Source organism: Pholcus phalangioides, unplaced genomic scaffold, assembly GCF_987345545.1.
Source record: "Pholcus phalangioides strain wild (caught in Gottingen) unplaced genomic scaffold, Ppha-v1.0 ptg000042l_1, whole genome shotgun sequence".
In the NCBI taxonomy this organism is placed as follows: Eukaryota; Metazoa; Arthropoda; class Arachnida; order Araneae; family Pholcidae; genus Pholcus; species Pholcus phalangioides.
This window is the reverse complement of record NW_028301628.1, coordinates 26128942-26273120: the sequence shown is the minus strand read 5'-3', so window position 1 is coordinate 26273120 and position 144179 is coordinate 26128942. Positions and strand designations below refer to the sequence as shown.

The 144179-nt window shown below is 34.9% G+C and overlaps 1 protein-coding gene across 2 annotated transcripts; it reads right to left on the bottom strand.

The window, feature by feature from the left end:
- Nucleotides 1-27617: 27617 nt before the first annotated feature.
- On the bottom strand, nucleotides 27618-118354 carry LOC149064701 (uncharacterized). Of its 2 annotated transcripts, none has more exons than XM_089254930.1 (7): nucleotides 117910-118354; nucleotides 89412-89526; nucleotides 45824-45902; nucleotides 45422-45591; nucleotides 35540-35659; nucleotides 35167-35419; nucleotides 27618-33515 (listed from the first exon to the last, which is right to left on the bottom strand). In XM_089254930.1, the coding sequence occupies exons 4-7, from the start codon at nucleotides 45581-45583 to the stop codon at nucleotides 31201-31203; spliced, it is 2850 nt and encodes a 949-aa protein (XP_089111056.1). In that variant the 5' UTR covers nucleotides 45584-45591; nucleotides 45824-45902; nucleotides 89412-89526; nucleotides 117910-118354; the 3' UTR covers nucleotides 27618-31200. The 2 variants fall into 2 exon arrangements, with proteins under 2 accessions (XP_089111056.1, XP_089111057.1); XM_089254931.1 differs by having other exon boundaries at nucleotides 89412-89520.
- Between the last annotated feature and the right edge of the window lie 25825 nt (nucleotides 118355-144179).

The window sequence follows — 144179 nt, the reverse complement described above, 5'->3', positions numbered from 1 at the left end:
GAAGACTTTCAAAAAGGAATCTACGGAACGTACATTATATATAGCCTATATATATATATATATATATAGTATCGTAATTCGTGATGTGCACATTAGAAATTTTCATTGCATCTCCTTACAATTTCTGAATTAAAAAAAAGATAAGGATTTCAGCTCGAAGATAAGAAAAAATCCTGTCTTAGAACGTTAGAAAAAAAAATTAGTGATTTAACATACTAAAATCAGTTGTGCTGGAAACGTAGTTGTAGTGTTTTCATACGTCCCGTTCGCCAAACTTGAAATATGGTCGTTCTTACAATAGGGATGTAATTATCAATCTGTTGTGTTATGAGAAATCTCAATGCGATCACATTAAGCGGCGTGCACTGTAATTCCTAAAACAACCCACGAAGCTTGGATGTATTGATGAACATCGCTTTTTTGTAGTCCATATTGTAGACATAAGAATACCTCATCAGGACGTGAGAAACATAATGAAACGTGCGGGCAAATGCACTGAAAAGCACAGATATCTGCTGCAATTCCGGAATTGATCAACTGTAGGTCCTATCTTATCTATCCCTGTATAAAATGACCGTGTATGGACGGTAAGAGTAAAATTAATTTTTCAGTCTATAAAGCAATTTTTATTATTTTCTATTTTTTTAATTGCAATTTTTTAGTACAAGAAAAATAGTTTAAGCCATTTATACTTGCGTATATACTATAAAGATGAATAAAATCATGAAAATTTTATAATTTTCAAAGTTTTATCCTTTCCTTGACGCTTCATAGACGTGAAATTTCGTGCCCAGGTCTCACATAAATACGATGCCGCCCTCCCGGCTTGAAAGCCCTTTCATTGTATCGAAATTCGTACCGTATGTCATTCAACGTATCCACTTGTCTTTGCTTCAATCGCTTTTCAAAAGGAGACCCCGTTGTGGGGAGTTTAGGGCCTATTTGGCCTGGATTCTAGGCCGTATAACGTTCCCTTATTGTTTAGTAGAGAGAGAGAACGTAAACAGGTAGTCAGTGCTTTGAATTTGCTTGTTTACCTCCGTGACAGTACGATCACTCCCACACAAATAACATCTGGCCATGACATTCGAAGGTACACAGATGTCCGTAGGTATGGTACCGGTCCGTTTTTTTTTCCTTAGTACAGTACTCATGCATGCAGAGAAGGGGAGAACGGGAGCAATATCGATGGTTATGAGTCCTCGTTCCTCATTATCTTCATACCACCGATTACCTATTGTGTCTTTGGCGAATATACCTCCTCCTATATCACATCTACCATCGCCATTTTTTTTTTTTTTTTTTTTTGCTATCTTCTAAAGATCCATGAAGATCGATCGATAGGTAGATCGATTTGTTAGATAGTTTTCTTCCTTATGGAGTCTGGGATGGAGTGTCTCTGTACATGCTTGAACCCACAACAATGGATATTCAATGAAATATGAAATCGTATTCAGTTGTTTATTCGATTTCATGGAAGCATTTTCTATGCACAGTATTTTTTTCCCCCCTCATGTAGGAACCATATTAGATTTGGACAGTAAATTTATTGTAATTTCAGTTAGAAACAGGACATCAACCTGAATGTTGCAGGAATAACTGATTGGTATTGCCGTAGAATCTGATATCAATGTGCGAGCACATCACCGTAATTTCCTATACTGAAGCTCTTGGGGCTAATTCAAAGCCTCAGACTATTTAATAGTTTTTTGTTCTCTTTGGCATTGTAACTTCAACGGAATTTTGATGAATTTTATGAAAATTTTTAATCCAAGTTAATACTAATGATCAGAAAAATTATAAAATTCTCAGAGGAAGATAAGTTTAATGGACGAAACAGTTTTATTCAGATTTTTAGTTCTTGCATGGAAAAAACATACGGCTTATGTGGGAGACTTTCTGGATCAGGGTTGTTGATTTTTTTATTTAAAAAAAATTTATTTATATATTTGATTTTTTAATGATTTTTAATGATTTCAAATACAAATACAAATACAAATACAACACCACAACAGGCAAAATGCCCAACGAGGTGGCTGATAAAAAGATGCCCATAAAAATATGGTTGTCATATGTTTCAAAAATACAGCAACCCAATTAAAAATGCAATTAACACAAATTACAAACAATATTTACACATGATAAAATATTATACAATGCCCATAAAGAATACTTATGGTTGTCTTATTCTAAGAATGGATAGCTTCCCGATTTACCCCAACATGTTTATCGTATTTCTTTTTAAACGTGTCAATTGTGTTACAATTTACTACCTCCGGGGGTAAGCTATTCCATTTATTAACAACCCTATTGGAGAAAAATTCCCTGCGACACCATAACCTTGCATTGTCCCTCACCAATCGATACTGGTGTCCCCTTGTAAAAGCAGTCGATTGGCGGTGTACTAAAAGTTCATGGTCCATCCTATCCATCCCATTGAAAATTTTGAACACTTCGATCATATCTCCTCGACACCTGCGTTCATCCAATGTAAACATATTCAAAAAATGAAGTCTTTCTTCATAACTCAAGCCTTGTGTGCCAATAAGGACACGCGTAGCTCTTCTCTGCACCCCTTCAACCAAGTCTATGTCCCTCTGTAGGTATGGTCTCCAAAACCTTGCAGCATACTCCAGTCCAGGACGAACTAAGCCTCGAAAAAGCGGAAGAATGACTTTAGGAGAACGCGAAGAGACCTTTTTGAAAATGAGACCAAGCATTCTATTCGATTTTTTGACAACCGCTGAACAATGTTCAGAAAACTTAAGTCGCTCGTCAATGAGAATTCCCAAATCGGTGACTCTAGTTGCATCCGGGATAGTGACACCATTCAACTCGTAAGAGAACCGTGGGTTGTTCGAACCAAAATGAGCGACCATGCACTTATCTACGCTAAACGTCATGCTCCATTCATTTGCCCATGCTGCAATCTTGTTTAAGTTGGTCTGGAGCAACTCCCTATCGCTTTCATTCCCGATTACCCCCATTAGCTTCACATCATCTGCGAATTTGCTAGTAATTCCATCGATACCCTGATCGAGTTTATCGATAAAAAGTGAAAAAAGTATGGGGCCAAGGACACTTCCCTGAGGAACTCCACTTGTGACGTCTGTCCAACCAGAGAATTCCCCGTTCACCATAACTCGTTGCGACCTATCTCTTAACCACGATTCTATCCAATTCAGCAAGTTGCCCCCTATTCCAATCTCGTGTAAACGCTTCAAGAGTTTGCCATGTTGGACCCGATCGAATGCCTTCTGGAAATCAAGGTAAACCACGTCGACATTTTTGCTCTTACCCAAAGCCTTAGTCACGTAATCATAGAAGCAAAGGAGGTTAGTTACACATGACTTCCCCTTCCTGAACCCATGCTGATTATCCGACAATACATTATTCTCGTCTATCCACTTCACAAACTGCCTTTTGATGATAATTTCCAAAATTTTCGCGAGGGAGCTCGTCAAACTCACTGGACGATAATTAGACACCACTTCTCTACTACCCTTCTTAAATATAGGAACAACGTTAGCCAGTTTCCAATCTCTCGGGACGATACCCTCAGCAACACTACTCCTGTATATCTGTGCGACTGGCCCCAACAATTCATTAGCACCTTCCCTGAGAACCCTGGGATAGATATCAATGATTTTCAGTTTTTTAATGATTTCAATGATTTTCAGTTTTTTAATGATTTCAATGATTTTCAGTTTTTTAATGATTTCAATGATTTTCAGTTTTTTAATGATTTCAATGATTTTCAGTTTTTTAATGATTTCAATGATTTTCAGTTTTTTAATGATTTTTTTTAACGAGAGAGAGAGATAGAGAGCCATATATTACTGATACACTAGTTATTAACCTATACTTTCTTTAAAGAATATAAAGAAATTTTAATATACAAAAATAATGAATATACAAATATATATATATATATATATATGCGAACTACAAATAAAGTATCATATGCTTGTGAAATGTATCAGAATATTTTATTAAGAAAAATAGAAAAAAAAAACTTGCATTGAATAGATATTTTACAGCAGTATTGAATAATTTTACCCTTACTAATTGTTGATCATTGATCATTTTTGTCGCACCACGGTCATTTTCTGCACACGAGGGCTATTACTAATTGTTCGGTTGCTTCATTAGAAACACTGGTTTTGATGCTTGTCTACTCCTAATCTGTTTCGCAATTTGGAATGAAGTACACCAAATGTTGAAAAAATGAGTTGAATCCTTTCAAAACACAGGCATTCAATGCTTTGGTTGTGGTTAGCATGTTCACAAACCACACACATATCACTCTCCGCTCCGTAATTATATCTTTACCTCCTTCTCGTAACCGAAGACCTGGACAATACTGAAGGTGCTCGTGTATGTGTTGTGAACCTAACGTTAAGCTTAATTTATCGTTTTCACCATTTTGAGACACTTTTTATCAAAAAAATTGTTATTAAAGTTCCCTCCAGTATAATTTTGCAGAAAAGTACTAAGAAAAGTAATCGATACCTTAATAGAATGGTTCTCAACCTAGGGCGATATGCCCCTTCGCGGTCCTGGGATATCATTAGGGAGCCACGGGTGAAAATCAGATGAAAGAGAAGTGCCACGACAAATGGTGAAGAGGGCCACACAGAGCTGAGAAGAAATAAAGCTTTCAAGGGAAATGTGATATATATGTTGGGGGAGGGATGTGACTACTTTCAGAATCCAGCACAGTTGTCCAGAACCAGGGCCATATTTAAGTCCACGTCGGCATGACCTGCCACCTTATATGTGTAGAAGGGGGGGGGGGCTATTCAATGAGACCTGATACTATGATTTTCAAATGTAAGTATGTAAATATATAAGCTGTTATTTATATAGCTACATATAAGTGGCCCCAAAACATCATTTTACATCACTGAACTCTAGCCCAGGGTAGATGCGGACCTCGGGTGATGTTTCGAAAAGGCCGAATTCTTGTGTACGTTCGTTGAATCGCTATGTATTTTACAATGACCTATTTTTCCTCACATAATTCGGGATGATCACACACTTTCTGGAGGTACCAGGCCCAGGGTTCGAGAAATCGATTTCCTTTATAAAACTTTTGTTCATCGTAAATTTAGTTTTTATTGAAATGAATCCGATGAGTAGAAAAGGTGTCGCTCTTGGATACGGGTAGGAAGGCCCTAGATGAAACAGGAGGGAGCACGAGAAAAAAACCATGGTCCAAATTGGGCCATTTTGGGCTGAAAAACACTGCCTAAAACAAGCAAAACTTTCTCAAGAACTCGACCACAAAAAAGAAATCGCGTATTCTTTCTCTCTGTTTAATATTTTCCCTTCAGTATCGATTTCGGATAGGAAGAAAAAATAATAATTCTGAGAGATATATTCTGGAAAAGGAAAAAAAGAATCCCGAGAGGAAGAGGGATAGATGGTTAGAGAGCCTGTAGTTTTTCCGTTAGAAAGATTATATCTCTCGAGAAATTAAGGTTGGAGGGAGTTAGAAAGAGAAGCGTGATACTATGGGGAGGGGTCAAAAGAAATAGGAAGTAATGTCCAGTGTAAAAAAAAAAGAAGAACTGACCATGAGGGAGGACGAGGAAGAGCGTGTAGAAACAAGAGGATAAATGGAGGCAAGAGGATTGCAGAGGCGTTGCCCCTGACAACGGGATGCCTGAGATGAGGATCAGATGGCGGGAACAAGTCACACTCATCCTTTCTCTTCCACAGCATGAGAAACGCGCAAGATTAGCTTCGCTTCTTGTTTTTTTTTTCTTTCTTAGGGGGGGTTGCTTGAAACTTGATGATGAAATTACATAAGAGGAAAAAGAAAATCCTGTGAGATTTCTCGTACACCTACCTACCGAAAGCGATAAGAATTGTGTGCGTGTTTCGATGGGAGGGGAAAAAAAGGAATGGCGATTTTGTTTTGGCGAGGAAACACATTTAACCTTTTTACAATATTTAAGATTTTAGCCTGGAAAAAAAATATATAAAAAAATTCATTGACATGAGCTCTAGGAAATTCCAATCAGGGTCTTATTAAACCAGTTTTGACCATTCTTCCGATTCATGGCCAAATTGAACCTTAAACCTTCACTTGTATATTAGATGACGCTTTAACAGCTCGTACATTCTCTTCATCATCGCTCTGCCAATTGAATACAGTAGTGCATTGAAGCCGTGGTTGGTATAAGAGAATAGGGATGATGACAATTCACGAGCCATCTCACGCTATCTCTAACATGGCTAAAAATTTAGAAATGTGGCTGTGGAAATGCATCTTTACCCCAAGAGTTGCCAGCCACCTCCACAAGAATTAAATCATATCATATATGATGATAATTGATCCTAACTATTTATATGTGATTGATATAATATGGTTAAATAAGGCCAAATTTAGCTTAATTTTTACATACAATTACTAGGGCTTTCCGATGTGGCAGGATTAGGAAAAATTTTAAAGCCGCTTAAGCGACGCAGCAGAAATCACTAAACCTCCTTTAAAAGTCGCTTAGTTTATCTTGCGGAGGAAGTTTTTAATTAAGTAGGCTTTCTTCCGAGTTTCAGTACGTACAAACTAAGTGATATGAGGAATAACTTTTTATTGGGAGGATAACTTTTTACAAATATCTGTTCTTGTCAATGCTAAGATAGGAGGCGAGATATCTCGCCAATGCAGCTTAAAGAATTACTTAGCTTCAAAAAACTGGTCATAATTTTATTCTAACCTCTATATAATACCGTAATCTTGATTCTCAAAATTTAGAGCATTTTTTCCTTCTTCTGAAGATCAGTCGCCAAATTTTGGTGCAATTTTGTCTCGCAAAAAAATCTATATAAATCTCGGGTTGGTGGGGTAATACAAAGCCAGTTGGTGGATTCCAATATGGAGAAGGAGGTAGTGGCTTCCTTCATATATCTCTATCCATACACGAGGGAGGCTGAAAATGTGATGCGGAGATGCTGCTACAGCTCTGTAAGTAATGTGTGTCATCTCTCCCTTACATAACATCTCTTTTTATCTCTTCTCCCGCCCTTACAAACGCACTGCCACCACCATAACACATTTCTTCCTCTTGCCATCTTTTCATATTATCGATTTCGGTAGAAATCGGACCCTGGAATCAGCCAAAACAAAAATTGTATCGAGGCAAGTTGGTAATGGAGGAAAGAATTAAGGCTAAGGGGATGGATGAATGCGAGGTATGTAACATGTTGGAAAGATTCGATAGTTGATGCTGGAGAGAATAGAAAAATAGAAAAGGGTATCTATAAATAAATAAAATGGAGTATGAGACGTAACCCGGATGAAAAGGGGCTCAAGAGTGAAGGGCAAACGAAACTTCTTCTGACGTGCCGTTCATCCCGGAATATGGTTTCTGTCATACATTATTTGGTTCCGAAGAAAAAGAGGGGGAGAAGAATATGACATCGATAATGACTTTGTAATGAAATATTTTCTCCAGTTACGCGTTATTGTGCATTATTTGCTAGAAAATACGTATTTTTACTGATTATTTATATGTACAGGCGAACGTGGTTAATTCGAAGTCCAAAGTCACTGGGAAAATGTTCGAATTATCCGAAATTAGAATTATCCAATAAACTTATCCTAGGTCTGTAAAATTACAACAAATTGAGAAATTGCAGCTTAATCATCAACATTCACATAGGATAATAGTTATCAACTACTAAAATTTTATCATCAAATACGGAACTGTTTCCCAAATATTAATGATTTATAATATACAGTGTATACATAAATGAATATCCAAACTTTGCAGGGGTATTGAAAGAAAACTAAACAAAGTACAAACTTGTTGTTAATCGGAAATCAAAAATAACAGCTGAAAGTTTAAATTCGACACAGTTATAAGTGTTCAATGTGAACACTTATAACTGTGTAACAGTTAGTAACACGAAGGGTATCGAGGCGGTACGATAACTCATCCCACACTCTTTTCAGCATGTCTGGTGTGACGGCTGCATATATGCGTGGCTTACGTTCGTCAACGTCATTAGGTAGCGGTGGAACAAACACCTGATGTTTGATGTAGCCCCAGAAAAAAAAATCGCATAGAATGATGTCAGGGCTGCGAGGAGGCCATTGATGAAGAGCAAGGTCCTGGAGTGCTCGGTGACCAATCCAACGGTGTGGCAATTTGTCATTTAAAAACCCACGAACAGCTAAGTGCCAATGGGGTGTTGCACCATCCTGCTGTAGAATGAAATCATCTGATTCTTCTTCTAACTGTGGCAACAACCAAATCTCTAACATATCCAAATAAGTAATCCCATTAACAGTCTCCTCATGGAAAAAGAACGGACCGATGATTTTGTCATGTGACATAGCACAAAACACATTCACCTATGGTGAATCGCGTTCCACTTCAATGGTGGCATGTGGATTAGATGGTCCCCAGATAAACTTTCAACTGTTATTTTTGATTTCCGATAAACAACAAGTTTGTACTTAGTTTAGTTTTCTTTCAATCGCCCTGCAAAATTGGGATATTCATTTATGTACACACTGTATATACTTAATCTTGGCCGCTACATTATTCCACTGTTCTGGAATCAGCAGCACTGCAGAATTTCTTGACCATGTTCAAAGCCTGGTTTACTGATATAGTTCATGATCATCTATTATGAAATTCTTTCTTAAATATTGCTTATCATTCTTATGCTATCAAGGAAATATACTTTCATTAACGTATTACAATTTGTACTTTTCGATACTTTCCCTACTCTTAATGACAACAAACAGATTCAGATTTTTAATGTTACACCTTGATCTACAAGTTGGAAAGCATAATCGGTGTTAAGTGGCACATAGTCTCGATGCACTCCAGCTGAACAATTTTAAAATGGACATAAAATTGTAAAGAAAAGAAGTAGGGAAAAACAGAATCCTCAAACTTATTCGTCTTCAAAAAATTTTTGTTTAACAACTTCATCGAGAAAAGCAAAGTCTGGCTTCTTGTAAAATTTTTCCAAACTAAATTTGCTGATACAAAAAGTCATGATTTTTTTTCCCCCCAACTTCGAATTATCCAGAAAATACCAAAAAAAAAAGAAAAACAGTTTGAACTAAACAAGAAATTTTAACATTAAATTAGATATAAAACTCGAGGGGAATTCGTAAAAGATCGAATCATCCTAATTAAGAAAGTTCGAATTAACCAAGTTCTACTGTATTACATTTTTAACCTTTTTAACCAAAACCTGTTTACCAATGTCTTGTTCGACCAAACTGGATGTATGGTCATCGTACTTGCAAACGGGACTTTTTCGGGTATAGTTATCATTTGGTTATTGTTCTCAGAAAGGTCCCGATGAAAGGTCCCCACCATGAAAAAATGAAATACGGTCACCACCACTTATTAAAATCGCAAATATGGCTATCATATGAGTATTGTTATCGCTTTTGCAAAGAACGGAACGGCCAATATCATAACATGGAAAAAAATTCATTCGCAGTTATCTGGACTTCGGATAATGTGTTAATTTCTTTTTTTCCCCGTCGAAATTTTTTTTTGCGCATTCTGAAGTAAGGCTCTTAACATATTTTGTTTGTAAGTTATCGTTATCAGACTGCAAAACTATGTAAGAGGCTAGAAGGTGTCCCTTCCCCCCTCCTTGTTCACAAACAATTCCGTTCTTAATGTCGTAATCAGTTCGTAGTATTAGCTGTGATCCATGTTTGTGTGCGGCTTCTTGTGCAATGCAAATGTATGACGAAATAGAAGCCCTTTTGCTCGGTTCTTAATGAGTTTCTTTCAGGTGACCAGATTCAAATTTCTTTTCCCGAGAGACTTTCTCAAGGGATCTGTGGAAATGTATTATACAAAAAAAAAAAACCCATAATTCGCGATATACATTAGACACTTCCATTCTAACGACTCACGATGACTGAATAAGAAAAAAAAAAACTTAAGCATTTTTGCTTTTAGTCCCGTTTTAGAATAAAATGAAAAAAAAAAATTAAACGATTTTGAACATTTTGCGACCAATTATGTGGGAAAGAAAAACATAGTTGCCCCGTTTAACCAAAACCTGTTTACCAATGTCTTGTTCGACCAAACGGGATGTATGCTCATCGTACTTGCAAACGGGACTTTTTCGGGTATAGTTATCATTTGGTTATTGTTCTCAGAAAGGTCCCGATGCGATCACATCAAGTGGCGTTGACGATAATTATCATGTAAATTTTTTGTTGGATCATTTTAGTTCTATTTAAACCCACCTAGAAATACAGAAAAAAGGAAAATTACACAGGAAAAATGCTGTCGGCTCCTTTTATCGAGTAACGGTTAAACAGATTCCCGCTTATTCGAACACAATTCTCTAGAACCAATGCTTAATTACTTTTGTTTAGTTCATTATCTCTGTTGTTTTTTTAATCGAATATTATATTCAATACGACATCTGTTTAATACACATCAACTACTCTGTATGTTAATTTTTATTGAATAAAACGTAAGAAAATATAAGCAAATCTACTGTATTTAGTTAAGAATTGAATAAAACTCAGATTTTAAGAGTGGGTACTAGCCCCAAAGTTATCTTCAATATGTACATTTAATTATTTTATTTTTGTTTTTTTTTGAGCCTATAGAGGACACTAATTTTTGCAATGAAAAGTGAAAATCTTGATTGATATGTCAAGGCATTTCATTCCACAGGGGAGGCCTATATCTATATCTGTAAGCATTGCAGTGAAAGAAAATATGCGACCAGGTCTCGAGAGAATTTTTATTATAAAATGTACGGTTTGCGAGTGGGTTAATGAGAAGAGTCTTTCCATTTACATAAATGCTTTCTTTTCCAAGTCCTATTTGAGTGATTTCCTCTTCTGTATTTTAAATAGTAATTACTCAAAAGATATTGTTCCAAAGAAAGATTTTAGGAGCCTATATTTGAGGGAATTTTTTAGAATTATATAAGTTCGATAAATCAATCTGTTTAATCAATCAATTTATTCTTTGATCGCATGTTATCTGCGTGCTCTTTTTACCAAGTCTGCGCGTTTGTAGATTCTCTCAGTAAACTCAAGCCACAACCATAAAAAAAATTTACACGCAAAAAAAAAACCATTTATGTTTTTCAGGAAGTGATTGTTTTGCTTTTTCAAAACAAGACTCAGTGTTGGGTTCTGGAGAGAGTTTGTTATTTTCAAGATTCTCACAAAAGTGAAGGGAAAAGGATAACTTTTTGAATTGTATGGACATTCTCGGTTGTCCAAGTTCGCATCTGGTTATATAACATGGAAAAGTGCAAGAGTTTTCTTAAAAAAAAAAATTCTAACATCCATATACCCAGGGATTGAGGTCGGTACATGAAATAGTTGATGCAACTAAAGAAGAGAAGAGTTTAAACGCAATATTGATTGACGAAGTCCTAGACTAGAGGGTTAATATACTCCTCTATGTGTTTACACTTAGTAAACAGATATGTGAAATGAATAAAATCAATTAAAATTATATGTGTACATTGTCATCAATACTACGTTTATTATAAATGATAACCATTTGAAAGTATCAGGTTGAAATTCGATCAATCAGTCGAAAAATCGATTAAAAATTTTTGATTTGCCAGTTATAAATTTTAATCGATTAACAAACCCCCAATCATATTAGCTAAAACATAAAAATATGCAATGGATTTAAAGAAATAAATGAATTTGAGGAGAAACCCAATACACACATTAAAATTTTATAAATATTGTAACTTTTTCTCCCAATTTTCAAATGTTTAGGCGCAAATCTTTTTCGGTCCAAAGATGGCTTCTTGAGGTTCTCCTTCAATTTCCCAATGGTCTCATTCGGTGGATTCCAGAATTGCTCGTTCAACGTTTAGTGCCACTTACTTTTACAGTTCGAAGACCCGTAGCATCAAGTTTTTGTTGTGTTTGAAGGGGGAGGGGGGAGAGGAGAAGTTCAAAACTGGTTGAGGTGAATCGTTAAAAGTACTTCTTTTCTTGATAATAGCGGTAGCCAATTCAATAGATAGTGGGGGGGACTACGTTACGGTCCCAGGTGTATGCTCGACTCTGTGCCATTAACTGGAACGAGCAATGCTTACTGGCCATCGGAGTCATCAGCATTATGCCAAAACCTTTTCTCTCTTCTTTTGAATTCCCCTTTCGACGAGCAAGAAAACTGTATTTTCTTTTGAGTTATTCGAACAAAAGACGTGCAACTATTCCTTTCCCCCTTTCTTCTACGCATATTGAAATGTAGGATATTAGTATAATAATGAATTATTATATTAGTAATATAATGAAATGGAATCTCTTCAGAAAATGGACACTCACGAGAGAGAAAATTTTCGCTGCTAACGGGAGCGTCCGTTTTTAATAGGTAGGGGAATATATTGAAGCTATATATTCCCCGGAATTTTCAAAAGAACTGTCTTTTGACCCGAAGTGTACGTTATGTCAGGTTCATTGTAAATGACAAATGTCATCTAGGTGCTTTATCCCGGGGCCGTTATAATTATATAGGGGATCACGTTTTAGCTCGTATTCCAAGTGGTACCGTTGTTTCTCCCGTATATCAAGTGGTACGCATACTTGTAATTTTAAATGGTACGCATTCCTGTCATTTTAAGTGTCACACATTGCGACTTTCAAGCACTCCCAACGTTTGAGTGTTAGGTATAGGTATTCAGGAATGAAAAAAAGCACCGTAATGTAGCCGAATAGATGTAGTTACCGTGTACATTATCAAAATTGTCATAACTAAACCACACTCACCCTCAAAAATAATAAACCGCAAACTGTTGCCCCGGTCTCCCCTACTTTATCACTGACGAACAACTAGGAATTAATTAATTTACTTTATGATTACTACTTTTTTTGGTAAATAGAGAGGAAAAGTCCAAATACGGGCAATGGTGTAAGTATGGGTTGAATTTTGAATGAACTAGTGGAAGATTCCGCACCTTGTGCGTGGTGACTAGGGCATGAAAGTACAGGGTGGTTATAAATAAACTGACGCTACTCAGACATATGTAGTGTTCAATTTGATGAAGCTTTTGATGAAACTTGGTATATAGGGTATATGGACCATGGTGCAAAAAAAAAAGTTTAATAGAATAAAATTCAATTTTTTACCACCAGGTGGAAAAGCGACTCTTTTCTATCAAAGTTATCTTCTTTTCTCATATGGCCCGAACAACCTATATACAAAGTTTCAATGAAACACATCCACCGCAAAACCTTGCTTAACACCTTGCTTTTTCTTTCCTTCCTTTCTTTCTATAATCTATAACCCTCTTGATGATTTTTTTTCTCACACGTATAATGTATCTTTCTAATGCATATAAGAGCGAAAGAGAACACGTAGGGGTGAGGGTGAAAATTAGCCTGAAAAAATAAACTGTCTTATAATATACCTTATCTCTATTATAATTACCCTATCCCTTCTTCCTTTTTCCCTAATGAGTGGTTAGGTTCGGACAAGGTTACCACTTTTATCGCTGATTTCGCCAAATAGAAATAATGCAAATCTCTTGCCAATACCTTGTACGTGAAGTGCTTAATTATGCTGACACTACTCTGACCTATGCAGCGCCCGTTGTGGTGGACGTATTTCATTGAAAATTGGTATATCCGTTGTTTGGACCATATGAAAAGGATAACTTTGATAGAAAAGAAGCACCACTTTTCCACCTGGTGGTCAAAGAATGAACTTTTCCATTGAATCTTTATTTTCCCCCTCATGGTCTATATACATCCGATACACCAAGTTTCATCAAAATACCTCCATCAGAATGGGCGCTAAATATGTCTGAGTAATGTCAGTTTATCTGTAACCACCCTTAGCACATTGTGGTGAAGAAAAACGTTTAAAATTGTCGAATGATCACTGTTTTCCATGTAACGATATAGGCACGATTTTTTCATTATAAACGTAGTTTCGTATCTCATCATCTTTATCATGTTAATTAATTTGATTATGGATAATTATTGCATTCCCCCCCCCCGTATTACCAATCATTGGTAATACCATAGGCGTAGTCAGAATTTTCTCAAGTGGGGTTTCAATTTTGTTTTTCTTCTCGGGGGGAGGGGGGGGGGTTTACGTTCTTTCCTGCAAACTAACACTATAACACTATAATCTCGGCTTAAGGGTGCGGCTTTGCGTACGCCAATGTCTCTATAATCATTTCTGTTCATTTATCTACACTCATATGGAGTTCTTACAAGGCTATTTCGACAGCGCCATGAACCTCCGGGAAAAGGGATGTCCTGGGAGTCCCTCAGCTAACGATAAGTGGTGTTGGGGGGGGGGGGAGGGGGAGAGAAGAAAATGAATACTCGGATGGCTGGCTGTGTTTCTGATTGATTTTTGATTATTTCTACAAAAATATATGGGGTCATCCAAGTATTGCGTCAGCATCGAGGGGGTTTCGGATTTGCTGACTTTTGATGACAAGGGGAGAGGGGGGTTTTGAAGGAAGGTTGCCTACGTCATCAACCACCCTTTTTTGAAGATATGAAATATTCTAAGCTGCTGACGGGGGCGGAGGGGGGGGGTCAGTGTTTTGCTGACTTTTGCTGACAAGAGGGGGGGAGGGGGTCAAAAATGGCTGCACATCTCCTCACGTAATACTTGAATGGCCCCCTATAATGAAGGGACCATATACTCAGATTTTTGTAATTAAATTTGTTATAAAACACAGAGTATATATTTTAAGTACGTTTTTCCTTCCTATTTCATTCCTACATGTTTAAGGTGATATCAACGTATCAGAATCTTTAAACGATACTTAAGGTGCTTTAAAAGGTTCTTACATAATATAGCTGGCCCGAGACCTCAAAATTGAACATATAACCCATATATCTGTACCTCCTGCTCTATTTAATAATATTTTCAATAGAATATCAATCACGTCAAAAATCCTATCTTTATCCAATAGAATTATCCCATTTGCCGTTTCAATACAATACCGAGAAAAAAATCCAAATCGTGATAAAATTCAATTTACACGCGCATCAATATATTTCCCTTTATATTAATTCATTAAACCACACCCACATAATCTCGTCATCCAATAAGGAAACAAAAAAACATATCTACTATAGCCCCGCCTCTAACATCCAATTTATATTCTTCTCTCTCCCCCCTTTTTTTTATTGGATCGAAAATATAAAAAATTTGCCCCCCCCCTCACTCTCTCTCTCTCTCTCTCTCTCCTCTATCTTCTGCACCGATGCTGGGAGGATATGAAAGGCGTTTCGTGATTGGATGATGGGTGACGACCGAAATCTATATCGATTTATTTTTAAAGGTCTCCGTTGGGTGCGTGTGTGTGTGTGTTACGTGCGGAGTTATTGAATCCGGAAGATATTTTTCCTGTGATTTTGAGAATGAAATAAATGAAATATTTTCTCTTACGACAGGGATTACACTATAAAATTTTATGGAAATTTCAAAAATGCAACCAATGGGGCCATTCAAGTATTACGTAAGCAGATATTTAGCTATTTTTGACCCCCCCCCTCTCTGTCAGCAAAAGTCAGCAAAACACAGACCACCCCCTTCCCCCTGTCAGCAAAATTTCGTCAGCAGCTTAGAATATTGCATATCTTCAAAAAGGCAACACCTTCTAGAGCAAGCTTTAGAAGGTATTGAAAAAGGGGTGGTTGATGACGTAAGCAACCTTCAAACTCCCCTCCCCCCCCCTTGCAAAGTCAGCAAATCCGAAATCCCCTCCCCCCTCGATGCTGACGTAATACTTGATGACCCCAATCGTATCGGTTACATTCGCTCTAATGTAACCAGTAGGTTTATTGGTTGTGGTTTTTCTTTTTTAAGGTCATCAAAGAGCTTTTGCAAAACATCCACAGTGTAATTCTGACCAAGACCCAGACTATAATCAGACTTTTTCTTCCATGGTCAGCCTTATGAGGGCTGTAACTAGGGAGGGGGTGGCAAATGCCCCGGGCGGAAAAATTTACGGGAGCGGCAAGTTTACGTAGGAAGCAAAAGAACACCGTTATAAAATTGTTGAATCGTAAAGTTGTGGGGGGGGGGGGGGTGTGTGGAAAATTAATGTTTGCCCCAAGCGGCAAAAATCCTAGTTATGGCCCTTGACAATTTCTTTCTCTGTAATTGGCAATTTCATTTGCCTCGACAACTTTTTTTGACATCTTGTACTTTTATGAAAGACACATGGTCAGCCTAGGTATTTACCGTGTTCTGCCTAATAATACTTTTCTACCGGAGCAACTTTCGCGGGCCAGGTGGAACCCCACATCTTGGCGGGCAGCATTTGGCATTGGTCGTGCACCCCTGCTGTACATGCTTGGTAACTGGAATTTAATTTCTGAAAATTCGATTTTCTTTTAATTCAAAACAGATTCAACGAGCATTTTTAATGGTAAAAAACCCTCCGTCCAACGTGGGCCCTAATATATAACAGACCAGATTTCTTTTGTGAACGAAAACCCTATAATGGAAGGTTCCCGTTTCCATTCCCTTTGTAGTTTGTTCTTTTTGTTTTTGTTAGAAATCTTGCATTTCCTCGTGGGAACAAAAGACGGAGGCGCAATCACTCAAGGAAATCGACAGCTTCGGGAAAACAGTTTGGGAGGAGAAACAAGATCTGCCCACACGCTTTTAGCTGAAAGTGTGCCTGCCCTCCACAAAAAGAACTAACTCTTCTCGCTCAGAAAATTCATGTACTATTTATATACAGGAAGTACGTACTGTATGTACATCGGATACGTATTTCCTTTATATCCGAGAATTATTATTATTATTATTTTTTTTGCTTTTCCATATTGCTGTCCTAACTTCAAGTAAAGAGCTTAAGCTCGGACATTATCCATCTCTGTCACGATAGATTTGAAGGTTGGTTGATTGCTCGTCTATTTCACCCGAAATCGACTATGTCTAAAAACGAAATGTCTCATGTTTTTCGTGTTTGTGACCAACTCACTAAAAAATTAAGTAAAAACGATGTTGAGATAAAAAATACCCTATAAAATTATAGAGACATGAATAGAAATATAAACAGTGGACCCCGGTTAATCGGGAAACAGATAAACAGATAGCCCGCTTATAGTAATAAAGTCTTCCAGAATCAAAAATTTCTCCCATAATGGCAATGTCAAAGTTCCCCACGCTTGAAGTGATAAATTCAAAAAACATTCCCTCCCCCTCAGCCTAAAAGAATGTTGTAATTCACACGACATTGTAATCACCGTCAAATTCTATTACTAAATTATACTATAGCCAAATGACTTTAGGTGCTGCTCTAATATTTTTTTATTTTAGATGACGCCATAGCCACTATGAATGAAATAGAGAAGTGGATAAGGTCCAGCCGCAAGAGTAAGCCTTCCATGATTAAAAATTGTGCCAAAATCTCTCATAATTATCCCGTTTTTTTCTTACGCCTACTTTTATCATAACCTGTGTGTGTTTTAAAGTTTCATGAAAAACATTGCAAAACTTTGTTTACATAGCTTAGTGGTTACATGTTGCTGTCTTGATAGAAGTTTGCTTTAGTAGGTATGCTTGTTGTTTCAATTGTGGGTGGTAAATTATGTAATTAAAATCATTTTTTTAATTAATGGTTGTATGATTAGTGAAATGTTTAAGAATTGAGGGGTCACTTGTGGACAGTTTTTTACATTAGTTTCTCCAGGAAAAGGAATAATCATTGATGACCTGGGTAATCTAAACTAAAACAAACCGTAAGAAGGCTTCCACCAGTATAGTGTCACCACGGAAAGATAGCCTATGACCTTGCATAGCCTTCATCACGAAAAAGGAGGGTTCATTCTTCAGTAGAAAGAAATGGGAGGAAAAAACAAAGCATCCTCCAGGGTTGCCGCTGGTGTTCTCCACCCCCCCCCCATTTCTCCCTGCAGAAGAATCAACCCTCTTTTTTTCGTGATGAAAGACATACAAGGTCAGAGACCATCTTTCCGTGGTCTAATCATAGCAGAACCAAAAATAAATAAATGAACCACATAAGAGACGGAAACATGAAAAGCCTTTTCATGACAGAACATTCTTAAATGATGCTCCTGCACCACGAGACATGAAAGATAACCGTGTCGAACTCCTACTACAGAACAGTTTGATGAAGAACAAAGTAAATCTCCCCCGACATCAGAGTTGGGGGATTTCATTTCATGTCAGACACGAGGGAATGAAATACCCAGGTCAGGCAGATTACTGAAAAATTTTTGATGATGAATTTGATATTCATCTGTCTCTCTGTATTGAGGAAGATTAAAACCTCCAAAGAAAAACAGGCATGTGTTTGACAAGGCAGACTTACATTGTAGGCATAAAGGAATTAACTTCAAGTAATGTAAATATTTGTAATGAAAACAAAATTTATATGTGTATTAATACTTTTTTTTCGTTTATCCCGAATTATTTCCAGTGGGCGAGATGGAAACATGACGAGATGGTAAAACTTTTACCGCTCTTCCTGAGTAATCCCTTACACTTCTCCTGTTACAATCTTCTACTGAGCAGGGGCTGCACAGAGAACCACATTTTTATTTATTTATTTTGTATATGTCCTGGTGGCAGGAACGGAAACTAGAGGGTGGCAAAGGGGGCGACTGTCCCGGACAGCAAATTTTAAGTGGAAGCAAAAACGCCGTAATAAAAATTGTCGAATTTTACATTGTTGGAGCAACAAAATCACGCCCCCCCCCGCCAAAAAAAAAGTTCTAGTTACGGCCCTGTCTGGGGGGTCACAGTAATACAAGGATATTCAACCTTTAGGAGAGTGCGGGCCACTCAAGTGATCTATAAATGTGCCGCGGGTCGCTTGAATTACCTGTAACCGTAACACATGCCACTTACGTGATCCGGGACTGTGAGGTTGTAGACATAATGTGGTTGATGGGGACCTACACCGCGGGCCACTTTGTGGTGTCACAGGTCACTTAAATGATCTGTAAATCTGCCGATTGTCATTAAAGTCAGGGTAGGACAAATTGCAAAAAAAAAAACCTTGGCGCCAGAACAATTTTTCGGCGTCAAAAAATTTTTTACCCGAAGTGAAAGGTTCAAGAAAGGTCCTTCGTTTGACTTTTCAGGATATAATGACCCTCTTTCATGTTGGCAGATAAACTGCTATAAATTCCTAACACTTTGTACTGCTCTCAGCCTGCAATTTAGTAACTACACAAAGGTAATTTTAGGCACCAATACCAATATTTTTAGTCGCCATGGAGTATTGAGACTTGAGTGATCTGAAATAAATGTACCGCGGGCCACTAAGTGGTCTGGGAATGTGCTGCGGACAGCTTAAGTGATGTGAAACTACACCGCGGGTCACTTAAGTGATCTATAAAATGCTGAGGGCCACTTAAGGGATCTGAAGCTGTGTCACAGGTCATTCAAGTTGTCTGTAAATGTACCACTTGGTTCATTTTTACAAAATTAGGTTTGATTTTGCGGGCCATATCAGATGACCCCGAGGGCCACATTTGGACCGCGGACAATGGGTTGAGCATGTATGCATTAATGTGACTCTACTGTGTAAAATAGATTCAATAATTAGTACGGAAGAAACTATACCGAATTTGAGATCTAACATCATGTTTAGCAACCAGATTGTTTCCTACGAGACCATACCTTGTTTGTTTCAGCATTGGTCGATCTCCCGAGCTCAACTATGTTGTTAAAGACATGACCCACGACACAACCACCGTCAGGGGGTGGCTGTTGAACCACCCCACCTGTTAAATTACAGGTTATTATCCTCTACGGTTGCTCACGTAGGTGGGGTACATGCCAGCAGCTACCGCTTAATATGCGTTTATCTATATACTCAGTACGTAAGGTGAAGGGAAAGCCAACAGATGTATATACAGTATGACCAGTGGCTTAAATTGGCGTAAATGTAGCATCACGTACAGATGTTGGCTCATTTTTTTTTTTGTTTTTTTTTCCGGTAGCACTCGGTCATTAAGGGCACGGTCTGGTGGATGCCTATTTAGGATGTTTTGTTGTTTTCAAGCGGAAGGTCAGTCATAGGTCAAGTCATGCACATCGCCCAACCCCGTTATATTTCCCGGTGTTTTTCAATATGCAGTTGAATGGACCCTGCCCAGTCGTGACGCGAGACTGCTAGCATGTCACGCCAAAGAAAAACCGAGTTAGATTTCAACATGCGCAGAGTACTCGAATCAGCGTTTCTCAGCTTTCCTGAAAATAAGGACCAATAAAATGTCTGAAACAATTTGAAGTAACACTTGCGTCCCGTATAACGGTAAACTCCTGCAATTTTTGTTATCAGATTTTTTTATACACTTGTCCCGTTTTTTCAACAACACTTATTTGAATTTGTAATGCATGTATGATGTCGTGAATACACAGCGTCTTCATAATATGAATTACTAGCAAAAATATCCGGCGCTTTCTGGGTTTTCTTCAATTGCTGGGAGGACTGAAAAAATGGCAAACCATTATAAAAGAATAAACTGCTATACATAATACTGGCAGCATTAAAGAAGAGTTGACTCAGTCCCCTGAATCAACACCTTCTATAGCAGCTACTGAAGTATCCATTTCACCAGTACCCATTGGGCATAGCAGGCAGACCTATGCGAAATCCATACCCCTTTTTTTTTTTGCAGTATATCCATTGACTATAGGTGAAATGGACAACTTCAGTGGCATCACGAGCTACGCATGGAGGCTTTCTGCTATAGAAAGTGCTGCCCGAGTCCAGATTTTATACGTCTGAAGACCGTCATGTGGCCTCAAGAAACTGTTATTTAGAACTGCATGGGGGGGGGGGGGAATAACAATTATTAATTTACTCATCTTACTCCATGGATTGTCACTATATACTCCAGATCTTGATAAAAATCAAACAATTTAAAACGGATAACGGGGATACATAATGTAAAAAGTTAAATACCGAAAAAGTTCGAAGAGCGAGTCGTCAACCGCATTTTATGCAATAGCGGTGACATCACATCGACATAACATAAGGTGCGTTGACGTTATAGCAACAAAATATTCACAGCGACACCTACAATCGGTTCGGCCATCAAAAATTTATAAATTATTACAATCTGTGCAGGATGGCTAAAAAATATTAATGGAAGAACAATTTGAAATGTTAATTAATATTAATGAAAGAAACATAATTAAAGAAAACTGAAAACCAAGGGAAAAAAATCATTCAGAAACTAATGAAAATTCAAAATCGATGATAGAAACGGATTTTAAAATTAATGAAAGTCCAAAATTTGAAAAAACACTCCAAAAACTGATGAATATTGAGAATTAATTGAGGGAAATCATTCCAAAATTAACAGAAGAAACAATCGGGAATTAAGAGTGCTCGTACCCTCCTATAGAAATGCCCCCCGAAGCAAAAATTCTAAATATTTGTGCAGAAAAATAGTTGAAATAAAAATGCAAAGCATACCTTGCACTTCTCTCTATTTTCCCGTCCACCAATAACTCTCCTCCTTGTGACCGGGTCTAGGGAGACCCCCGACAGGCGCTATGGGGGTGGGGGCAGGGCCGTCTTAAGATCATCATGGGCCAACCGGGCCAAGTTCAGAGGCCCTACCTCATAAATTCTCGAATCATTCAACTACTTCTCGTTTTTCCGTGCCCCCCCCCCTCTTCTCTCGAAGCCCCCGGGCCGTGCCCGGGTGGGCCCATGCGTTAAGACGGAACTGGGTGGGGATGATTAGTTTCCTCCCAAGCGAAATGCGAATATGATAATATTGCATTCAATAAATGCGTTTAAAACTACTTGTAGCGACGTTTTTGATTAAATAGCAAATTCAAGGAAACTTCGATAAAAAAAACGGAGTAATTTAAAAAAAAAGTCGGGATGGAGAGGAAAACCGCAACTGTCTTGAAAAATACGGGACAAAATGCGGGACTATGGACATATAAGTACAATAGGCCATACTTGGATAATATCCGGTTTTTGAGAGTTTTTTCGTGTCGCGTTCGTTTATTTTTGAAAAAACTGAAATTTTCGTCGATATCAAGGGATTTTCATCATTAATTGAATCGCTTCAAAAAAAAAAAAAATTTTTTTTTTTTCCAATGATCACTTTCAACATCTTCATTTATTTTTCATAAAGGCAGATGGCAGCACCAACAGAGTAAAATAAATGGAGGACGTCTAAGAGGAAACGTCCTCCTAGAATTAAGAAGCCTTTTTTGTCATTTCAAGCGTCCTCTTACCATAGGCAGAGATACGGGGGTGCGTGGGGGCATTGCCCCCCCCCCCCCAGCGTCAAAGGTGGAGTCGACTGATCTTATGTATATATGAATTAACATCATCATCATCATGCCCTCCTAGCAATAATGAACGTCCCCCCCCCCCCACAGACTTACAAGTCTAGATCTCCGCCTATGCCTCCTACGTTTTAGAAAATTCGCCCTTTTGTCCTCCTTTTCAGATTTCCAGTATTGTTTTCTTTTTTTTTCCTTCGGAATTTTTGTTTTCACTCTGAAATATATATCGCTTCATCATTATTGGAATGAGTGAATGTATGTATGTCCCCCCCCCCCTCCCGAACAAATTTTTCACGCTATTGACCAATCGCCAGCCGAATTCCCAGATGAGTATAAGAACCCAAGTTACCTCCAAGCAGGTCAAATGCAAGCAATACTCAATGCTGTCGTAGGGTATATGGAAGCTCTCAGAAATGCCAATAAATATAACAAAAGATCTTTTGTTAACATAAGCTCTTTGTTAAGGAGAACCTCTTGCCATGCTCCAGGAAAACCAATAGAACTGACCAGACGGTGGGAACAATATATTTTTAGAGGAAGGAGACTGATCGTTATTTGACCTTTTCTTGTTTTTTTTTAGTGGTTTTGTTTTAGGCGGGAAAAACGATTGTGGTGGCATTTTTTTTTTCTAAGTCAGTTTGGTGGTGCCATCTGTGCTGAAAATTGGGAAAGCGACGTCACAAAACATGCGCGCTGGCGTCTTCCTTTCTCAGTTTTCGAATCTGGTAGATCTAGGATAGCCACTAGAATAAAAGATACTAATCCCCGGCCCGGCAAACATAGTTCGCCATACGGGGTTTCCCGAAGGGAGGAGTGCCATTTATCTCAATTTTCTCAATAGATGGCGCCACCATTCTGACCCATAAAAAACCGGCCACAACAATAATTTTTCTCAACTCAGAACCACTAAAAAAAGCAAGTAAAATACGGTAATTTAGTTTTTATGGCAAAATATGTGTAGTGTACCCATCACGTACGAGAGAAACTGATAAGTGGTTGAATTTAGATTATATTTTTGCATGATTCCTTTCATATTTATCATGCTTCATACTTACCAACTTTTCAATCTGAAATTATTCATAATTACCGGTAAGGTAAAAGTGATAAATGTAGAAAAACCTATCAAGCTTACCGAAACGATTGGTAGAGCTATGCATAATTGAGAATATTTAATATTACCGTCCATAGGCTAATTTTTTTTCCTCCTGAATTTTAGACCAGGCGGAAAGGGGGGGGGGGAGTAGGATGATGGCAGCCAAAAAGCTATACAATAGCCTTGGTCTTGCAAGATCTCCACATTTTGGCACATATATGTCTAGCACAGACATTATGAGTTGGAGCAGAAAAGAAAAATAATGATCCATCTCCTCCCGCTTTTATTTTAAGGAATTGCGCCTATATACCTGGCAATTTTATTTTGGTCTTTTATATTTATTTTAAATTTTTTATACTACTGGTCAGTTTTATTATTTCGGCTGAAGCAAGGAGAGTGGCTATTTCCTTCTATACCCTCAGAAGTTTGATAGCGGTTTCTGTTTTAACTGAGGAAATTTATTGTGGCGGTTTCTTTTTTTTTAAATAAGAAAAGTGGCTCCATCTGTTGTGGAATTTGGAGAAAACTACGTCATCAAGGGCGCACGCGTCCTCCTTTTCCGGTTTTTGAATCTTGTTATATATAGGGTCACCAGTTTCGAAAACTGAGAAAGGAGGACGCCCATATATGAGTTCATCCGTGACGTCACTTATCCCAATAGATGGCGTTACTATCCCAATAAATAATTTCCCCGAACTCTAAAACAGAACCACTAAAAAAAGCAGAAACAGAAACAATTCTAGGAATTTCGATGGCTATTGGTAGGGTGACCAGACGTCCCGTATTTCCCGGGACAGTCCCGGTATTTTCTGTTTTTTTGGCCGTCCCGACTTTTTGGCAAAAGTGTCCCGGTTTTTCCCGTATTTTACACGAAGCCAACTTGAATTTTTATTCTTTATTGAAGTCAAAGATTGACATTATTTTTCAACTCATAAATTATTTTACGATAATTACAACTATATATGAGAATATTAATCTCCCACATTTGCCTTGAACGTTTGTTTTTCGTGGAATACATTGTAATTCACTGCAATTTGCATCATTTCCCGCCATTGTGATTTTTCCGTAATTTCAACAATATTTGGCAACTTTGTTTGAATTTAGCGTTGTTTTTGGTGAAAATTGGCGATGTCCCGTATTTTCCCGTATTTGGAAACGCAATGTCCCGTATTTCTCTCGAGGAAATATGGTCAGCCTAGCTATTGGTGAAGCATGGGGAAACCCCCCCCCCTCCCCCACACACACACACACAAAATATGTTTCAAATTGAGAATTAAAAAAAAATCTCCCCAAAAAAAAGAAAACTGCGGAGATCCGGAAAGAAGGACAAAAGGGCGAATTTTCCAAAACGTAGGAGGACGCTTGAAATGACATGCCCTCTTAAAGAAGGACGGTTGATGATCCTAAGTTACTTATATAGACGGTATAGCATCTGCCGCCATCTATTAATGATAGTACACACGCAACTCATCATATAGGTCTTCAGTGCAATGATAGATGGCAGCACTTACGCCTTCATAGGTGGTGATAGTAGATTAGTTCTTAGATAGTAGATTAGTTCAGCATAGAATATGCGTGCTTATGGTTACTAACCGTCCTCCTTTTTGGTGACATTTCAAGTGTCCTCCTATGTTTTAAAAAATTTGCCCTTTTGTCCTCCTTTTCATGTTTAAGGAATTATTTTTCTTTTTTTCTGGGGAAATTTTTCCTCCACTTTGAAACATATTTCTTCACGAGTGTTTTTGTGTTTATTTCCCACACGCAATCACCAATAGCCCAAGTAGCACAAAGATATAGATCTATATCAGGCCACGATATCGTTCTGGCTAAAAAAGGCATAGTCAGAGATAAATAGATCTATATCGTGAATGTGATATGTTCAAATACTTCAAATTTTGGGCGATAGATGGCGCCCTTCAAGAAAAAAAAAGAGAAAGAAAGAAGAAGAAGAAGTAAATTTCTGAGGTGGGTGGGTTCATGCACCCTGAGCTCTTCCCATCTCTACCTCCGTATCTTGCCAACCCACGACTACAGCACTGATTGCTGGCTGTTATTATAACATTAATTTACAATTAATGTTTTCTTAACCTGTATTTTGAATCAAGTTTATTCATTTTCATGTATGCACAAAAATTACAAAATAGAAATTGTGAGACATTTATCATTTTGAGGCAGATAACTGAAACCTGCCCCCCCCCCCCTAGTTGCGGCCCTGTTCATAGTTGGACCAATGCCAAAATTTCGGGCTATCTTAAGGATCTGGCATACTGCAATAATCCTTGCAAGCTACGTTCGAGAGAAGCACCATTTCTTATTAAATAATGTAAAAGTCGACTTCTTAAATTTTGAGAAGTCGGCTTTTATTTTGATAGGTTCCAATTGTTACAGGTTGTGATAGGTTAGTTGCTATAATACAGCGAAATCTTTTGGATTGACTATAAGCTCCTGCCATCTAGTGTACAATGAAAGAATTAATAAATTGACTTGTATCCAAATGTGATTCCGTTTACACAGTGTAATTAAGAACTCTGTATTAAGGCAAGGGGTGCTCTACCTATGGGAGAGTGCAGGATTCTTGACTGGTTTGAAAACGGGTCGAGGCCACTTCATTAACTGATCTGCGACAACGCTAAAGGTCACTTGAAGGTGATATATGTAAATGTGTCGTGGGCCGCTGGACTTATCGAGAACTGTTGTGAGGGCCACGCAAGTGCAGGGCCGCAACTTTTTCAGCCGGGGCAAGAACGCATTTTGGCACCCACATGTAATGTAGCAGAAGCAGTTAAAGGGTACATTCGGCGTCCCCTTCCGTCCAGCGCACAAGACGACCCACTTGCTCCTCCTCCCAGTTGCGGCCCTGCGCAAGTGATCCGGGAATGCGCCATGGCGGTCACTTAAGTGATCTGTACACATGTCGCGGACTGCTTAAGTGCTGTGGAACTGTGCCATGGATCAATTAAGTGATCTGTACACATGTCGCGGACTGCTTAAGTGCTGTGGAACTGTGTCATGGATCAATTAAGTGATCTGAAAACGTGCCGCGGGCCACTTGAGGAGAATTCGCATTAGCCCTCCCCCCCCCCCCCGAAAGGAATGCGGCAGTAAATTGTCCGTAGACGATTTGCCGGGGCTATTGTCGGCGAATTGAATTGATTGGGCCACTTGAGGGACCTGAAACATGACGGAGATACGGGGGGGGGGGAAATAATGCCTCCCCCCTCCCAGCGTTAATGACTGAGCCGACTGATCTATAATGTGTATGTATATATGAATTGACATAATATCATCATCCTGCCCCTCTCCAAAAATCATCATCGCTCCACCCCCTCCCCCACTTTTGAAGTCAATCTCCGCTTATGGGCCCCCGAAACCGTGCCGCAAATCATTCCAGTGATCTGTTAATGTGACTCGGGCCTCTTGAGCGATCAGGAACAGTTCCGTGGGTCACTTAAGTAATGTGGAACTGCAGCGCGGGGTCACATCAAAGAAATTAAAGAAATATAACAATTATGCCAGGTTTTTTTATATACAGTCAAACCTCGTTAGTATGTCACTCGGTTAACACGTCACTCTGCTTACTGGGTCACTTTTTAGAAGTCCCAATTGTCCTCAGGTACGAATTTGCACAGCTATGGCTTACTCCGTTTAACGCGTCACTCCGCTTACTAAGTCATATTTTTGCTCCCCCAAGAGTGACTCATTAACGAGGTTTGACTGTATTTATAAACGTACGTAAATTAATTTTTTTATAATTTTTTGAAGTCAAATTGCTGTTGGAAACAAATTCATCGATTAATATTATTTTTAAAAAACGACTTATAATTCATTTTTAAATTCATTAAGAATAATGTAAAAAAATTACATTAGTAAAAAAAATTTAAATTTAGTTCTACTGTATCTTGTGTTGTTATTTAATTAATATGATAACATCTCGATCCAAGTTGTAAATAATTCACAAATTAATAAGAAAATTAATGTGCTATGAAATTATGTTTCTATGAAAACTAATCAATATGGATAAATAATTGGAAAATTTATTTATAATAAAAATTGTTCCAGGGGATTATTTATTCAGGTTATAAATGAATTATTTATATAATTAATTAATTTTCAAATAACTTCAATTATCTATAAAGCATATCATACACATATCAACATTAAAAACAATTTTAGCATGAATAAGTAAAACTTAGATAATTTCATGAACTTCATACGGTGAATTATGCAGTTGATTTAATGATGATAATAATCAGAATCGAGACAATCAATTAAAAAGAACATTTGTTCGAACTTTATTGGCTTCCAAGACATAGAAAGAGGAAAAATGATAATCAACTTATCAACATATATTCAATTGAAATTTCTTCATTCAGGATCTAAACCATCCAATATCAACACATTTAACATCTGTACATATAACGAATTTTTCTCATAAAATTCATGCAAATCTTAGATCAGAAATTATTTCTCAATTTGTTGATTTGAAAAAATTCTAATATTCGGATTTTTTTTTTTTTGATTAACTGACTATAAATAAATTAATTTAAAAAAAATTGAAATGATGCGACGTACGTAACACCGATATGTACGTAATTAAATCTATAATGAATGTGATGCATGGGGGGGGGGGGGAAACATGACAAAATTTTCTAATTTTCTTCTTCCATTAGCTTATTAGAATATAAAAAGGCTATTTTTGAAGAAAGGACCATTTACGTATGTGTTTTTGAATTTTTAAAAAGTAATGTTGAACCGAGTTCGGTTATAACGACATTCAAGATTTCATGAAATTTTATTGTTATAACCGAGGTTTTGTTACAAACGGGGTTGACGTTTTTAAGAACTTTTTTGGCAAAAAATACAATCACAGAGGCAATCGAATACTATTTTAATTTCTTTATGATTAGGATGACCATATTTGATCGGGTGAAAAGATGGCCAATTGTATAATTAATATGGGACACTGCCGATTCTTGACAAAAAACTTACTCAATTGTCGGAGAAGTTGCCAAATAATGTTTATAAATTACCCTTGGCGAGTATTATAGTGCTATACAGCAAGTCTGCTAAAAGTATTTCGCGGAAAAAAAGAACCCAGCAAATAAGTGAGATGAATATTTATAGTAATTCATTTATAATACAATTTAGAAATCATGCAAATTACCTTCATTCCTGATTCTAGTAACAATCGGGAAGAATTAAAGCAACGTTTCCTTCTAAAAAAGACGGGACATTTTTATAAAATATAGTCAGGGAGGGGGCAAAACATGGAAATGTTTCGTATAGTGGTCATGTAAATGAGCAAGTCGGAACGTCAGGCATGTAATAAATCTTTTTGTTATAATGTCATGATTGAAACAACAGACCAACCTTCCCTGAATGTAATCAACACTGATATTAAGAATTTTTTGCCAAAACGTCATTGAAACGGGAACAAAAGTGACGGAAAAAAATTTGTCGTTACATTTGAAGTGGTTGCTTTACATCCACGTGTTCTATAAGCAAGCTCAATTGACATTATTCTCTATGAAGATCTGCCCGGAATGTCAATTATTGACGTTATATCAGAGGTATCCTTACAACCGAAGTCGTTATAACCGAGTTTGCCTGTATATGCGCAGTGTCTCCTCGCATTCGTTGCACAAAGACAGATGCCATTTTGAATAACGTCGGTCGTCTCCTGCGAATGAAATGTCTGAGTTCTCTAAGAATAGGGAGCGCTCCGATGCCTATCAAATAAGGTCCGTTATTGGCTTCCTGTCTGTAAGAAATATGATAAGAGGGTGAAAATTCATCTTCAGAACTCATGGTCCGAACGCCAAGCATGATGGTAAGGTTCTTAATTGGCTGGAATAGTTTAAGGATAACCGAGAGGCATATTGACGCTCTTTATATTGATAGAGAGAAAATTTCGCCAAGAAACTCCACCGGAAGTGACGTAATGCTCGTCAGTTATAGTGACCAATCATGGGATGATAAATTTCTCCCCCTACTTGTATCAATGTATAAGAAACTGGGAGAATTTTCGTGATGAATCCCGCTCAGGCCTGCCGTCACGTAATTCATACGAAACACTCCACTGATTTGGCGATGAATCTCTGCTGGTATCACATTTCTTGTCACCAAGAAACCAATAACGAACTGAGCGAACTGTATCTCTCAGTAAGCCAAAAGTACTCAACCTTTAGGAGAGTGCGGGCCACTTTACTGTTTTTAAAAACATGCCACAGGCCACTAAAGTGATCTAGAACGGTGCCACAGATCACTTAAGTCAGTGTATCTCAACCACTGGTCCGTGGTCCGGTACCAGGTCCTGACATTAGTCAAACCAGACCGTGAGTAAACTCACTGTTTCATTTTTCTCATTTGTTTCCTGTTAGTCGTGGGGTTAACCGGCCCTTCCACTTGTTGCAAAAATGAATTAAACCGGGCCGTGGGTTTTTCAAAAGTTGAGAACCTCTGACTTGAATGATCTATAAATGTGCCACGGGTCACTTAAGTAATCTTCAGTTTTTTTCCGATGAGCACTTGAGTGATTTGGAATTATGCCAGGAATCACATAAATGATCAGGAAATGTGTCGCTGGCATCTTGAGTAATCCGGAACTGTCCCGCAGATCACTTAAATTGTCTGTAAATGTGATGCAAGCCACTTGAGTGATCTGGAACGTACCGTGGATCACTTAAACGATCTGTCAATGTGCCGCGGACCGCTAGAATTTTCCGGAACCACCAGGGCCGTCTTGAGAGCATGATGGGCCCCTGGGCCAACGGATTTTTCTGAGGCCCAACTGGCAAATTCTTGAAAATTTCAACTATTTCTCATTATTGAGAGGCCCCCCAGTCACGGGCCGTGCCCGGGTGGGCCCTTACGTTAAGACGGCACTGGAAACCTTGTCGCGGATGCAGTTCCCGCGGGTCCCTTTTGTGATCTTGATACTGCGGGTCGCGCAAGGGATTTATACATGTTCCGCTTAGTTAATTTTTTATAAAATAAATCGAGTTGTCGCGGACGCATAACAAATGACTCCGGAGGCAACATTTGTCCCGCGGGCCATGGGTTGAGCATGTATGCAGTAAAACAGAGCGATTGATCTTTTGAGGAATTTCATTCATCATCCGAAACGGAACGTACTCGCAACCGAAGTGATTCCAAATTGCGTCTGTTTATGTGCGGTGGGAGGGCAGTCATTGCGCATGAGCGGAATTGCAAACACGCTCGTCTCTCTCGGTAATGTATCGCAACCTATAATGGTCCTCGTGTTTAAAATGAAATCCCTCGAAAGGAATTCGGAATCGATTGAAATCAGAATTTTCGAAGTCTTTGACGGTAGATGGCGCGTCTCGCGCACCGCGCCATTTGAAAACGTAGTAGTGGAATGCGTGCAAAATAATAATAATAATAATATATTTATGTACAACATTACAGTGATATGTGCTGCTCATTTGCATATATTATAAATTTTTATACAATTAATAACCGGAGAGAGAGAGAGAGAGAGAAAAAAAAAACATTTCTTTCAGAAATAAATAAATAATTTCTTCCCTCTTTTTGAAATCAGAGAGAAGAAGGAAGGGGAAAAAAGAGAAGAAAAAAATATATATAATATGTAATTTATATTTCAAAACAATAACGAAAAACATTTTATTTTTTGATAAATTTCATAATTTTTTTTTGCATAAATTACGGATTTTCGTGGAAAGTCCTGCTCTCCGTCGTTGATACGACATGGCTCTTTTGTGTTTTTTTATAAGGGGGAAAAGGAGGGTATGGATTGTTCGTTTTTTCGAATAATGGCGGCCGATTTGTGGATGAAGGTTGTATGTGTGTGTGTGTGTGTGTGTGTGATTTTCAATTGGCCATGACGCATTCATTATTCTGGTGCCTCATCGGCCTCATGGTAACGTCCTGGGAGTACTCACTGACCGGTGACCCCGGGCAACTGTCCGGTGGCTCTTCGCAAACTGACGAATCACACGAGGCCGTTGAGTTCAACATCTCCTTGTCCATGTCTTCGCTACCACTGCCGTCCATCATGAGCCCATACTCGAGGGCGTAGTCGTAGTTCTTGTCGAGGTCCATGCCTTCCGGTGGCACGGCGTTCGGCCGGCACGAGGTCGTCTTCCAGTGCGTGCGCAGCCCAGACGCGCTGATGTACTTCTTGTGGCACGTCTGGCAGGTGTAAGGGCGCTCGTTCGTGTGTAGCCTCTTGTGGAGTTTCAGGTGGACGAACTGGGTGAATTTAGCCGGGCACAGGTCGCAAGCGTAAGGCTTCTGGCCGCTGTGTAGTCTAAGGTGGGTCTTTAGGTTGCTGGTGCTGCTGAACCTCTTCTTGCAGACTTCGCACTCGTGAGGTTTCTCACCAGTGTGCACTAGGTGGTGTTTCTGCAGGTGAGCGAGCTGCGTGAAGCTCTTGGTGCAGACGTTGCACTTGAAGGGCCTCTCGCCGGAATGAGTGCGTAGGTGAACCTTGAGATTAGACAGCTGACCGAAAGTCTTCAAGCATATGTTGCACTCGTAGTGCATCTTGCCGTCTTTCTTCTTGAGCGGGTACGGTAGGGACCGGTAACCTCGCGCGTTCTGTCCACCAGCTACCGTGTTCGGGCTGGTGCTGGTCAGGTGGTCGTCTTGCTGGTGGTGGGGATGATACCCGTTACTGGTGATAATAGAGAGGCCGCTGTGTGGCGGCGACAGGCTCTGTCCGGGTGGTGATCCGACGCTGTTACTGTATGGTGATTTCGGTTTGAGCGGGACGCGTGACAGCAGGGAAGGAGGCATGGTTGATGAATGATGATTGTTCGGTGGAGTTGTGTGCGGATTTTGAGCGTAGTCTTGTTTAGCGTACGCGTTACTCTGTGACACGCCGTCCGAATTCAAGGAATATGCGTACATGTTGAAGTGGGCGGGCGAGAACATGGGTGGCATGCTGTAGACGTAACTAGCCGGCGGTGCAGCTAAAGGATACGGTGGGCTGTGTCTGTTTCGAGCAGCGGTAGTCTTGTCTGTCGAATCAGGGCTTCTTATCTCAGGACTGCTCTTGCCACCGTTGGCGTATTGCAGGCCGCCCCGCTTCATTTGCTGAGTCGTCAGTTGTGTCGACGGATCTTGTCTCGGTGGTGACTGGTTGGTGCTGCTGATCTGTTCAGGTTTGCCGCCACTGCTAACAATCTCGTTGTTTGAAACAATGACTCTTACAGGTTCAGTATGGGGATAAACAACCTGCCGATCGTGGTTAAGTGGTTGTTGTTGTTGTTGTTGCTGTTGCTGTTGATGGTGATGATGGTGGTGGTGAGATCGTTGTATTTCTCCGACCTGCCTCTGGAGCAGTAAATTCTCCAAGATCCCCGAATGTGGCAAACCTTCTTGAGGTGGCGGCAGAGACGGCGGAGCTACTTGCGGCAGCAGAGGCAAACTTTTCGGTATCATCGAACGCAAGGTTTTTGCAGCGCTACTCTCGTACGCTGTGAATGCTGATGTCCCTCTTTTGTGCAGCCCTTCATAGAGACGGGGATTGACGGCTATCTCGGCACATTTGGGTGCCGTTGGATAACCCTCAACCCCCGACGATTGTTGCCTGCATGGTTCCATGGGCACTTCCGAAGATACTGTCGAGCAGGGCTCTTCTTCGTCGTTTTGGGGCGACTCCTTTTCCGGTTCTATCACAGCAGTTTCCTTCGAGGACAAGTCTCTCTCGCAGAATTCCGACTGAGTCTGATTCATTGCACTTTCTTGACCGGAGCTACAAACGTCACCATGTTGTTGATGTTGTTTCTTGTCTTCCTCTGACTTGTTCCTGTAAAGATATGCTTTCGAAATCTTGAATTTGACGTTACGGAACTCTTTGCATTCGTCTTCGTTGTCGTCTCGATGAAGCTGTTGAGGATCACGGATCTCAGTCTTCTGTTGTTTCTGCTGCGCATCGTCACGAGGTTTCTCAGCGGCGGCGGCGACGGCGGCTTCAGCATCGGGATTCGCCGAGGCGATAGCGTCTTTCTTACGACTGAAGTCGAGGGCGTAGTTGCGTTCTTCTTCGTCAGAGCTGTCACCGGGAGGGTGTTCTGGAGGAGACTCGTTGCTGTGGTAGCCCTCGTCGCTTCGTGCGTCCTGGTGGTGCTGCCCATCGGCGGCACTGCCGTTGTCGGTATTTTCCGCTGTCAGTTGCTTCCCTGGAAGAATAAGATCGAACTTCAAGTTTCATGCAGATACATATAAAATGATGGTAACCACTGAGAGTGATCTAAGGCCAGAATTACACTATAAAAGTTTGATAAAAATCCTTTTATAAAAATTTGAAAAATGCAACTAATAAGCGTATCGGTTACATTCTAGGCTTATTGGTTGTTTTTTAAGAGATCTCTTATCACACTTTCATAATGTAATCCTGGCCTAAGACAGTGTTCTTCAATTGCTGGTCCTCAAAACATTTCTCCCGATCTACCTTTCAATACGCTGCCGCTACATAATTATATAGATTCCCTTCCCCCTATCTATTTATGTTTTACCAAACGCAAATTACTTTTCCTATCAATTTATTTCTTTGCCCCGGTCAGCAAATTATTTTCCATATTTATTTTCTTATTATATGCAAATTATTCCTCTTTTTGTATTTATCTTTTTTCTGTCTGCAAATAATTCCACTGATATATTTATCTTTTGAAGAGGACTGAAAATTATTCTCCGCTATTTACTTATTTTCACAGTCGGTCCTATTAATTATTTTCTCTATTTAATTATTTTATGCGGTCAGAAGATTTTTTCCCAAATTTATTTATTCATTGTTGATCTTCAAACCATTTCTCTCATTTATTTATATTTTTCCGGTCCGCAAATCATTTCTCTTATTTATTAATTTTTGCAGATCTGTGCAAATTAATTCTCTCATTTAGTTATTTTTTTCCGGGGTCCGCAAGTTTTTTTCTCCTATTTATTTATTTTTTTACCGGTCCACAAATGATTTCTTCCATTTATTTATTATTTTTCCAGTCCTGAAAATATTTTGCTCTCATTTATTAATTTTTGTCGATACGCGCATTATTTCACTCATTTATTTACTTTTTGCCAGCCTGCAAACTATTGAAAATTTTTATTTATTTATAGCTGGTCCCCTCAAATTAGTAAACATATTTATTTATTGCCAGTCTGCAAATTCTTAATCATATTTATTTTTACCGAGACGCAAATCATTTCACTCATTACTATCTTTTTATAGCTGGACTATCTTTTTTTACTATCTTTATTTATAGTTGGTCCCCTCAAATTATTGAACATATTTATTTATTGCCAGTCTGCAAATTCTTAAATTTATTTATTTTTTGCCAGTCTGCAAATTCTTAAATTTATTTATTTTTTTGCCAGTCTGCAAATTCTAAAACGTATTTATTTTTTGCTTGTCTGAAAATTCTTAAAAATTATTTTTTAACCGATAAAATTATTTTATTTATTTATTGCGAGTCTGCAAATTCTTAAATTTATTTTTTTTTTCCAGTCTGCAAATTCTTAATCACATTTATTTTTACCGACCCGCAAATCATTTCGCTCATTTACTATCTTTTTCGTTGGTCCACAAATTATTGAAAATAATTTAATTCCCTCAAATTATTAAACATATTTATTTTTCCCCCGTCTGTGTAAATTCTTAAACGTACTTATTTTTTGCTTGTCTGCAAATTCTTAAACATTATTTTTTAACCGATCCGCAAATTAATTCTCTCATTTCGGCCTGACTGCGAAATTGTTTAACTACTTTCTCCGGTCAGCAATTGTAAAAAAGTTTGAAGACCACTGATGTAAGATATTCATCGTATTAATTATCCTTACGTATTCTCTCGAGCATCAATTCTCCGGTGAGCGGATATCCGAGCCTAGTAGCGAATTCCTTGCAGTACCAGACGAGCAGCTCCTGCTGTGGCAGCACGGGTTTGCATGTGTAGAAATATAATTTCTGGTTCACCTGACAGGCAACGAGGTTTTGGCCCTCGGTGGAGTAGGCTGGATTTACATACCTCATCCAGTTAGATTTGGTAATGTCTAGGCCATCGACGTAGTAATAATCGTCGGACCCACTGTATACCTGGATAACAAAGAATTCGGGCGTTAATTACAACAAAACGATGGTTGCTCATACATAGTACAACGTGGGGGGGGGTAAGTCAACAGTAGTACCACATAAAGAAGCTCGTCTTAGGCTTACCCTCCAGAAAAATTTCCTATTTGCTTGTTCTGGAACCTCATCCTTTTTGTAGACTTCACCCACGAGTGGACCGAATCTGGTTCCTCGGGGAATATAGTCTGTGCTCCAAACACCGAGCACCTGAACCAAAACAAGACATTAGTAATTGATATTGAGCAAATTTCCTGTAAAAAGCGTTAATTTTCATACCTCTGTAGAAATAATTTTGAATTTTTCAGTACTCTTCCATTATAATTATTCGTTTGATAAATTACATGATATTGAATTTTAATGAAACGTAAATATTTGATGAAAGTCCATGAATATTATTTTTCCCAACATCCGAATATGATAAACACTGGTAAAAATTTTTTTCACATTTTTTCGGAATTTCAGAAAATTTTCAACCAAAGTTATATGATTTTTGTAATCGATAGAAATTTACTTAAGCTGTCATTTTTGTTTGGAAATTAATAAATTGTATTATCATCAATTAATACTCACTAAAGTTATCCATAAGTTTATTGAAAAGTACTTTAATTAGTAAACAATGTTATGAAAAATTATTGACGAAATTCGTTGGATATAAACAGTTGGAGATAATCAATTTGAAAAAAAAAGAGTATATATATATATATATATATATATATATATATATATATATATATATATATTATCTTTTATATATATATATAATTTCTTTCAAAGTGATTTTCAAAGTTTTCCCTCATTTCTGTCCAAGATAAATTATCCAATTTCTACCGAAAATACTTTTCAAAGTTATTCAATTTTTAATAACTGACTTTTTCATTTCTTAGCTTTTAAAATTATGTAAAATTTTATTGTTTCACATTTTTTACAAAGTTATTGCAAAAAAGCTATAAAACCCGAATTGTACTATTCAAAACTAATTTGTAAAATTGTTCAATACTGATTTTCAGACTTACTCTGAAAAAGTTTGCAAATGTAACTTTCAAAGTTCGTTCTAAATTTTATTCGAAAATTGCTCGAAATTGTCTTGAAAATTATTCAAAAATTGTTTGAAATTATCTCCAAAAATATTCAAAAAGGAAGTCCCACACTAATTTAGAAACCAATAAAAAACGATCAAAAAACAAATTGCGTGAATTATTAAAAAATATTAACGAAAGCTATAAATTCATCATTATCGCACACAATTATTTCATTGAGAAATATTTAGGAATGAAAGGGATTTTTGGTAAGGCTTTTTGCAGGAAAAATTTCATATCTTTTATCGCTATTATACGCCATCTATAAATCTTATAAAATTAAAAAAAATACTTTTTAAAACTTAATTTTGAAAATATCCGTTTATATTACACTTTTTCGCAGAAAACAAAACTGCAGATAGTACGCAGAAGAAAATTATTCACACATATATTTCTTTTAACGTATAGTTCACGGATTTTATTCATTTAATCACAGTATTTCAAATTATATCTAAAAAATTCCTAACCTTGGTTATAACGCCTCAACTTTTTTTATTCCGTACAATGTCGATATTGCCGAGTTTCAAGAAAATTAAAAGTCATTTATATGAAAGTGATTAATTTCCGGAAAGAACCAGATAATTAATATTGACACTCTATTTTCTATAATCTCAGAGTTATCTTCATTAATCTTTAAAAATTCAATCAATCACTAATTAATAATACAGATAGATAAAAGAGAAACTTGATATGATATTGATAAATAATATTAAAAAACCTTGAATATAGATCTCACTTGCTTAAAACAAAATGATTTCAAAGCAATGCGTTATAAATTAAGATTAAAAGTGTATTATTGGTAATCATATTTTAAGAATCAGATTTGAAGGTAATTGAGGATAGATTCTTAAATCGCGTTCGGTTTTTCATTGAGACGGAAATAAATAGTTTTTGCAAAATAAGTATGTACATATTTGAATAAATAGTTTTGTGAAGCCTAATTTTAGAGTTGTTCTAAAAAGTTTTCAAATGTAATTTTCAAAATTTCAAAATTTTTTAAAAACTCTTCGAAATTACAGTAAATCGAAAAATATCAAAAAATGTTCCAAACTTATTTAAAAACAAGTAAAAAATGCTGAGAAACGAAATAATTATGTGAATTATCCAAAAATTTAAACCCGAAAGCTATCGTTTGTGTTTTATATTCATTCTACAATGTAAAGCACAAACCGATTCGGAAATATTCAAGAAATAGCAAATGGTTGTGTGTTGTTGGGCTTTTTTAGGAAAAATGCCGATTTTTTTTACTCGTATCTATATGCCATCAATAAATCTTGAAAAAAAACCCCATTTTCTTAATCAATTTTTAAAATAATTATTTCTACTCCACCCTCTCAGAAAACAAAGCCGCAGATAGTACGCAGCAGAAGATAATATGTGGGTTTTTATGAACGTATTATTAGGACATTATGCATATTAAATCACAGATTTTCCAACAAAAATCTAAAAAATCCTAACCTCGGTTATAAAGGTCAAATTTCTTTTTATCCCTACAATATCGTTACAACCAAGTTTTATTGGAATTAAAACTCATTTTCATCAAAGTAATTAATTTCCGAAAAGAACCGGAAAATAAAATAATATTAACGCTCTTTTTTTTCTAACAACCAGAGTTACCTTCATTTGATCTTCAAATACAAATACAACGCCACAACAGGCAAAATGCCCAACGAGGTGATAGAAAAGATGCCCATAACAAATATGGATTTCCTATGTTTTAAAAATACAGCAACCCAATTAAAAATGCAATTACAAACATATATATACATGATAAAATATTATACAATGCCCATAAAGATTAACTTATGGTTGTCTAATTCTAAGTATAGATAGCTTCTCGATTTACCCCAGCATGTTTATCGTACGAAAACAATAAATCGTTAATTAATAATAGAGATAAAAAATTAAATTGATATACGATATTGATAATAATAACACTGGATTAATCTCACTTACTTCCGTCGAGATGAGTCCAAAACAATGCGTTATAAATGCGACGCAAATGGATTATGGGTGATTAAAAATCAGATTTCAAAGATTATTGAGGATCAATTCAAAAATAGCGTTCGGTTTCTCGTTGAGACAAAAAATAAATAAAAATAGTTTTGGAACCTAATTTTCAAAGTTATGCTAAAAAGTTTTCAAATATAATTTTCTAAGTTTGTTCAAAAATTTTTTTAAATCATTCGAAATTAACTCGAAAAATATTCGAAAATCATTCGAAATTACGTCCTCCTCCTAACCCGATCACGGCTCGCCGCTCTGTCTCAATGAAGAGATAGATAAAAGCAGGTGGTCGAAGAACTGGCCACGCTGGAAGCTGCGCGTGTATGTGTTTGAACCTAACATGAAATTTTGTTTCCGTGTAATGCTTATTATAGAGCTGCCAACTATATTTCGAACTACGGGTGAAGTGTAATGACTGAATATATGCACCGTTGTACGTCTATCACTCAATGTGGCGAGACTTACTGAAAATTACTTCGAAAAATATTCAAAATTATATTACATCGAAAAGTATTGAAAAATTGTTCCAAACTTATTTAGAAAAAGATAAAAAATTTCGGAAAATAATTTATACGAATTATCCAAAAATTTCTTTCCGGAAGCAGCTCTTGTTTAAAGCATTTTATTCACTATACAATATTGATTACACAAATTGATATAAAAATGTTAGGAAATGAAAAATGGTTATTTGATGGTTAAGTTTTTTACAGAAAAAAATTCTAATTATATATATATATATATATATATATATATATATATATATATATATACGTATATAACACTAATATTTAAAATATTCATTTCTATTTCTCTCTCTCAGAAAACAAAGCTGCAGATAATCACCCATAAGATAATCCATATATTAAAAATATTCATACATTTTTTTTCAAAGTATAATTCACTGACTATACGCAGGAAATCACACAAATACTAATATCTAAAAAGTCTTAACCTCGATTATAACGCGACTCGTTGTTTTTATCCCTACAACATCGTTATAGTCGAGTTTCAGTGAAATTAAAATTCACTGACATGAAAGTCATTTATTTCCGAAAAGAACAGGATCGATAATGCTGACGCTTTCTTTTTTTCAACCATAGTTTTTGTTTTCATTCATCTTCAAAAAAATCATCAATCAATCACTAATTATAATCGAGATAAAAAAGGAAACTTGATATGATATTCATAATGAAATAATAGTGATAATCTTAGATGGATCTCACTTACTTCAATCGAAATCACTTCAAAAGAATGCGTTATAATTTAAGTGAATTATGAGTAATTAAAAATAAGATTTAAAGGGGATTAAAGATAAATTCTTAAATCATATTCGGCTTATCGTTGGGACAGAAAAATAAATAGTTTTAAATCGTATTTTGAAAGTTAGTCTAAAAAGTTCTGAAATGTAATTTTCGAAGTTTTGAAGTTTTTCAAAATTTGTTCAGTATTGTCTCGAAGAATATACGAAAAATTTTCGATTACTGTGTATCGAAAAATATTCAAAAATTGTTCCCAACTAATTTAGAAACCGATAAAAAACGTCGAGAAACTATTTACGTGAATTATCCAAAATTTTCTTCCTGGAAGCTATTATTGTATTTTTATATGTATCAATTCTACAATATAAAGTACAAATTGATTCAGAAATATTAAGGGAATGCATTTTCAGAAATGGAAACGGGTTGTTGGTTACGATTTTTGCAGAGAAAATGTTGATATTTTGACTCATATCTATCGATATATACTATATTTTATGCAAATTAGTTTTTAAAACATTCATTTCCATTCCCTCTTAGAAAACGAAATAGGTAATAAATACACAGCAGAAAATAATTCAGTTTTATTTTCTTGAAAGTATAATCCACGGATTACCCTCAAGAAATCACAGTGTTAACTCTAATATCTAAAAAACGTCCTCGGATATAACAACTGCACGGAAGTCAAAGCAAAGAGCCGCAAAAAAAAAAACTAAAACACAACATTGATGCTTCTTTTTCGCGAACAAATTCATCTTCATTTATCATTAAAAAAAATCATTAATCAATCATCAATTAATAATAGAGATAGATAAAAGAGGAGAACTTGATACGATATTAATAATAATATAACAACCGTGGATTAATCTTACTTACTTCAATCGAAATGATTCTAAAACAATGCGTTATAAATTAACACTCAAGTGGATTACGGGTAATTAAAAATCAGATTTAAAGGTAATTGACGATCGATTCCCGAATCGTGTTCAGTTTCTCGTTGAGACAAAAAACAAAAATAAAGCAAAGCCTTTCGCTTTCGTGTCTCGGCTTTAAAAACGGGCCTTATCTAATAATGATATTCGAAAGCTGATTTCAGCGATGTTTCGAATCAAGGTCGCACGTGGTATTACACCGAAAAAAAAAACAAAAAAAAAACACACGTAATGTATAAATGAAATGCTTTTTTTCCCCTTCTCTCTCCATATCACTTATTTATTTACACACTTTTACTATCATCAGCGAAAATGATATCGTAGAAATTTTTTTTCTGTACAAACAGCATTTTTTATTCTTAGTTGACAGAAATGGATTTCAATAGAGCGCCTGGGACCGTTCTCACACTAAATAAATTGTCACCGGTGAAAAAATTTTATACACTAATAATTTTTTTTAATGAATCTAATTATAGTAATTTATAAATTGCGATATGAATCCTATTCTGATCCTTCTGGAGTGGGTAGAGTTGGCGAAACCGCATTGAAAGTTGTGTGAAGTATGGGAAAGAGGTTTACGCCACAGAAAAGAATATACCGTAATTAACATACTTCGAGAAAGAAAAAAAAATAACAGTAATAAATGTAATTACTAAAAAAAATAATATAATATATTCCGCATAAGCAAATTTCATCGAATAGTAATGAAATATTAAAGAATGGAAGGAGTTGTTGTTGGTAAAGTCTTTGTAGAAGATTTCGATCTGTGTGTTGTTTTGTCTGTGTAGAAGCATATATGCATATATGCCATACGTTATCGTACGATACCCTAAAAAACTACATTTTGTTTTCAAAAATTCATTTTCTCGGGCTTTTCTCAATTTCACTTCAAAATGTGAAATCCATATGGCAGTATCACTTGTACCACTACTACTACTGTGCTGCTACTTTACCGTACATGCACCATAACGAATAGGTACATGCCGAAATGTGTTCTCTGAATGTATGTGTGGCCCCTAACGTATTTGTGTTGTCAAAATTATTCATGTCTTCGTGTTGAGCGGTGGTACCATCTATCATACTGTTAAGTAAAGAAGATGGCATATCACCAGTGTAACAAGAAACCAATATTACTCCAACAACATAAATACGTTAGAGCCACGCATGTGTTACACACACACATAAATTACTACATGTTCCAATTAATTAGAAATTGTGTATATGGTTTCGTTTGGGTCTCTCTGTGGTATAATGGTCCGTGTGTTCTTGCCCGGTATCAGGGTCGTCTTAACAGTATCACGGGGCCCCCGGGCCAATAGGTTTTTCTGAGGCCCGACCTGGAAAATTCTCGAAAATTTCAATTAGTTCTCATTTTTGTAAGGCCCCTCTTCTCTTGAGGCCTCCGGACCGTGCCCGGGTGGACCCATGCGGTAAGAAGGTACTGCCCAGTATGCCTGAATTCGATTCCCGGTGTCGACATTTTTTTTCTAGAAAGGAAAATGATTTCTAAACTTTGAAAATGAGGACAAAAGCGTATGACAACGCTTAAAATGGCATCAAAAATGAGGACATGTTCTCATATATTAGGATGTCTGGTAACCCTAGTTTAGCAGCAGTAGTAGTAGTTTTTTCTCTCCAATTTTTAGCCCTCCCCCAGATATTTTTAGTACAATGTACAAAGACATAACTTTTCACAATTTTGTTTTTAAACAAAAAGCTGCTTAATATCCACTCACCATATGCCGTTTCAGACATAACCAATAATCAATAAAAATAATAAAATCACAAAAACCAATAAAATCCCAAGATTCTAAAATTTTCCAGAATTTAATGTTCGAAATCTCAAAATTGTAAATTTTCTAGACTCTTATATAGCAATAGAAAAACTAACAGACGATATTTAAATTCCTTTTAATCAGAAATCAATTCAATTTTAAATTAAATTAATTTAGAACTATTCCCAAATTAATTTTTTAATTCCTTATAAACTAATCAAATCTTATATTACATAAATTTTTTAATAAAATAGAGAAAAACCCAAATACATGCAAAATAAATTTTTAATTTTAAGCTGGTTTATTAAAATATCGAATCCTCATAAACAACTGACATTGATTCCAATATGGCGTCTGTCTTTTCCAAAAAAAAAAAAAAAAACCCATGAAAAGAAATCGAAATTTTTTTCTGTTTAAAAATTTGTAATTTCCAATTACACGCTTAAAATGCATTGAAAACGAAAATCCTCACGAATTCTCTTTAAAAAAAAAAATTCCGCAAGTTCTCTCTTTGAAGAATTCCTCTTAAAAATTAAGAAAAGCAAAAAAAAAATTCAATAAATTCCAACGTATGCAAATTGATAGAAAATAGGGGAGAAAAAAAATTTTTCCTCCCTTAAAAATTTGAATTTGAATAGTCTGTAGGGATAAAAGCGAAAAGAATCGGATTAATCCCTGTCGAAGAATTCCTTCTCAATCCCATTTAAATTAATATACGAAATTTATGGTAAAAGAGGATTTTTTGGGAAATTTCATGAGAGAGAGAGAGAGGGAAAAAAAAGAAGAAATTTTTATTTAAGGGATTAAACTATATCTAAAGAAAATTTTGCTTACGATTTCTATCTTAGTTGGTTCATTGTATTATTCGCGAGGGATAATTTTAGGGACAAAAAAAAATTTTCAGAGTGTTTTAATTAAATGGGAGGTTAATCCTCAGTGTGTGTGAGGTTGAAAGGCCTAAAAATTTCTGTAAAAGAGGGGATTTTTATTATATTTTAGACAATGGAGTGAGAGGAAAGCTATATACATCTCTATTATATCCTCTAGTGAGTTTTAATTAATTAAGTTTGAATTAATTTTTTTCCCCTTCTTGTGTGTGTTGAAGTATTGTTGTAGGAGCTTCTTATTGTTCGGGTGGGAAATTAATAGTGTTAAGTGAGATTAGAAAATTTTCTTGACGTAATGGAGTCGGTTTTGTACTGGAGAATTTTTAAAAGAATTTGTTGGTTTTTTTTTCTTGTGGAGAAAGAAGTTTTTGTGTAGGAAGTGAGATATATTGTTTGTTCTTTAAGACTGTTCTAAAACATTCTTGAATGAATGTTAAGTCCGCAAAAAAATTGTAAAATTGCTAAGGAATTTGATCCTACTCAAAAAAGACAAATCCTACGCACATGGAATTTGCTATGTGTATAAGAGGTGCAAGTATGAATAGGAAAGAAATCTATTTTCAACCGATCAGTTGCTGTATTTGAGTTTTAAAAATGGTGGAAATTGTAATTTCTCGTAATAAAGTTTCTGGTTTTAAATTTAAGTTTTAGCTTTTGCGGGTAATTCAGAGTCGTGGTCTGTCCAATGAATTTTTTTTCCCGGCATTGCAGCTTAAGAAATGAATTTTCATGAAAATTTTTTATTCCAGAATATTTATTGTTTGATCAATCAATAATAATATAACATTTTGAAAGAAAACTTAATAAAAGGTCTCATACCTTTTGACAGGCCTGAAAATGCTTGTGAACAATAACGTGATTTAGCTGAAGATGTAACCATATTTAATATGTATCTACATATTTTAAATTTATCATATACATAATTCAGTGTTATCTACATTTTCCTTTACAATGATGGATTTTTTTAGCTAAACTTTTTTTGTTTTAATCAATTTTAGTGCATAATTTCATAGTTGTTTATAGTGCGTGCAGGATAACTAAAAAAGCTATTTCCCAGACTTACATGAAATTTAGCATAATGGTGTAAATAAGTGTGAAAAATCAAAACGAGGAAAAATTCTTCTGATATGTTTTCATCAATTTTTCTACGTGCAAAATTTAATTTTTTTTTTAGTTTTTGGAAAATTGAATTTCAAATTAAATTTTGAACACGTGCCCAAAATTATAACCTTTTCAGCAATTTTAATTGCATGACTTACTAGTACCAGATACGTGTTGTTCGTGCTGTTCTGTATATTTGGAGCTTTTGTGCGCACGCAGTGATAACAAGTGAATGAATGAACGCCAGAACTTTGCCACTGGACTTATCCCGTTGCCGAATTCTCTTCCAGCCCAGCTTCGTGGCAGAGTCCGGAACAAATGATAATAACTGTGAAATTATGCACATAATTTCGAATAGTAGAAAAATTGAAATAATCACAAAAAATTGCTAAAAAATTAATTATTATAAGTGAAAACTGTAAATCTAATGTAAAAAATTCAATTATATTAAAATTTTTAGGTTTTTGGGTGAAAATTACCCTCGGCTTATACGAAGAGTTCACGTGTAAAAAGCCGTGATGTTTCTACGATTTTTTTTTATTTAGCCATTTTTCTGACTTAGGCCTATGTATCAAAACTAGGCAATTTCGAAAGCTTGCGGGGTTAAGACTGGCTGATTGACAAAAATATTAACGCTGAAAAGACTATAACATTCAAAACCTAATTAATTTTTTTCAACTATTTAGAATTCATTCAGATCATTTAGCAAATTTTTGTTTGTAGAATGCGAATATATAGCTTTTTTTTTAAATGTGAATTAAGTTTTGGTAAGCATTTTTATGTTATGCATTCATGTCAAACTTATAAATTCATTTTGATGTGTTTTGCTCACCGCGACGCTTGTTTTGAGAAAAATACAGTATTTTTATTAACGGTAATTTCGAAAGAATGATCCAGCTAAAATCCAAAACTACAGATGAGGTTTTCAAACTCACATTATTAAGTGATTGGGAGGGCCTTAGGACGAGGTTCCTGGGTAGGCTTGCTTCGGCCTTGTTTTCGGCTTCATCACATGGTTGGTCGGGCACCAAGTAAACGGCCAACTGGTCGAATTCCTCTTCGCGAATAGCGCTCAAGTCCCATCGTCCATCATCCATATCTCGAACTTCGCGCACCAAACGGCCAACATGCAAAGACAAAACATTTTTTTGGGGGAAAAATGACCTTTAAAGGACACATGTTAACACCAGTAATAATTTTCGCCTGGGTAAATCATCATCACGTTAATTCACATTATACTCATGAAAACAAACTAAAATTAGCAAAATGTATCGAAATAATTATTCTTTTCGTAATTGAAATATGGTATAATATATCCGTTATCTGAACTCTCTCACCTTTCTAATGCATTTTCCAGATATCGGGGGGCGGTGGCCGAACCATATTTGCAAATTTCAATGGTGAAACAGCAATTTCCTATGTGAAAAGATAAATACATAGAATGTTTAAAAACAAACACTTAAACATACTATTATTATTTCTTTGGTAATATTCAATTATGCATACAGGGTGTTCTGTAAGTCCTGATTTAGCTTTTATATCATCAACCGCTCGTCGGAGAGGTATGGTTTCAATTTAAAAATGCTCAAAATGTGTTCGAAAATCGCCCTGTACCAGTTTTGAGAGTAAAAATACGATGTATAACAAAATTTTTTAAAAAAACTAAATTTTCATACGTTACCCTACTTTTCTAACTTCTAATTATAAAGTTGTTGTCCTGTCTCTTCTGAGCCCAATAAACAAAATCCATGTTTCCAACTACAATATTCGTTGAGATATTTGAATTCAAAAATCGGATAAAGGGAGAAAGAATGGCATAAACCAATGGTGCGCGAACTTTTCGATGCGTGACCCCCCTTTTTACCCATTGAAATTTATCAGCGATCCCTACATAGGCTGACCATATGTTCCGGTTTTCCTGAATATACCAATTTTTTTTTGCCAGTAAACGTCCTGTCCCGAAAGCCCTTTCCGGAACCTTTGTTCCGATTTTAATTAGGTGATATTTACTTCCAAAGATATTCAGTTGTTTTAAAATAATATCATATAAATATTTACTTGGTTTTTTGATGTACTAAGTATCCCTTATGCGAGATGGAAGTGTTGATTTTGACCTTGATTTTCGTATACAGGGTGATTAAGAAAGAATCATCCGATTACGAAATGATTCTGCAGTTGAAATATAAGTAGACCATTAAGTAGCCACATTTTCCTCCGGATAATCAAATATCATTTATCATTCTATTCTGTGTTTTTGATTTTTAAGAAACATACAATTTTGATATCGGGCAATTCTCCCACGTTCTTTGTTTTCTGTCGCACATTCATGATTCTGTCATGAGAGAGCCTATATATTGATTATTGTACAAGTAGAATTTGATAAAATCACATTGCATGATGCATGGTAATTAGCTCAGCTGAATAAAGGCATTATTGAGTTCTGACGCATTTTTAAATGAAAATGAATTTCTTATTTAGAAGTTTTTATTTTGGAGAATATCTCGCGACCCCCCCCCCCCAGTTCATTGATGTGACCCCCGGTGGGGATCACGACTCACGGTTTGCGCACTACTTTCGTAAAGTAACGGAAAAGCTCGTTACGCTGTTCTTTCCAACCTTTCTATGATTTTTCACCTTTTACCTAATTTTGAATTCGAATATCTCTGCGAACATTTCACTTAAATACGTGGTTTTGTGTGCTTAGAAGAGAAGGGCAATAACTTTCTAATTGGAAGTTAGAGGACGGGGGGAGGGATCATTTAAAAATTCAAATTTTTTATCTTGTGACACGCTGTTGATGATTTGTGATTTCACTGTCTTGTGATTTCACTGTTGAAGCTAGAATTGGGTGATTTCTGAAAACAATTTTGAGCATTTTCTAAAACGGAACTATACTTCTACGCAGGGCCGCTACTAGATATTTGGTCACCCGGGCCAAGTTCGCATTTTGGCGCCCCCTTGTAATGCTGAAGGAGATGTTTGAGAATAAAATTTGTGCCCACTCTGGTCCAGCGTCCGGGACACGAGACCCACCTGCTCCCCCCCCCCCTCCCCAGAGGCGGCCCTGCCTCTACGATGAACGGTTGATGAGATAAAGGCCGTACTAGCACTTACAGTAAACTTTTCATAGGGCGTTAATATTTTAGAAAATGTATGTAAAAATATTATTACGGTAGTTTAGACTTTAGCGGTATTGTGATTTCTTATATAACTAGATTATAACATAATACAGAATTCATATTTATCCATTAAGATTCGAACGCCATTGACAGCTCAAAATATCGTATTTTGAAATATACTACTAAATAAAAGCTACTATTTTACAAAATAGTGCTAGTTATTTTGTGCTATTAATTTTGCTGTTATTTTGATTGAATAAGGCTATTATTTTGACGAAACGTACATGGCAAGCTTGCCAATTATTTTGGGCTAAATACGGCTATTATTTTGGCTTCCTTTATATATATATAAATTCTGCATATAAATATATTTTATAATCGTATAATTATATGCATATAAATATAGCTTTCTATCACAAACAAGTAATTGTTCCGAAACAAAATGGGAAAGTTTCATGAGAAAATGACTATAGCTTGAAATATATCTCAGTGAGATAATTGCGAAACCATTCCATCCCATCAAAATACATTACAAGTTATCCACGACACTTTTCGTTTCTGTGAATATTAACTAACTCAAATCTGAAAACTCTGTGGATCCTCTCCAAATGCATGATGGGAGAATGAGGGTCTTAGCTACAAATGTTAACATTCACTTTATGTTTGAGTTATGATTTTTTTTTTTTACCCAGTAACTTTACATTGGGGGGGGGGGGCAGAGAGTCTAAGGAAAATTTTGGCCTTGGGCTTGCAAAATATCTCAGCCCAGACATTTGGATGTGGGTGACCATGGCTAGCAGACACCTCCCGCTAACGGCAGTGGCAAGGGTTCTGCGAGTCCATCCTCAGTATTTATTAGCATTGGGCGGAGTCAAAATTAATTCAAAATAAAAATTTCCTAGGGCTCGCTACAGAAGCACCTGTCTCACACTCTAGCGAGGAACGGCTCCCTAGCTAAACTCATAGAATTCGACGAAAATTTCACAGGCGTTAGTAGATGGCTCAAAATATGTACTGGGAAAAAAGCTGCGGAATTGCAACAGAAAAGCTGTAAAAAATGAATACAAATAAACATTTTTAACGCCAAATGCAACCCCACTTGGCGAGGATTCAGAGGAAAAGCGACAAATTCTTAAATGAACTGTCCGTGTTTCTTCCGTATGAGTTTGAATCTGTTGTAAAGTTATTTTTGGGTATTTTGCATTCAAAAGTGTTTGAAATTGAGTTTGAATATATATTTTTAGTCTAATCGTGCATTTCCTACACTTTTATTTTACAGTGAAACAAATTATCGAGTTGCAATAAGTTTTTGTTGTTGTTTTGTTTAATGCTGGAAAGTCCTTCGTATGAAATTGCATTGTTTTATACCTCAATGTTTTTGAATCTATTTTTTTAAACCAGCTGTAGCTTTCAAATAGAAAATACCACCACATATTAATGTGTTCAACGTGGTGCGGATGCTGTACCACGAATTATCTGTTCAAGAAATGGAGCTGACAGATTTTACAGAAGCCGAACTAAATTTAAAAAATAAAATCATGGAAATTTTGAGAGAATCTGAATCCATTTGTGAAATGTTTAGTGATCAAGTAGAGAAGACACTCTGGATTTCGAGTCATCGGTTGACGAAAGTGAATTTGAGAATTCCGATTTTGACATTACAGATGAAAATGGTGAAATGTATGTTGGTGAAGAGTTAAATGAGGAAGTCCAGAGTATATCCCATTTGAAACTAAAAGAGCATCCGTTGAATACTTTAACACCAGACATGGCCCAGGTTATGTCCCATGAGGGATATAAGCCCTTTACCCCGAGGGGTTGGACTACGCTGGAGAAGAAGCCGTTGAGTACTGGCGTAACAGTAAAAAAAAAATTAAACATCGCACACTAAAATCTGTTCGAAGCAAGTATAGATTTGTAAAAAGTTAGTCTCAAATGTATTTGTGGGAAAATCAGGTCAACAAATTTGGTGATAAGAAGCACAAACTATACGAAATTCAAAAATATGTTTTTCAAAAGTTTCAGGATGCGAGGCGCAGGCATGTAAACGTACATGACTCGGATTTGAAAAGCTGAGCTCGTAATAAATCTCTGTCACTAAAAATGTCATCCAAAGCTTCCGGAAAATGGCGCTGTTATTTTAAACAGAAATGTAGAACTGTTAGCAGAAAAATTACTAAAATGACAGCTCAAAACCAGATTTATGAAGAGGATCATATTGTAAATATTTCAAAAGCATATGTAAATGATGTATATATATAGTAGGATAAAATTACAAGAGAAATAAAGATAAAAAATGAAGAGGTAGTGAAAAAATATCTTTTGAATGACAAAAGCGCTAGTGCTGCTCACTTGTTGTTTCAAAAAAAAAAAAATATATATATATATACAAAAAAGAATTATTAAACAAAAAAATTGAATCTCATGAGAGTGAAATAGGACCTATTCAGTGGGTCTTCATCAGGGGAACTCCATGCATGGTTCGAAAAGTGTAGGTGTTTTTAATGCATTCAGGCGTAGCCACCCTTCAGAAACGCCTACACTTTTCGTGTATGGGGTTCCCCCTGATGAAAACCCACTGAATATAGCTATAGGTTCTCTCTATTTCACTCTCATAAAAATTCAATTTTTTTCCTTTTTCTTGAAATAATTCTTTTTGTGTGTGTGTATTATATATATATATATATATATTTTTTTTTTTTTTTTTTTTTTTTAAGAATTCGCAGTTGAAGGATAACCAGATGTTTAATACTGATCAATCAGGTTTTAAATAAAGAAATTCATTCGGGGAGAACTTTTGATTTTTTTGGGTTCAAAACAGATCGAAAGTGCGGCACAATCTATCCATGCTACGACCCATTCATATATACAAATACAACGCCACAACAGGCAAAATGCCCAACGAGGTAGCTGAGAAAAACGTCGCTAGCTTTCTTGTGGGTGGGTTTGAACCCATGTGTACCACTGAACTCTTCTCATCTCTGACTCGGTATCTTACCACTCCACCACAACAGCACTAAATATACTGTAATGACAACAATCAGCAAAGATGGAATGCTGCTGTCGGCTTTATTGTGTATTCTGAACCTGAAGGAGACAATTCGGAACCCAAGTTCAGCCGAAAATGTTTCAAGCTGACGATATTTATACCGTCGCTTCGAAATCGGGGAAAATGGGATTAAAAAGGAACTGCGTGGAAGTGTATTTTGAAAACACACCGATGAGAAACCGTACTTTTAGTGGATTCTTGGTCACTCTTCAAAAACAATGATTTGAGTGATAGTGTTGCTCCACCGGATAAAATCGTTCATGTGTTTGTGATGCCACCTAAAACCACTCATCTAATACAACATTTCGTTCGAAAATTTTTAGATTTAGTTATGATTGAACAAATACAAATCGATTTGTTTCATCGAAACAATATTTTTAAAGTACAATCCATTGCACACAACCAGTTTTCTTCACCGCGCTACGTCACAACATGTGAAAATATTCATGGCATGCATGCTCATGCACAGAAACGCATCCTGGGTATTTCGAAAATCCTGTTGATTTCATATTTATTGCAAACAACGCACTTGAAACAAAACGCTGGAAACAAAACTGTGCATCCAAAATATTAGCTCGTTGTAGCTGGTGTACGTTTCTGCTTTATGCATTTCTTCAATGAGCCTCATATTTGTAACACTTTCAATTTATAAAGAAATCACCCCTTTCATTCGACCTGAATCAATTGTAATAAATTATATCTGTTGTAAACTATGCAAGATAGTACTGATGCATGTAATCTGCATATTCTGTTTTTCGAGTGGTACTTTTAAGAAGTTATTTTTCAAATATTAACGCCTCTAAATACAGCATAAAGCACGTTTTGATAATATAAACACAATTAGATGTTTTCGTAAATTTTTGAGAATGCAAAGTCGCCAATTGATGCTAACTGTACGGGTTTGGCATCCCAGACCCAATATTCAACATTAATTTACTCCTCTCTTAATGCAATTCCACAGCTACTTTTTTCACAGTACATATTTTGAACCATCTACTAACGCCTGTAAAATTTTTGTCGAATTATATGAGATTAGCTTGGGAGCGTTTCCTTGTAAGAGCCGGCTCAGCACCGTGCACATTTTAGTGCCCAGAAACTCAGCAAAAAATTACCGGGGGCTCCCCGCCACATGACAACAGAAATAGACAGGATGAGACAAAGTGAGACAAAAAATGCAGATAAAAGAGATCCAGATAAAATAAAAACACATTTTCAAGCAAAAAAGTTATCTCGTTAAGACAAAAAGTAAATATGAAAAAGGTAAAAAAAATTTTTTTTTTCTCTTTTTAACTTAATAAGAATTATCTAAATCTTGCAGATTCTGTGCAATGGAAAACAAGCTTAGTCAGCATCCATTTTTTTCCCCTCCAGTGTATGAATTACTTTCTATGACGAGGCCTTGAAATGGTGGAATAAAGACGACGTTTTCCGCGTGCGTAGGAGCCAAAATTCGATATCATTAACTCTGTATCTCGAATTATCATAGAACAAAAAAAAAAATTATTTCCAAAATACATAAGAAAAATTAAGTTAGCTTCACTTGCACTTTCTCAATGATCATGCTGATGAAGTCAGTTTCATTAAATGAGCTTATCTTTCATTAGAGTAGGCTTCTCTACCTCTAATTTAATTCCAGCACAACCTCGAAATACCGAAAACTACATGCCGATGTTGTTCAAGAAATCGTTCCAAAATAGCAGAATGACTTTTTGAATCAGACTAAGCGATGATTCATTTTTTCAGTGATGTCATTCACTAATGTCAAGTGATTTCAGCATGGTGTTTTTTTTCCTATGGCATGAACGAATTTTAGTCATCGAGATTGAGCACACACAATTATGGTCACTTTTTTGGAGGAGGGGGGGGGGATATGGTAATAATTCAAACAGGCTGTGGAGTGAGGGATTGAAGACTAGATTATTCTTAGTTTAATTTCAATGCTTTTCCGTAATCAAATATTATTCTCTCTATTTTTTCATTAATATTTTGTTCAATATTTATTTTATTAAAAAAATATATTTTTCTTACTCAAAATGCTCGGTTTTATTCATGTTTTCTTAAAGTGACCCATCCACTTTTCCGGGGCTTAGTCTGTCCTAACTTGTAGTATGCCGTAAGGCTGTTACGCCCAAATTCTAGGTCGCTACCCCGTGCGGAGTCGTAAAAGTGTCTCCAAAATAAAAAAACTAGGAAACTGTACAAACTGTTTGTACAGTTTCTGTCGCCTGGAATTTTTGTTAAAAAAAGTTGCATTTTGCTGTCAAAAATTAATTAGAAAGTAAGTGATATTTATTTACACGTAGAAAACTAATTGTCTTTTAAATCATACCTATGATGTGTTGTAATTCATTGATTAATTATCATTATATGCTCGATAGTACGAAAGCCTGTAAGTATAAGACTGTTTGCGTCTTATAAAAGTATCGCATTTCATGGATAACCAAGCGGAGATCGAGATGTAGTTCGGAAAGAAAATTCACATTCCTCTGCGGGGAATCAAACCACAAATCTCTGCCTATCCGGGCCAGTGTTCTAACCATTGAACTACAGAGGACAGACATTTTCATTCCTTAGAGCATATGTATGAAGAGCCTATTCCTTAGAGCAGCGGTTCTCGACCTTTTTTGACTCGCGGAGCCCTTTTCAGTACATAATTTTTATATCGGAGCCCTGTTTGACTCGAGGAGCTCTTTTTGTATATAATTTTTAGGGTGGAACCCATAGGCCTCTTTTCTTCATTTTATCTGTCAAATTCACTTATTTATTTTATTTTCCTTGAGTCGCCGCGGAGCCCCTGGGAAGTGCACACGGAGCCCCAAGGGCACCGCGGAACACCGGTTGAGAACCGCTGCCTTAGAGCATTGTCCTCTGTCCTCTAGTTCAATGGTTAGAACACTCGCCCGGACATTTCATTTCATTCCGTGCACCGCCCAGGCTCTATCGACCATTGTCAATTTTAGCCATTGCCCCCGATGAGGGGGTTGGTCGATGTCGGGTGCCTTATTATGCATATAAAAATATAAAATACATGAACATTGAATATAAAAACACATTATTAAAAAAAAAAAGTATATACAGATTTAAATATTTCTATTATACAATATACAATTTATTCCGATCGCCCGGACAGTGAGTGATTGATGGTTCGATCCCCACGGAGGAATGTGAATTTTCTTTCCAAACTACATCTCGATCTCCGCTTGGTTATCCAGGCTTTCGTACTTCGTATGGACAGCGAACAGTGACATCGTTTCCTCTCTATGCTCGATAGTAGTGTGATAATAATGTTTTGAGCAAAACTCTGGGGATACTTCGCACCAGCTAAAAATTCGTGTAAAGCAAGGTTGGCCATATCTCACTTAACGTGTGTGTTCGGATATTTTTATTCTACTTCATTAAAGTTATCGATTGAAAAGTTGAACTCCCATTATTTTTGTAGTGGGAAATATGCACTTTATTAAGATGGTTTCGAATATATGTATTTGTGTATGGGCTTTCTATGGCCCTGAACAATAAGAAGATAAAAAGCGAAACTTTAACGTTGCAAGTAAATCACTAATTTCAAGTTATTGTTCTCATGTTAAAAGTAAATCAAACTTTGTTAGAAAAAGGTTCAATAGAACAAAGGAGAGGATGAAAAATTTATTATAAAATAGGGGACAAAACGGACGGGAAATCTCAGGGATGTATTATCAATATAAAATTTGGAAACAACTTTGGAAATTTTTCTATATTTTTACTCATAAATGACGTCTTTAATGATTATGCAATAATAAGAGAAAATATGTGTGTGTGTGTGTGTGTGTGTGTGTGTGTGAGATAAGATAAATGTAAGATTATTCTGGATGTGATGGGTAAATATTGTTTTGTAGCATATGTGAAAAAAAAACTGAAAATAATGATTAAATTCTATTAAGTTTAAGCTCCATCTATGAATAAAAATGATTATTTTTTAAACTTTTTTTAAATAAATGTATTGAGATTAAGTTCAAATAGTTTTTTCAAACTTAATCAACTTATATGATATTTTTGAGGAAGAACTTTTGATCTTTCTTATTTCTTCCTGACTTTTCATTTATAGTTAAGTCTTTTTCTTTCATAAATTTGGAAAAATGATACTTAAAAATTTTCTAATTCTGTTTTCATTAATCTGAGGCATAGTGTTGCGTATATACTGAACGCTACTACCTATATGTAACCATATATATTCCATTTAATCACGCAATTCATTAGAATGAACATATATATACTCTGTTGTAATAATTAGGTGCAGGTCCCACACTTATTTGTCAATTATTTGCTCAGATAATTGACAGTTAGATTTTGTAATTGCATATGAAATGCATTCTTGAATTTTGATACTTCTCCTTCGGACATACTTCTGCAAATTCCAAATTTCTGTGATAAGCCACAACTTATAGAATTCATATTTTCTAAAATGATCTCAATTAATTTTTGACATATACTGATTCTCTGAGTATAGCATAGGCTGTAAAATTTTTTTAATCTTTTTTGAACACCTCTTATACACATACAGTCACACACTCAACTATCACGTACAAACAGTTCGGACCAGCTTGTACGGAGCAGTATTGAACAGGGAAGCTTATGGGAGTCTTAAAGACTCGGTACACTCTGAGAAAATGTATCTACCTCAGTTAGTCAGTTTGTTTAGGAAAACAAATTTCAAGTAATCATCATTAGCATATAGCACTTTGAAGTTGTGGTCACATTAATGCGGTAGAAAGAGAAGAGGGGTTGGTGTACGATCTCTTCTTGTAATGGTTTTTTCGATGGGAGGAAGAGAAAAACAACACAACTCAATGATAGTTTTATACAATTCATCACGAGCGTTTAGAATTTTAATTGCTGATTATTTTTTTCCCTAGCATATTAACTTCAACAACATGAAACTTTTTAAAAATTTACGTTTTTTATGATTAATTTACGTTAAATTTTATGCCATAAAATTGTTATAATTTTATTTAAAAAACTTCTTCGTGTTAAAGTACGTAACACCATAGCGTTGAGAGACAAAGTTTCAAGACATTTGAATGAGCGGTGTTCAAACAAAAATGTTTTCCTTATCTAACAAAAACTTAGTTTTGCGAAAAGATCATTTTAGTGGAAAACATTAGCTTATATAATGCCTGCCAGCAGTTTATATCAAAATATTTCTAGTATACGTCAGACAAAAACTTGAACAGTTGGACGCAGAAAATTTCATATTATTCGAAAATGTGTTTTGCGGAAAATTTGCGTTCACCGACCCCCTTAAGTGGATCGCCATTTCTCAAAATATTGTCTTGCTTAAAAATGATCATTTTATTAAGTGCTGCAAAGTTACCCACTCGTATGGGTATTTTGCACCAAATTTAAAAAAAAAATTGTGATGACTTGGCTCTAGACCTGTTCTCACATTGTCAAAAAGTCACAATATTAACATCATTTTCAAAAATCATTTTACATATTTGCTATGCCTAACATGAGTTTTTCCTAATAAACTCCCGAAAACGGTGCAATGTAGCTCCATGTTACGGTATCTTAGTACCAAAATATAACAATCATCTTCGAAAACAAATTAGGTTCCATTTCTCAATCTATCTTCATCACGTATTCATTCTGTATCTGATTATAATAATCTACAGACAAAATCATCATGTATTTATCAATAATAAAATTAATAAAAAAAATACTTTCTCTTATTATATATAAAGCCGGAGGAATAACTAAGTTAATCACTGCATATTAATAATAATACGAAGATGAATCGTCACAAATTCCTCCTCCGGGGAAAATAATTTTAATAATAAATGGAGATAAAACTACCCCTATCGTTAAGACGTATATTCGAATGATAAATGCGAATCTTTGAAAAAATTTACCGCTGCCAGTTTTTGCTATAACTTCGCATTTCAGTCTCAATTGTTCTCGTGTTAAAAGAATAACAATAACACGTATAGTGAGAAATTATTATTATTTCATGTGTGCGTGGAAAGACACAGTGGCGTAGGTAGTAAAAGTGGATCAAGGTCATCAATGTTCACTGAATGACCTTCAAGGACTAACAAGTGAAAATAGATAAGCTCTATTCATCCACACCACGCCTTTTTTTCTCTTATACGTTATAAACGAAAGTGTGAAAGACCTTCTAACCGTTGACACTTTTGGTACGGTTTCTTTTGAAAATTATTACGTAGCTGTCTGAAAATAATTACAGTGAAACCTCGATAGAACGATACTCTGCGGACCAAGGAAAAATATCGTTCTAGAGGGTTTATCGTTATATCGAGATACAGCAGTATAGGCATTTCCGAACAAGACGAAAAAATATCGTTTGAGAGGGTTTATCGTTACATCGAGATGCAGCAGTATAAGCATTTCCGAACTGGACGAAAAAAAATATCGTTGTAGAGAAATTATCGTTATATTGAGATGCAGCAGTATAGGCATTTCCGAACAAGACGAAAAATATAATGAATTCCCACTCAACGAATTTTACGCTCGCACCACAATATTAAGTATAATTTTATCAAATTGTCATTACACAATCTTTTTTAGTATTTATCGAATTTACCAAAGACGCTTGGGTATTATGCATAATCATTGGTAAAAATGATAAATTTATCAAACTTATCGAGACGATTGGCACACACACAATTATGCGAAAACCGATTCATTATACAATTGCGATAGATCGGTAATTACGCATGATTAGCAATCGTCTCGGTGAATTTGATGAATTTCATTGCTTTCATTCACTTTTGCCGGTGATTATTATTCATGGTTCCCAAATAAAGTCGGCAAGTATGATAAATATAGAAGAAATCATGCGGAAATATCACTTAAATTCAAACGCTTATCACAGGGATTTTCAACCTTTCATAGACTTCGTGCCAAATTGGAACTTCCCACGAAGCCCGTGGGCCACCGACTCATGTAATTTAGTGGTATCTTGAAAGAATGGGCCAATTGGATCAGCGCGATAAACAAGGACATTAATCGAAAATTTTTATTCATTCTGAAATGATTTCTTTTATTAATTATCAATTTTGATCAGTTCCGAAAATATTTTCAACACTAATTCCAAAAGTTTCTGATAAATTATTAATTAAATTGATTAATTCTGAGATTAATTTTAATCGGAAGTCACTACAAATGATTGTGTAATCATTTAATTTGGCAATTCTGAAATTATTTCCTTCTCAATATATATTTGAAATCATCTCTTCCAATAATTATGCAATCATCTCTTCCAATAATTATGCAATCATCTCTTCCAATAATTATGCAATCATTCTTTTATTGATTGTGAAATAATTTCTATCACAAAATACGAAAAATTATTTCTCTCATTGATTTATAAGTTATTTTCTTCACTAATTCTGGAATTATTTGAATACTTTTCCGTTAAAGTGGAATTTTTGTTTCAAAAATCCTAAAATTGTTTCTTCCATAATTATGAATTTTCATAGATTTGTTCTGGAATTATTTCTTTCATTTATTCTACAACTAATTTTCATTGATTCCGAAATTATTTCTTTCATTCATTTTAGAATTATTTCTTTCATTTATTCTAGAATTATTTTTTTCATTTATTTCATAATTATTTTTTTCATTTATTTCAGAATTATTTCTTTCAATAATTTTGGAATTTTTGTCATTTTCCAATGTTTTCAGCCATTTTCTGAAATTTTCGATCGGCGGAAAACGAGGAAAAAGCTCCAAGTGCCAAATGTGGCCCACGGGTCACGCGTTGAAGACTCCTGATTTATCAGTTCCTTCCGTTACGTGATAAGGTGCACTGCACATATTTTGTCATAAAAATTAAATTAAAATAAGTGCTATAAGGATGAAAACGTGTAATTTATTATCAGTATTTTAAATATTAGCTTTCTTCACATTTATCAACATTTTTAAACATAACCAACATCACCGATCGAATCCACCATACTAGACCGAAGTTAGAACAAAATGTTTGGTAAATTCAAGTAACTCATCGACAATTTATCAGATTTACCAATACGGCTGGGGGGGGGGGGGAATCACCGGTAAATGTGTTCTCAAAATTAAGTTTAAATTTATCAAACTTACCAAAATTATAGGTCATTATGCATAATAACCGCAATTGTGCATAATAACTGGCAATTATGCACAAAACCGTAATTGTGCATAATAACCAATAATTATTTATAATAACAGATAATTATATACAAAAGCGTAATTGTGCACAATAACCGGTAATTATAGGCAATTATTTATAACAACAGATAAGTATATACAAAACCATAATTGTGCATAATAACCGGTAATTATAGGTAATTATTTATAATAACAGATAATTATATACAAAACCGTAATTGTGCATAATAACTGGTAATTATGTACAATAACAGATAATTATGTACAAAACCGTAATTGTGCATAATAACCGGCAATTATTTATAATAACAGAAAATTATATACAAAACCGTAATTGTGCATAATAACCGGTAATTATGTGTAATTATTTATAACAACAGATAATTATATACAAAACCGTAATTGTGCATAATAACCGATAATTATGAATAATAACGGGATTTATCACGTTTCCGCAACATAAATATGTTTTGGAAAATTACACGTACAGAGGCAGTGTGCAAATTATTTTCACTTTCAATCACCACTTGGGATTTCCCGCGTCGGTAATAGGCGTGGTTTTTGGAACTTCATGGCTGATTTTTGAGAATCTCTCCAAGATTTATTTTGAATCTTGCTAAGGGTCAATATTTTGATCATGCTGAGAGAGAAAGCGTTTTTTCAACCACAATCATTTACTCTTCTATTATTATATTGTTGTTTCCAACCTTGATTATTAATCTAGGTTTGACATAGATTGATTTTTGGAATGCGGTTTCACTTGCTTTATTTCTTTCCTCGTTTTCTTTTTTTCCAAAATGTACTTACTATACCTCTTCATTTACTGAAACCGGAAATTTTAAAGGTCATTGTGTGATGATGTTTAAAAGGCCTTGCCATTTTTTATTTCATTTCATTTATTTTTTTTGGTGCAAGCTGTGAGGGTGTGGAAAAAATAAAATTGGGTATGTATATCGATGGAAAAAACACTGTAGTTCAAAACAACTGTATTCTATAAGATTTGTTGGGTAGCCACCCATAAAAAATTATTAGATAAGTATGCTATGCGAGAATGATGACGTTTTTCCATCATTCACGAGTATCTTACTACGCACTGCGATACTAATTACTACAGCCCGGATTATATGCATTTGCATGTTTTGGCCCTTTTCAGCATTAATGCATATAAATGCATAAAATCAAATAATTTTTCAGAATAAGTGCATATTTTTGAAGGTTTATTTAAGCGTAATCACTTTTTTTTATAATTTTTCAAATAAATATTGCTAATAATACAGTAAAACCTCTCATTTGCGGTCACCGACGGGACAAAAAAAAAATCGTTCGTAAAAGAGGGGTGACCATTTATCAGGGGTTTGAAATGCATACTTCTATTATACAAGGGGAAAACATTATTTGACCGTAAAAGAAGGGTGACCGAATCTAATGGGTGTCCATTAAGAGGGTTTTACTGTATTTTTATAACATCGGTTTTTCTGCCGCTGGTGGAATTTAGTGAATTAATAGTTCGTATTTTCCAAATATCAAGTGTTCTATTTTTAAGACTATTTCTTAGAGATATGCCGAAAGCGTTTAACTTTTTTAGAAATAGCGTCGAAAATCTTTTGTTACTGGTATTTCGTTATTGAGCAGCTACAACAAATTGGAAATTAAAAATGGCAAAAATAAAAAATATTGTAGAAGTTTTTTTGCATGTGCAGTGTATACATATGTGGGAATATTTTTATATTTTTTGTAAATGCATATGCACTAAAATATAAAAAAATATTAATTTTAAAAGCATATCTGCTTTTATTGCATGGGGGTTTTTTAAATGTTTATTTTTTTCATTTTTGGTAATTTTTAACTTTTTCAGGATTTTTTTAGTGTATATTTTGGGTTTTTTAATGCATATTTTGACATTTTTAATGACATATTTTTCATTTTTAATGCCATATTTTTTCATTTTTAATGGCATATTTTTACATTTTTAATGGCATATTTTTTCATTTTAATGGCATATTTTTTCATTTTAATGGCATATTTTTTCATTTTAATGGCATATTTTGGCATTTTTAAGTGCATATTTGAATATTTTTAGAGCATATTTCGCCACTTTTTTAGTGTGCATACAATCCGAGCTCTACTAATTACAATTATTTCTAAATATGTATCACGGTTCCATCTGGATTCTTTTTTTTTCAAATATGTTGTTCAATGATTATTAATTTAAAATAATTTTGTGTTTTTTTATCAATTGCTTATTTCACAATAAAAGTTTTATAGTGAAAGCTGTTAAAGTCAATTAATTATTTTCATTATAAATTACGATTTTCCTTTAAAATTTAACGAAACATTCTAATTACGGAACAACATCTATAACCTTCTATGGTTCCATAAAAAGGAATAAATTTTTTTTTTACAAATACGGATATAATTGAGTTACATTAGCATATTTTTAATTGAAGCAATACATTAACACAGTAATTTAATTAATAAGAGTTTGCTTTTTTAATCAGTTCCAATGAGCAAAAAATAAAAGTTGAAACCAAAGTTTTCCTTTATTTTTTTACTGTTATCTGTAAACTGACAAAATTTTGCTTAGTAAAGTTGAATGGTTGTTGCCTTGAATATTATTTCAAATCCCCCTTATTTTGGTGTGATTTTATAAATCTTTGAACACCTAAAATTTTAGCAACTCTCAAAGAAGGTTATCGCCAAGAAACCAATTCTCTCTAGATATAAAAGTTTTGTATCTATGTAGCCGTATTTTTTTTACGAAAAAATAACAATAAAAGATTTACTTCCTAAAATACCAAAAAAAAAATCGGAAAAGAAATTTGCATAATGGGTTTTTTTAACCAGGTAATTACCTCAAATACACATCGGGTCATGGAACATTGAAATTATTTGTTTTAATGTTTTATGAATTTATTCCAGAAATTGAGGACATTATGTATTTGGAATTAATATTTTTTCCGAACTCTGAGCAACTTTTCAGAAGCTTCTTTTCCGAATATTCTCATATAAGAAATCTTTTAGTTCTACTTTCCGATTTCCACTCCTAATATTCGTATTTGAATTAAGAATTTTTAGTTATAATAACGAGATATTTACTTTGAAATTTTGAAGCATCAAAAATGTTAAATTTGAAGCATCAGTTCTGAAATTATAATGCATTCATTTTGAAAATCTGCTGTATTTATTCGGGAATATATTAAGACATTATTCTGTAGGTTGAAGCATTTTTCTTTTTCGGAAATTGAGAACACCTATTCGTGAATTTGGAATTTAATTCTCTTAATTTTATAGTATCTAGAATTTAGTACTTAGATGCAAATTGTTTTTTGTCTGCATAATGTACATGTAATATGTACCTAATATTTTAAATGCTTAAATAATTTTTGTATATGCTCTGCTTTTATTTTTATACTAACATAATATGCATTTTTTTATGTTGTCCTTTATGCAATCATTTGCGGCATCGCTATGTAATCGTTTGTATCATAGCGATGTAATCGTTTGTATTATAGCGTTGTAATCATTTGCATTATATTTATGCAATCATTTGTGCATTATAGGAAAATATAAAAATTCGGGCCCCCTACCTTTACGCAGATATCACTTTTCAGTGATACGTCGGGGTTGTGTTCGGTTGTCGAAGTCGAAGTCTCTAGAATATGCTGAAATTAGTAGTATTTATTTCGAAGCTATAAAACATCTGTTTTTGAAATTTATAAGATCTATTCTGTGATTTTGTAACATATTCTGAAATTCAAAGAATTTTTCTAACTATTTGAAGCAAGCATTTAATCTGAACATGTAAAAAGAATATAATCCTAGACACATAGGTGGTCTGTTAATTGGCCGGCAAACTCATAGGGTTGTTAGTAGGTATCACATCAAAAGGAGCAAAAATAACAATGGAACATGGCGTCACAAACCACGTTGAGAGAGTGTAAGTCGTGAAAAACTCACGCAGGGGTCTGAGTCCAAAGAAGACGAAACGTGGATGTCAGTTGATCGCTGAATGTGTTCGTTGGTTCACTCACCATATCTGACGTAAGCAGCGTCGCGAAACGCATGCGCTGGGGTAGGATCACGCGCTGCGGACGACGTAAATTAGCGCTATTGCAGCAGTAAGCACGTGTAGCAGTTAGTTGTCTGTTTCAATGAGTATCGTGATGGATGACTACACGAACGAGGAATACGCTGATATGCACCTGATTTACTGTCGAGCAGATGGCAATGGGACCTTGGAACAGCGGATGTGCCAACAGCAATATCCCTGGACACACCGGAGGATCTCAGCGCGGATTGTCGTCGCTACGGCAGACATCAAAAGCATACCTGATATCTTTGAGCGCGTCCGGGAATCGTTTCTACGTCGTTGAAGACTGTGCAATGATATCAGCGCCCACCACTTCCAACAACTCTTGCAATAATTTAAGAAAATAAATCTCTCTCTCTTTTTTGTAGTTATTGTTATACTCTTTGTCGTTCCAGCGTGATGACGAAACTTTCATGCGTTTTTCGTGATTTTCACTCCCCTCAACGCGGTTTGCGACACCATGTTCCATTGCAATTTTTGTTCCTGTTGATGTCTATTGAAAACCCTCTGAGTTAGTCGGTCCATTAACAGAACACCCTGTATAATCTGAACTTCTTAATCATCTATTACTGGATATTGATGAATTACCCGTCGATTAATAATTTTTCACTTTCTAGAAAAAAGCATTGACTAAAAATCTTAAAAATATCGTTTTATCTCATTTGTTTAAATTTCATTAGAAAAAATACTGAAATTTCTTGCGTATAATACACGATGCGAATTTGGCTAATTTGGGAAGGGATGCTATCGTATTATGCTCAGTGGCGTATATTCCGTTTGTAAAATTTTCATTCACCAATAGTAAAATCATAAAAAATAGGGGATATTTGTGACGTTTTCGGTAGAAAGAAAAATTCAGATTTTTCTACTGGCACTCATATCAATGAATCTTTTCGAAAAATATTATTTCAGAAAGTCATTTCGAAAATTATTATTATTTTCTATTCAAACCACTCAGAAAAAAGCTGCAGGTCAGACTCGGTGGTATATAATCAGCACTAAAAAAATTCCAATTTTTTTCAACGTATGAATCCGCGGATTACACGCAGGGAAATACGTTAAATCTTCCTGACCCCCGTGAAATAGTTATAACGGACTTGCTGTAGCTATTTTTCCTCTCTCTCCAAGGGTTATTTATAAACAATATTTGATAGTTTCGTCGACTTCTGGCAACATGTTTGGCGAGAATCAGAGATGTCCCGTATTAATTATCCAAATTTCTTGTATTTTTCTCGATCAAATTGTTCACCCCTTATCATAAACAAATAAAAACTTCATGGAAAGTTCGATTGTTTCTGATAGTATTTTTTGTCAAAAAAAGGTCTTGAAAACGTCAACCTCGGTTATAGCGCTGAAATTTCGCAGAATCTTCGATGTCGTTACAACCGAGTTTGACTGTATTCTTCTAACATGATATCTATATCTAATGAGAGTCTCTCTCTCTCTCTCTGTCGTTATCACTCAACATTTATTCTACTTAAGCTCTCACGGACGAATGAAATGGACAATTCAATCTCGGGAGAATCCTTCCACTGCGTTCGAATCCAATTGGGCGCTATATCCAGGACGGAGAAAGGTATGAGATGAATTCCCGGGGAAAAAAAAAGAACAGGACTAAATCTATACCTACCTACACAAGGGGTGAAAGTTAAAACCCCCTGCACAATATCATAGCGATAGAAAGAGATAAATCCACTTTGGCTTTCAATTTGTCAATTGGAGGGTGGAATTAACCCCGAGGGTTGTTGTAAGTTAAGAGATTCCCGGAAAAAACGGGAAGTATGGGGCGAGAAAATACTAGAACTATACAGGAGAAGGGTGAAAATTATTCTGGACGAGGAAAGTTCTTTTTTTCATACATTTTATCCTGTCGTTTTTTTCATTGCCGGGGATTGTCAAACATTCGACATAATCCCATGTCTCGTGAGAGGAGGGATCGGTATTGTATATCCTCGGATTAACCCTGTAGCAAGTGTTTTGATTGTGGTTGAGATATCCTTTTGGAAATGGTACAGGTAGGGGATCGTTTTGAAATTGAATTTACGTCTGTTTCTTGATATTATTGCAAAAATAGAAAACCCTTTGTAAAAGGAAAAAAAATTGTTTTATTATAAGAATTAAAATTTGATTTTGTATTTTTTTTAATTTAGTAATTTTGGCTTTGTTTTTGTATATTTTGCATTAAAAACAAAGTTAAAATTATTTAATTATTTTAACTTTGTTTGCATTAAATAATTTTTATTTCGTTTTTTGCATTTTTTTTTTCATTAGACAATTTTGGTTTTGCTATTGTTGCTTCTATTGTGTGTGTGTGATGCTTGTATATTATTAAATTGTTTTCGTTTTATTTTCCATTAAACAATTTTTGTTTTGTATTTTTCATTGCATTAATTAATTTTGGTTTTGTTTTTGTAATTCTTATTGCATATTGTTTTATAGTTCTATAGTATACTGGCAGAAGAACTTAAGCATTAAAAAGCTTTTAAAAAAACTGAACAGGCAGTTTATTTTCACCAATTTTTTTTATTCAGGTATAGCTGGATAAATTTATCAATCACTTGTAATAGTTATAATAATAATTGTAATGTAAGCTATCTTCCCCATGTAAAAAAGTACAATACATTGTCTTCTGTACAATGATGAGAGAAGAGGCATCAATATTTTCCATGAACAAATTTGACAAAAATTTTATAAAATGAATTGTTCTCAGTTAAAAAATTTTTAAAGCTAAAATTTTATATAGGTCTTGATTGCATAGGTCTAAAGTGCAAAATTTTTACAGGTCTTCAATTTAAATTTCTGTAGTCGAACTTTTTTTTTTTTTAAATTTTCAATGAATATTTTTTTTTCAATTTGTGATGTCAATTTTCTAAACCCTTCTGTTTAAAATGTCTGTTAATTATTTCACTTTATTTGCATCTTTAGTTTTGTTTTAAATTGCAAATTTTCAATTCCATTTGGAATAAAATATTCTAATCGAATAGAAAGAATGCTCGGTTTCATTCCCAAAAGGTCTCTTCCCATTTTCCGAAAGCGATTCTTCCACTTTTCCGGGGCTCAGTTCGTCCTGGACTATCGGTCCAGGCAATCGGTTCATCCACCCAAAGTCAATCCAATGGATTTAGAAAAAAAGAGAAATATGGGCACACACCGTAAAAAATTGCAAAATTTAAAACTGCAAAAAAATTTTAAACTATGTTTAAAAAATTTTATTTAAATTTTATATTTTCAAAATTTATTTTAAATTGTTGCCTTTTATAATTTATTTCAAATTGTAGATTTCCATAATTTATTTCAAAATGTATATTTTCATTATCAAAATAATTATATAAAAATGCACAAATAAAACCTATAAATTAATCTCAATCTAATAAATATTTTTCTAACATCGAAAAATATCAATTTTTATGATATCATTGCCAAAAAAAATGAATAAATTCCTATGAATCTATCAAAGCACTGAACAAACATGGCTTACACGAATACCTGGGAAGCCCCCCATATTTATCTTGATAAAGAAAAGAAAAGAAAAACAGTCTACGGGGTTCTCGTTTCTTACTTGAAGTGCACTGCAATCGGTTCATCCACCTAAAGTCAATCCAATGGATTTAGGGAAAAAAAGAGAAATATGGGCACACTGTAAAAAAAATTGCAATAAAAAACTCTTTTCTATAGGAAAAACTTTTTTTTCATTGAAGGAATCGGATAAACTGCTCCGTTTTCTTCTCTGAAATGATCCAGATTTATTTTTTCCAATTTTTTTGGTAGAAAAATTTCGGCTCATTTCTCTTTCGATTCCCTTGGAACATTCCACGTGTACCTATACTGCAGTATGTTTGCTCTAGGATATGTTGCATACATGTCGTTGATTCTTAGAACTAGCCCGAGTGGGTTTCATATAAATGAAGAAAAATTGTAGAAATACCGAACCATCTGGAATTTTTTAGTATTAATATAAATATTGCATTTATACATCGCATACGAATGCAAAAAAAGGCAATAATTTAAAGTAGATTGTGTATAAATGTATCATATGTATTGAAATTGAATCATTTATATAATGACTTTTGATGAAAATATAAAAGCCGTAAATGGAATATTATATATATTATAATAGTGTTTTTGTGGATGACATACTTTAGTATCAAAAATACCGGTGATATCGATAATATTAATTTATTCAACGGTTATTGGAAAAATTTATCGATTTTTAAGGAATTTTTAATTTATTAATTTCCGGTAAAGTTATTTTTACTCATAAAAAAATTTATTTCCCAGATTTTCAGATTTAATCACAAAAATAAATTCAATGAAATATAATTAAAAAGTGTTTGTTGAAAAATTTCTTTGAAGATTTTTCTTAATATTTTTGTTTTAATGCACCAGTATATATTATACTAGATATTTTCACACTTGTGTTTCATCCGTGCGATGTATAAATATCTTGTAGCATTTCTGCCTGATCTACAAACACTCAAGTGGCACCCCTTGACACTGCAGTGGCCCCCTAGTTGGGAATCGTAACACCAACTCATAGATGCCTGTACCCAAAATATCTCGTGGTAACCTTGCGTGATTTGCTAGAACCGGCAAATCTCCTTAGGAATTATATAAAGTTCAGTAAAATCAATCGATTTTGTTTTAAAGTTTAAATTTCTAAACTTTATTTCAAAAAGAAATTTTTTGAAACATTTAAGAATCTTAAATTTTTGAACTTTATTTTAAAAATAAATTTTCAAACTTCTTGATTTTTTTTTAAATTTCGAACTTTTATCTTGTTTTTAACTTTCACCTTAAATTTTCAGACTTGACTTAAAATTTTCTCCACTTTATTTTAAATATAATTCTTCAAACCTTCAATCAAATTCCTTCAAACCTTCAATCAAATTCCTTCAAACCTTCAATCAAATTCCTTCAAACCTTCAATCAAATTCCTTCAAACCTTCAATCAAATTCCTTCAAACCTTCAATCAAATTCCTTCAAACCTTCAATCAAATTCCTTCAAACCTTCAATCAAATTCCTTCAAACCTTCAATCTCAAATTCCTTCAAACCTTCATCAAATTCCTTCAACTTTTTAAATTTCAAACTTCCATTTTAAATTTTTAAACACTTATCTTAAAATTTTAAACATTTATATTAAAGTTTCTCTTAGCCTTATTTCAAAAATAAATTTTCGACTTTTGAATTACATTTTTCTATAAATTTTGAGTACAGAATTTTTAATTAGTTAATTTGATTCTAATCAATCTCTTAATACCTAGAAATTTAGTTTTTCAATGAGTTTGATAAAAAATAATCTTTACATTCATCCGCAAAAAAATTTAAAAATTTTAATACACAAAATTCTAAATATTTTTAAAAATCAGTTAAACAAAATTATACCCAAATTTATTAGCCGTTATGTACTAATTCCTTCATAATCTTCATACATCATATAGGGATTATGAAAATTGCTATATGATATATGTTTCAAATACATCAATTATTAGATTATAAATTATTTCTATTAATTTTCATCAATTTCAATACGATTTGAATTTCTTGGATTCTCCTCTTGAATCTTTTCTTCTTGTAGATCTTTCTTGAGTTTTTGGAACTTTAAACTTTAATTTTTAAATTTTAATATTTAATTTTCAAATTTTAATATTTAATTTTCAAACTTTAATCTTTAATTTTCAAACTTTAATCTTTAATTTTCAAACTTTAATCTTTAATTTTCAAACTTTAATCTTTAATTTACTCTACTTATCTTAGAAATGAAATCTCAAATTTTTTTCAACTTTATTTCCCAAAAAATTTCAAACTTTTATCTTAATTATTCTTAACTTTATTTCAGTGAATTTTTAATCCGTGTTAATTTGATTGAAATTAATATCAATTTATACCTCAAAATTTAGTTTTTGAATTTAAATTTCAACAAATTAAGTAAAGAACAAGATCATTTTTACATGGATTTTGAAATCCACACAATAAATTATAAAATTTCTTGATGAAAGTTATAATACCTAGAAAAATATCACTAGAAATCGATTAAACTAAATTATATCCCATTTGATTATCCATTATTAACTCTAGTGATATAAATCGTGCTTTATACATCTAATAAGATTCATTCCGCCATTAAAATATAAATATTTAGAATTCAGAATGCTGCATAAAATTCCATAGCATACGAACAGTAAATATATTTCCTGAAATAAGTTGAATAAAAAAAAATTCTTAAAAAAAAAACAGCGTACGGGTTATTATGCATAATCACTCATATATTGTCTCTTTTCCGTACCTCTCAATTTCAATATGATTTCGATTTCTCAGAGTTCCCTCCTGAACACACGTTTCTTCTTGAAGAACATGAACGGAATGAAAAAAATCCCTGTATAACATACATATCTAAGGTATACCTGTGTCTTACCCCTGGTAAGGAAATCGTTGGCGTGCTTTAAGTGGATTTTTAAAAAAATTTCACAACTTTTAAATTGCATCTGTATGTATAAAATTGATTTCCTGTGTGTGTGTGTGTTCTCTATACAAATCTACAATTTTAGATCTATCGTCGCCAAATTTTTCATGTATACCAAACGGGGCCCGACTTGAACGATAGGCTACTTTAAAAGTTTGTCAGACCTGGGCAAATGCCCGAGATTGTCGAAAAAAAACTGTCGGGTAACAATTCGGGCTACTGTCGGTTCCTGGGCCTCAACAATGATTTTTGGAATTTTACTTTGGCTGCCGTGGTTCGCAAACAATGCGTTTCAGACACGCATAGCATATGCCTTTATAATGATTTGCCACTTCTTTAATCCTGCCAGTATATGTATTATACTTTATATGCCTTTCTAATGGTTTGTCACTTTTTCAATCCTCCCAGTAATTGAAGAAAACCCGGGAAGCGCGGGGTATTATTGCTTGTTTTTCTATAAATTTCAAACTTTTATAATGAACTAGCTGATACCCGGCGACGTTGCCCGCCCTGTAAAAAAATTATATATGTATACCTTAATAATTATTTAACGACTGGCAGCTGGAGTTGAACATTTTTATTCTCAGTTTTGTCACCGTAGTTGTTGTTCTCTGCTATTAGTGACGTCCCATGTCCAGCGAATATTATTCAAACGCGTTTTAAGCATTTTCTAAATTGAAACTATACCTATACGATGGGCGGTTGATAAGATAAAGGCCGCATTATCACTTACAGAACACCCTGTATATAGGCTAGCAGAAATACCCGGCGCTTCCCGGGTTTTCTTCAGTTACTGGGAGGATTGGATAAGCGACAAACCGTTATAAAGGAATAAACTGTTATAATGACAGAATTAAAGGTGTGACAAACCATTGTAAAGGCATATATTCCCGTCTGAAACGCATTGTTGGGAACCACGGCAACCAAAGTAAACGTTCCGAAAGTGATTGTTGAGGCCCCCAAAACCATTGTTGCCCGGCAGTTTTTCGCCCATTTCGGGCATTTGCCCAGCCCTGACGAACTTTTAAAGTAGCCTACGGTTCAATCCCGGACCTGTTTGGTATACATGCAAAATCTGGCGACGATCGGTCTAAAACTGTAGATTTGTATAAAGAGCATACATACATACATACATACATACATACATACATACATACATACATACATACATACTTTCACATTTATATATAAGATTTTATCATTTTAATCTTAAATTTTCTTCACTTTGTTTTAAAAAACCTTTCAAAGCTTTAATCAAATCTTTTACATCAATTTGAAATCCACACAAAAAATTAAAATATTACTAGAAATCAGCATGACTAAATTATGTCCAAATTTATTATCCGTTATTAAATCTAGTGATAATCTCTCTCGCTTCATCCGTCTAACACACTAAAATAGGGAATCATTCCATAATTAAAATATAAATATTCAGAATGTTCCGTAAAAATTTCATAGCACACGAACAGTGAGTATATTTTCTGATATAAATAGAAAGAAAAAAAAATTCCGATAGAAAATTCTAAAGGAAAAAAAAAACGACATATATTCTCCCCTTTCCGTACATCAATTTCAATAAGATTTCAATTTCTCGAAACCCCCTCCTGAATGCGCGTTTCTTCTTGAAGAACATGCACGAAATGGAAAAAAAAAAAAAAAAAAAAAACGCCCTGTATACATACCTAAGGGTATACCTGTCTCGCGTACCCACTGGTAAGGTACTCGTCGACGTGCTTCAAGTGGATTAAGTTTTTCGACGAATTGCCCGAATAAAATCCAATACATCCCGCTTCTTCCCCTCGTGCTTGCTGTTGCCTCGTGAAAGTATCGCCAGAAGCAGCAGTCTATTTCATTTTCACTGCATGCAAAACACATGAATTTCAATAGACTGAAGCATTAGTAAAGCTCTCTCTCTCTATCTTCTCTTCCTCTAGTGACATGAGAAATTTGCTTCTCTCCGTCACAAGGAGAGAGCCTTTCTCCCAATATATTTTGCTCTCTCTCCCGTTTATATATATACATGTACTATATTGAATAAGCAACACACAGAAAAAAAAAAATATATATATATATATATATATATATATATATATATATATATCCACATGCTTTTGTTGTTTTCCTTCCGGATTTGGCGACAAATATATCGATAGCTTTTGTTGTTGAAGTAGATCTATTCATAGTAAAATCGCTTAACAAAAAATAGTAGATATCTTCCGATGGATAGGAGGAGGGATAAACACGATATGTGAGGGATGGAGATGAGTTGGGAATCTCCGCCATCGGATCGACGATCATTTCCCGCGTCTAAGGATGCGGACACTTTCCGCTGTATGGCCCGGATGAAGTTTCGTTGGCCGGGATTACACTATGAAAGTTTAATGAAAGATCTTTTAAGAAACTTGTGAAAAACCAACCAATAATAAATCGGTTACATTGGACCGAATGTAACCGATGTGCATGCTTATTGGTTGCATTTTTTTTAAGTTTTATAAAACAATTTTTTCAAGCAAACATTTATAGTGTAAAACTGGCATTTAAAAACTCATGTCGATATTATCAAATTTTTATTTATGAATAATTTTATGTGATTGGGAAAATGATATCATTGAACTAAAAAAAAAAAGACAATATTTAAATGATAGTTTTAGTTAAAAAAATTAAAATTATGTACAGTCAAACTCGGTTATAACGACAATTTGTTACAACGTGATCTTAGATGATTCTCATAGAGAACAACGTGTTCCCTATGAGAATCTTCATTCTTTCATAATTCTTTCAGATCCGAGAATTCATTTTTTTTAAATTTTCAAAATTCTTTTGCATTTTTGATACTCAAAAAATGCATTAAAACATAAATGTTAGCAAACATTTTTTTTTCCAAATTTTCAAATTTTGTTTTTGTGAAGGAATTATTCACTTCGTGCAAGTTATTTCAGACATGATAATGCAAGATATATTCATCTTCACACACAATTTTTTCCAGAATTTTATTGCTAAATTTTATGTAATAAATCACACTTTACCCAGAGGCACTATCTCCTGGAAACCGTCTTAAAAACACCCTGAAAGTTCAACTTCAAGTGCTGCCCTCTGATGAAACCCTCCAAAGTTCATGTTCACCATATTTCTAAATCAGAACTTACACAATCCTTTAAGCCAGGGCTTAACTCCCTTAGTTCAAAAAAGAGTGTTCTACAGAGGGAAAAGCAAACAACACCAGGATCTGAAAGAGTAATAACGTCGATGAAACGCAGCGACCTTAGATATAAAGACGCATTTTTCGTCGCTTGTACTTTCGTTTTGATGGCTTTTCTCAAGAATTCCGAAGAAAATGGGAGAAATAATTTGCGGACCGGCAGAAAATAAATAAATTGAATAAAAATTTGTGAACCGGCAAAAAATAAAAGAATGGAAGAAAATATAACCAGTAAGGAAATTAGAAAAAATAAATATACATAGAAGTAATTTACTCACCAGTAAAAATGAAGCAAGTGGTGGGGGTAACTTGCAAATTAGCAAAAGCAAAATTAAATAAATGGGAGAAATAATTCCTACAACTCTGCTAAGCAGAAATAATATAGAGACTTTATAATATTTAATTACATTTTAAATTGTATAGTAGTTATATGAATTCGGCAAAATGTTTCGGTGATGCTAGAAATTTCCCACGGAGAGGTGCCGGTCCAAGGACCAGCGGTTGAAGATCACTTACTACGAAAATCAATACAGTACTTCGATTATTTTGTGAATACTATTTGATTTATAACATCAGAGTAAATTAAAAAAATAAAATATGCAGTGATTGATTTCAATTTTTTTTTTTTTACCAGTATATTTAGAACGTTTTAAAAAGTCCAACAATGACGAGTGTCTTTGTGGTCAAGTCGGGACATTACAGCATTATCTGTGTTCCTGCCCGCACACCAAACAGTTCCATTTCGGCCACATTCCGGATAATGGAAAGCTTTGCTGGAAGCGACGCGTACTTCAGAGCCCAATCAACTTCGGCCGACTTCGCCAGCTGATCCAATTCATGGACAAAAATCTTCATCATATCCATACCAAATGGGTTGGCACGAAGCGTAAACGAGGTGCTGATGACGACTATGTACCAGCTAGGTGCTTTCGCCCGGACCCTACTAGAATATACGATCTGCGGCCTCGTCGCTGAAACTCATCTACTGAGAGCCAAGCGACGTTGCACCTATCGACATTTTGTACGGACGAATGCCTAATCAACTTGTATAAATTGAGATTATATTCCAGAGACAATCAATCTTAATTAGTCTTGGCGATGCTACGATTATTCAAATCAACTCTTTACTATAAGATGAGCGTGATCTGGCGGTTATACCTTTCGGAGTTCTTTAATCTCTTCCTCCGTATATTATGATACGTCCATTGACGAACATTGAGTATATGTGAATTTATATGTGCAATCTATATGTAATATTTTTATTTATTATTCTGAAGATATTTAATGAAATTTCCAGACACACCCATCCTCCAGGAACACTTCGGTATCTCAATGAGATGGGAAGCGGGGTGTGTTTGGTTTTCAAAGGTCAAAGTGATTGATTTCAGAAATTTATGTGCGTATTCCACTGATTTCATTCATGTTATCATTTCAATAAAAATTAAAATAAAACATAAATATTTATAAATATCATTGAAAAATTTCATAACTGGCCTTCTCACAAACACAAAGGCCGCAGATAGCAAAATGCCCAACGAGGTAATTGGGTAAAGATGCCCATAAATAATGAATGTCAGATGTAACCTAAAATGCAGCAGGCAAATACAAAAGCATATATCACGGAAGAAAAAACTTATAATTAATACTGTATTTATTTATTTATTTATTCAATGTTGTTTGGCCGAGGCCTATACAAGAGGATGCGGAATTTATGTGACGAAAGTGCCGATTGATGGAACAAGAGAATTCTGAAATCTTTGTACAATCTATATACAATATTTGATGGTAGGTTGTTCCAGTCAATAATAGTTCTTGGGAAGAAGCTAAATTTGTGACGATCTGAAGAGGCAAAGATGGGCTGAAATTTTTGGGAATGATTGAGTCTAACGAATAAATGTGAAGGTTTAATTAGAATATTGGAAGTGTCAATATTAAAATGCCCATGGAGTATTTTGAAAAGAAAAGTCTAAGAGATAAGTCTAAAGCCGGTATTACACACTATAAAAGTTTTATAAAAGTCATTTTATAAAACTTAAAAAATGCAGCCAATAAGATTATCGGTTGGTTTTGCTCGAATGTAACCTATGAGCTTCATTGGTTGAATTTTTTGAGTATTATAAAAGGGATTTTATCAAACTTTCACAGTGTAATACCGGCCTTAGAGAGGAAAGCGGTTGGATATTGAGTTGGCGCTTGAGCTCCGATATAGAGACAGACGAAGACCAACAGTTAAAAATGGAGCGAGTGGACTTATTTTGGATAGATTCTAATTTGTCTATGTTGGTTTGGGTATGGGGATCCCAGGCTTCACAAACATAGGAGAGAGCAGGGAGAATATATGTCTGGTAGCACAAGTGACTAACATGACGGGTGGAGTTTTTCAGGTTACGACGAAGGAAAAAAGTTTTTGGAGACATTTATTAAAAATATAATCAACATGAAGATTCCAGCGGAGATCCGAAGAGATTATAATGCCCAGGTATTTACAATGTGAAACCTCAGAGATCAAAGAATTGTTTATCCAGTAAGGGAAATTCTTTTACGGGTACCTTTATAATTATTGATTAAAAAAACAACAACTTTGATACATTCATTAATAACTGATTTTCCACTCAATCAAACCCACCACTAATTATCATTCCCGCTATTATTTACCTATCGATCATCCAACGAAAGCGGTCTCGTATCAATAAATTGATCGATTTCACCTTCTACGCGATTTTCACTCTTTTGAGAGAACAAATTAAGCTTAAAGGTTTGTTATAAATCTTTTAGGAGATGGGGGGAAAAAAATCGAGATAAATAAATAAATAAATAATCTCGTTCTATATAGCCGATAGCGGAAGAGAAAACTCTTCTCGCGGCCGTCTTGATTACTATTAGTCTCGTTCTCGAAGGACAACCACCTTTCGATGGGTCTCGTTTTTTTGTGTGTTTGAAGGACGACTCTCTCTTGATTCTCTTTCTCCTTCACACTACTGAATATATAATAATGATAATAATAATAATAATTGATCTCCCACGGAGAGAAAGTTTTGGTTGTTTGCTTTTTTGTTTTTATTTCGAAGAATTTCACTTGTCTGGTGAAATTACAAGTAGTGACTGAGCGAGTGGTCACGTTAGAGGTTTTGTTCGAGATCTTGTTATCATTTTGAGGGTTTTTCCCGGTTTCGGAAAACCTAAAACTTGTGGTTTTTTTTTGTGAGCTATGAAACTTTTTAAACAATAATTCCCTTTTGTCATAACGTAAGGAAGTAGGAAATGTTTGTGCAGTGTAAATCATACATGTGTGTGCATGCGAAGTAGAATATTAATTAATTTGTACTCTTCTCTCTCTCTCTGAATGAATATCTAATTCGAGGGTGCTCTACTTTGAGGAGAAGGAGAGTGCGGGCCACTTCATTTGATTGAAAACGTGTCATGAGCCACTTGCGTGATATGTATGTGTGCCGTGGATCGCTACTCATCTGTAAATGAGCCACAGATCACTTAAGCGATCTCTAAGTGTGCTGCAGGGCGCTTAGAGAGTAAAAGTCTCTCCGCAGAGAGCAGGCAGGCCATCAACACGGTACTTACACAAGCATTTACCATGTTCACTTGAAAATATGAAACAGATGGCGGCACTGGCAGAAACACGAAACAAGCACAACTTCAACTACATAAATCCGTTAAGACCATTCATATACAGTAAAACCTCCCAACAATGGCTACTAACGAGACCGAGCAAATGTGGCCGTTATTGGGAGGTTACCTTTGTTAAGAGGCTCAATATTTCTGAAACATGAATTAAATTTTTTGGTTGCTTGCAAAATTATAACAACCCATTGTAATTGATTAAAATTCGCTATTTTGCGCCACATGGTAGTTACTTTGCATTGAAGATGCGTGAGTTTTTCACGAAGAAATTTATTTGTGATTTTCTATTGTTAATTTCATTCAACAATTTCATGAAGAAAAATGCGTGCAGCTGCTCTGTAATCCTTGTATCCTGGGACACGCATTCTTCGGATCAGACTCATCCTCCAATGCAATCAGCTATTTTTTGTTTTTATCTAGGGCAGTAATTTTAAATAGTTCTTTCCCGAGCGCCCTTGGTTAAACAGCATGAAAACGAGGACTCTCCAGTCTATGACATAGCCACTTGCCCCAATTTCTGCTTTGTTATTTCTAAAACACGTCTAGCGCACCCGATAGCATCTACTTGAGGAACTCCTGGGCTCCACGGACCACATCTTGGAAACGCAGGAAAGAACCCACAGTTATTTTTGTATTCTTTCATCAAGGGTTCAATGAAAGGAAAAACTCGTTCAAAGCGAATCTTGAGGGGTATTTTTCTTGGTGATAAAAAATACATAATTTTTCTTTCATTTGAATTTCCAAAAGTGGCCGTTATTCGGAAATCGTTGTTCGGAGGTTAATTTTAATTTATTCCAATGATATGCGTTCTGCTGCAAGAAAATGTGTTCGTTGTTCAGAGGTTACCGTTAGGGGAGGTGTTACTGCTCATACATTCACACAAAAGTACCGATTCGTTAGAAATTCCGCAGAGGAATGTATACGAGGTGCATGACTGAAAGGACTGACAGGGCTTTAGCCGTGGGGCCCGGGACAATTCTCATCATTTTTTGCTTTTTCACGCTATAAATTAACTACAGAAGGGGTCCGTGAAAAGTCTAACTTGGGGGGCCCGCAAAAGATTCCAGCCTAGAGGCCCTGCTCCAGAATGTGGGGGCCATGACTGTGGCGTGGATCAATTTAGTGGTTTGTAAGTCTGCCGCGGACCACTTGATTGATCTACAACTGTGTCGCAAGAAACTTAAGTAATCTGTAACTGTGCCGCGGATCACTTGAGTGATGTATAAGTATGCTGTGGACCGCTAGAGTGACCTGGAACTTTGTCGCGGGTTACTCAAAGCGATGAACTTTAACTTTTTTTTCTAACTTTATTTAAATCTTTGATAAATGTATCAATTTTGTTTTTGAATCAAAGACAAACGTATGAAATTTTTTTTTTAAATTATAGATCAGTCTTAACGAAGTTCAAACTCAAGAATATAGAAATCACATTTTTTCCCTTCAGAAACTGTAAAAAAAATGATATTATGGATGAAAACTAAGTCCTTCAAAGCTGAATATAATTTGTTCCAAATCATAATAACTCTTACACGTGTCGTTTTCGCTTTTACCAAGTATTTAAACATGAAAAAGTACTTGAGAGAAATTCTTTTCTGTACTTAACAAGTTTTTTGTATATAATTCCAACCTTTCTTCCTACTTAGGATATTTGTTATTTTTTCGCATAATTTTTGCATACATATTACGCATTTGTCAAGGCCGTCTTGAAACCGATATATGAAAGTGTATTTACCAATGAGAAGAAAGGAGAAAACGTTGTAACAAGAAGAAGAATCAGGGATATCTCTTGGAAAAAAGTGGATCAAGGTTAATACAACGCCTTGCTCGCCTCGGCTCGAGAATCCAGTAAAATACATGCACGATTAAAATAATGCATTTCAATTCATGTTCAATTTGTTATTATTCTTATTCGTTGTTATTTTTCCGTCCTATCCTTTCGACGCCAATAGGTCTCTTTCGAAATAATGAGTATTAAAAAGATGGTGGTGGTAATCGGCAATCAATCCGTACTTTTCCACTTGCGTTTATTGTTATATAATGCGCGCGTTATCCTTGGGTTACGTTACAGCGGAAGTCGCATTACGACTGAATTATGTAGAAGTTATCGAATATGTGGAAACATTATCCAACCAAAATCCAATTTATTGATCAGAAATTGCATTATTCATAATGTGTGTTTATTATAAAGAAATCGATCGGATAATGACGCGTGTTTGTTTTGATTTGTATTTATGAATGATGCAAAAATGATTGTCTATAAGTTAAGTGAGCTTGAATGACATTACGGATCAACCTTGACAGTTTTATGAGAGATTTGCATTTATTTGGACTTGGAATTGGTTTTTTTGTAAAAAAAAAAAGGGCAAGGCAAATTTTTGGATATTTTATTCCATTTTTTAATCATTATATATTACGGTAAACGTGATAAATCTGTTATTATACGTAATAACCGGTTATTATGCATACTTACAAATTTGATAAATTTATCATTTTTACCTGAGATTATGCATAGTACCCAAGCGTCATTGGTAAATTTGATAAATACTTGAAATTTATCTCCTTTGTCTGTGATTATGCAAAACACCCTAGTGCAATTAGTGGATTTTATAAAAAAAATTCCAAATGAGTCTAGTGTGTGTGATGAATATATAGTTGGACCCCCCCCCCCGATATAATGAGAACAAATTTTACTACTGTACCCCGATATAATGATACAATACATGTATGAATTATCATGTATAGCATATATATCATGTAATACGATTTACCATGTTTACCAGCGACGCGACGTTTGGGTGTTATGCATAACCCCTAGTAAAGTGATAAATTTAGGATAATGGGCGCGCACTCGCGCGTGTGTGTGTGAGAATAACATGTAGACTTCAGATACGTTATTTATATTTCAAGGGGTTGTATAGTTGTTAAAGTAAACAAAAATAGCTTTTGTACAAACACTCGTCGTGTTCAAAAACTCAGTAATAAAGTTGATGCCATGTCTCTCCTAAAGCCAGAAAAAAAGTCCATGTTCCTGAGTGCAATATTCACCGAAATATTTGAATTCAAACAACGGAAAAAAATTGGCAAAAAAAAAAATTATTTCTTCCCTCATTCATGATCCCCCCCCCCTTTTCTCCGATTTTCGAATTAAAATATTTCAGCGAATATCGTGCTTGAAGACAGATGGATTTTTTTTTTAAAAAAACATTCTTATTCGGTTTTTGAGCATAGGATGTCCGTATAAAAAGTTTTTTTTTATTAATAACTACTATACAACCCTTTGCATGTAACTCGTGCTTCTCTCCAATTCACATATCAGATTTGTTCTAGAATGCTGGTTCATAATCTGGGATCCATATTACTCGTTTTAGCACTGAAAAACACACAAAATAAGCTTTTGCGCTTTGTTTATTTCAAGAAATTTAAAATTTTTGATGTTCGAATTCATATAGAACTACTCAGATATCCTTTCAACTATAACTCACTCGAAGTCTGCCGTCAGAATGCACTTATCACCTCCTTTGTGAAAATTCTGCACTTCTTCGACTTGTATGCGCCAGAAATTTTAGCGCAAATCAGTTTTCACTGTAGTAACATCAATCTTAGTAACTACAATCTCTTCTATATCCCACAATTCTGAACTAGTTGAAATTTCTTCTCTTTTTCGCTTCCTCAAATGTGGAAGTTGTGATGTTGTTGTTGAAGAGAAGCTTTTGTGACATGATATTTTTCCCCCTCCTGGCAAGTATGTGCATAATGTACATATTTTTTGTATTATATTTATTTGCACTCAACTTTATTATTCTTATTTTGTATTATTCTTTGCCTTTTCTGTATCGCAACGTGCTGTTTATGTTCTTTTTTTTCCCCACTCCACTGTAACTGGGTGCATGTTGTGTGATTTTCTCAATAAATAAATATAAAAATGTCTTATATGAGGTTTACACGGTATTTGGATACCTTTTATAATTAGAAGTATGAATGTAGGATGAATGGTTCACTAGTAAATTTAACAAGGGGGAAATTATGGAATCACCCTGTAGAGACAGTGCAATATTTAATAAATGCAATGCTATGTAGCGACTAGTATAATGATTGGTCGAAATGAATCGCAGATCGTCACCGGTCCGCGGATCAGCGCTTGAAGGACACTGGCGTAAAATATCCATACAAGTGTGGTAATGGCCGACGAAAGCGAATTGAAATTTTCTTCCAAGAGACGGGAAAATAAAAATGGGACCGTGGAAGAGAAAGTCAATCGAGAGAATTTCTTAATGTCCATTCTGGAATCATGCGAAGTGGATACTCAGTCAATTAGTGGAATAACAAGTCATGAGAGAACTTAATCTCGTTGTATACGAGGGAGAAAACTCTCTTTTCAATCGACACCACCGATTCAAAGTCTCATACCCGTGTTATTACACAGGGTGTAAAAATGTTTATTTTTTTTTATTTTAATAAGTATACAACCTCTTGCAATATGAATGGCATATATATGAGATTTACACCACGTTATTTGGATACTTTTTGTAATTGGAAGTATGCCTCTAGGATCAACGGTTCGCCAGTAATTTGCGGTGCAGCTACTCACATATGCGTAATATGTGAGTAGCATCATATATAAGTTCTTATCACCCTGTTCATCTCTTTAAAGATGCGGTTATTTTAGGAATAGATGGTATTCATTCCATGATGCAAAATTTACAGCGTGACGACATTCAAAGACACAGTCAGTATTAATAATGTACATACTGCGGTAAATATGTGTTACCATGAATTTCAGATAATTTTTCCTTTTGATTAAAACTGAAAATACTTTGAAACAAGCACCATTGCCTATCGCACTTGCAATTTTTTTGCGTAGTAGCGAAAGGAAAAGTTTTAAAAGTGAAATCAAAACTACAATCGTAAATCTCTCTCTCTCCTCACAGGAAAGTGAGAGGTGTGTATACTTGAACACACACAGACACGCACGTTTTGTAAATTTATCTCAAATGTTGACGACCTTAACCCATAGCAAGAAGAGAATCATTTTGTGTGTGGAAGATTTTTATTTTTCATTACTGTTATTATTTGTTTCATCCGCGGTTTGGACTCCAAGGTTAACGATAAACAACATTTTCTCCTAGAAGAAGAACGACATGGAGATGCATTAGATTTTGTTAATCCGGTTTTCTAAGTGGGACATTCGAGATGGAAAGCTCGAAGGAACACACATTTCTATCATTATTTATGTATAATAAAGAGTGGGGGGGGGAGAAGAGATAACATACGAGAAATTGATTAGCATTTGCCAAAAACCACGGAACTGCTTGTCAATTATTTCATAGCCGGACAAGGTTATGAAAGGGGAAAGTTTTCGCGTGTGATTCAGTGTGTTTTAGAAAAAGTTTCTCGGGCTAGAGTGCCGTTTGAGGGGATTCGATTTCATTCTCAACGGTTTTTCAATGCCAGTATTGACGTCATCAGGAGACTAGGTCTAGTTAAGACGATTTCATATACTATGGATATTAAGGGGTTCTCGGTCTAGTAAGCTCACGTTGCTGAATACCGAATTAGGTTGTTTTGTCATCAGCTATACGTTTAGACAGCTGAAATCTCACCGTAAGCAGGGTCGCAACTAGATGCTTGTTCACCCGGAGTAAGGTCGCATTTTGGCACCCCCTTGTAACTTTGAAGGTAAGGTTTGAGAATGAAATTTGCGCCCCTCTGGTCTAACGCCCGGGGCACGAGACCCGCCTGCTCCCCCTAGTTGCGGCCCTGACGGTAAGAATCCAAGTTCGAACCCCGTTGACGGCGAAGTGGTGGTCGGCTGAAGTTAGTTTTCTAACTTTGAGGAGCGAATGCAAGCCGATCTACCATTTGAAAAAGTATCTCCGCAAAGAGCAGGCAGACCTTCAACATGATACTTATATAAAGTCATGGCCCGACTCGTGTCAAGCTTGGCCCAATAGTCATTTGTAAATATTTTCTTCCAATATTTGCCTTCCCCTGATGCAAAGGCATAGCCTGTCTGCAAAAAGGTCCAGCTTGGTCCAATATTCCTGCGGATATTTGACAAAAACATGAACGGAACCGGTTTTTCCAGAATACTCTTCATGTAGCGACTGTTGGCGTTCTTCAACCAATGTGTGACCATACGGATTGGAAGATGGGGAAGGCAGGCGGCACCCTTTACTTGGTTTGGAAGCTAGAAGGTACTCGACCAGCTTTCCAATACCTTACAACCCCAACATTTGACGATCAATTCCAATGGTGGAGCGGCCATACTACTTACCCACGGAGAGTATTGGGCCAGCCTTCACAACAGTGTGGCCGTGATTTATAACATGAAAATTCACGCATTTACCATTTTCACTTCAAAATATGAAAGACAGATGGCAGCACAACCGAGAATTTAAAACAATCTCGATTCTCACAAAATAAATACATTAGGGGCCACGCATTCACCCAGAACATGCATTCCGGCATTTACCGATTCGTTAGAAATTCCGTAGAGGAATGTGTACGACGTGCATGTGCAGTTAAGCAGTTGTAGTAGCAGTGGGTGACTGTCTCAGGGTCACTGGCGGGTGATAAAGATGTTTGCAGTATCTTTTTCTTTTCGACTGCAGAAACTTATGTCCGTACTCACACAGGAGTACAATGAGCGAGTAAGTGGTGCATACGTTTGGTGCGCGGTGCATTATTATAATATTTCTGGTTAAAGAATTTGTTAAGCTTTCTGAAGTTTAAGTGGGGGGGGGGGAAGACTCTATACATAGTTCAGGAAAAGAAACATTCTCCAAAACCCAAGTGTATGATTGGCATAAAAGTTTGCAGCAGGGCATTTGCGTTCGAAAATGATCCCTACCATGGACGAGCATCACTGCAGAAAACATTCGTGGCCTTCGCGAAATCATTGAAGTAGATGGCTACATAAATATATCATAAGTAGCATCAATAGTTGATACAATATTAGCTATCGGAGAGCTCAATCCCTCACTCAGAATGTCCTGGACCCTGGGGTACCGAAAAGTGTCTGCCAGGGGTATCCTTGCACCATTCTTCTCCAAGACAATAAGAGAAGAAAGCATGAATTATGGACATGAATAAGATCACACACTGCTCACATTAACAACTAAAAAATTTAAAGCGGTTCAATGGACAGCTTCTGCAACAACCCCCCTTCTTCCCCCCCCCCCCCGCCAGTCCCGATTAATTACCCTACGACTAATATTTGCTTTGACCTCTATAGTCCAGCGCGGCAAATTTGAGGAATGATTGGCCAAGAAAATTAACAGAATGGGAGAAGGGTGGAAAAATTTGTGTAACCCCTCAATAGATTCGCCTCTGCACGGACATCAAGGGACTAGATCAGTGACTAATCAAAAAAGTGACCTAGAGAGTTTTCAAACACGTGAGTGAGCAAAAGAGTGACTATGTCACTCATGTTTGCTCACAACATTCTCATGTTTGCTCACGTTCTATGAACCAAAAGAATGACCTACAGAGTGAAGGACAAGGTCAGTGAGTGACATAGCGAGTATAAAAGCGTGTGATTGACCTAGAGAGTATAAAAGCATGTGATTGACCGAAAGAGTGATCTAGAAGCATGCTTGTACCTGGAATGCCTACAAGCATGTGAATAGGGCCACAAATAGGAGGGAGCAGCCGGATCTGGTGCCGCACTGGACCAGAAGAAGTGTAGAATTTACCCTTTAACTGTGTCTTGTACATTGTAAGGAGCGCCAAAATGCCGGCTTTCCCCGAGTGACAAACCATCTAGCTGCGGCCCTGCATGTGAATGACCAAAAAAGTGACCAAGTGAGAATGGAAGAACGTCAATGACCAAGAGTGATCTAAGGCGTGTGCAAGTTTGTGAATGACCAAAAGAGTGGCCTACAGCATGTGTAAACGTGTAAATGATCGAAAGAGTGACCCAGTAAGAAACCACGTCAATGAACAACCAAAAGAGTGACCTGGAACGTGTGAGTGATGTAGTAAGCGTATGAGTGACCAACACAGTGTTCAAGCATGTAAATTACTAAAAGAGTGACTTAGAGAGTGCGAAGGTTTTTAACATCTGGCTGATGCGAAGATATATTTAGGAAAGAGAGAAAATTCAACTGCCCTTACGGGGAATCAAACCCACGTCCTTTCACTTTCCGGGTGAACGCCCTAGACCACCATCTGTTAAAGACCTTTGTGTGGATAGCGGAGAATGATATAATCCTCGGATAAGTCGCCATCTGGTGGCAGTGTCAGCAATTGTGAGCTTTGGCCTGAGTTAAGTCCGACCGTCCATGTACGATCTCGTTCAGTGCACACGAGCCCAAAACAAAGTTGAGATATTCGTTGCATTTGTAGTCTAATTGTCTAGGGCAGGCATCTTCAACCTGTTGCCCGCGAGCATCACGGTGCTCCCTGAAGCACCCAGAGTGCTCGAAGCCAGTGTCTGATTTCTCGCTCGCGGACACTTGATCAACGTTCCAATTAAATTCCTTGTACAAATTGTGTTCTAGGATTGAAATCATCCTGATTTCATGCATTCGTATGTCAAATTTGCTGAAAAGGGGTGCTCTTCTTTTGACGATAAGTACAGGGAGTGCTCGCGACTAGAAAAAGGTTGAAGACCTCTGGTCCAGGGCGTTCACCTGTTAAGTGAAAAGGACGTGGGCTCGATTCCCCACAAAGGCAGTTGAATTTTCCATATCTTTCCTAAATATATCTTCGCATTAGCCAGCTGTTAAAAACTTTCGTATGGATAGTGTGAAAGTGACATCATTCTCGGATAAGTCGCCATCTGGTGGCAGTGTCAGCAATAATGAGCTTTGGCTTGAGTTTGGTCCGACCGTCCATGTACGGTCCCGTTCAGTGCACACGAGCTCTAAGGAAAGATTGAAATATTCGTTGCCTTTGTAGTCTAATGGTCTAAGAGCGTTCACCCGGAAAGTAAAAAGGACGTGGGTTCGATTCCCCACAAGTGCAGTTGAATTTTCTCTCTTTCCTAAATATATCTTCGCATTAGCCAGCTGTTAAAAACCTTAGTATGGATAGCGGAGATGACATCCTCCTCGGACTTAGAGAGTATGTGAGATGGGAGTGACCAAAAGAGTGACTTAGAAACGCAAGTGTACTTGCAGGAGGAGGGGAGGCTAAGCGGATTATGGCACAGGATAAACGAATTAGAGGAAAGAATAGTTGAAAAAATTAGACTAGAATGGGCGAAGGGTGCCAAAATTCTTTGCAGCCCAAAGGCTACAAGGTCTACCCAAAATCCCAAAGACAAACCCAAAAATGGCTAGAGGAGCACTTACACAACTGGCTGCACACACACGGCCCCTCTTTCTTCAAGTAAGGGATTAAAAACTGACAATTCGTCGGAGAAACAGTATTGAAAAATTTTAAGAAGTGCATCAAAATAAAGTGCTATTTTTGTATCTTTTTATATCTTTGAAAAATAATTACTAAGTAATTCCTGTTTATAATTGATTCAGCCTCGTAGAAGTCTGGAAATTTTCACCAGCTGGGACTTTCAAACGCTGCTTTCTTCGATCGGAGCGTGTACTTATGGGTCTTTTAGGCATGACAGGTGCTGTTTTGTCTTGATTGGTTCCTGTGGAATTCGTGATGATGGGACATCAAAGAAAATCATACTGTGGAAATCTTAACTAATGAAATAGTTTTTCATTTCTTTTTGAAATTAATTTTTTTTTTCCAAAATTTATTCTCAGTTTTAATATTTTCCTCAGAAATGACTTGAAATCGAAAAACCGGGATGGCAAAAATCTCAACGCAACGGCTAAATTACAACGCGATGTGTTATGTTCGTTGCGCATTTGTAGTGTATGTATGTACATAACACAAATTTTTTTTAACAATCATTATTTCATTTTTTTCAACATTTAATGCGATAACATTAAAATTTAATGCTTTGAAATATTCAAAATGTAGGATATATGTGTTTGAATGTGTGATTTTGAAAGTTAAATTATGATTGGAAAAGTTTCAAACGAAAGAGGAAGGAGGAGTTTAAAGTCAAATCAAAATATATCACAACAAATTAAGATACTAAAAAAAATTGCAAAACAAAATTAATTTGTGTAATAATGTTCATGAAATTGAAAATAAAAACAAAGAATAATCAAAACTAAAAACTAGAAAAAAAATTTAAGTCCAAAAATAAGAAAAATAGAGGATGAAAAACTATAGATTTTTTAAGATAAAATTTAGAATTAGAGACTATACAAGAAAAATCTAAAATGAAATAACCACAATCAAACAGAGCGGAAACATCTAGAATAAAAACCAAAAAATATCTAGATTCAAAAACTTGGTAAAATCTAAAATTACAAACTAAAAAAAATTGAAATATCAAAGCTCAAGAAAATTCAAATATCAAAACTATGAAAAATTCGAGTATAAAATTTAAAGCTAAAATGAATAAAAAGTGATAAAAAATTTAAAAACCAGAAACTGAGAAAAATTAAAAGCTAAAAGTGAGATAATAAAATCTGAAATTAAAACCAAAAAATAAAATTAAAGACGCTGAAGAAATTGGAATTGAAAGCTAAAAAAATCTGCATTGAAAAACATAAGAATTCATTTAACGAACCAAAAAATTTTCCAAACAAAACAAACGAAATATCTGAAGAAAAGTAAATGCGAAATTATCATTATACAGGAAAAAACACTGGAAATCTATCACCAATATTATCAATACAGTGATAGAATTTGATGGTGTCACCAATATCATCAATTTACCATCGGGTCCACAGGCCTATATTTCTTGCCTACATTTTTCACCCCAACCTAAATACAATTCTTCAGGGCTTTAACCTTTGACTTCCGTTCAGATTCAAGTGAATTTTTCAATGATAATAAGTAGGCCAAATAGACCAAAAAAAAAAAAGGGTTGTGAGATTTTTCAAACCCCCCTCTGAATAAACGAAAAATCGAAAGTTTACACACCGTCATCGCAGGACAATGATTTTATTTTTATGGTACAGCACCTGCTCCACATTGCGACAATGCACCTCTCGTGTCCTCTTTCTTTTGCGTAGAGTTAACTCTTTCGTAGGGCAAATGAAGGGTTCCGTATCGGGCGGCATATACAAATTTTTTTTTTTTTTTTTTGGTGGTTTTCCGGCTCGTGCATAAATAAAAACGTTCTTCTTGAAGATGAGGTTTGTGGTATGACGGAAATTACAACTCCTTGAATACTTTTTTTTTTGAAAGGATGTGTGACCCGATTTCCCAGTTTAAGATGTTCGAATTCCATCAAGGTAAAATCCGCCAGGTGTTTTCACAGAGCATCCTCTCACGGTTTCTGTGTTTGATCAATTGGTTTTTTAACATTTATTTTGTAAAAAAAAAATCCGTTATCGATTCACATATAATCTAGTAAAACAATAAATTATACACACAATTGGCCCCGCTAAATCGAGAAATGGGTAAATGTATAAAATCCTTAGGATCAAAAATTCCTCCTAATTGAGACAAACGTTTATCCAATCAAGATAATTTGTTTATTTTAATGCAAGATTCGGAAACAACAACAAAAAAGTATTAGTAATACAGTATTTAAAAAAAAGGGATGTGAAACCTCCGACCCACAGACCGAATGCGGCCCACCAAGAGCTCGCGAAACCTGCTCCTGGAGAAACGTATCAATACATATCAAGATTAACACCTATAGGCTGACCATATTTCCTTCCAAAAGTAGGGTAAATAAATTTTAATTGTGACCAAACAAAGTGTCAAAGTCAGTTAAAGTTTCAAAATATAGCCAAAGAAATTATCAAAGGCGAGGAAATTTGCCAGTTATAGTCAAACAAAGTTGCCAGTTGCAGCCAAAAAAAAAAATGAAAATTTTGTAAAGTATCCAACTATTGCTAAAAAGTTGTAATGAATCAAAATGTACACCAAAAAACCAAAATAATTCTCAAATGTGTGTCACGAATATATTTATATGGCTAAAATTAATTATGTTAGAGTCATAACTATCATAATAATAATTTATGTCATGAAAATAATCTTAATTATCGGTTTCAGAAGTCCAACTAAGCCTTGTTTATAATATAAAAAACGAGAATTTTTTTTTCATAAGAAAGTTGGGCCGGTCAAAATCCTAGGGGAATATTTCTTAAAATACGGGTCATATGGTCACTCTTTATATACAAGTTTCTGGCCCGCAATGACATAAATACCGCATATCTGCCCGCGGACTGAAAAGGTTGTGCAGTGTGCATCCCCTGCTTTAAAATATCGATGGCACACAGGATAAATCTCACGGAAAACTCCAGTAATGATCTTGACATGAAAAGTCAAGAACGGACAGTAGATACAAATTAAAATTAATGATTCCATAAAACAAACCGTCCAGAACCGTCCTTGTATCAGCATCACATGCTAATTTCAATGGCCTAACTCATTCTCTCATGTCAAGTACGGATACACACAACAGAAAAAAAAACATGAATAAAAATGCTTTGAATTCGAAACCATTAAGCACATGCGTACGGTATACATAGAACCATGATATTAAGATAATAAAAAGAAAAATAATGGTAATAATCAAGGATAGGGCGTACAGAAACAAAATATATATTAAAAACACGTCTATTTAAGGGTTAAAGGTTATACAGTTATAGCACCTGTTGAGAATGGATTCCAATGGCAAAAAAAATGGAAATAAATGGCGGAGGGTTATCATCAGCATCAGCATCACGAGGTGCTTATTATCAATTAGATCTGACGTCACCATGTAAAAGAAAGAGAGAGAGACGACGACCTTGCGTATCTGAATATCATTTGCATAAAATTTAAGATCGCTTCCAGACGCCATTATTTATTATTATTAGTCCTTGCGACCTGTTTGCTTGTCCGGCAGGAAATGATTATAGAAAGAAAAAGAGAGGGTCAAGCAAATGCCTACATAATGACTTACTTGTTCCGTTACATATGTTATGAAATATTTTAGGTGATAATAATCATTATCATAATCGTGGAGAGATAGTTAACCGTCAAGGCTTTAAAGTTCAAAAACCATATACTTTTGATAGTTATCTAATATTGATTTTATTCGATAGGTTTATCATTCTCCGTGAATTATATATGTTATAATGTCCTCGGTTATTATTATTTTTCATGAATATAACTATAACCAGTTTCGTCTATGTGAGTCATCGTTGAATTACTTTTGGTTGATAATATGGTTATTATTAAATTTTGATGTAATTCACTTACTTTTTTCGGTGGTTATTGAACAAGCATAGCATGATCTTCACTCGGTGGAAAATAACAACGATGATGACTCGGTTTCTTTGTCACTGTCCGTTCACTGGCATCTTGAAACCTGTAACTAAGAAAAATAATTAACTATCAAAATTTTCTTCTTACGGCAAAGTAATATTATACATACAGGGTGACTCATAAATTCGTGGATAGTTTAAAAATTCGTTAAAACTGAAAGACATGATATTTGAATGCGGTTTGTAAAAAATTTTATCATCACGAAAGGGGATTTTTTGGTACAGAAAAAAAAAATTGTTAAAATTTTTATCGATAGAGGACGCTGCATGAAAGCAAATCAATGTAAATATTCAAATCAGAGTCCTATAACATGTAGGGTGTACGGTTAACAGCCCATTTCTGAATTTTCCTGTTACTGTCGCTTACATAAGATTTTCATTCTGATGTTGACGTTGGTGGATAACGGACTATTGTTGAAACTGTTTTTACCTCAGCCATGAATCGCCAACTGAAGCGTTACGAACGTTTCGGACACAAAACAGACCAAAGAAAGATTCGGGTCTAATCACTAATGATTTGCTTTCATGCTTCCTATCGACTAAACTTTGTACCAAATTATTTTCATTTCAAAAAAAAAAATCCCCCTTCTTGAGAATAACTTTTTTGCAAACAGCATTCAAATATACCAACTCTTCCAATTTTTATGAACTTTAAAACATTTACGAATTTATGGACTCAATCAATCTCAATCTGAGTACTATGATGATCCTGGCGAAAAACGTTAGGAGACCATCATCTAAGACATTAATTATTCGGTGTCGTGACTGTAATTGATGATGGAATTTATTTCTCTACAAAAATGTACGATTTCGATTTTTTAGACAATTTTTTGTCGCTTGAAAGCAACAAAAATCCCTAAAAATCAAGGAATTTAATGTTTAAAAATAATTTCTCTATCGCGAAAAAATACGTGATTCTCTTTTTTTCTCCAACGCTCACAATTTTTTTTCTATTCTTTTCTATAAAAATTCAACTTTTTTCAAATAATTTCTCCGACACAAAAATGTTTTTACTCTTGTTTAGTACAAATTGGTGATTCGTAAATTTTTCTCTCCCTCTCCAACATTTCTTTTTCTTTTTACATTTTCTCTGATCCTTGAAACCACACATTTTTCTACTCTTGTCTATAAAAGTAGAAGATTTTCATTTTTGTGTAAAAAAACAGTTTCTCAACCACGTAAAATCACAAATGTTCGTCTGTTTTGTAAAGAAATTGATTTGCAATTTTTTTTTCCTAACGCTCGTTGAAAATGAACATTATATCGGAAGGAAAAACATATTGGTTACTCGTTACATGAAAACATTTGGGACTTATCCTACCGGTCGTTATAATGGAATGGTCGTTATAACGTGGGATCGTTATAACTAACATCGAGTGTATTTTCTCTGACTCTCAAAACCATAAATTTTTGATTCTTCCATAAAAATTGAGAGGATTTGCATCATTTTTTTAAGCAATTTCTCCGTCACGTAAAATCACAAATGCTCGACTCTTTTGTAAAAGGAATTGAGGCTTTCACATTGGAAAAAGGAGGTAAGCGTCGAGACCAAACTTTACAGGACAAGCGAAATACGACTTCGCTTGCCTCTTTTTTAGCGCTAGGTGTGGTCAAGCTACCGTTGGTGACATCTTCAGAACTACTACTACTACTAAACCACACATGTATCTCGTTCATATTCCTCTGCGGAACCTCTAACGAATTGGTACATGCGGGAATGTGTGTGTACGTGTAGTGAAACCTGACGTAAAGTTTGTTTCTGTGTAATGCTTGCTATGTGTAGTGCTGCCATCTGCCACCAGTTTTTCTAAATACGAATGAAGTGTAATGATTGAATAATTAATCGTTGCAGGCCTGTTGCTCTCTGTGGCGAGACTTTTTAATGGGGAGATCGACTCGCATTTGCGCCTCGAAGTTGGGAACCACAGGAAAGCAACTTCAGCCGACCACCACTATGGCGACGGTGGGGTTCGAACCCGGATCCTCGCGATGCGAGTCCGTCATTATGACCACTCGACCACCACAGCGGCCATCTTCAGAACTGGGATACATCAGTTACGCTCTTTCCTCCTTCTCAGTGTTACAGGACTCTTAACATATAGCGTGATCCCGGATTTGAACCCCACCGGCGATGTAAGGGTGGTCGGCTAAAGTTGGTTCTCTGTGGTTGGTTCGCAACTTCGAGGCACGAATGCGAGCCGATCTCTCCGTTAAGTCTGGTCACCGAGAGCAACAGGCCTGCAACTGTACAAATATTCAATCATTACACTTCACATCACTTCTGAAACGTAGATGCCAGCACTGAAATAAATCAGACACAACGCTAGATACGCATTCAGACTGTTAGGTTCACCCAATTTGTCCCAGGCTCTGCCACGAAGCCGGGCTGGAAGAGATCTCGGCAACGGCACAGGTCCGGTGGCACGGTCCTGGCGTTCACCGACAGGACCGTGGATGCGAATTCAATATATATTATATTCTGTGGATGCGAATTCCAATAATTTGCATTTGCAGATTATATAGCATCACACTTTTTTTTTTTCATTTTTCTCAAATTATTGAAATTCGCATCCGCAGAATATGCGCAGGGAATTGCAACGCATGTAATACAGTCGAATCCCGTTATAACGAACTCCAAGAGACCGGAGAAATCACTTCGTTAAAACAAAATTCCGTTATAAAGGAATTCTAGCTTTTTGCATTGTTGCTATGTAAATGTATCTGGGGAATTGGAAAAGTGTTCGTTAAAACGAGATTTCCGCTGCAACGGTATTCGTTAAAACGTGATTCCACTGTACAGAATATACAAATACTGATTCTATGCCCCCAACAGTTAAACTGTAGAACATATTGGGCACATATAGTGACTCCTTTCGAAAAAAAAAAAATACCATCCATTCACAATTTCGAATATTTTTAGAATCAAGTGAAAATGAATCGCCTCACACTAAAAATAGACCATTCTTCTAAAGTGAAAAGACCAACGGTCCTTCAGGGTCGTTACCTTGAACTTTACCTTTCTCTTCGACGTCATCTTTTTTTGTAAAAATATTAAAAAAATAAAAACCCACGTCTTATAAGAAAACTTTTTATATACATCACGCACTTTCTATTTTTTAATGGCTATTTTTAGAAGGAGGGAGGGCTAGAAACACGTTCACGCACACACACAAAAAAAGATAATACTAGGTATTGTGCAAGGCGTGCTGCTGACCTTATGAGAAGAAATGTCGGGTCATGGATTTCTCTCTCTTTTACCCTAAAATTCCCCCCTTAAAACTTTCCATTTTTTAAGGCTATTTTACGCGTCTATGCCCAATATATAGCGTACAGATAACGGGGCATTCACTTCCGTATTTCCCCATATATATATAAGGAGTGAGGGTTTGTCCCGTTATTTTCTCCTCAAATAATTTTTTTTTCTCTCGATAGAAGGACCTGTTGAATGGTTTATGAGGGGTCCCGTATTGCTGTTTATAAAAGAGAACAGGCTAGGCACAATCAGGAAGTACTTGTACCTATTCACCTGAAGGTACAGTCACAATGAAGTTTCTATAAGCGGCTATATAAATAGCTGTACCATATGGTTTCGACTGCGTTCTAAAATGTGTTTACTGGCAGTGGTGATTTCGTTTTACATCACCTGTCGTGAAAATAAGAAAGTTATTGGTGTGTATTTATATCTTCCTTATACAGTCGTATACCGTTATAGCGAAAATCTCGTTTTAACGAACACTTTTCTTATCCCCCAGATAAGTTTACGTAGGAACAATACAAAAACCTGCAATTCTTTTGTAACGAAATTTCGTTATAACGAAGTGATTTCTCCGGTCTCTTGGAGCTCGTTATAACGGGATTCGAACTGTATTCACCTATAATAAATCTTAATCCTCTCTGGTCTGGTGTTTAGTTTGTCGACTTCAGTGTTTCTCAAAGTGTACATTGCGGTTCTAAGGGGCGTCGCCAACCTTTGTTAGGGTCGCCGCAGCGAGCTGGTGATATTGATTGTGTGTGTCTATTTATGCTTTGAAATGGCTCTTTTATAAATGGGAATAACAACCAAACTAATCTGAGGAGCTGCAGATGAAATGAGCAGACGAATATGATAAGGGAGCCGTAGGGAACTAAAGTTTGAGAACCTCTGGTCTATAGAATATACTTGAATATACAAGTTTAAAAAACCCATTATATAAATTTATTTTCTCAATTATTTGGTATTTTTAGAAAGTACATCTTTTTCCGTCATTTCTGTACAAAATACGGATGTATAAGTATAATGTTTTTTTATCTAGAAAGAGTTAATCTCTCGTTGGTGTAATTTTGCTAAACTGCAAAATTCTAAATTCTATTGCTGAATGTTAAATTCTATTGCTATACTTAGCAATGAAAATTCAAATATCTAAATTCTATTGCTAAATGCTAAATTCTATTGCTAAATGCTAAATTCTATTGCTAAGTTCTATTGTTGCTAAATGCTAAATTCTATTGCTAAATGCTAAATTCTATTGCTAAATGCTAAATTCTATTGCTAAATGCTAAATTCTATTGCTAAATGCTAAATTCTATTGCTAAATGCTAAATTCTATTGCTAAATGCTAAATTCTATTGCTAAATGCTAAATTCTATTGCTAAATGCTAAATTCTATTGCTAAATTCTAAATTCTATTTCTAAATTATAATTTCTATTGCTCTAAATTCTATTTTTTAAATTTTTCTCTTTCCTAAAAACCGACTCACGGGAAGAAAACTTCGGGTTAAGGGAGAGTTCTGACACTAAAATAAGAAAAAGTTCTGGGCTGAATGAAAACTTCGACTGAAACAGATATCAGAGTTCGACTTATCGCGAATTGACTGTACATAGTTAAAAATTGAAAAAATGTGTTGCTGTTTTTTTTTGTTTTTTTTTTTGGTGAATTTGCATGCTCCAACCCCCTTAAATCATTATGTTGATATATTGTTTCAATCAAAAAAATGCTAACAGCATCCATTTACATCCGTATTTGTTGAAGAAGAAAAGATTAAATATGCTTTTATATAGTGGTGAACCATAGAGGGTTAATGGTTCGTCGAATAGTTGCATATATTTCACTGGTTTCTTAGGTACAGAAAGGTTGAGAGGACAGTTATTTTTACTTCTAAAATGTATATGAGGAAGTATAATTCACATACAAAGCTCGTGCTTTGGCGGACTCCGGTGAATCTTACGTGAAACTTATCGGAGGAAACCACCGAGGTTGAGAGATTGATTCAAAGCGTTCAATGAAGATTCCCGTCCCGAATCTAGAGTCAGACGTCGCGGTAAACACGACCGCGTGCCTGATAGGCTATGCAATACGTATAAGTATGTATGTATACACAAATAAGCAGTGGGAGGAGTATAGTACATAGAGAGAGAGATCAAAGAGATGAAAGTTCCCCCTTCCGATTCCCTTTTGCTCTTCCAATAAACTAATTAATGGAGCCCTTCCATCCACCAGTAACGAGCACTTGAGTCAGGTTTTCATCCTTTTGTGGTACGTCAAGGGATGAGAGAGAGAGAGAGAGAGAGAGAGAGAGAGATGCACATACGTACACAGCGATACTTAAAAGCTAGAAACTCTGATAGCGGTGGGGTTTTAAATTGGACATCATCTCGAGACTCCGCGTAAGGGAAGGTTTTCCCTTTGCATCTTTTCGCGGATATTTTTCAAGTGGCCAATTTATGGAGGGGAATACACGAGAAAGTGGATATAAGGGACCACGGTTTTACAGTTTTGTATAGAGCTTTATGTATTCGGCCTGTCGCTTTTCAGCTCTGCATGGAGATGTATATATATGTATACTTCTCCGGTTTTTCTAGGGACGAGTCATATATTTTATTTCGTAACTCGTGGATGATATGTCTCCGGCTTTTATACGAGCTTAAAAGTTTTCGTGAATCTGTTTTAGAAATCTTTTGCTCGGTATATAATGCAACGTAATGATACCTTGGCTTACGAAGATTTTTTAACATAAAACTGCCGTGTCGTGAGTTTAATTTTACAACCAATCATCGTCAGAACTATTGTCACTCGAGCCTGATTGACTCGTGTCCACCTCAGAATCGTTTCCCAGATGTACCTCCACTTCTCTTTCTGCAATCTTTGAACCCCGTTTCATGTAAAATGAAAGATTCAGTCAACAGAAAATTCATCGGGGGGAAAAGAAGAGCCTATGTTTTCTGAGCACGTGTTCTTTCACCGCACGACCCTTAGCATCAAGAATAGCAACGAGACACAGAAATGAGCTGGCCAAATCACAAATGGATGGGGACACTTATGGGGTTTTACTAGGTAGTGTCAACATTATCTCTGTTAGACTAAAGCTGGTTTTGGCTGTGTACATTTAGTGTAAAATAAATCATCTTCCTGTACATTCTCATTTATCAAAGAATGAAGCTCTGAATCTATTCGGTCAGTTTTTGTCTTATCACAGCGCTTCTTGGTGTACTAAACTTTTCTTCAAATTTTGGGCAGTAGCTGGAACGAAATAAACGATTCTCCATAGAAACCTTTGAAAAATCACGTTTCATGACAATCACGAACATGATTCTGGAACGAATTATCTTCGTTAGCCGAGGTATCACTGTACACCGGTTTCACCATTGTAATAGACTTTTCATAGGGGAAGGGATTTTAAGAAATTTTATTACTTTTTCAGTGAGTCTCTAAGCAGAGAATTCTATTATTTAGATTAAGAACAAATGTCAAAAAAAAAACAATAAAAATCCTTCAAACCGTACCCTCTAGCACGATAATTCTTATATAACGATATTTTCCTCTGGAACACTTCCCGTGGTGTTTCTACATTTCATCTACAACGATTTAAGAACGCAGGAAAAACAAGATCCTCTCTCTGGTTCCACGAGCATTGCTATAAGAGAGTTCACTGTATTATCCCATATTTGGACCAGGATTTAAGACCAAACTTGTGTAATTATTTTGGCTGTCACATGCTTTATGGCACGATTGTCTTGTATGAATCTTACTTAATCTTTAGTATCAAGAAGTGCGATCAAAAACACTTTTTCAGTCAATATTTTAATATGGTTGGATTCATGCTAAAGATTTTTCTTCTTGATCTTGCAAACAGCACGTCATACAGTTTCTGATGGTCAAGAGTCTATACAAGTCTTATCTCAAACCTTGGTCTACGTAAAAGTTAGTTTTATGGCATGGCCCAGGGTCATAAAGAGAAACCAATGAAAATTTTTTATGTTTACGACAGAAATAAGACGAAGATTATTTTCGGAACTCAATTCATTCCCAATGATTTACGTGAAGATATTCACGACCAAATAGAAGTTTGAATCCATAGATAGCCTCTTGGCTGTATGAATATCTCGGGAATTCCAAAATTTTATTTGATCTATAAAATCGAAACTAATTAGTCTTTTTCTAAAAGGATTCACGTTAATGAGTTTTTCTTTCTTCGGTGGTCTATATTGGGAGTGCATAATCTTTTCAGTCCACGGGCTTCATATGCCGAGTTTCTGCAGCTCGCGGGCCAGAAACATGTATATGTAGGGTGACCATAAGGCCTTTATTTCACGGGGCATTCTCGTCATTTTGGTTGTTCCGTTTTTCCTTTATTTTCAACGACGCTCACTGGAAGTTTTGTAATCAAGAAATGAGATTATTCCCGAGACTTGCAACTTATAAAATTAATGCCTTTGACAACACTTTTGGCTTAAGTGGTAACTTTACTTGCTTTAAACCATTTTCTGGCTGTAATTGGCAACTTTACCTTCAGGTGATGTGTTGTGTTTTTGTTTTTTTTTTTTTGTGTTTTTTTTGCGCGATGATTAGGATATTCCATATGGGTCCCGAACGTATTTGTATGAAGGAAACATTATCAGAACAGGCTTCTCGCATATTGTATGTAATAATACTTTTTACAGGAACACCTTTCACGGATAGTATGGAACCTCTCGGCGGACCGCATTTTGCCCGCGGGCTGGAGGTTGCACACCCCTGGGCTATATAGAGAAATCTTCGTGACTATTCGAATTTTCTTCTCACTTTTTTAGTCAATTTCACGATGCCAATAATCTCTTAATATGCAGTCGAGTATGATCTCCTCAAGTAACGACACATAATTTGCATACGTCCCCTTTTGCTCCATAACAAAAGCGGATCATTTACTAATTGATTCAACACAAGAGAGGATCCATTCATGAAAGGAATCCAGATAGAGAGAAAGAGAGAAACATAACATATGCTATAAAAATTAAAAAAAATAAATAATGGAGATGATGGGAGAAGGGTAACGGGTAGAATAATCCACCACCACAAGTAGGAGGGTGTGTGTGGGGGGGGGGGGGGGGTTCTTTACTTTTCCGACCCGTTTACTCGTTCATCTCCTACAGAACATCAATATATCAGTATCCACCTTTTCCCACCGATATCCAACGTTTTAGAAAGAGGAATCGAAAGTGCAGTTTCATTCATTCCTCCTAGAAAATTCCACGGTTAATATACTAATAATAATACTTAAAAAATAAATAAATAAAAAGCAAATCTTTTCTTCTCAAAATTCTCTTCAGAAAGTATCAAACGAACGCAGTTTGTTTTTTTTTTTGGTCTGAAAGAATTTCGTTCTAAAGAATGAATATTTCAAAAAATAATAAAATTCAGTTTTTAGGATATATTCATTAATTTTTTTTTTTTTTTTTTGAGTATTCTTAAATCCGTTTCCGCTTTTCATGTAAAAAAATTTTTTGTAAATATTTTTAACATATTTTCAAAAAGAATGATGAAAGGAACCGCGCGCTCATACTATATCCGAACGTATAAGTTATACATAAGAGAGGAGGGGAAAAAATAAATAAATTTTTCTTATAAAATTTTACAACTGAACGCGTTCAAACTGCGTTTTCGTTTTAGAACATTCCTTTGATCGCTAATTAACTTCGGAATGATTTTTTTTTCTCTCTCTCTCTAAGCTATATTTTTCCTTATTTTCTCTATCTTAAGATTTTCGAAAATTTCACTTTGAAGTTTCTTCGGATCGTCGGAAAATTTTCTTTTGAAGGGAAAATTTTTTGGAAGAATTTTAAAAAGGAAGAACTTTTAGGTATTATTATTATTATTATCCGCTTTCTCGTTGAACCGAAAAATTTCAGTAAAATAATTTTCTTCTTTAAGGAATGAGTTTACATAAATTTTGATAATAATAATGAGCTGGGTCTCTCTTTTATTTCATTAATCATAATAATAATTCATTATAATGTAATTTAAATACATCTAATGTGTTTCTTTGGACTAGAATATGAATATAAAATGGGATATGAATTGAAAATAAATTTGATTTAATTCTTAATATTTTTATTATGTGATTTTTGCGTAGTTTAATAAAGTTATAATCTACTGTATTAAGTAAATAAAATAATATTTGATTATATATATGATAAACGAATAATATTTGAATACACGAATTTTTATAGAGATATATAATTTTAAATGAAATATATATTTTATCTAAATATTATCGTAGGAATGAATCAAGCCTAATCTATAATAATGTTTATCACTTTGTAAATTTATTTTTAAATAAGTCACTGAATTTTTCAATTCTTTCACCAATTTTTTTTTAAATACTTTCAAAATTTCCCCCCACATTAGTCATTTAAAAATTTTATTTTTTTTCCCATTCATTTTGCAAGAAATTTCGACTCCTGAAGAGAAAGTAAGAGATTCCACATTTTTTCGAAACAAAGTAAGCATCGCTTTTTTTAGTATTCTTAAAATTAGATTAACAGTAAAAATTGCAGTCTTTTATGCCCTTAGCGTTACCCAAGTAATACTTACTGCCTGTGCTCAATGCATTTTCATTCAAACTCGTTGATATTTTTAAGTCTTTATACTTATATAAGACAGGTTTTTTTTTTCAATTTTTCAGTTTTAAAAAATCGTATTAAGAATTTAACATTTATATATGTCAAAATTATTGCAGAAAAGAATGTTAATTAGTGTTAGTTACTGTGGCATTTATTTTTTTTATTCAAAAGAATACTCGGACTGTATATACGAGAAACGCACTATCTATACATGTTGATATTATTTTTGATAATTAATTGAATTTTTGAGAATTGTTGATATATTACTGAGAAAGTTGTAGGAGGTTCCATGTATTTTTCACTTCACATCAATCTCAATAGGTCTATTCTTAGAACAATTATTTTATAACTATTTTTAATAACTATTTATTATTATAAGTGATAATGCATTTCAAAAGTTTTTAAATACTTTCAATATGATTCTGGGATGAACTACAATTTTAATAATTAATTTTTAGTGTAAAAAATTTTGTTTCCCTCAAAACCATTCTTAATTTTTAATAACTATTATAAAGGATAATTGAATTTTTGAAAGTTTTCAAATATGTTTAATATGATTTTGGGATGAATTAGAATTTTATTAATTAATTTGTTTTTTAAATTTAAATTTTTCTAATTAAATTCAGAAATACATTTCTTTTTGATTAATGTGTAAATACATTTCTGCATTTAGCAACTGTATACTTATGTAAACGTAATAAAATGAATCGCTATAATATATCTACCATTGTGATGGAATTCAATAAAATAATGAATTGACTTCATTAAAGCAGCTATTACTATAGCTGTATTTACTATCGACAATTGTATTACACACATATAATGATACTAATATATAAATAATAATATTGTGCATTGAAAATTAAAACTTTATTCCTAAAAATGAATATCAATTTTCAAAATAAGAATTTTGCAACTCCATTTCAAATTTTTACACGTTATAAAAATTAATTAAGAATCTAGATTGAAGAATGTCGTTTTTGTAAAATTAAAAAGAAATTGATCTATCAATTACGTTGAATTTAATTTTAAAACTAAATAAGATAGGTGTATTAAAAATTTTCAAGAAAGCATTATTAAGAAATTATATTAAATTCTTGAGTGAAATTTAAAAATTTTTCAACACTAACTACACAGTTCAATACACACGCATATTGCCATTTCAATATAATAACACTCAAGGGATCCTTGAATTAATGCAGGAAAAAAATCAGGTTGAGTTAAATCTAGATTTAAGTTAGGGAATGAATTAAAATTTAAAATTTATTTCACACATATATACTCAATATAAATATACATATGATCATTTCAATAATATCCTCCATCAAGGATAAACTTGGAGTGAGCTAAATCTGGATTAAAATTGGGAGACGGATTAAAATGTGACGAGAGATTTTAAATTTTAAATTTATATCTAACACACCCATATTATCATTCCAATAACAACACTCAAGTGATCATTAGATCCGTCCCGGATTCAATCATGTTGAGTCAAATCTGGCAACAGACCAATCTCCGATGGAATGTGTTTAATTTAAATAAAAAAATAAATAAACTTATAAATTGGTCGGATTGAGGTGTCATATCCTGGTGACACGGTCATGAATTTGCAATATCATTTAACACAACTAGTTTGCAAAATAAAAATAAATCGAATTCGATTCCTGGTGATGATGATGATAATTTTAATGATGATGACGAGCGAAAACTTCTCGCCAAGTTTGTTGATAATGATCGCCAAAGGCGGAAACACGTGTTTAGCATGTTGTGTTTCCTCTTCGCTGGCCTTGAGGACTGGGCCAGCCAGGTGAAGCTGTCACAGTCATTTTTATTGTAGATAGCACTACGTATATAGCGGGTTTTCTTTCTTTTCTTTACAAACCTCTCTCTCTCTCTCTCTGTGTATTTCCTTTTTCTTTTTTTTCTCCAACTCAGGCTGAGGGAAATGGTTGTTGTATGTGAAGTTCAACGACCGGTGATGACACACCGGCCCAGTGCCCGCAGCCAGCCAAGGCATCGGGTAGGCAGGCAAGCAGGTAGGCGGCCGACCGGCCGGCAGGCCGTGCGAACTGTTGCTTTTTTATACGCATAATACGCACGAATGCGTACGCGAACGTAACTAATAACGGCCTCTTCTCTTTCGTCTTAGATATTGTACCTGTTCGATTTATGTACTTACCGGCAGGTATTTACTATTGCTTTTCGGAAAATAATGTATTTTTAAATTATTTTCTATTTCGTATGGGACATAAATATTTTTTTTATAAGATTTTTAATTTTTTAACCATAAATGAGTTTTTAGTCTTATTTTTTTTTAATTTTGCTTTTTTTGTGAGTTATTAATCCAAAAACCAAATTAATAAAAAAAATATTGGAGTTATCGATAATTTTTTTCCCATTTATTATGAAAATTAGAATATAATTCGAAAAAAAAATTATTTTTATTAAATTTATTTTGTCATAAACAGAGAAGCTTTTATTTGATTTTACTTGCATTACACAATGAAAATTTTAATTTATAAAATCTAGAATTAAGGAAAAAATATTAATATGAATTCGGAAAAACTATTAATATGAATTCGGAAAAAATATTAATATGAATTCGGAAAAACTATTAATATATTTTATTCATTCAAATAATATTTTTACATGCAAGGTGTACACAAAAATTTGATTACGTTTCATTGAAATAATTAAAAAAAAATTTTTTAACTTTTTTAATTATTGTTTATTCTTTATTTTGATTCCTTTTTTAATTTTAGCTTATAAATTAAAAATATATGCTCGTATATTGTTTAAATTATTTAATGATCGTAATATTTTTAAATAACAAATTTTTTATTCTGTTGTTTCACATTGTTTAGATTTGAGGTCTTATATTGGCAATAATAAAATAATGTAAGTATATATAACAATATAATTCCTGTAAAATAACTTTTTTCGAATTCCAAGAAATTAAAATTTTAACCAGAATGATATTCATTAAATATTTCAAATTGAATACTGTATAAAACAAAAAAAAAATTACAAATTTGAAAGTAATAAATTGCTGAAGTTTTCTCTCTCTTCTTTTTTTAATTTAATCTCTTCATACTTGAGCTAAAACTGACAGTGAAATTTTTTTGTATTGGTTTGTGTTTATTTTATGTCAAAATGCCCTTTAAAAGTAAAGAATTTTTTTAAATTAATTAATTAATTAGGGTCGATATTTTTACTAGAACTAATTGAGTTAGGTACACATATATGTGCCTGAAACTTTAACTTGAAAAAAGAATCATTAATAACCATTTAAAACCGTTAAAAATGAGGTACGTGTACCTCTGGAGCGAAGAGGTTGAATCAGTGACATCCGAGTCATAATAATGAAATAACTTCACATAAATTACCGTACAAATTTCAATGGAGGTAAGAAATCATTTTGAGATTTTTGTTAAAAATCTGTTTTAATAAGTTACTACGTATTTCTAAATTCACACAGTAGTGTTTAATTAAGTGAAATTATTTTTCTTTAACAACACTTATATTCCCGTATATTCTTTGAAACAATGATTAGAAACTCGCAAATTGAAAGGAATAGACACCATTTTGTTCAGTGCAACCATTTTGTTCAGCAATTGCACCGCACAGTAATTTTTAACGAAAAAATAAATATTTTCGAGAATTTCTTTATTACCTGTGTAGGAAAATTGGAATAAAAAATTGACTTTAAATATATTTATAATTTTTTCATGATGACTTTAAACATCAATGCTGATTTTTTTTTTCACTTGAGTAATTTCATCAATTATACAATTGGATATTTTTAAAACTGAATTGAATTTAAAAAATATGTATATATATTTCAATTTCGTTATTATTGAATTGAATTCTTAAACCTCTATACAGTGATACCTTGGCTAACGAAGATGATTCGTTGCGGAATCACTTTCGTTAGCCAAAATGTGATTTCCCATAAGTTTCTATGGAAAGTCGTTTGATTCGTTCTAGGTTCTACCAAAATCACCAAAAAACAGGAACACTATAAAAAAAGACAAAAATTTATTTTAGACTTGAATTGAAGGCTTAACTGATTGAACAGCTTAATAACTGAATAAATGAGAATTGACTGGTAGATGAGGTTCTGAAGATCTTTTTCTTTTAGACTTACTGTACATACACACATAGAGACGCAACCCAGTCGAGTTCGTAGGAGTCCCATCCGTTTGTGATTTGGTCAGCTCATTTCTGAGGCTGATACATGCAGACGGAAAAGATAAACTCATGGAATGTCCAGATTTTTCAGTTTGGTGTACTAAGAGCCTTGTACTGAAAGAACGCGCGCTCTAAAAACATAGGTTCCTTTTTTTTCAATGCATTTTCTACTAGCTGAATCTTTAATGTTACATTAAATGATTCGAAAATTTTCAGGATGAGAAGTGGAGATACATCTGCTAGTCTCTCACTGACTCCATTGATTCTCCAATCTAGATTCTTAATTAACTTTTATAATGTGTAAAAATTTGAAATGGAGTTGCAAAATTCTCATTTTGAAAATTGATATTGACTTTCAGGAATAAAGTTTTAATTTTCAACGCGCATGTTGAAACGATTACAATATTATTATTTATATATTAATATAATAATATGTGTGTAATACAATTGTCGATAGTAAATACAGCTATAGAAATAGCTGCTTTAATGAAGTCAATTCATTATTTTATTGAATTTCATCACAATGATAGATATATTATAGCGATTCATTTTATTACGTTTACATACAGTTGCTAAATGCATAAATGTATTTACACATTAATCAAAAAGAAATGTATTTCTGAATTTAATTAAGAGAAACTAGTCTCTCACTGTGCGGGTCTGGGTTCGCGCATGGATGTCTACTAACACTAACAAATTCCCTGGACGGATCATGTTGATCCCTTGGGAATGCGTGAGGATCCCGCTATTGTAAAAAAAAATTAAAAAGAAAAAGATTCCGGGGTGTACATGATTTAATCGGGCTCTTGTGACTATAATTATGTCACACGAACATAACATAAACACTTTCGTTGATATGAATGCATGCACTAACATAAAACAACTCAACTAGTGTGTAAGTTTTTGTTTGCATCTCGGTTGAAATTGTTGCCAAAAGGAGCCAAATGAGCGCGTTCTCCCAGAAATGTGGTAACAGTGCAAAATCGGTAACGGGATTGAATGATGATGGTAAGAGGTTGAGACGAGTTCGGAACCTGTTTTGATGGAATTGGTTCTTCCGGATCCGCCCCGTTCGAGAGCGTGCGTGTGTGTGTTCCGTTATAAGAAGATTTTTTGAAGATCTTTCTTCTCCCCTTCTTCCGTCAATTCTTTTTTCCTCTTTCAATGGCTTCCTTCCTGCCCTTCCTTTTACTCTGAATAATTTCTCATTTTCCCCCTCTAAAAATTCTTTCAATGTAATTTTACTTCTCAGTAAATTTAACTTGCAAATTTACTAAAAAAAATTACTAAAAAGTTATCTAAGAAGAATTAATTAAAAAAAATTAAATCTTAAAAACTGGCCAAAGAATTTTTTTTACAAAAATAAAAAAATTAAATTTCAAAAATTTACCGCGAAAAAAAAACAAATTTTAAAATTTAATAAATTTTTAAAAATCTCAAAATTTTCTCAAAAATAAGTTTTTTAAATTTTTCAAAAAAGTAAATCTTTATCATTTACCTAAAATACCTTTTTTTTAATTTACCAAATTAAATAAATAAATTTACCAAATAGATTTACCAAAATAAATAAATTTTAAAAATTCCTTAAACAAAGTACATTTTAAAATTTACTAAGAAACTAAATTTAAAAATTTAAAAAAAATTAAATTTCAATTTTTTTGGAAAAGTAATGAATTTCAAGAATTAACGAGAAAAATTTAATTTTCAAAAAGAAATAAACTTTGAAATTCATTACAAATTAAATTTTAAAGTTTAGCAAAAAATTTAAAAATTTACTAAAGCTTTAATTTATTAATAAGATTTCAATTCACTTGAAATTATACTTCAAAAAATCCATTAAAAATTAAATTCTTTAACTTTTTGTATTTTTCAATAGTATCATTAATGTGACATAATTTTTCAGAAACACAAAGACTAAATTTCCATGATGTAATGGTTTATCTCAACCCTTGTGCGGCTTGATGTTGCACCCGCGAGGCCGTAAAAAATTCAGTTAAAATTTAGGTTTTTATGTTTTCTTTTTTTAATGACTATTTTAACATGATTTTTTATATCCTATAATTTTTTCATAGCCATTATAATTTGTTCTCGGAATCTTTTAGCGGGATATGGTGTACGTTGTTATCAATTCATTGAAATGTAAAAATTATAATTGTTACACACACGCGCGCGTGGCTCTTAAAAAAATTCGGCGTATCTTTCTGCACGCATTATACCGAATAAAATTTACCACGAAATTTTTGAATGGAGAATCATAAATATATGTATTGTTGATTGACATTGAGTCCCGGTTCGGGCATGAATGTCTACCAACACACTAACAAATTCCCTGAACAGATCGTAAAGATCTCTTGGGAATACGTGATGATCACGTTATTTATTATTTTTGCCAATTTTTAATTGCTAAAATGACCAAGTATTTAAAACAATACAGAGACAGTCGTGAAAAGTGATTTCAAGAGAATAAATAGAGGCACAAAGCTTTCCAAATTTCCATAAATTACCATTTTAGGGGGGAATAATACAATGAGAACTGAATCCTCCTCATTTTGCTGATTTTGTTGATCATACTTTATTTAAATTTTAGTACCTACGGTAGAATTTTTATTCATTTCTACAACTATCCGTGAAAAACCCGGTATATAGTCATATTATTTATGAGTAATTTGGAAATTTTTGAGTTACCTTTATTAAAAAAAATAAAGACCAGTTTCTTTTCATAATGGAGGTAGCTTCTTCGATATAATGAGAACATGGATGATAAATACAGTATGCTCATTGTTCTTATAATTTGTTAGATAAACCTAGTCTCCAAATTATTTAAAAACAATTGACCCTGCAACTCTTCCAGATGGTTAAAAACCTCTGATCTATTAATCTGTAAGAAACTTTATTCTAGACCAGAGTCTATCGAACTTATATGTATTAAGAAATGTTCCCATCGCTTCCTTATTGATTCAACTGATATATTTGTGGCTCCCATAGTCCCCCTAATTCTTTGCATTACCCACAATGGAAAACGCAATGCAGAATAATATCAAGTATTTCATTAGCTTTAGTGTGGTGTCAGGGACGGGAAAAAAGTATTTTGTGGCCCAGTGCAAAAACGGATTTTTTCCATTCCTCCCGTGTGCATGGGCACCCTGGCGCAAGAAAGGTTTACATTAGCAAACGAGAAAAAGACCGGATCTAAAGAGGGCAAAGGAGCTCAACTGCTCCGGATCATAGGCGGATATAGACTTGGATGTCTGGGAGGGGGGGGGGGGTTGCACGGTCATTATTGCTGGGGGGGGGCAAGTTGATGATGATGTTGATTCATCTATACATATATACATTAGATCAGTCGACTTCACCTTTGATGGTGGGGGGGGGGGGGGGGTATTTCGCCGTATCTTCCGTATCTCCGCCCATGCCCCGGATAGCAAAATTTCAGGAAGGGAAACAAAAAATCCATACAATTATCAAATTTCACAGTGGAGGGGGGCAGCAAAAGCATGTTTGCCCTCCTCCCTCAGAAAAATCTCAGTTAAGTCACTGCCCGAGAGTGACTACCAAACTACTATTTCATGGTAATAAAAGAGTCATTCGGCAATAAATTTATGCATTTGAATCAACGAAAAAATTCTAAGTTTGCTACCAGGACCACTGCTGTACCATATCTATATGCATCCTCCCCTCTTAGCTTTGGGGAAGGGCGGGGAGGGTCCTCAAAACCCGAGGACAGAGGATTCTAAGTCTGAATATTGGGAGATCCCGTCTTGTGCAGAGTTTTAAATCAAAATGTAAACACAAAGTATTTTTATCCTTTTGCGGCTTGTAATATTTATTCAGCCCGGTGCCGCCGCACCCTTTGCACCTGCCTAAACCCGACCCTGAGTAGTGTATGAGTACAGCAGTGTTTCTTCCTGAAAAAATGGTTCGCGAACCATAGTGGGCAAGAGGTTGCTAAGGTGTTCTCGGGTAAGTTTTTGTTAAAAACCTCTGCAGTGTATTTATAGAGGATTTGTCACTCAAAGTATATATACATACCGATTTCATGGCCCCACATCCCGAAACAGGACCCCCAGGCTGGGATCCCCGACTAGACTTCCACGGGCCCCTTTATGATAAATTTATAGCGTAAAAAAACAAAAAATGGTGAAAATCATTCCGGGCCCCAGGGCTGGAGCCTTGTCAGCCTACCCCTTGTGGGGGCCATGACCGATTTTATTTCTCCCGATGTTAGATTTTTTAATTTCAAGGGACACCACCCGCTAGTATGTTTTGGGTCACTTTCAAAGTGGTCTGAAAAAGATGCTCCTACGGCTTACTTAATACAAGAACAACAAAAACTATACATATTCACTATGGTTTATTTTCTTTTTAAAATCAAATTTTTTTTTGAAAAATAGCTATTCCTTTTCAAAAACCACATTTTCAAATTTTTGAATACTTCTTTCAGACCCTGGTGCCACAAATGCATGGGTTGCTTTTTCTCACCGTAGAATTTTTCCTTTTCACTTCCAGGGAGTTAAGCCCTGACAAAGGATTGTGTAAGTTTTGAGTTAAAAACATAGGAAATGTGAACTTTAGGGGCTTTCATCAGAGGGCAGCAATTAAAGTCGAACTTTCAGGGAGTTTTTAAGATGGCTTCCAGGAGAACGTGCCTCTGAGAAAAAGTGTGATTTTTTTTCCCATAAAATTTAGCAATAAAATTTCTGGAAAAAATTATATGTGATGATGAATATACTTTGCATCATCTTGACTGAAAAAAAAAATCTGAGCGAGTAAATTATTTATTCACAGAAGAAAATTAGAATTTCAAAAAATAAAGATTTTCTGGCATTTATGCTTTTAATGCATTTTTCCAGTATCAAAAATGCAAAAAAAACATTTTGAAAATTCCAAAAAATGAATGTTTGGGTCTGGAAGGGATGTATACATTGAAATAAAAAAATCTAACTTTGATTGAAAGGTATATCACCAACCAAAAATGTCTGAGTCACTTATACAGCTGAGCTATATATTGTCAAAATTGCACATTTTAGCAAAATTGCTCAAAGTCATAAATATTCCTTCAATAGCGAGAAAAAGAATAGAAAACATTATCTTAATCAACCACGAAATTTTTTCACGTTTGTCTCGTATTCACGATCGATCTGATAAATCACTATTTTAGAAAAAAGGTGCAAAATAATGAGTATCATCCTACATTATTTGTCTGTGCACATGTCAACGGCCCACGCTCCACACCAACAAGTTTTAAAGCCTCTCGATAGTTAAGGTCGAACACGAGAGAGAGAAAGCACGATACGAGCCCCTCGTCTTGTTCTCAACACTTCAGTTTTTTGAAGGTGAATATCACGAAAATCCGTTTAAATGGCTGTATCGGAAAAAAAAAAAAATAGCCCTTGGTGTCAACGAAGATAAGCTCATACCACCACCTCCCATTGATAACAAGTTTTGTTTCTTGTTCTTGAAATGCTAGGCCAAGTCCAGAGGTTCGAAACGTCGGCGGCCTTTAGAAACGAGTTTCTTGCCCGTTAGTTGATTCAAGGTTGGTTGTAAGAAAACTGCTATACGAGAGCACTATCGAAAAAAAAAAATCAAGTTTTTTTTTCAAAAGGGCCTCGTGACTTGGACTGAAACCAGAACTTTCTCCTCAGAAGTGTAATCAAAATGTATACATTGTGTATGAATTTCTATTCTTTTATGCGATTGTTTTCGAATAGAAAGGTCAAATGAACTTCAAGACCTGTGTGTATTCTAAAATATTTTTAATACGATCTATTTATAGGATATCAATTACATGGTTTTTCAAAGACTTTTTTTGTTTTGGGAATATTTTTGAGATCTATTCCTGTGTATTTTCAGGAGTGTCACGACCCTTGAAGCTTTAGAAAAACTCGAGTTTTTCGGAAAATGACTTTGAAACATTTTTCAGAAACCTTTATCAGAAATTAAATGGAAAATACAGGGTGCGGACGAGAAGTCCTATATAGACACATTTAAGAAAAAAATCTATAGCAAATCAACCAACTCACGTAAAAAAGCCGGTTTGTATTAAACATTAATAATCATACACTGTTTGTGTTGCAGTTTGTGTGTTGTGTGGAGTTTTTCGTTTTACAACTCCCCCTATGAGTGAAAATTGAACTTTTGTTTTTTAATTCATCAAAAAAAAACCAACAATTCTTGGCCATGATAAGTAGCCTAGTGCAAGCCGCACCTTTTATGTCAATTGGTGGATATTGTTATTTATTTTTAAAATGTGTCCAGGACTTCTCGTCCACCCTGTACTACGCACCAATAGGCCAATTTTTCTTTTTAAAATTAACTGATTAAAAAGTAAATTAATAAGAAATTAAAAAAAACAGTATAAATCTCGATAACGGACACCATAGGACCGGAAATTTTGTCCGCTAACGGAGAGTGTCGTCTGTTAATAGATAGTAAAATGCATTGGAGCCCGTTGACGTTATTCAAAAAGGTATTCGTTAACGGGAGGTATCGTCTAAAAGGGTGACCCCGTCATAAGCAGATACAAGCTCCTCAAACTGGGGGGGGGGGGGTGTCAATAATGATGTATGTTGTAAACGGGGAAGGTGAATATCCAACAACTCCCACCTCTACCAATAATACAAATTTTTCTCTGAACGGGAGGGTGATGATCGCCCCCCCCCCATTTCCACCTATGGCGTCCGTTATGAGAGGTTGCAAGCAATTTTCAGAAATTTCAAATTTTGGAGCTTGTTCATAACGTTAAAAAAATAATAATAATGCACCAGAACACACTACTGAAAAATCATTGGAATGATAATACAATATGTGTTAATAAAATTATGCTGTCCGAGACCAATGTTGAAATTTCGTTAATTCAAATTTGAAGGAAAATCATTTTAATTCACCATTCCTTTTTTGAACAAATGTTTCCCCATTTTTAAGCTGCAAAAAAAGTGAAAATTCATTCAATGAAACTTTATCTGAATTTATTTCATGCCATAAAATTTATATTTCTGCACCTTATTTATTTTTTTAATAATGGCAGAAAACCTAAAATTACAGAAATACTTAACTAATTTTTTTTTCTAAATTTAGCTCTCTGTAACATTATCAAATACGTAATAAAATTAGTCATTAACGTCATTAACATTTGAATTATTTTGGATTCAGTTAGAACTTTAAAGTAAAAAATTCAATATAATAAAATATATTTTTTCCACTCTGCTTTTTAATTTTGAGACCTGGTCTGGTTAGTAAAATAATTCTGAGAATTTGGAGAAAAAAAATCATCCGGCCATCTAGAAATTTATGAAATTTCAGTGTCCGAACATGACAAAATAAATTCTGGGATATTTGTTGACATCATATGGCTATTCACACTGGATTTATTTTGATTAATAACATTGATTTTCTCAACAGAAAATGGCACCAGTCATTCAATCTTAATTTTTTTCCAAACAGGAATCGATATTCATCGATGCCTCATACGTTTCCTGGTGGTTTTTATACGTTCGAATACGTATACAATCCTAACAACAGCCTAAATTCAAACTAAGAGACACGTCACCGATTTCCAAAAGTGAAATGTCTCGACATGTCACAAAATAAAGAATAAGAAAAGGACAAGACTTTCTTCAAACAAAATATACACACATATTACGAGGATATATTTCGTATTCGGAAGAGTATATATTGATATCCCCTTCCGATCGGATACACTCTAATGCATCCCGCAGTCCCGTTATCTCGCCATTTATACGAGCAGATCCGGAATCGTATGTCCAATATCGAAGAACATCGTCCGTATCAAACCAAAAAAACGTATTGCACTTTTTTCTGGACATCTTACAATTTTTCAGTTTCGATTTCAATTACATACACGCGTTATTTTTTTTTAAAGTAAAATAGTGTTGTGCAATCACCAGCTCGCCAAGAAGTTTCATTCTACCCACGAAAGGTGTTCCAGAAGAAAAGTATCAATACACGAACACGATACATATCCAGATTGACCATATTCCCTCGATTAAAATCCGGTAGATAGGGATACCCCCTACCGGAAAATACCGGATCAGTTACCATTTATCATGGGGAAAAAAAGTCAATAGTGAGAAAACCAATCATCACAAATAGCAGTGGGTTAAAATGTGATTGACGAAAAAAAAAACATATTTAGTTTAATTAATACTGTATATGAGATGGGTAACTATAAGATTAATTATGGTAATTATCCTAATATAATTAATAATCTAGGAAAATAATCTTAATCCTACACTTCGGTAAAGAATAAAAATTCAAGTTCACTTCGCTGAAAACGCAGAAGAAAACGGGACGTTTTTATGAGTCGGGACGGCCTAAATTACGGTAATGTCCGATAAAACACGAGTCATTTTTGGTCATCCTATATAACAAATGCTACGGTAAATGCGATAAATCGGTAGTTATGTTTAATCACCGATTATTATACATAATCGCCGATGAAAATGTATAATCGCAATCGTTTCGGAAAGTTTGGTAAATTTCACTACATTTGTACTTTTTATATATATACCGGCCATTATGCATGAACCCAAATAAAGTTGGTAAGTTTGATAAATACGGAAGTATCACTTCGATTCTTGATTGCACGTAATGCGTGCAAAAAAAAAAAATACACCTATTTTTCCATAAAAATTCAGTTAAATCAGAATAAGTGTGAAGAAGATAGAATTTTTTTTTTCATAGATCTTGTTAATGTTGGCTATCTTCATATTTATCAATATATGAGCAAACATAACCAATATTACCCATCCTAGATTAGAATTTCTTAAAATTTTTGTGTTCCATCACTACCCCTTCCCCTTTTCTTCAGCAATTTTTTTTCATCGCTCCCAACTCATGCCAATCCATAGGATCCTATATTATAAAAGTAGTTCCTACCATCCCCTTTGACCATTCCACCCCCCCCCCCCCCCAGGGGGCGATATTTTGCCCACTTTGGAAAACACTGTCCTAGAATGAATTTTAGGCATAATGTCCGGTAAATTTGAATAATTCGTTGATGGTTCATCGTATTTACCAATACTAGATGAAAATTATACATATCGGTAAATGGGATAAATTCACAATATTTTTCAAGCCTGCCAAAATGGTTGGTTATTGTGCATAGTTATCGATTCATAACGTTTACCTGTACAGGACGAGTCTAAATTCATGTGACAAACTTCAAGAGGTGATACAAGGCACCTAAACAAGCATTTTGGTTCATAGAATGTGCGGTCGAATCGCAATAGCAAAGGCGGTAGAGGGTGTTTTTAGAGAGTGCACAATAGAACTTCACCAAAAACAAATATCACATTCTTCCTACGGATTTGCTTCGATATGAGGCGTCAACATTACGGGTATTGTAATGTGGTAGGCTTTCTCATGGAGCAACCTGGTTAACGCATATTCTACCACAAGTCATTATACCGTTTGATGCAGCATAAACTTGATGGTCCTTGCACCAATAAAAAACAAACTCCAATTCGATTCAAAGGTGCATATGCACCCTCGAATGTTTGATAGCACTTATCACAGCAAATCCATCGGAAGAATATGATAATTGTTTTTGGTGAAGTGTTATAGTGCATTTTCTAAAAACGCCCTCTAGCGCATTTGCTATTGCGTTTCGACCGGACATTCTATGGTCAAAAATGTTTGTTTAGGTGTCTTGTACAACCTCTTAAAGTTTGTTTCACGAATTTAGAATCACCCTGTATACTACCAGTTTCTGGCAGCGAGCAGTAGTAATATCGTTTTTCTGACCAGTGGATTGAAAAAAATTTTTCACCCCACAAGTAAAAAAGTCTGTAAAACAAATTATTAAATGCATTTTACAGTCACTCAAAAAAAAAAAAAAAAATCCCCAAAGGACAATTTGAATGAATCTACAGTTCTTAAGATGCTGATGTCAACTTTTGTTTCCACCTTTAAAAAACGAAACAAAAATAGCCTTTTCTGAAAGGGTTGAAGGAAGTTTCTCCCACTCATATAGAGTGAATGTATGTATGTATATATACACAAAGGCCTAACTGGTCTGGAGGTCGTGCGTAACCCGTTACGTACTCCGTTGTTGTTGATGATGTTGATCATGGCTTGAACAGCATTAAAGCAAAAGTTCACTGCAGCATTTGTACTTTTATACATTCCACGCATTAGGTGAATCGGTCACAGCGCGGGAAGCTGGTTCTATTCCTCTTCTTTCTCCCTCATACACAGTCAAGTTCCGACCTAACACCGGGCAATTTCCTTTCATCTCTTTTCTACTACCTTTCCATCACAGGGCAACACTATGTAATACTACATTCATTTTTTTTTTTTATTCTTTATTCTTCTTCCTGCTCTCCTGGTGTAATTCAAGTTGTTCAACTAATGCCATTCTCAATCATCTCTCTATTTTCTTTTTATGTATTTTAAAAGAGAAGAGAAATAACTGTGCACCATATGTGTGTGTGTGTGTCTCGTTTTCTCTTATTGTAGATAAAAAGAAGCATAAAATGCTGTTGATTTTTCAAGGTGAATATCGGAAATGAACTTTGAGAAATAAATTGCTTTTTTTTTGGTTGGGTGAATTTTACCGGTCAAAATATTTTTAACTTGATGTAAAAGTGAGCGCATATATTCTCCTTAATTTGTACTTAAATTTATTTGCAAAAAAAGGACAGGTGATAGCGGTAATTTAATGATTTGAAATGCAATTTACGTATTGTGTCTAGGTCATTGTCCGAACTCTAGCGTCTTCTGAATTCTTAGTAATGTATGCGGTATCCGGACAGTTAGAAAAGATGCTAGGCTTCGGAATCGGACCGTAAATAGTACATCGTATAACAAATTTATTTAATGAATTTCGTTTTTGTCATTCTGTGTAAATTTTTTGCAGGATATGCTGAACATTATTTTAACACTGTTAAATTTTTAAATGAAATTAAAACAGTTGGCAAACGGCAAAAGGACTGTTTTTTATAATGATTATACATAATTTTATTTTCCAGAAACTGCTCTATTTCATGTAACTTTAAAGTCAACATTCATTTCAAAAAAAAATAATTATTAATAAAGATAAGATTACTTAATTTTTAAATTTTTTATTTTTCAATATGTTAACGTAAAGGTTTATGGAAAATTGCTGATTTATTTTTCTGAAAAAACGATTCTTTCTGGGAATTTTTGGAATATATTTAGTTTTTCTTCAGTTTCAAGAAAAAGATTAAAACAATCCCTTTTGTAGTTTTTATTTCCGAAAGTGATTTCCCTACTGTTATTTACAACCTTAGAGACACATTTTTTAAGTTTTATTTTCATGCAACCAACTTATTTTTATTTTGGTAAAATAATATAAGCTGCTTGATTTACAAATTCCAGAAAAAGTAATTTTGAATACAGTTAAATAATTTTCCTAAACTTTCTGCAAAGGGTACGATATGTAAAAATTTCTATTCCAATTCGTATTTGTTCATACATTTTTTTTTTAAATTAATATATTGTAATTGAGGAAATACAATACCTTATATAAAAAAAATGTTATTATAATTTTTCTTATCTATTAAAGGCTTCTTTCGATTACAAAAAGTCTTACTTTGTTTTTGAAAAGTCCCAAAAAGAACTTTCATATAAAATTACAGAAATTCAAAAAATAATAATTCAACGAGCAATTATAATACAGAAAAATTTTTACGAAGAATTTTTTTACAGTAATTTTCCATTAGATCTAGTTAGTTATCGTGGATTTATAAAGTCTGATCACACCATAACCAATCGAGTGAAAAAAATTTATTTCGATCCAATTCAACTAATGTGAAAAAATTAATCACAAGAACCATAGAAAATATTTCTTTAAAAAAATTGTATGAAATCAAACATTTAATTTACTCCTAATGATGATTCATATCAATTCACATAAAAGGATTGTTTTTCATTATGCCTCTCTCTTAATATAGCTATAGTATATTCATTTAATATCTTTAACAATTTCATTTAATATATCTAATTATTATTTCTTGTTTTTCATAAAAAGTCTCATCCGTCTTTTAAAACGGCACAGTTATAATTTGTGTACTTTGTAATTAATTGAAAATTACTAATAAACATGAATAATGAAGAAAATGGAGGTTCTAAAAACTTTTTTACGAATATTTTGGAAGTTTCCTCATTGTCTTTTAATTACTCACGATAATGATATTTCTAAATTATATTTTCTGAAGAAAATTTCATAAATACAAATATCTGATTCCCATTATGTTATTGTGAAAGTTGTTAAGCATTTCAATTTTAATGAGGGTCATATTTTTCTCAGAATTTTTTTTTATTATTTAGTACTTCAAGTTAATAAATAAAAATAACAGTTTTGATGTGGTTATAAATCAATGATTTAACAAACTACTGTGCTAATTATTGACATATACGGGTACTAGCGGCAGTTAAATTTTATAAGTTATTTGCCTAAGAGTATTTTATTGCATAAAGAAGAATCGAAACCTTGAAATGAAAAAAAAATTAAATAATTTAATTTTTCAACAACAAAAAAATTCAGCATTTTTTTAAGTATTTTGACAGTTCTAATTTTTCAAAAATTCCCTCTTCTGTTTCTTTCCGTATTTTTCAGAATTTTCAGCGTTTTTATACAGTCGAATCCCGTTATAACGAACTCCAAGAGACCGGAGAAATAACTTCGTTATTACGAAATTTCGTTATAAAGGAATTCTAGCTTTTTGCATTGTTCCTATGTAAATGTGTCTGGGGAATTGGAAAAGTATTCGTTAAAACGAGATTTTCACTATAACGGTATTCGTTAAAACGAGATTTTCACTATAACGGTATTCGTTAAAACGAGATTTTCACTATAACGGTATTCGTTAAAACGAGATTTTCACTATAACGGTATTCGTTAAAACGAGATTTTCACTATAACGGTATTCGTTAAAACGGGATTCGACGGTACTTGAGTGTCAAATCTGTGTGATCCAAAACTTTTCAATTTTATATTTCCTTTAAAAACTCAGAAATTATAACAAATTTCATTAAATTTTTCTTTCGGATATCAACCATTGACAATTTTTCTGATCAACTTTACAATATAAATTTCGTTTTTGGCTTTTTTTTACGACGTCTTTAAACGATGTTTTTCTTTTTCAATAAGTGTGTTATAGAGCAGTTTCCAAAAGTAGACAATATGGCTCTGGGGGCGATGTAATGGTCCGGGAAGGAAGGAGCCCGAATCTATGGGTATAGTATAGGATCCTACGGGTTGGATTGAGTTGGTGGGCGATGAAAAAAAAACGAAAGTTTTTTGAAGAAGATTGGGCGATAGAACCAAAAGTTTCGGAAACTATGTTATAGAAGGTGATGTCAAACATCTAGGGGACCAATAACTCCCCTCTGCTATTCTTTAGCCACTCGTATTTGCAGTCTAATATCCATTTTATTCTAAAACCCATCCCGCGGGGCTCCTTAGTAACCTTTAGTACACACCCTCCCCTCCTCCCGGATATCTACAGATAAATTTCTAAAAACCTCACTCTCGGAAGACAATTTAAAGGGCCTCATCGCTCTTTCAACATTTTAAAAAAGTGCTTCTGTTAGTAGAAATAGCATTAGAAATATTATTTAATCACTGTTTTATTTCAAATTTGGTACACATATTTTCCATTGTGTATGCTATGTGTTATGCCAATACATATACATGTCTCCAATGTTTATTTTTTTTGAAAATTTTTAAACATTAAAGGGAAAAAAATTTTACACCTACAAAAATTTATTCAAAATAAAGAAAACTGCTCAGTTCATATCAAATGAGGCAAAATCTTATAGATTCATTCGTAAGTACTTAATTAATTAATTTATTTTTTAAAAAACACATAACTTGTGATTCTTTTAATTTTTTTGAATTTTTAATTCAATTTTAAATTAGATTGAATCAATAAAATTTCAATCTATTGCCTGATTTTATGAATTCAGCAATTGTCTTAATTTTCAATCGGTTTTTGTTCGATTACATTAATGTCATGCTATTTTATCATATGCATGCAAGGTTTTAATAATACATTTTTTCCCCACTTAATATGTTTGAAAATTTGCGAAAAATAGTATTAGAGATGTGTAAAAAATTTAGTTGTCATAACAATGTGCGTAAAAATATGTGAATTAAATTTGAAATAAATTAGCGGTTAAATAATATTTTTTATACTTCTATTAGAGCATAGTTTTTGAGGTTTCCCAACCACGTTAAAAGGTATGAGTCCCCTTAAGGAAAAACTTCCGAAAATTTCACTGGTTTTAGAAATACAGTACAGTAAATTTAATTACAAAAATATTATAGAATGTATAATAATTCTAAAACCATACAAACACGTGGTCAAAAAAAAAAAGTCTAAATATTCACAAAACTCACCTGCAACTTCAAAAAAAAAAAAATTTCACTGTGTCAAGTCGGGGGATTCTCTCCAAGAAAAACACAAAAATTTCAAGTCACTGTTCACTTTAGTCACTCACAATCACTTTTTTCCCCACACGATTGTTGTATTGGAATGTAATCCAGTCATGTCTATGTTGAATATCACAAGTATTTGTGTGTGTATAATCCTTCAATACGAGTAGAGAATAAATATTTCACAGGTATAAAAATTTGAGAAACAATAATAAAAATCACAAAATTGAAATAATACTCGCGGCCGGTGATTTAAACACACGACAGTGACGCTAAAAAAAACATAAACATAAGATTTTGCGGTAATAATTTTACGCGCGTCCGTCCCGCTCCAGAGCTACAGAAATGTTTCCCAATGCTGGGATAACGTACACTTGGCCTTGATGGCGAATACGTGCGACACTTCCTGCCGGTCCAACCTGGTTGGTCGGTTCGGTTTTGGTTTGAGGGAGGATGGGGAAGAGGAGAGAGAGAGAGTTGCTCTCAGAGAGAGAGATTCTTCTTCCTCCCTTCCCTCCTTTTCTCCTACCTGTTGTACACGGAGATCCGAGGTAGGGAGGGAAAGGCGGAAAGAGCAAGGAAGGTGCAAGGAAAACTCACCTTGCTCGAAGAAAACCCTACAGGTGGCGCTAGTAAAGGAGCGCCCGATCAGCCAATAGGAGTCGAGCTGCATCCCGGTGAAAACTTTGTACGGGGTTTTTGGGTTCAACACGGAGAATCCGTCTTTTATTTAGATTGGAGCAGCGTCTCTCAACCTATGGTCCGCGGACCAGGGGGTGTTCCGTGACGATGGTACAGGTGGTCTGACGGCGGACGATAGTTTAATTCTAATTGTATGAAATAATATATTCAATTATTGTGGCTGGTGTTAGTAACAAAGCCACCCTTAGAGTAAGGCCGTCTAAAGAGTATCATGGGCCTCCCGGGCTAATTGATTTTTCTGAGGCCTTACCAAACAAATTCTCGAACCAGATCTCATTTTTGTGAGGCCCCGGGTGTGCCCATGCCTTAAGACGGCACTGCCTTAGGGGTGTGCAACAGGTGCGGTTGCACCGGACCAGCAGTTTGGGGAGTTCTCCCCCCCCCCTCCACTAACAGTAATGGAATTGAAAAAATATACATGTGCAAATACATTTTTTTCCAGGTGTTTGAGTTTCAACTGATTTGATATTCTGGAATTTTCATCAATTCTGGAATTACTTCTTTAATCAATTCTAAAATTATTTCTTTTATCAATTCAGGGATAATTTTTCTTTCATTAATCCTGAATTTTCATTAATCCCGAATTTTCATCAATTCTGAAATTATTTCTTTCATTAATCCTGAATTTTCATCAATTCTGAAATTATTTCTTTCATTAATTCTGAAATTATTTCTTTCAGCAATTCTGAAATTATTTCTTTCAGCAATTCTGAAATTATTTCTTTCATTAATTCTGAATTTTCATAAATTCTGGTGGCTTTTTTTCCCCATTGATTTTGAATTTTTATTAGTTCTCATATAATTAGGACCTAATTTTTATTAGTTTTTAAATTATTTCTTCCATCAATTTTAAATGTTCTTCAGTTCTGAATTTTTATCAATTCAAAATTCTCAGAAATTTTCATGTAAATTTACACTAAGTTTATATTTTCCCTCATTCCTGTGATAATGCATTAATGTTTGGATGCCGATTCCCCTCCCCCACAAAATATAAAGCCCTCGACATGTAAAGTCGACGCTAAGAAGCCCTTAAATCATTTTTACACCGGGCCCCGCATCTGATAAGGGTTGCTAATATCCTCTTGGGTTCAAATAAAAACTAGACCCTCATACTTTGGAAGACGATATTCCTCGAAGAAAATTATGGGAAATTTCGATACGGTACAAAATTGTCACTAAAACATGATTTGAAACGTGATTTTCGATAAAATTGTCAACTTTGATGAAGGGCTATTGAAAATCACATTAAAAAAAATGCATCTCACGAAAAAATTTCAAAACCTGGTGATCACATTTCATTGGGGCGCGGAAAATACGGAGAAGTGGGATCTCTTGAATACGGTAAAATGCAGAACATCCCCAGTTGTAACCAAAAACTTCGTCATAACACGGCAAAATTGCCAGTTTTTGCTAAAAATGCTGAGAAGCATCAATGGAAGGTAAATGAGGAGCTACTAGAAATTCTAGTGAATTGCAGTTTCCACGGGGGAAAAAAAACGTTGATTATGACAAATATGTGAGATGAGCATTAATAGAAATAGTCATAATTATCATAATATAATTATATAGTAATAATATAGTAATAAAAAAAATTGTTGTTTCAATTTTAGTGAAGAAGACAGATTAGAATGAGCTTTGTCATGAAGCCAAAAATACAGAAGTGTCCCGGACAATAACGATTATATAGTCACACTGGTCACTCGTAGTGGTCCGTCAATATGTTTGAGACATTTTACTGGCCCTTTTTAGTAAATAATATAAAGTATTTAACTTAATTTATCCAAAATTTATTGATTTATTAATTCATCGTGAAAAAGAATAAATGGATAATTATCGTTTTACACATTGTGGAAAAAAATGGATAAATAATGAAGTAATTATGCATATATGGACGGTTTATATACGAGTGAAATTGAAAACAAGCAAGTATAAACTCTAAGACCACAATCGGTAATATATTTCGAGACTATCATTCCAAAAATATGCTTCAGAAATTTATGGGTTATTTCTGAATTATAAGTTCAGAAACAAAATTTCAGGAATGAAAGTTCATAAACAAAATCTCGGAAAAGGTGGGAGAGAACAGCAATTTCACGAATTCAAAATCTTGGTGAATATTGCAACTTAAAACGCGTTTTTTTTTTTTTTTTTTGGATTCAAGAGAGACAAGACAACAACTTCCTAATTGGGTTTTTAAGACATGCTAACCAAATAAAAAGTTAATTTTTAATCTACGGTTTGCGAGTTATTCCGGAATATATAAACGGACTTTCCTGTATACTCTCTTCAAAGCTAAGCCAAAACTGACTATAAAAAAATTTTTTTTGACTGATTTGTGTTTATTGTATGCCAAAATGTCCTTAAAAAATTAAAAACATTTTTAATTAATTTATTAATCAATTAGTTAATTAGTTTTGCTCGATATCATTCAACTTTTTCTAGATGAACTCCTTCTGGGATAAAAATTATGTAGGCCTACCGTAAACTGAGGTGACTCGGGAGGGTACATACTCTAATTTCTCATGTTAGATGAAACCATAGCCACTGTGAATTAAATAGAGAAGTAACCTCATTTTGAATGGTTTTAAAACGGTTTTGATTCTTTTTCCAAGTTAAAGCCTGAGGTACAGGTATGTGTACTTAACTCAAATGGTTCTAGTCAGCCGAAATTAATTAATTAAAAAAAATTATTTTTAAAAGGCATCGTTTGACATACAATAAACACAAATCAATCAAAACAATTTATTTGGCGTGAAGACGAAAATGTTAGGCTCCAGGCCCTACAGAAATTACACAGGTCAAATTAACTTATAAATTTATTTCAGAGATTAACACCACATTTGAAGAATAATTTTTTACGCATTATTTATGTATTTATATACACTCATGCCCATAAATTAAGGATAATGCGAGCAATAATTCTCCGGCAAATAAAGGTTCAGAAACAAAACAAAGGTTACTTATTCATAAAGCCCATTTATTAAACAAAAGATAAAGAACAAAAACGATGGTGTATGTACGATACCATTCATAAAAACTACGATTTTTGCTCCATGGAGCAATTGTAAAAAATATCTCCTTTACAAAAACTTACTATTACATGGTTGGTATGATGGTTAATACATTGTATGTCTCCCATGCGATGAAATACAGTCCGTACAACGCTCAGGCATGCTGAGTATCAAATTATCGATCTGAGCTTAGGGAAGATCATTCCACTCAGCAAGCAATGCTCTCCGAAGTTTCGGTACACATGTTGACGGGCTGCAACTCGTCGGCCAAGCATGTCCCACACATGCTCTATCGGATTCAAGTCAGGTGAGAATGCTGGTCATTCCATACGGGTTATATCCTCAGATTCAAGGCATCCGTTTACGATGTTTGCTCGGTGAGGACGGGCGTTGTCATCCATAAACACAAATTCTGCGCCCATGGCACCCCTAAACAAACGTACATGTTGTTCCAGAATGATGTCCCGATAAATTTGGGCTTTCGTGGTTCCGGTTTGAACATGCAGATCTGTTTTGGAACCCAGTATAATTCCACCCCAAACGAGCAATGCTGCACCACCGTAACGGTGTCGTTCAATGATGTTGTCTTGGTGGTAACGGTTACCTGGCGTTCTCCATATGAAAGTCCGACGTGAATCAGACTGTAAGCTAAACCTGGACTCGTCGGAAAACATCACACAAGCCCACTGTGACGATGTCCACATTGCATGTTCTCTACTCCAGGCTAATCGATGCCGACAGTGAGTTACCGTGAGCGGAACACATCTGACAGGCCTGCGAGCATATAGACCAATATCTCCCAAACGTCTGTACACGGTTTGTCTCGAAACTGTGGTACCCGTGGCTGCAGATAGCTGACGAGACAGGTCGGATGCTGTGCTCCGTCTGCTTCTTTTGGCAGTTACTGCCAAATACCGGTCTTCATTCGGCGTTGTAACTCGGGGGGCGACCTGTACTGTAACGTCCACTGACATTTCCGTTATCTTGGAATCGTTGCCAAAACCTAGAGATGACACTTTGGGCAATTCCAAGTTCCTCGGATACTTCCATCTGAGTACGGCCACATTCCAGGCGGCCGATAATTCTACCACGTAAAAAATCATCCACATGCGTCCTCTGTGTCATAACTATTCGCTTATGGCACTCAGCGCCTTACAGAACTCTTGTGAACAATTTTACTTCTTTGCCACCATTCCTTATATATCCCCCTCTTGCACTCTCGTCATTGTGACGTACTATCGGCATCATCTGGTGGCTTCCTGAAATTTGCATATCATTCTTGCAGATGTGTGTGATAATTCTACAGGTGAAATTTTTACTTTAGATTTCGATTTCCGTGTGATTCTGAATTATCCTTAATTTATGGACATGAGTATATATACTTTTTTCATTTGTCCCTAATTATTTCCATTTGGATGAGATGGAAGCATACCCTTCAAAAAGCGAAATATCAAAGCAAAATAAAGTAGTCAATTTTTCAGATGAGACGACTTCACAGTAGGACTTTGTGTTCATTTTCTCCATTATAATAAGTTACAAAACAATTATCCTTACATAAACAAATAACTAAAAACCTCTTTCTAGAGGTGCAACGTTTAGTGTAGACATGTTAATTCATAAAAGAGGTAGTGCAAAAAAAAAATGTCCAAAATGCGTACGCAAGTCACCCCAGTTTACGGTATATTATTCGACAATGTGTATGTATAATTATAAAATATCATCACTTCAAAAACAAATAACTCTCTCATAGAGAAATGCGTGCTTTAGAAGCCACTTGATTGCATAATGGATACCCACTAGGTTAAATTGATTCACATCTCCGGTCGGTGCAACGTAGTATTGATGGAATCGTAGGAACACCACGCTTGACGGGATACCACCGATGGGAAGTTCACCCGTAGAACGTCCGTATGAGGACGGCTACGACTATCCAAGTTAATCTGCATACGAATATATCCGGTGACCGTTTATCCCTCTCAACACATCCCACTGTGGCGATGTCTTTTATAAAAGCTAGTGAAACTCGATTTTAATGAAACGCACACGTACGGCGCGTATGTATATATATGCAAAATTTGGCTGGGATTTTCCCGCGTACCATGGAGAGGAGATACGTGAGGGAGCAGGATCGGTTTTGGGAGAAAGGGATTAAGCCATTCAATGCTTCTCTTTCATGCCCATCACCACCACCACGATCCCAACAGGAGAGGATATAGGTATCCTTTGCATAGGCATCACAGCAAGGGAGAGTTGTCGCCGCTGCCGACGAGAAACATTCACCTCAAACTGCAATAACACGGGTATGAGACTTTGAATCGGTGGTGTCGATTGAAAAGAGAGTTTTCCTCTCCCTCGTATACAACGAGATTAAGTTCACCCATGACTTGTTACTCCACTAATTGACTGAGTATCCGCTTCGTATGATTCCAGAATGGACATTGAGAAATTCTCTCTCGATTGCCTTTCTCTTCCACGCTCCCGTTTTTATTTTCCCGTGTCTTGGAAGAAAATTTCAATTCGCTTTCGTCGGTCATTAAAACACTTGTATGGATATTCTACGCCAATGTTCTCCAAGCGCAGCACTATAACAAAGCATTACACAGAAACAAACTTGACGTCTGTTCCGCAACACCGACACACACATTCCAACGTGTACCAATTCGTTAGAAGTTCCTCTGAGGAATATGGACGAGCATGGCCCCACATAGGGGGGAGGCTGACAGGGCTTTAGCCCTGGGGCCCGGGACGGTTATCATTTTTTTGCTTTTTCACGCTATAAATTAACTACAGAAGAGGCCCGTTAAAAGTCTGACCGAGGGGCCCACAAAAGATTCCAGCCTAGGGGCCCCGCTACAGGATGTGGGGGCCATGTGGACGAGGTGCACGTGTGGTTTAGTAGTAGTAGTTCTTCAAGCGCTGGTCCGGGGACAGGTGCCGATCTGCGAAACATTTCGATCAATCATTATATCTAAATATTACAGTGTCTGTACATTGGTTTTGCTGTTTGTACATTTCTGTCTTAGACTACAGTGAACGGGTGAACATCACGTCGCCTTACCTCTGTGAGGCATCCGACTGTGAGTACCCAGCCGCAAACGGCCGATGTCTAACCGTCCGGCGAGCCAGAACCACCAGTCAAGACTCGACCAACTTGAAATTTTGAGTGGTTTACCGTACTGACGTACAAGGATTTCCCTTAAGGGCAGTGAGAGGTTGTGACTTGGAACATCCGTGGGGGAACACCTAGGTCGAAGTTTCACCTTCAAGTGTTAGCGGTCCCCCTCCCAAGCAAGGGCGTCCGCACGACGCGACACGAAGCTAGCTACATCCGCAAAGGCAGCCCACTGTTGGTCGAATTTTAGATCCCACTGGATCACACCGTGTTTGAAGACTCCCGAGATATGTAGGGTGTGAGGGCACTTGACTCTACAGCAGGTTTCTGAACTATTTCGCCCATTTACTTATTTTTTTGTCAGGCCACAAATTATTTTTCTCTCGTTTATTTATTTTTTGCCACCCGCAAATTATTTATCGTATTTTTGTGTTTTTATCGCCTCAAAAATTATTTTTCTCTCACTTATACTTATTTTCTCACTACTCCGCAAATTATTTCTGCCATTTATTCATTTTAGTACGCAATTACCAGTACGTAAATTATTTGTCACACTTATTTGTTTCGGTCATTTATTTATTTTTTTTGTCGGTCCGCAAATTATTTCTGACATTTTCGCCAGTCCGCGAAATTGTTCAACTACTTTCACCGGTTGCAGCTGTAAAAGGTAGAACAACGCTGTTATACAAAATAAAATGATATCATTGTACAGCACAGTAATTTCTCCCTTATGTGCCCTACACCCTCTCATTTATACTCTCAATTATGAAACGTTTCTCTCAGTTATGAGACGATTTTCTGCAGTCCGGGTCGAATGTGGTTCCCAACTTCGAGGTGCGAATGCGAGAGCCGATATCCCCTTTAAAAAAGTCTCGCCACAGAGAGCAACAGGTCTACGACGGTACAATTACTCAATCGTAGCACTTCACTCATGGTTAGAAAAAGTTCATGGCAGATGGCAGTACTAAACGTAGCCGCTGTGGTGGTCGAGTGGTCATAGTGACGGACTCGCATCGCGGGGACCCGGGTTCGAGCCCTACCGTCGCCACAGTGGTGGTCGGCTGAAGTTGGTTTTCTGTGGTTCCCAACTTCGAGGCGCAAATGCGAGCCGATCTCCCCGTTAAAAAGTCTCGCCACAGAGAGCAACAGACCTACAAACAGTACAAATATTCGGTCACTACACATCGCTCACTTCACTTCTGAGATATAGATAGCAGCACTGAAAAATCATACATAACACTAAAAAAAGTACTAAACGTAATAAGCATTATACAAACAAACAAAATAAACAAACTTCACGTTACGTTCACAACACGTACGCACATACCAATACGTACCAATTCGTTAGAAATTCCTCAGTAGTCCCGGTAGAAGATATAGGATTATAATGATATTCACGTATAAGCCTCTCTCATTTCTACTTCTTTTTTTTTCCTTGTTCCCTTGCACCGACGCATAAGTAAGAGAGATCACTGTATATCCATTCCATTCCAATTAATATAAAGTGCCCGCCAGTTATTAAAATTACTTTTATCCTGGTGATTTTTAATGCGGCTGATTTTTATAACCGGTGAATCAAAAAAATATGAATGAATAAAATTTCAAAAATATAAATGATAATTATATTCAGTAAAAGTATGTATAGACGAATTCGCATTTTTTTTATTACTAATTTAAAAGTTAATCCAGCACATACACATTATACTTTGACCTTTGAAGACCTGACAGACCCCGCTTCCCATCTCGGAGAGATATCGAAGCGTTCCCGAATGATGGGTGTATCCGGAAAGTTTTATTATTAACAACAAAACATCGTCACCTGAGACAAAGGCAACAAAAATAAAATATTTATATAAGAACTAATAATAAATAAATAATAAAAACGATTGTCAATCTGAAATCATATAGCAGATAAATAAAATCTGAACAACCAACGCCAATGGGCAATCAAAATTATAAACAGGATTATGTGAGATGATAGCACAGAGTAATAATACTATATCTTTTATATATTCTATATTTATATCTTAAGTCTATGGATGATAGCGTTCATCCCATAAAGAATCGAGCAATCGTCCATACATATTAATACTGCATAAATATTTTTTTATACAGGTGTTTTCGGGGAAAATATGCTGACATTTTCTTGAAGAGAGAGACGGCAGAGTCTGATGTTATTTACTCAAAGTCATTTGAAAATGTATTGAGAATTCTATTAAGTTCCTCGTTGTTGCGACGGTCGTTTAGGACAATGGTCTTCAATGTATGTCCCGTGGCTTAAATGTGGTCCTCAGAGCTTTTCTCCCTTGGCCCGAAATAACCAAAAAACATTAAAATACAATAAAATGTAAAAAAAAATAAACTCGATGAAGCCCTCATTCCTTTACCATTAAAGCGTGCATCTGATACCTACCAAGGCTGTCCTAGAGGTTGGGCGGATTGGGAAAAGTACTTTTTGAGGCCCTTAATTTCGTTATCTCAGGAGGAAAAACACTCGGCCTTTAAAAAAAAAATACAAATTCTTATAACTACAAAATTTACAGAAATGCTTTGATGAAAACAAAATTTCAGAATTTTTGGAAGTAATGCGGAATTAGTGTCAGAAATGATGGAAATTGTTATTAATAAAAAAAATACTTTCAGAATTGATAAAAGAAATAATTTCGTAAATAATGAATATGATGATGTTTTTATTCAGATGTTGTGTGCTTTTATTTCAAGTGAAAGTTTCAGCATTTCGAAAAGAAAGAGGTATTCGTTTTACCCCTTTTATTCACAATTTCTTACCATGCATATTCTCAAGAAAAATCTCTCTTTAAGTACCAGAAATGCGTATGCGTGCGTGCGCGCAAATTACAGGATTTTTAAAACCATCTCCATGAACTGCGCTTGCAAGAGTTTCTAGGAAGAGTTTCTTTCAAATATATATTTTTCAGCTTTATAAAACACATAAAAGAAAACCCATATCTCAGAGCTGTACAGAGATATTTAATGAAATCGAAATTTTTATCCAAAAGCTCCCTTTTTTTCATAAAAATTGTTAGTTCCACTGTTTTTTTGAAATTTCCCTATAACATAAAATTTTCGGACGCGAAAATGGTAACGAAATTCAGCTAAAAGAATCTAGTCGTAAAAACTCCCGAACTTGTATCCTGTTCCAAATAATCAATAATTCGAAATAATCAATAATCCGAAAAAAAATATCCTATACCTAATTTAATCATTAATCAACCAGCGAAATAGAAAACGGAAAGTGAACCGTAAAAAAACTGGTTCGTCTTATAATCAATGTTATTCCATAATCAAACCAAATCAACCTTCGCTTTCATAACAACCACACCCTTAAAACAAAAATACAACTCCTTCCCTTTATTAATACAAGACGAAGATCTGAATATGAATGTAATAACAAAAAAATTTATCAAGGATATCCAGATTATTGGGATATTTAATCTTACGACGTTATCAGTATAATTAATACATAACATGTATAAGAAAAAAGAATAAATTGGATAATAAAATTGAATGTGTCTGTGTCGTTAAGATATTTTTGTGAATATGTATAACATTGACTGCTACCTTGAGGATCATGTGTCATGTTTATCTTATTAAATGTGTTTTTTTTATTGAACTTTCTTCTCTCATTTTCTGCGACATAACTGTCAATATTCTACTCTCGCTGAGTACTGCCAATTTTCTACTATATACCTGCCGATTGTCAATCTTCTATTGCCTACTGCTAGCGGCCAATTTTCTACTCTCCACGTGCTAGCTGCTAATTTTCTACTCTCTACAGCGTAGAGAGTATGAAATTGACAGTAGGTGCTACTGTCAATTTTTTACTGTCTACGTGCTAGCTGACATTAAAAAACAACTGCCAATTTTCTACTGTCTACGTGCTAATTGCCAATTTTCTACTGTCTACGTGCTAATTGCCAATTTCCCACTACGTGCTAATTGCCAATTTTCTACTCTCTATGTGCTAGCTGTCAATTTTACACTCTCTACGTCCTAGTTGCCAATTTTCGACTCAATACGCGCTGCTGTCAATTTCCCAATCTCTACTTGCTACTGTCAGTTTTCTAATCGCTACGTGCTACTATAAGTTTTCTAATCTCTACGTGCTACTGTCAGTTTTCTACCGTCTACGTACTAGCTTAAAATAAAAAATAACTGACAATTTCCTACTGTCTAGTTGCAAATTTCCAATTTTCCAGCATCTAAGTTCTAGCTGTCAATTTTCCACTGTCTATGAACTAGCTGTCAACTTTCCGCTGTCTATGAACTAGCTGTCAATTTCCCACTCTCTCTCTACGTGCTTACTGTCAATTTTCTACCCTCTACGAGTAAACTTTCAATTTTCTGTTCGCTAGGTGCTGTCAATTCTCTACTGTCTATGTCCATAGGTACTGTAAATTTTCTGTTGTCTTCGTGTTAGCTGATATAATGCATGCCAATTTTCTACTCTCTATATACGTGCCAACTGTCGATTTTCAGTGAAATATGAAATGCAGTGTAAGTAATCTAAATATATGAAATGATAATTTTAAAATTTTGATAAAATGTGGGAAATTATCAATACAAAAGAGGGATTATGATGGTTGATGGTTATTATTGATCTTATAAAGTCATTATAAGAAAAATATAGAAACTAAACTTTTTATATGGCCTTAAATCACAACATTGTCAATTAATGGAATTTATGCCTTTTTCTGTCGTAATGAAAAAAAAAATATCCGTAAAAATTGGAGGAAAATTCACCAAAATGTCGGTGAGTGAAATTTTTGTTTTACTGTCAATTTTCCACTGTCTACGGGCTAACTGTAAACGTTCTACTGCCCACGTGCTGACTGTCAATTTTCAATTGTCTACGTGCTAGCTATAAATTTTCTGTTCACCAAGTACTAACTGTACATTTTCTATGGTCAACGCGCTAACTATCAATTTGCTACTCTTTACGTGTTGAAAGCAAATTTTCTACCGTGCACGTGCTGACTATAAATTTCCTACTTTCCATGTCAATTTTACAGTCAATTTTCTATCGTCTAACTTTTCTTACCGTCTACTGTCAATTTTCTACTGTCAGCGTGCTGAATCATGAATTTACTACTCTCTACATGATAGCTGTCAATTTCCTACTTCTACGTGCTAGCTGCCAATTTTCTGTTGTCCAAGTACTAGCTACCAATTTTCTTCTGTTCTCTACGTTCTAGCTATAAAAATTGTCTGTTGCTTAAGTACTAGCTGCCAATTTTCTGTTCTCTCGCTAAAACATTTTCTACCATTTACGTGGCAACTGTAAATTTTCTACGATCAACGCGCTAATCCTCAATTTGCTACTGTTTGCGTGGTAACTGTAAATTTTCTACGTGCCAATTGTCAATTTTCTGTTCACCAAATGATAGCTGATAATTTTTGTACTCTTTACTTAATAGCTGTCACTTTTCTACCGTCTACGTTCTTAATGTCAATTTTTCTACTCATTCCGGGCTAGCGGTGAGTTTTCTACGCCCTACCTGCCAACTGTTTTGTTTGTCTAAGATCAGACTCATCTGGCTTTGATCGTTAAAAATATGATTTACAACCATTATACATAGGGGCAAGTTGAAGATTGTCACTACAAATTTTAAGAAACTCGAAGGAGTCACTATACGTACCAATTGTAAATTTTCTACTCGCTACGCGCTCACTCAATTTTCTATTGTCAGCGTTTTAAAAAATTTCAGGACTTTGGAAAGACAAGAAAAATGCCAAAAATGAAGCATTTGAATCACTGATATAATTATTTTTGCGGGATTAATTTTTTTCTGTATGATAGAGTTTTTCCTCTCAAAGGCGCAAACTTTACAAAATGACATTTATTCGATGAGGGGCCGTACATTTTAAAAGGAGCATTTCTATTTCCAACCTGCACCGTAACTAAGATTTTGTCAGTAGGGGTGTAAACTTGATCCCCCCTCCCTCCTCGTCTGCACAACTAAACAATAATTTTTTTTGCATTAGGGGTCATTCAAGTATTACGCCAGCATCGAGAGGGGTTTCGGATTTGCTGACTTTTGATGACAAGGGGGGGGGGGTTTGAAGGTTGCTTACATCATCAACCACCCCTTTTTGAAGATATGAAATATTCTAAGCTACTGACGAAATTTTGCTGACAGGGAGGAGTGGGGGTCAGCGTTTTGCTGACTTTTGCTGACGGGGGGGGGGGGATGGTCAAAAATGGCTGAAAATCTCCTTACGTAATACTTGAACGGCCCCTTAGGTTTCAAGCAAACATTTTTTTTTTCACTTTTTATCCCTAAATTTTTCCCATCAGTACAGTTTTGTCTTCAAGAATCACAATTCCTCATTTCTTATCGATAATTTTACATTGGCGCAGCTTGGTCCAGGTCCTTACGCCAAAAAATCAAATCAAAATCCGATCATTTCACATATCACACTTGAATTTTGAAATGAATTAAAAAAAGAATATATATTTCTTTTTCGGACATCCTACAGATTTTCAAAATTACACGTTATAGACGTGTATTGGAAAGTATTTAAAGATAAGTCACACCCAAGTGACGGAGAGGAATCTTATCTTGCAAGCGAAAAGGAAAAAAAAAACCCGAATTTTCTAGAAAATTCCTATCAACAAACGTTGGACGTGATCTCGTTTAAAGACGCCGGTGAGATAGATAGGTGTTAAAGTTCATGGCAATTGGTGATTCTATCTCTCTCTATATCTCTCTCGGGAGCTTTGTTTTAAATATACCCGAGCTTTTGTGAAAGGTGTAATAGATCGATATAGCTTCTGTCTCTGCAAAGGGTTAGAGAGACAGAGAGAGTCAGAGAGGAGTATGTGCACTTCGAAAACATGCTCCGACGGCTCGAGACTGTACATTTTAAGTGGCTTAAAACATGTTATTTGTCGATTGCTAATCCTCCCTTTCACAAAACCACTTGATAGTCGTGACTCCCCGCGTTTTGGGACACGACTAGGCTTGTGTCTCAATCAACGGGAATATTTCGACGCAGTTTAAATGCAAATACTGTTCGTAGTGAGTATATATATATATACTTACATGAATGTATAAAACCCCCTCGTAGCGCGAGCTTTATAACATTGCCGATAACATTCTCACTACATGCTTTTTAGTTTATTACCGACGAGCTTTATCTCATTTATACATATATACAAGAAAGATTCTTGAAAATCTTTGAAAAGATTAGGCCCTTATATCCCTCTTTTCGTCTTTGGAATCGGGTAAATCTTGCAAAACAGATTGATGAATTTCCCACACTACGGAAATATTTGTTGGAATATGCTTTGAAGTTGATGTGTTTATTATATTAAAATATTTCCGTAAAATTGTATTTATGTCTTTTTGAGCCGAAATATTTTATGATGCAGTGTGTGTGTGTGTGACTGTATCAGAGAATTAGATCATTTTCGTCGATTTTCGTGGCCATTTCATGCTCACGATGGAGACAATTGGACCAAGATTTACAATTAAAGGTCAGGTTTTAAATGATTAAGCTTGTGTTTTTCCAAACACCCGTGGCAGCTTTTTCTAGTCTCTATATGGAACGTGGTGCCCTTCGTGAGCTTTATATAACATTGGTAATGACTGGAGCCCGTATTATATGCACTAAAAAAAGTGGCGAAATATGCAAATATGTTCGCAAAATATGCAAATATGCACTTAAAAATGCAAAAATATGCACTTAAAAATGAAAAAATATGCACTTAAAAAAGCAAAAATATGCACTTAAAAAAGCAAAAAATATGCACTTGAAATGCAAAAATGTGCATTAAAAATCCCAAAATATGCATTAAACACCCCAGAATATGCATTAGAAATCTTGAAAAAGTCTTTAAAAAATGAGCAAATATGCATTAAAAAATCACCATGTAAAAAAAAAGAAGATGTGTTTTTAAAATGCATCTTATCTCTTTCTTTTCTGCATATGAATTCATTTACACACAAAAAAGTATCCCCCTCATATATTCATATATATATATATATATATGTATATATATATATATATATGCCGCATATGCAAATATCTTCTACATCAGGAATTTTTTATTTTCAGTTTGTTGTAGCTGCTCAGTAACGAAAATAGCAGTAACAAAAGAATTTCGACACTATTTTCAAAAAAAATTTAACATTGACATATCTCTAAAAATAGCCTTACAATAAAACGGTCAATATTTGTAAAATACTTTATAAATATGTATTAATTCACTAAATTTTGAGAAAAAACGATGTTATGAAAATATTATGAACAACATTTGTTTGAAATATTGTAAAACAAAATTGAGTGAGCTTAAACCTTCAAAAATATGCACTTACATTAAAAATTCTTTGATTTTATGCATTTTTATGCATTGATGCTAAAAAAAGTCCAAAATATGCAAATGCATATAATCCGGGCTCTAGTAATGGCATTCTCACAACGTGTTTTTTAGTTTATTACCGACGAGTTCTTTATCTCATTTCATACATACTTGCCAACTACTACGGAATGTTCGTTAGTTTCTACGGATTTCTACCATAAAATACGGAATTATGGTGAATCGCGAAAACTATGGAGAAGTCTGTTTGTTTTTTCGAAAGTATTTGTTTTTGATTGGAGATTTCTCTGAATTCTACTATCCTATCGAGTAAAAAATGATCTCACGCAAATACCGCATCTCCAAAATATGAATATCGAACTGAATTTGAAATGAAGAGAAGCAACACTGTTGTTGATACTCATTGTGAAATTTGCTTTGTGTGGCTGTCCACATATCCACAAGTTGAATCCCTAGATAGAACCTTGTACCGAAAACGTTCCGAGTGCTGAATTGAAGAGAAAAAAAAAGAGGATGATTAGACGTTTAATAATTTGTTAAGTTTCTTCACAACATTTTTCATGGATAAGTTTCTACAAAGAGGAAGAGAGATTTCGATGATGACGAAAAAGGGTGATAGCGTCCTGTTCCAAAAAATCGAAGAACTTTCACTGATTTCGAGAGGAATATTCACTGTAAACAGGCCCAAACTTGAAAAAAGGCTACTTTGAATTTCCGTCAGAGAGAGGTAAATGCCCGATATGGTCAAAAAAATACGAAAATTTATATGAATTCTGGGTTCGTCGGCGAACATTGCAATTATGAAGAAGCTTTATCCCAATGTTGGCATGTATGTATATACATGTTGTGGTATACGTTATATTATGGAACGCAAATATGTAAGAGAGCGATCAAAGTCAGCAAAGGATAGAATTATCACACCAAGAAAGATTCTTGGAAATCTTTGAAAAAATTAGATCCCCTTATACTCTTTTCCTCTTTGGAGTCGGGAAAATCTTTCAAAACAGATTGATAATATCTCCACAGACATTTGTTGGGATATACAATCAACCCCGCTTAATCGAATTATGGATAAACGGATACCACGCTAAAACGGATGAAATCCTCCGTTACCAAATTTTTTCCCATAGACACACTGTTACAATTCCCTGCTAAATATGATAATTTCAACTTTTCATCGCTCAAATCGAATATCACGCTTCCCACGTCAACTGTTAATGTACATATCAACCACTGCACATATAATGTTTTTATTATGTGTGTGTAATTCTGTGGTGTTTGGTCAGAACATGATATCTTAAAAAATGGCTTTTTGATCTATAAGTAGGTCTTGCTAATTATAACTAATTAGAAGTGAGATAAATGCACAAATATGTGCGTACAGCTAAACAACATGCTGGTGTATGATATTTTCATTTGTATTTGTGTGTATGCTTTATTTTTTATTTTTAAATGACAATGAAAATGCTTATATCTTAAAAATTTGATTTTGGAGTTATCGTGTTCCGACCAAACACCACAGAATTGGACCAATATCTACAATTCAAAGCCTGTTTAAATGACTAGGCTAGTGTTTTTTTCCAGACTTTTGACATCCTTTGCTTCTTTGTCCAGTGACTATATGACTGTGGTGCCATCGTAAAAATACAGTAATAATTTATGAATTAAAAGCCTATAGCTTTTTCTAATTACTGAGTACTAATACATATCGATATGCTGCTCTCTCTCCCTCTCTCTCTCTCTTGATGGCAACAACCCTAGGATGAGCGACTGCGATCCACAGTTTGATATTCACTGAGCTAGATCATTGCTTTCACCGGGAAGATGATTCGCGAGGCCCATGGATCCACACTTTCTATTTTATTTTTTTTTACCACATATTCATTATAAAATTAATTTAGAGAGCTCTTAAGGAGTTCTGGCGTACGAGGAACCAAAAAATTCAGTCTGAGAAATACGCTTCAGGATGGAGCCTCTGGACTGGGCTTCTAATCCTGGTTCCAGGATAGGCTTGTTGAACCAATACTGTATCAGTCAGCAGCTAGTCGGGACTATACCTGAGTGAGAGGTCTTTTAACCTGGTGGTTCTCAACTGGGGCTATTATGCCCCTCCCTGGTCCTGGGATTTTCGGGAGGGGGGGGGGAATCATAATTTGTGGTTAAGTGGGCTACTTCCTCCTCAAGAGCACTGAAGAAAAAATCAGATGTGAAGAAATGAACCTTTCTTTTAGCGAAATATGGTTGCGTAAAGTGCGAGTAATTTCAGAATTTAGCAAAACTGCATATAAAATCAAGTTCATCTTAACACAAAGACCAATCCAATCATGACCTGGCCTCCTCGTGACGAGTTCTGGTACTATGATTTTCAAGAATAAGTAAATATATAAGCTTTTACTTCCATCTAAGTGACGGGCCGCAGAACACCAATGTGCGTGGTACCCATGATTTTGACACCCCCCCCCCATCTCTTTTTTGGAACTCCCTCCTCAAGAGGGAAGTTCATGAGGGTTTCAGAGATCAATCTTATTTATTAAAATTTTTTGTTCACTGTTAAAATTATTCCAAAAATACTTGCAATAAGTGGAACGTTTCTCGCTCCTGAATAAAGAATCGGGCCCTGATAAAACTGTGTAGGGGAGTCACGAAAAGAAACTATGGTTCATAAGTCTATAAGTCTGGGGGGCGGCCAAATGCCGGGGGGCTAGGCCTACTGCGGTATTTAGATTCACCTAGTGGCATCTTTACGGGATGGCTCAACGAGACCCAAGGCTCCGAGACAAACGGGTCCAAAAATATTGGGGAATTATAGTCTGAGATTAGGCAGGAAATAAATGTTAATTTCATTAATTCTGAAATTAAATGAATTTTCATTTATGCTAAAACACTATATGAATTTTCACAGCTTCTGAGAAAATGTTTTTTCATTATTTATTTATTACTATTCATAATTATTTCTTATTACCTATGAATTTTCATTCATTCAGATTTTTTTTTTCTATTGATATACAGTCGAATCCCTTTTTAACGAATACCGTTATAGCGAAAATCTCGTTTTAACGAACACTCCCTTTTCTAATTCCCCAAATAAGTTTACATAGGAACAATGCTAGGTAACCTGGAATTCCTTTATAACGAAATTTCGTTTTAACGAAGCGGTTCCTCCGGTCTCTTGGCATTCGTTATAACGGGATTCGACTGTATTATTAAATATGTATTTATATTTTAATATGAATCTCCATCAATTCTGAGATAGTTTTCTCATTGAGCAAGAATTCGCATCTATTCTAAGAAATCATTTATTCTATTGAACGTGAATTTTCATTAATCCTAAAATATGAATTTCCATCGAAATTATGAAATTATTTCCTCATTAAATATGAAATCGCATTGATTCTAAAATTATTTCATTAATTTGGAAATATTTTCGTTAATTATGAATTCTGATGAATTGCGAAATAGTTTCTTCCACCAACTCTGAAATTATTTCTTTCATTAATTACGGTACCGTTCCTCATTAATTATGATATCGTTTCTTTCAGTAATTAATAAAATTTGACATTACTTCATCTGAAATTACTTCTCACAAAATCTGATATTATTTTCTTCATTTTTAGTTCCGAAATTTTTTCCCAAAAATAATTTTGTGAAATTACTTCTTTCTATAACACTTTGTTAAGGGCTTTTTTTCCCCCAGTCTTTCTATAAATTCTGTAACTATGTAAGTTTTTAAGTCTTTTCGTCAGCGGGCCACTGCAAAAGGCTTCGAAGGCACACGTGTGGTCCGCCGGCCATGCGTTGAAGACCCCCGATTTAATCAAATGATTATAAAACATCGCATAAATTATTTTGCTGTGATTTCTGGATCATCAAGGGCCATGTGACTCTCGGGGTTTTGTGACTACTGCAGTCACTATGTTTGAAAACTGGGATTTTATTTTTCAAAAATATGGTCACTGAATGCGATATCTGTCCGTACCGACCAGTTGGCATTTTTTTATTTCGATCTTTGACATTCCGATACTATTATCGTATCAGTATTGTCTGACCCATTTTGATAGCGCCATCTGTAGTGATATTCTATATTTATTTTATTTTCATCAATAAATTTTTTTAAGTTTTTTTTTTAAATATTATTTTTTGTGTTTGATTCAGAAAGTGATTTTAAATAATTTTAAGTGATAATTTTATGTCATAAAATGTTTATGTCATAAAATTTTTGTTTGACAAGAATGAAAGGTAAGACTTTTTATCATAGATGGTTTTCATTTATAATTAGTCCTCCAGCCAAATATCCAGCATTTCTGCCATTCGCAGGCCATCACCCTCTTGAGGTGGCCAGATAACCTGTACTTTACAGGACCTTCCTGTAATTTTAGCCACCCCAACTTTTCTTTCATGAAATGTCCCGGTTTTCTCATATTTTCAACAAGGCTTTCGTAAAATCAAGATTATTTTCATGGCATGATAATTTCATGACCATGACAAGTCATATAAATATATTCGTCTCACATTTCTCAAACGTTACGTTTAATATGCGTTTTTTTTTTGGTGAATTAAATTTTACGTATTGTTACATGCAGCCCTCTATTTCTCGCCATTGGTGATTTTTCAGCAAATTTAGCCTTTCATAAACTTTGCTTGCCCTCGGCAATTTTTTTTTTGGCTGTAATTGACTTCTTTACTTACCTTTGGCTTTCTCTTTTTGGCTGTGATTGGCAATTTTACTTGTCTTCGACAATTTTTTAGCTGCAATGAAGAACTTTACTAGGCTTTGACAATTTTTTTTTAGCAGTAGTTGACAACTTTACTTGCCTCTGACAAGCATAATATTTAAAATTTTTAAAAATGAAATTCTAAAAAGTTATCAAAATTATTTAAAACATCAAAAATGCATTTCTTTTCATTTCAATTTAAAAAAATGTAATAATGAACAATGGAAATTTAAAATTCGATGAACTCAGAAAATTTCTAATTATGTCTTTTAAATATCACATTCAAGGTTGAAAATGAAAATTTGCATCATAGAAAGCGAACCTGACCTTAACCTTTGAACTGGTCACTCATTCACGGCATTTTTCCGAGAGTTCAAGGTGATTTGGTCCTAGTCTAGTCCCCCAACCTTTCCTGAGTCTGATTGGGGGGAAAAGGTCGATAGCCAAGGGTGACCTCAAACCTTTTTGTCGTGTCCATCTTTCACTGAATTTGTAGAAGGTGGAACTAAGGTGATCTTTTAGATGAAAAAAAAAAATCGAAGGGTAAATAAAGGGAGGAGGGTCGTTTCCATATAAAGAACCACTGGAATAAAAGAAATCGAATCTAAACGTTCCCTTCAAGTTTAAAGCAAACACTTCAAACATTTTTCGTCAAAGAAAGGGGTTATTTTTCTGAGTTCGATTCAAGAAGTAAATGAAATGAACGAGGATAAAGAAGAAACAGACATATTTATTTGTGGAGGGACTTTTATAAAAGTTAAGGACGGAAATGGCCTCTACATCAATTGCCGCCCCGAGTCGGAAACATCTCATTCACAGAGACACCCTCGATTTTGAGAATTGTATGTAGGTATATGTATAATAATATAGCGAATTCTAAGCTGTGAGTATTGAACATCTATTTTTCGTTTAATATCTAATGGCATGGAATATCTAATTGATAACCATGAGTGATATGGCCATGCTAAGATTCCATGACTTTTCCTGAATCCGGTAAGAAAAACTTTTGAAAATAATGTGAGTGAAAATGAATTCAGAGAATTCAATGCAGTATGGATGTGAAGTGATAATTCGATACAGATCTTGGATGAAATGAGAATTCAACATGTACAATGTGAATTGAGTGGAAATTAAATACAAGATAAGAGTTTGATTCAATGGATGAAATTAGAATTTAGTACAATGTGGATGAAATGGGAATTTAGTGCAATGTGGATGAAATGGGAATTTAGTACAATGTGGATGAAATGGGAATTTAGTGCAATGTGGATGAAATGGGAATTTAGTACAATGTGGATGAAATGGGAATTTAGTACAATGTGGATGAAATGGGAATTTAGTACAATGTGGATGAAATGGGAATTTAGTATGATGTGGATTGAGAGGAAATTGAATACAATGTGTATGAAGTGAGAGTTTAGTACAATGGTGGATGAAATTGGTAAGAAATCAGACTTTTACTTAGTAAAATTGACGCTGATCTAACAGAGAATAAATTCATACCCCTTTAGGCCATAATTTATTTGAGATTGAATCCAGGCATTATACAGTGTGTGTAAAAAATAATTATTTACTTTGAATTTTAGATAAAAAAATTTGCTTAGAAAGAATCTTATCTTTATTTGAAACATTTTTTATATGGGTTTTCCATTTTAGGTTAGAGTCAATGTAAATTCCAAGGTATTTAATAGATGAGACTTCCTCTAAGGGGTGGCAGTTACAATTTGTTAGTACATTACAGGAATTACCGTGATGTGTTAGAGAGAATATGTCCGGAGATACATACAGCTTTTGAGATATCTAAGAAAATGGCTATTGTCTCATTATTGTTAGCAATACTGTTATAAGTAAATTTTACGAATGATATTAAGGCATTTTCAGTATTAGAGTTGGGCAGAGTATGGTTTTCAGAGAAGAAATTAATTTTATTTAAATAAGTTAGCAGGCGGTTTTTTAAAATATTTTCAAAGATTTTGGAAAGTAAAGGTAGAACAGATAGGTCTATAATTATTCAATTCATTTATATTTCCGTTCTTGTAAATAGGAGTAACGATAGAAATTTTGAGACAGTTAGGAAAAGTACCTTCATTTATAAGTTCATTAAAGAGACATGTCAATACAGGAGTGTGCGTTTTTGCAAGAATTTTTATCAATTTTGCATCAATTCTATCCACGCCAAAACTTTTTTTATCGTTTAGTGCGAGAATAGTATCATATACTTCACGAGATTAGACTTCCGTGCAATAAAAGGAATGTGTTTTCGTTCTAATATATGTCATAAAATTATCACTAATTATGTTTCTAGGGTGATTTACAGAGGTGAAATACTGGTTAAAAAGGTTGGCTAAATGTGATGGCTCGGTGTCAGGGTACACGGATTTTTTTATGTTTTTGTTTAAGATCTAATCTAATTAGTTTCATTCACTAATCTCCACTGTTTTTGGCTGTTCACACATTCGTTGAAACGTTTAGCATAATAATCATTCTTTGCTTTTTGTACTTTGTTTTATAAGCTACGCAATAGAATCGATTCCCCCGGAAATCGAATGTATTTTTTATATAATCGCTCTTTCGATTTTACGATGTTTAAGATTTCCGGAGTAATCCATCCATTTTTGTTTTTTCTAGTTTTTCGTTTCCTCCAACAACTGAAGTTATTTTTGATCGCAATCACTTTTTCATGAAAATCCGAGAATTTAGAGTTTGCATCTTTTCCACAAAGTATAAATTTGTAATCAGATAAAAACATTTCTATTTCGTCGTATTGTATAGTTTTAAAATATGAATTTTCCTTCTTTGACAGTGTTTCGGAATTATGTGATAGGATGATCGTACAAACTATAGGAAAACGATCAGTTATTCCATTAATTAATCGAGCTGCATGTATACTGTGTGTGCCATAAGTTGAATTCCTTAGGAACATGTGGTCAACGCATGTGTTAGACTGATTTCTAGTAATGTCATTTATTAATGGCGAGAACCCATATTCATGTAGGAGGTCCAAGTAGTCAATACCAGCGTTTGATGGGTTTAGGATGTCAATATTAATATCACCGACTATGGGAACATTTTTATTTTTGATCAGAGTTAAAATTAGCTGCATTTCAGTATTAAAAACATCGGTATGAAAAGAATGAGATCGATATATGAAAAACAGGATTAGATCAATGGGTTCGCAATACAAAATAACAATTTCTGCTGAAGATATGTGATAATCGATTTTTTTGAATATGTACTTGGCATTATAACATATAATTACACCACCAGATCTATTATAGTTTCGGCACCAATAAAATGAGTTGAAATTATTGATTTGATACAGTTCAGTTTCATCCTCGTTTATCCATATTTCAGTTAGTACTGAAACATCTATTTTGTCATACATATCAAATAATAATATATTTAGCTCGTTAAAATTTGATCGTTAAATTTGTAGGACCCATCTCGGAATGTGAATGAAGTTTAGGTCTCGACCCATAGGTTTAGAACCCCTGGCTGTAAGTGGATTTGTACGACCATTTTGGAAGGTCCAGCGACCCAAGTTTGTATCACGACAAATACGTTAAGAACCCCCCGTTGTAGTAGAATATATCTTACTGGCAAAGAGACTCGTTCACACCAGTGAGAGTTCGGGAGGATTAGAAAAGGCACCTTTCACCATATAAAGTCCCTTTAAGAATAGAATTCACTTCTCCTTCCCGTAATAAACAACTTTTCCTTTCTACTAGACCCCTACGCACAATACTAGATCGTAGGGAGGAAAAAGTAATAATTGTCAATGTAGGTGCTGATTTACTTTCGAGACTATACAACGAGAAGACCGTGACCACCGGACCATCGTGTAAATTTTTTTTTGTGTATGTCTGGATCACAATTTGTTTCGGAGTGAAAATACATAGCGTTGTATTATTTTGATTTTTCTTCTCCTCTCCTATTTTACGGTCCAGCAGCGGAAATTGTGAATTGTACCACATCGGGTATCACTTTCAGCTATTATTATTGTGTTACCTTGGTCCCACCTGGAGACAAATCAAGGACAATAATCATATAAACTAGTCAAGTTGTCAATGATCTTAAAAGAAATGCCCGATTCTTTAGTGAAAGTTCTCTCTTATTTTTTTTAAAGGTCTTTGAAGGATCTATAAGGTGAGGTCATCAACCGCGTAATTTTGTCGTGTTGACCTCTAAGGATGTACCTGAAATTTTACTTGTGAAATTCCCATGTTTTCTCTATCGTAAGTATGATAAATATGAATCAAATCAAGATTTTTTTAAACCACTCACAGCAAATTCACACAGCCGTCTCCATGACATCATGGACCCCCGAGCAAAGTGGTATTTTGTGAGTCTTCTCTGGCTGGATGTATCACTTATTAATTTGCATACTTGCTCTCGGAAATGATAGTGACATAGTGACAGATATCATGGAGCATCCCCCCCCCCTATGCGCTTAAGACTCGGTTGAGCCCCTGCCTCTTGCCCGGTGCATTTTACGGGTTTGTTTTGAATCTGTGATGAGATTCGGAATCTATTGCAATACGGTCAAACTCAGTTATAACTAGGGCTCGGATTTTTATGACATGTAACATCTTTTATGACAAGTCACATTTTGGGCATTTTCGAACTATTGGCCATATTTCAACCATTTCTGAGCGATCGGTCATGTTTTAGTTATTTTCAAGCAATCGATCACATGTTTTGATCATTTTATTACCGAAAATTCTAATCTGTAGGCATTTTCTTCGAAAACGTAGTATGCGCTTACAGTGAATTCTTCTCTCTTTTTTCCGTAAAAACTTTTGCATTCCCAGTAGCCACTTGTTTGATGAAAATTGTTTGTTCGGGTTCATAGACCGTTGTCCGTTTGAGTTAGTTCTCAACGCTTCCCCATCACTAGTGGTTGGCATCATCAGGAGAATTGATAAAACTGGATCAAAAGTCCTGGATGAAAAGTTTTACCAATTCAATGTGATGATGCCAACCACTAGTGATGGGGGAAACGTTGAGAACTAACTCAAACGGACGATGGTCTACGAACCCGAACAAACAATTTTCATCAAATGATGGCCGCGAAAACCTTATCAACCAGCAACTTGTTTGTTCTCGGAGGATCCTTTTGCTGTGTTTCTGAGTGGCACCCCAAGCAATTGCAAAAGATGTTATTCATTCGGACGCTCGAAATCTTCGCGTTCAATGCATTTTTATCGTGCTTAAGCACGGAGATTTTTGTCAGTAGGGGCAGACAAAAATCGGCTTTTTCATCGCTCCCTGCCACTGTAAAATTCCAAAGCTCTATAACAAGGTTTTTGTATTGTGTTTGAAGTAAAAAAAAATTTTTTTTGCAAATTTTTCTTCCTAAAATTGCCACTTTCTCAAGTTTGGTAGTTGTCCCTCCCCCTTTGTCTCTTTCTGCAATTCACTGCCGGAATTCACTGTAAAAAGGTAAAAAAAAAATCTCACAAGGGCGCTTGGCAAAGGTTTCAACCTAGAGGGCTTGTCCCAGCCCAAAGAACAGGATGCGGGGGCCGTAGTTTAAGTCAAGTCCGTAGTTCTTACTTCGGGATAGACAGAACCTGGTGAGAATTTTATCTTCTAATATTTAGAAATGAGGGAATAAAGTATCAGCTGGCTGCACAAAACTTGACAAACAAGTGTTCATGTTCATCAAGCTTCATACGGCCAGCATGATGACGCATGCTACCTAATGAACCCTCAGTCATCAATTACTTAATAAGAATCACCCGAGTCTAGTTGAATGTCCATGAAACCAAAAAAAAAAAAGGAACAGTTTTGTTACATGGATGGTGAACAAGCTGATATAATGTCCCATGACATTGAACTTACAGGAAACCATCATCTCCAACCTCATCCTTGTTGGCTGTCGTTTCACCATCTCCTTGTCGCAAGTATCATTTTCAACCGTCATATTTCTGACAAGGCGCTTACCGTGCACTGACCCTGACAACAAAGACCATCATCAACAAAATCAGTACATGCAAATAACGGACGGACAACATCGTCCCATATTTCCCATGTTACTCAATACCCAAGTAAAAAAATGAAGACGCTCGGGATAAATAAAAGCTCAAAATAGCGCTTTCATTTTTTTGACACCTCCTTTCTTTTCTTCTCGACCATAGACATTATCCTAAACAGAGGAAAGTTTAGCTTATGGATCCCCCGAAAACTTTGCGGCAACCACCAATTGTTGACGTAATAGCCGATCTGCGTTGCAACCGTGGTCGTTATTACCTAATCTGACTGTATCATGTTGGCTGCACAGAACGTGACGAACAGGTGTTCATGTTCATCAAGTTCCATACAGCCAGCGTGGTGATTTATATTACTTAATGAAA

Excerpts from the sequence above, each read along its gene's own strand:
- LOC149064701 (XM_089254930.1), bottom strand. The coding sequence starts at position 45,583 with ATGGATGATGGACGATGGGACTTGAGCGCTATTCGCGAAGAGGAATTC. Across the intron at positions 35,660-45,421 it reads CCTCCCAATCACTTAATAAT|GTGCTCGGTGTTTGGAGCAC; the intron begins GTGAGTTTGAAA and ends GTTTTGGTTCAG. Across the intron at positions 33,516-35,166 it reads ATTGATGCTCGAGAGAATAC|GGAAGCAACTGACAGCGGAA; the intron begins GTAAGGATAATT and ends TTATTCTTCCAG.